At 51.5% G+C, this 140,340-nt stretch overlaps 3 protein-coding genes across 3 annotated transcripts; 1 reads left to right on the forward strand and 2 right to left on the reverse strand.

Annotated features, from left to right (window-relative positions):
- The first annotated feature begins 3,532 nt into the window (after positions 1–3,532).
- LOC104264014 (proton-coupled amino acid transporter 1) lies at positions 3,533–26,072 on the forward strand. The gene is made up of 10 exons (XM_059825352.1): positions 3,533–3,690; positions 4,436–4,526; positions 9,483–9,571; positions 9,809–9,904; positions 10,658–10,742; positions 12,885–13,103; positions 13,344–13,442; positions 14,620–14,786; positions 22,486–22,655; positions 25,804–26,072. Exons 1-10 carry the CDS (start codon positions 3,548–3,550, stop codon positions 26,070–26,072), a joined length of 1,428 nt encoding a protein of 475 aa, XP_059681335.1. The 5' UTR covers positions 3,533–3,547.
- Positions 26,073–35,354: 9,282 nt separating this feature from the next.
- On the reverse strand, positions 35,355–81,615 carry FAT2 (FAT atypical cadherin 2). The gene is made up of 23 exons (XM_059825385.1): positions 78,351–81,615; positions 77,583–77,897; positions 70,470–70,531; positions 69,171–69,482; positions 68,304–68,514; positions 65,672–65,811; positions 63,673–63,948; positions 63,002–63,212; positions 57,895–61,947; positions 55,448–55,644; positions 54,663–54,816; positions 53,656–53,889; positions 52,577–52,966; positions 51,038–51,252; positions 50,265–50,402; positions 49,459–49,602; positions 48,552–48,749; positions 46,653–47,460; positions 45,745–45,890; positions 41,945–42,386; positions 39,268–39,421; positions 36,719–37,311; positions 35,355–35,887 (listed from the first exon to the last, which is right to left on the reverse strand). Exons 1-23 carry the CDS (start codon positions 81,613–81,615, stop codon positions 35,355–35,357), a joined length of 13,191 nt encoding a protein of 4,396 aa, XP_059681368.1.
- A 44,396-nt stretch (positions 81,616–126,011) lies between these two features.
- Positions 126,012–135,497, reverse strand: SPARC (secreted protein acidic and cysteine rich). The gene is made up of 10 exons (XM_009817128.2): positions 135,392–135,497; positions 129,213–129,282; positions 128,945–128,995; positions 128,691–128,775; positions 128,133–128,254; positions 127,775–127,895; positions 127,469–127,602; positions 127,150–127,298; positions 126,292–126,440; positions 126,012–126,074 (listed from the first exon to the last, which is right to left on the reverse strand). Exons 2-10 carry the CDS (start codon positions 129,267–129,269, stop codon positions 126,046–126,048), a joined length of 897 nt encoding a protein of 298 aa, XP_009815430.1. The 5' UTR covers positions 129,270–129,282; positions 135,392–135,497; the 3' UTR covers positions 126,012–126,045.
- Positions 135,498–140,340: the final 4,843 nt, after the last annotated feature.

Here is a 140,340-nt window from a genome sequence, read left to right on the forward strand (position 1 = left end):
GCCCGCGTGGATGCTCAGGGGAGCCTGGGCGTGCTGACAGGGGTCCAGGGGGTCGCTGGCAGCCCTTACACGTGGCTGGGTGTGTAGGGGGGTGCTCAGAGCCTGGGGGGTGCAGGCAGCTTGCATGGGTGCCCAGAGGTCCCTGGGGGTGCTGGCATCAGGCATGGGTGCTCAGGGGTGCAGAAGCGTGCTGACAGCCCGTATGGGTGCTTAGGGGAACTTGGGGGTGCTGGTAGCCCGTATATGTGGCCGTGTGTGTATACTTAGAGCTTGAGTGGGTGCAGGGGGGTGCTGGCAGTTTGCAGGGGTGCCCAGAGGACCCTGGGGGTCCTGGCAGCCTCCAGCGATGCCTCAGGGTGCCCAGAGCCTGCATGAGCGTATGAGTCTACCTAGACCCTGCATGGGCACGCAGGGGTGCGTGTTGGGGGTGCTGGTAGCCCGCAGGGTTCCCCTCGGAGTGTCTGGGTGGGCACAGTCCCCTGCAGTGTGCACCGGGGTGTGAGGTGCTGGTAAGGGTGTGGGGTGCTGTGTGCTGGGAGGGCGAGCTGGCAGGCGCAGGGAGCCCCGTGCTCTGTGGGGGGCAGCCGTGCTGCTGTGTGGGGGCGCAGGGTGGAGGGGGAGCGGGGCAGCACAGCGCGGCTGGGGCGGGAGCTGCGGGGACTGGGGGGGTTTGTGCCGAGGAGCCTCCCTGCGGGGAGAAGTTGGGCTGGGGGGGACCAGGCCCCGCTGTGAAGCGCTGGAAAGGTGAGTCTGGGGGTGACTCTGGGGCCGCAGGAGCACTGGGTCACATAGGGTCGAGAGGAGCGATGCTGTGGGGACGCAGCTGGTGCGGCTGTCATGTCGGGGAGGTGTCATGCTGGCGTGGGCACGGTGGCCTGGGGAAGGGGCTTGGCCGCAGCCTCCCTGCAGGCAGGGGAGTGGGGCAAGGCGGGAGGGGGACCTGGCAGCGTTGGCTCTCGCTTGTGTCATGCTGCGATGGGTTACAAGCAGCGCTTTGGAAATAAAGGATTCAACATGCGTGATGGGAAGTGGCAGTGAGTTTTGCTGTGCAGCTCACTTTTCCGGAAGGTTTTGTGTTGCTCGTTCTGCACACAGCCCCTGCTCAGCTGGAGAGAGCTGCCACGGTCAGCAGCAAGTTGCATCTTGCTTTTGACTTCTGGCGTGGGGTTGTCACTCTAAGGGACAAATTGCTGTCACACCCTCAGCCCCTCCCCAGCTTTCCTAGGCGCTTCGCTCGCCACGATGAAATTGCTTGTGTGCGTAGGGAGGGGGGAAAAAAAAAGCACATGGAAGTGCCTGAGGAGTTGGGTTTAAAGTGGAAACCAAACGTGGCTGTTCCTGTATTTGCTCTTTGTAATGACGAGGAAATGATGTAGTGGGGTTTTGCTTCAGTTTGAAATATTAATTGTGTGTATGAGACAAGTTTTGCAGCTTCTTCTTGTTGCGGGGGAGCCGAGTGCTCGCTCCCTGCTGCTATGCAACCTTTAATTCAGACACAAAGAAGGCAAGTCACGATGAACGCATTTCCCTGGATCTTCAAAGCAAAAAGCAGCCCAGCCTGCTTGGGGAGAAGAAAAAGAAAATCACAGGGAGTGATCAGGCAGACTGATGTAACTGTGTTGTGTTTTATCTGGAGCACATTGCTGTTGGGTACTTCAGATAATGTACAGGCCATCTTTGGGGAGGGGTATCTGTGCCTGACCCAACTCTGGCAGCGGCTCTGCCTGCTGTCCTTGCCCATTACCAGCTCTTGGTGCTTGGCGAAGCCTCCCAAGGCTCTCCTCTGCCCCTCGGGCCCGTCACGGATGACAAATAGCTTCTAACGCTTTCCTTGTGTAAACTAATGCTGCCACTCTTCCTGGTCCCTGCGGAGCCGGTTCATGGCATGATTACGTGGCCCAGCTGTGAGGGCGGAGGCTGGGCAGGAGCGATGCATGTGCTGCCTTCACCTCCCCAGTCCCTGCCTGCAAGCCGGGCTCATGGCTGCTCCGGAGGCTGGTATTGCACGGGATGGACCGGCCCTGCTTTCTGCTGCCGGTGTTGCCTGGTGCTACAGGAAATAAAGCAGCGTTGTTGCGGTCTGGGTAACTGCTCCCGAGCAGCCGGGATGTGGAGCAAGCATCCAGAGTTGAGCAAAGTCCCTTGCTCCCTGCTTCCCTTCTGGTTGCAAGGCTGGACCCTCCCAGTGACTGCAGCTCGTGGCTTGTTTTTGCACATAGCAGCCAGGTTTTCGGAGAGCGGTGCTGGGGGGTGAATGCCTGGGGGCTCGGGATGGAGCAGGACCCGAGCAGCCTGGGCTGAGCTTTCCCTGTGCAGCCAAATATTTAGGTCTGTGCCAGGGCCACATCCTGTGGGCGCTCGCGTGACCCGGCGGACGCCCGAGGATCCCTCCGGCAGGAAACGAGCCCGTTTGCGGTAGCGATATTTCTCTGCTGCTTCCGCTTAGCCCTGGCCCGGCTCCCCACCGGCGCTGGGGGACGGATGGGGAGGACCAGGACTGCTGGGGCTGGGGTGATGCCTGGGGCAGTGACACCCCAGAGTAGCCTTGGGGCAGGGACCAAATCACCAGGCTGTGTGGCAGGAGCCTGATAGATAATTTCTCTGCCTCTGGTGCTCCTTCCCAGCGGGCACCCAGGGTGCTGGGCGCGGCCAGGGAGCTGGAGGAAGCAAAGGCTTTTTTTGGGAGGGGAGCGGCAGGCTGTGCAGAAGCAGCAGGAGCTCTTCAGGGCACGTGTGGGAATTAAAACAGCTGACTGCTTTCCAGCCGAAGGCAGGAGGCTTGCGTCCTTGGCGAGGGCTTGTGCCAGTGCTCCTGGCTTGCAGGGCCCTGCTGGGTTTTTTACTGGAGCAAGAGCTCTGGGTTGTGCAGGTGCCTCATCCTGGGAAGCTCCTTAGTCCCATAGGCACCTCTGTGGCTGCGAAACCTTTGGGGCGGGCGGATTGCTGTCAGCACGTGGGCTGTGCTCCTGCCTGAATTAATAAAAAGTCTTCAATTTAAAAAAAAAAAAAGAAAAAAAAAAGTTAGGAAACTTTCCCTTCCCTGGCGAGAGCAAGCTGTTCCCTTGCAACAAACTGTGTGTGGGTTAAAAATGGTTACTCTTTCCTGAGTGTCCTCTTGACAGCTCCAGTGCCGAGTGCCAGGGCTGGGGACACGCTGGCAGAATGTCCCTTCCTGCCCTGCTGCCTGTGGCTGTGGTGCCACACTCGCCATCCTTAGAGCAGGGGTACACAGGTCCCTTGTCTGACACAAAGCGGCTCGCATCCAGGCTCTGCCTGCAGGATCCCGAGCCTGTCCTGCCTGGGTGTGCCCGAGCTGGGGGCACGAGCCTGCAGGAAGAGCCAGTGGGAACGTGCCATACGCCTTTGACCTTAGGACATGCCAGCTCTGCGATTGCTTGGGCGGGAGCGCGTTGCTGTATAAAAGCTCTGGAGGAGACCTTGCTCCGGCAGTATGAGCCAGTCTTTCTGCACGATGGCTGACCCCAAGGAGCCTGAGAAGGGCGGTGTTGAGCTGGGCACCCCTAATGCTGTTCCCTCCACAGGGACCATGTCCACCCGGCGCCTCCGCAGTGAGGACTACAACGACTACAGCTCCACGGACGTTACACCGGAGGGGAGCCCGCCCGGTGGCATAAACGGCTTCGCCAACCCCGAGTCCTACCAGCGCTTCGGGGAGACCAACGGGACAACGTGAGTGACACTTCCCTCCCTCCTGGGTTGGCCCAGCACCTGGGGAGGGTGGAGGAGGTAACAGTGGCTCCCTGCTGCATGCCGGTTTTGCTGGAGGATGGTGCAGCTGTAGTTTTATGGGGAATCCTTCCTAGGGGTGGCGAGGGCAGAGGTGTGGTCCTGCTTCCGTGGGGTGCTGGCATCAAGCGAGCAGCTGCCCCACCATGGCTCTCTGCTTGCTGGTGAAGCTGGGCTCGCCAGCAGCAGGCAGTGTTTGATGCTTTTCCCAATATTCCCCCACTTTACCTGGGTTTGGTGGGGAGCTGTGGTAAGCAAACAGCATGTCCAGCTTCAGAGGATAGGTGGGCATGTTGCAGCCGTGCCCTGGGGGCTTCCTTGTGCCTTACTCATCCAGTTGTGCAGAGGATGCTGTCTCTGCCTGAGGGAGACCGATCCCTTCAAATCAGAGACTTTCTTGTTGTGCAGCCCCTTGGTGCTGAGCTGTGCTTGCACTGGGTTTTGCCTTGAAGCCAGTTCTGCAAATGCTTACCCAAAATCTGTTCACTGAGTTTTTGCCTCCAGACTTTCCTTGGTCCCACTGGGCTGAGCTGGGTTCAGGGGACAGGATCTGGACATCTGTGTGTGTTTGCCACCACAGCTCAGAGTGGTGCCTGGACCCTGAGCAGGATGAGCCGAGGGCTGAGACTGTCCGTGGTGTGGGTGCGGGCGTCTGCTGACGGTCATCTCTGCATCTTCTCTCCCTCAGGTGGTACCAGACCCTGATCCATCTCCTGAAGGGGAATATTGGCACGGGACTGCTGGGGCTGCCTCTGGCTGTGAAGAACGCTGGGATCCTGGTAAGGTGGCTCTCTCCCCACTGCTGCCTGTGGGGCAGAGCAGCCGTGGGGCACTGTGGCTGGTCTCCCTGCCAAGATGCTTCTCGGTGCTTGGCAGCTTGTGAGCTTTTGCACCTTGGGCTCTGTGGCTTGCTTTGTTTGCTGCTGAGACTGTCCTTGCTGCTCCTGCGTTGTGCCGGCTGGTCTTGAGGAGTTCAGGGTGCGAGTCGGGTCTGTGGTTTCCTCTGCTGGGGTCAGGCAGGGCACCGGTTCCCTGGGCGTTACCTCCCTGGCCTCTGCGTCATCAACCCCTTTCTCCGAAAACACTGCGCTCGGGTGGCATCTCCTTGTCCTGGTCCTGTGGGTGGTGGGTTCAGCACAACCTCTGCCTTCGCTTGTCCCAGACGGTCCGTGCTGAGCATGCTGTGTGCCTCCTGAGGGTCCTACGAGCACGCCACGCATGTAACGGGCCCCGTCGGTCAGCAGTTAAGGCTGGTGATGGGAGATGGTGGCGTGCTTCCCTCTGTGGGGTTTCACGTGGGCTGGCCCAGCCTTGCAGCTCTGGCCGTGTCGAAATCGGAGGATGTGATGCTGTTTTGCTGTCTGAGGGCTGAGGTCATTCTCGGTGGTCAAACAGCAGCCCCCGGCCGCTGTCGCATCTCTCTTCCGCTTCTGTCCCAATGCTCAACTCTTTGTGTCAGTATCATGCCCCAGTGACCGCTGTCCGTGTGAGAGATGGGGGCATCTCGCTGCTCTGCTCTGGGTTTCCTTGCCCAGCAGTGCAGAGCTCCCGTTGCTCAGATTGAAAAATAAAAATAATTAAAAAAGAAAACTTCCTTCCTTTATCCAGACCACGACCTCTTTGTCACCTGTATAATAGGGATGTGCGAGATTGTTTTTCAAACTATCCTGGAAGTGTTTTGCTACGCCCAAACTGCCCCAACTTGCTTCTTTTGCATCAGACTCCCTTTCCTCTCTCTCCACCCAGCGGAACGAGGTGACTCAAGGGATAGGGGGCAATGGCAACAAGTTCCTGCCCGGCGCGGTAGACGAGCCCCCTCTGTTACTACCCCACCTTCCCAGGTCTTGCGAAATAGGTATGAGGCTCTGCAAGTGGAACGAAATGATGACGAAGACGAGAGTTCACCTAGCTTGGAGGTGTCACCAAGGCTAAGCCGGCCTACGCTCTGCATAAAAACGGCTTCCATAAAGAAAAAAAGATGGGTCATAGTCATCAGGGACTCTCCTGAGGGGAACAGAAGGCCCAGTATGCAGATTGGACCCACTTCTTAGGGAAGTCTGTTGCCTCCCTGGGGCCTGTGTTAAAGACGTGACAAGAAAACTTCCTACCCTGGTATGGCTCTCAGATTATTATCCAATATTGATTCTTCAGGTAGGCAGCTATGAAGTTGCAACTGGAAGCCCAAGGGCGATCAAGAAGAGGCTTCAGGGTGTTGGGACAACTCATCAGGGGATCGGGAGCACAAGTGGTGATCTCCGTCCTTCCATTGACAGGGAACAATGAGGGAAGAAACAGGAAGAGCCAGCTGATCAATACCTGGCTCTGAGACTGGTGTTACCAGCAGAATTTTGGATTCTTTCATCGTGGGTCACTCTATATGGCACCAGGCCTGCTGGCAACAGGCGGGGAATGCCTGTCTCTGAGGGGGAGAAGGATCCTGGCACAGGAGTTAGGGCTCATTGAAAGAGCTTTAAGCTAGATTTGAAGGGGGAAAGGGATAAAATCAGGCTTGTTGATGATAAGCCTGGGGGTGCACGCCAGTGTTTGAGGAGAGGTGTGCTGGCAAGGAACTTTGGAGTGCCATCTCAGCGGAGGTAGGGGATGGGGACCCACGCTGCAGCAAAGACGTAGGGGTTGTTGACATGCTAGAAACCAGGGAAGCGCCTGAGATCAGTCACATAGGAATTAGGGCTTCTCCTCCCAAAAAGGTGGCAGGATCGATAGCCCAACTAAAGTGCCTCTATACCAATGCATGCAGCATGGGCAACAAATAGGAGGAGCTGGAAGCCATTGTCCAGCAGGAAAACTATGATATAGTGGCCATCATAGAAACATGGTGGGATGACTTGCACAACTGGAGTGCTGCACTGGATGGCTACAAACTCTTCAGAAGGGACAGGCAAGGAAGGAGAGGTGGTGGGGTGGCCCTGTATGTCAAGGAGTGTTTTGACTGTCTAGAGGTTAACGATGGCGATGGTAGGGTTGAGTGTCTGTGGGTAAGAATCAGGGGGAAGGCCAACAAGGCAGATATCATGGTGGGAGTCTGTTATAGACCACCCAACCAGGATGAGGAGACAGATGAAATATTCTATAAGCAGCTGGGAGAAGTCGGTAGCCATTGTTCTTGTGGGGGACTTCAAATTACCAGATGTCTGCTGGAAATGCAATACAGCAGAGAGAAAACAGTCCAGGAGATTCCTGGAGTGTGTGGAAGATGAATTCTTGACATAGCTGGTGATTGAGTCAACTAGGGAAGGTGCCCGGCCAGCCCGGTTGTTTGTGAACAGAGAAGGGCTTGTGGGGGATGCGATGGCTGGAGGCCGTCTTGGGCACAGTGATCATGAAATGATAGTTTTCGATTGTCAGAGAAGTAAGGAGGGGGGTCAGCAGAACTGCTATCTTGGCCTTCCAGAGCGCTGACTTCGGCCTGTTTAGGAGCCTGGTGGACAGAGTCACTTGGGAGGCAGTCCTGAAGGGCAAAGGAGTCCAGGAAGGCTGGACGCTCTTCAAGAAGGAAGTCTTAAAGGTGCAGGAGCAGGCTGTCCCCATGTGCTGGAAGATGAGCTGGTGGGGAAGACTGGCCTGGCTGAAGAGAGAACTTTGGATGGAGTTCAGGAAAAAGAAGAGAGTTTATGACCTCTGGAAGAAGGGGCAGGCAACTCAGGAGGACTACAAGGATGTTGTGAGGTTTTGCAGGGAGAAAATTAGAAGGGCCAAAGCCCAGCTAGAACTTAACCTGGTGACAGCCATAAAAGACAACAAAAAATGTTTCTATAAATACATTAGCAACAAAAGGAGGGCTAAGGAGAATCTTCATCCTTTACTGGACACGGGGGGAAAACATAGTGACAAAGGATGAGGAAAAGGCTGAGGTACTTAATGCCTTCTTTGCCTGAGTCTTTAATAGTAAGACCAGTTGTTCTGCAGGTACCCAGCCCTCTGAGCTGGGAGACAGGGACAGGGAGCAGAATGAAGCCCCCACAGTCCAAGGGGAAAAGGTTAGTGACCTGCTACACCACTTAGACACCCACAAGTCTATGGGGCCGCATGGAATCCACCCAGGGGGACTGAGGGAGCTGGCGGAAGCACTCACTAAGCCACTTTCCATCATCTACCAGCAGCCCTGTCTAACTGGGGAGGTCCCAGTGGACTGGAGGTTGGCAAATGTGATGCTCATCTTCAAGAAGGTCAGAAGGAGGATCCAGTGAACTACAGGCCTGTCAGCCTGACCTTGGTGCTGAGGAAGATTATGGAGCAGATCATCTTCAGTGCCATCACATGGCACATACAGGACAACCAGGCAATCAGGCGTGGGTTTATGAAAGGCAGGTCCTGTCTGACTAACCTGATCTCCTTCTATGACAGAGTGACCTGCTTAGTGGACGAGGGAAAGGCTGTGGATGTAGTCTACCTAGACTTTAATAAAGCCTTTGACACTGTTTCCCACAGCATTCTCCTGGAGAAACTGGCTGCTCATGGCTTGGACGGGCATATTCTTGGCTGGGTAAAAACCTGGCTGAATGGCTGGGCCCAAAGAGTTGCGGTGAATGGAGTTAAATCCAGTTGGTGGCCGGTCACAAGTGGTGTTCCCCAGGGCTCAGTACTGGGGCCAGTTCTGTTTAATAGCTTTATCAATGATCTGGAGGAGGGGATTGAGGGCACCCTCGGCAAGTTTGCAGACAACACCAAGGTGGGCGGGAGTGTTGATCTGCTCGAGGGTCGGAAGGCTCTGCAGAGGGATCTGGACAGGCTGGATCGATGGGCTGAGGCCAATTGTATGAGGTTCGACAAGGCCAAGTGCCAGATCCTGCACTTGGGTCACAACAACCCCATACAACGCTACAGGCTTGGGGACGAGTGGCTGGAAAGCTGCCCCGCAGAAAAGGACCTGGGGGTGTTGGTCGACAGCCGGCTGAATATGAGCCAGCAGTGTGCCCAGGTGGCCAAGAAGGCCAACGGCATCCTGGCCTGTATCAGAAACAGTGTGGCCAGCGGGAGTAGGGAGGGGATCGTGCCCCTGTACTCGGCACTGGTGAGGCCGCACCTCAAATCCTGTGTTCAGTTTTGGGCCCCCCACTACAAGAAGGACATTGAGGTGCTGGAGCGTGTCCAGAGAAGGGCGACGAAGCTGGTGAGGGGTCTGGAGCACAAGTCTGATGAGGAGTGGCTGAGGGAGCTGGGAGTGTTCAGTCTGGAGAAGAGGAGGTGAGGGGAGACCTCATCGCTCTCTACAGTTATCTGAAAGGGGGTTGTGGGGAGGTGGGTGTTGGTCTCTTCTCCCATGTGACAAGTGACAGGACAAGAGGAAATGGCCTGAAGTTGTACCAGGGGAGGTTTAGGCTGGATATTAGGAACAATTTCTTCACTGAGAGGGTTGTCAGACACTGGAACAGGCTGCCCAGGGAGGTGGTTGAGTCACCATCCCTGGAGGTATTTAAGAGACGTGTGGATGAGGCACTTAGGGACATGTTTTAGTGGTGGACTTGGCAGTGTTAGGTTTACGGTTGGACTTGATGTTCTTAAAGGTCTTTTCCAACCTAAACGATTCTATGATTCTATTTCTGCCAAGCTCGTGGCTCTCTCTGGGGTTGCTCAGTCCTGGGGGCTGGTCAGGTTCAGCCTGCGGCGGTGTTTCAGCTCACCCAGCCTGTGGGGTTTCGTCTGGAAGTAAACCCCATCGTGCAGCTCTGCCTTTGGCCATCAGAGTGCAGCCTTCCCCCTCTCTTCCCCTGCAGCTGGGTCCTGTGAGCCTGCTGGTGATGGGAGTCGTGGCTGTGCACTGCATGGGCATCCTGGTGAAATGCGCCCATCACTTCTGCCACAGGTAAGGAGCAACTCCCCTTCTCGGCACTACTGCTCCTATGGCTCTTCCTTTCTTCCCAACAAGCCCTGTGGTTTTTCTGAAGCCTCCCAGCAGCAAGTTGCCCGTGTCGAAGCCTCAGTCGGGAACTGCTTCTCAGCTTTTTCACGGGAACTGTTTTCCCATTAATGTCATCCTTTGCCCTGGGAACCAGCAGACGGGGCTGATGTTATGTCCCTTCTCTTTCTCTTCTCTGAACAGGTTCCAGAAGCAGTTTGTGGACTACGGGGGTGCTGTGATGTACGGGCTGGAGTCAACTCCCAGCGCTTGGCTGCGGACACATGCCATCTGGGGAAGGTACCTGTTCCAGGCCGAGGACTTGTCTTTAAGCCCAGCATGTGCTGCAGCCAGGGCAGAAGAACCGGCTGGTCTCTCAGCTGTGTTGGCAGATGAACACAAGTGACATAAAATGTTATTTGGTTCACCTGCCCTGAGTGCTCAGTGTCCTCTGGGGGCTAATGTTGAGGTTTTTGACCCAGTCCTGTCCCCAACCAGATGTGGTTTATACTAAAGAGGTGGGAGAAGTAATTCTCCACAGCATAACAAAGGGGTAAATAACATGTGCTGCAGTGCTGGCCCATCTTGTTAGACATGGAGCATGTCTAATAGCTGCTCCCAGGGATGCTACCAGCCCTGTGGATGTCCCACATCACATTGTACACATGCTGCATACGGATCACATAGCACATCAGATGCTGGGAACATCCACCTATTCCTGTGTCCAGGGAGCATTGTCTCCAGCTGTGACAATTCAGCAGCAGACTGGAGATGTTAAACCCAAGGGGGTGACTTTCCTCCTGAGGCTGGTCCTGACCCTGTGGAGGGGATGGGAGGGGGAGATCGGAGAGCCTGAGATCTGTGAGGTTAGATGGAGATACAGTCCTCTTCCCTGAGCGTTGAGGAGAAGTGAGCTGGGCGTGCTCTGACCTGCACACCTCAAACCCTGGGGAGAGCAGCATCCCTGCAGTGTTCCAGTGCAGCCCCAAGCAACCCAAGTGGGCTTTTATTTCTGTATGGCCTGGCTAACAAATGGTCTTTTTTCTTTTCTAGGCGTGTAGTGGGACTTTTCCTGATCATCACTCAGTTGGGTTTCTGCTGCGTGTATTTTGTCTTTCTAGCCGACAATCTGAAACAGGTTAGACTTACTCCTCCTTCGTGAGCAAGGGGAAGGTGAGGGGGTGTGTGGAGGCACTTGGGTTGTTCTTAGCTCCTGTGTCACAGCCCTGTTCTTCACCAAAGGTCTGCTTGCTGTAGCTGATGCTGCTCAGGAACATACTGCTCCTCTGCCCGGGTATTTTGGAGGATCAGTTTTCCCATTCAAACAGGGCAGGTTTGTCTGAGAGTCCCTGCGAGTTCGCTCCATGTGCAGAGGCGCTGGAGCCACCTGTGTTGCCCAGGGGACGCAGGGGCCGTTCCTAGTGAGGGAAGGCAGGAGAGTGGTGACAGCAGAGAGACTGTGCCTTTGATGTCCTGCCCACCTTAGTTACTGGTTTATTGATATTCTGTGTAGATGGTAACGTATGGGTACTGGGACCTGCCGTGAACATATCTTCTCTCTTTCTTGGACCTGTTTGCATTCCAGTTTCTTGCCTCATCCCATGGCTCTGCAGCTTAATTACACCGTCAGGGAAAGAGTTTCCTTCTGCTAGGTGTCGGGAGGAAATAAACAGAAACCCTGAACTGCTTGGCTGGCTCCCGTGCTGTGAGAAGCTGGGAATAACAAGGCCCTGTTCCCAGCCTCCACCAGCTCGATGCCTCACAGGCATCGCTCAGCATTGTTCCCCCATGTGCTCCTCCTCTGCTCTTGCAGCGGTGGTCCAGGCGCTACCACCGCGGCCATGCCCTTCGTCAGCCCTTCCCTGATGCCCATCAGCTTCAGAGGTGGATCCCGGGGAGCGAGGGGGCTTTGCTAGTGGGTGGTGGGGGCTGGACAGGCTCTGCCTCTGCTCTGGGAGCAGCAGCTGAGGAGACTCCCTTCGTGCTGCCCCATAGGATGGCGGGGAGGAGTAAATGGGTGAACGCCAGTGATCTGATGCCAACAGCCCTGAGAGCAGGAGCGAGCAGGGCGCGTGCACCGGGCCAGGCTGCGGCTGGCCCCTGCTCCCCACAAATGGCCCCTTGCTGCCGTTTCAAGGTGGACTTCTTTCTGTTCAGCCCCTCGCAGCGGAGACTGAAGGCTGGCTCAAGCCCCAAGGGAAGTTTGCAGAAACCTGCAAATCCAACCCATTTTAGGCCACAGCTGGGAAACACCTTGGCCTCAGTTTTGGAATTTTTTGGGTGGAGAGAGGGGAGTGTTGCTTGTTTCTTTTTGCTGTGGGGGAATACCACATTAGGTGGGGTCCGATGGTGCAGGTGGTACCTCGGGTGAGGTGCCGCTGTGCTGGGCAGAGCTTTGGTTTGGAAAATGGCTTTGGAACAAGCCGTGGAGAGGCAGGGCAGGCTGGGGCTCGAGCAGCGCTGCCCTGTGGGTGTGTGGCTCTGCGCTGCCCTCTCCAACAGAGGATGCTGATTTGCGCAGAAGCTCTTTAGCCTCTCCTTTGGGGCGGACTTGCTCTGGAGCAGGTTAAATCAGTTAGCAGGCAGCCCTTTGCTGCAGTAGCCAGATGGCATCTGGTACCTGAACCAGCTTGGTCGTGGTTGTATCGGTGATCCACAGCGTGCCCATGCTTTTGGGAGGGATGGCTCAGCCACCCAGTTCCTGGGGCAGAACTGTCTCTAGAGGTAAGCATGTGGCCTGGCGTGCCTTTGGGATGAACGACCCCAAGGAAAGGATGATTTCCCATGAAGAAAGTGAAGTTGGAGGCCAGCAGTAGCTTCCAGATGTCCTTGCATGGGAACAGGGCGCTGAGCAGCTGAAGGGATGTGTGACGTTGAGTGCAACGTGGTGCAGCAAGAGAAAAAGGACCTTTGAGGAAATAGCACTTACTGCCTCTTTCCTCTCTTCGCAACTGGCTACATGGGCAGCACAAACCGACCTCTGCCGTCGGTGCGCTTGGCTGCCGGATTCGTGTGCTCAGCGAGCCTGGGTTCAGGCAGGTTTTGCTGTCTTGGCTCAGGTGCTATAGCTAGTCCCACCTCTGCTCCTAGCACGGTAACAGGGATTTGCTTTGAAACCACCTGAAAACCTGTATTGCTTTGATTTTTTTTTTAATTGACTAGCTATCTATGAAAGTGAGCTGATGGGGTAGCATTCTGACCCACCTGGGATGGGCTGCCAAGATCCATGGCTCTCAGACCTGCGTGATTGGGTTCGTCAGACATTCCTGTGCTTCCCCAGGTTATATCTGCAACAAACGGGACCACCAATGACTGCAGCTCGAACAAGACAGTGGTCATGGTCCCCACCATGGACTCGCGGCTATACATGCTTTCCCTCCTGCCTTTCGTGGTGCTGCTCACATTCATCCAGAATCTCAAGGTCCTGTCCATCTTCTCCATGCTGGCCAACGTGGCCATGCTTGTCAGTCTCGTCGTGATCTACCAGTACATCGTCAGGGTATGTGCGTACGGCTCCCCTCTGTCATTTCTGTGTTGTCCCGTGTTTTGACAGGTGGAGGGAGCTCAACAGTGGGATGTTTGCATGCTGTGGGGTGCTGCTCGCTCCTGTGGGCATGGCGGTTACCCTCAGCTCTGCAGGGCTTTCTCTGCAGCGTGGGGCTGCGACAGGGAGCTGTGGGAGCGGGCCAGGTCCTCCCCATCCTCCCCACGTCTGAACTCTGCGTGGGCTTTTTTCCAGGACATTCCTGATCCCAGTGACCTGCCTCTAGCAGCAGCCTGGAAGACGTACCCTCTGTTTTTTGGCACTGCGATCTTTGCTTTCGAAGGCATCGGGGTGGTAAGTCTTGACGTGTGGCAGCGGGGCTGCCTGCATGGGAGGCTCAGCCTGTGCTTGGGCTTGCCGCAGCACCTGCTCTGCATTGCAGCTGTATTTGCAGATGAACTCCTCTGACGGTAGCCCAAATTCTGGATGATGCTGTTAGCTTTAGCCTCCAGGCTATCTCCTGGGTCACAGGCTGTTGCTTCCATCTGAGGCTGGAGGAGCACATGCTCCAAACCTCAGGAGGTTGGTTGCTGCTTTGAAGGTGGCTGTATCTGGCGCTAGTTTGGGCTCTGATGGGAATTGCACTGGCAGCTGCCTTTGGCTCCGCTGGCTGACCTGTGGACGAGGAATTGTCCTGACTCTTGTTACCAGGCTGGATCCTGAAGCTGCCTAAGTGGGAGGCCAAAAAACATGACACAAAAAAATGTGGTCTCCCTTCGGCAGCCACGTGGTCCCAGCCTGCTGTGGGGCTGGATTTGCTTGTGCCTCTCGCATGGGATGCTGTAAATAGATCGGCTGTGTCTGTGAAAAAAGCTGGGTGGGTGGAGAGCTTAATGGCTCGCTAAGATGTTGTGGGTTGTTTCCGGGACCTCCCTTCAAAGGAGGAAAAAATGTTTTCATCTCTTAATTTAAGCTGGCTGTGTAAACACAGGGCTGGAGAGGGCCAAATCCATTACAGGAGGAGTGTTTATTGAATGTTCTGCCCAGGGCAGAGGGCTCTTGCCAGCAGTGAGGCACAAATGCTCTCTTCCTCGCATGACTTGGAGGTTGGGAAGCAAATAAAAGCTTTTCTGGTCTTGCCTCCTCACCAGCCCTGCCACTGTGTCTCTTCTTGAGATCCCCACCACCAAGGACAGCTATAAAAATGTTTGCTGAAGTCCTGTATTTGAAAGCAAGTGTTAGTAGCATAGAGGTGAGGGACTTGGCTCTGTCCTTCCTTTCTTTTTATTGTCCTGGTTGAAATCTGCCATGCCAAACGTGAAGGTCTCAAATGGGAGCCCAGAAATCAGATCTCCAGCGGCTTTTTCAGCTGGGTTCTCCGGGCTCCATGTGTGACCATCCTGTCCCCTGGCTTGGGGGGCTATGCTTGGCTATGGGGCTGCCCCTCCTGCTTTCTGGGGCTGAGGGGTATAGAGAAACGGGGGCAACTTGCTGCTCTGTCATCCTCTTTCTCCTCCTCCTCCCCTCCTAGGTGCTACCTCTGGAAAACAAGATGAAGAACCCCCGGCAGTTCCCAGTCATCCTCTACGTGGGGATGACCATCGTCACCATCTTGTACATCACCCTGAGTGTCCTGGGGTACCTACGCTTCGGTGCAGACATTCAGGCCAGCATAACGCTCAACCTGCCCAACTGCTGGTGAGTCCCTGTGGGGAGCGGAGGGGACGGGGGGTGACGAAGGAGGGTCACGGCCAGGGAGGCGGGAGAGGGGGCAGCAGGGGACATCGCTCCTTAGGAGAACTAATGTGGGTGAGCTTGGGGAAGGACCAACTGTGCTGTAGCCAAACTGTCCAAAGGAGCTTGACAAGGGTTGTCTGATGTACGGGATGGAGAGAGGCTCGTTGCTGTAGTGTCTGAGCTTGGTCTTGGCTCCGCAGCTCAGGCTGCTTCCTTGGGGTCCCTGGTGGTTCCTGCCTGGGTAGATGCAGCTCCTGCCTTTTCCTTGGAGCCTTGCGGTGTCTTTTTGGGGGCTAAGCAGCGCTCTGGCTAGCAGATGTTGAACACAACCCCCATGCGGCCATATCAGAAGGTCATTGAACAGTGCAAAAACTGCTTTTCTTCCCCAAATGAAGCACATAAAAAACTAAACCCAAAGCTGGGAGCTCCTGGAGGGGGTGAGATGTGACATCTCCGTGCGTGGGCTGCATTCCTTGTTTGCAGCCCTGGACCTCAAACTCCCACTCCTGGGCTCCATGTTGTGCCTGGATGTGGCTTGTCTCAAGCTGACGCTTCGCCTGTGAGCACTGGTGCCGTGAGGATACCCCTTCCTTCCCATGGGGGCTGAGCTCTGCAGTGTCCCAAACCTGTCTGTCCTCCTCTGGGATCCGGTGAGGCCCCTCGGGAGGCTCCGGTCACTGGCTGGAGCACTGTGGAAATACATGTGGCCTGACCCTGTACCTGCTTCCAGAGGGGTTATTTCTCCTCTTGCCAGGGCTGGTGGCTGTTGCAGCAGCTGGCCAGGCTGTGTGCAGGGTCTGTCTCTGGGGGTGAGTGGTTGCTCAGTGTCACGGCTCCATATTCATCCCGAAGGAGAAATGCAAGCGGGTTCTCATGCCTTTGGGACAAGAAGTGTGGAGCACGCAAATATTGAGAACAAATACCTTTTCCAGCTTGCTCCTCTTGGGATTATCTGAGAAAGTCCTGAAAAAAAGTTCTCTGTTGTTTCTTATGACACACTGCTTTGGGCTGTCTGTGTGGCAGGATGTGGTGCTGACAGGAGAGCTGGAGAGAAGCTCTACTCTACACGCCACGGAGGCAGCAATTGCATGGCAGCATCTCCTGCGCCTTGGTGCGGAGCTGGGGCTGAGGGCTGTCTTTGATGCCATGAAGCTTCTTGTAAAGCCATCCTGCAGCAACACCGTTTCTCTGGGTTTGCCTAGGAGCACTCTGAAGTTCAGTAGTTTCTCTTTGATGTCTCTGCTGGCTTGAAATCCTGCAAGAGCCCAGAGTGAGAATTGGAGCTGGGGGTGCATGTCCCCCTCCCCAGCCCGTCCTCCTTGCTCTTAGCAGCTGCCCAACACTGTGCAGTGTGACTTGCTGCCTCTTCCCCATTGACGCTGTGGATTTGGGCAGGACTCAAAATTTGAGTCACTGGTGGGTTTCCACATGCTGACCTAGTGCTGTGCAGCTAGGGCTCTGGAGAAAACAAGGACTCTAAAAAAACCCTGAATATAGAGCCTGTTTTTGCTTTAATTATTGTTACGTGGGTTTCTTTCAATTTGAGTGTGTGGACTTTCCTTCATGCTGGATCTGTGTAGTGACTGAACTGCTGGATGTTGGTGTGGCAGAAGGTCCTGCTCCTGCCGAGAGCCTTGCCTTGTCCCCTGCAGGGGCTGGGAGCCCTGCCAGGTCTCTGCTGACAGTGAGGAGGGCTGGGACTGGTGGAAAAACATGCTTGTGTTGTAGGGAGATCTGAATCCCACCATGCCAAGCACAGCGGGTGTGAATCGCATCAGCTCAGCAAGCTAAAGTGAGGTGTGGAGGGGATGAAATGCTGCTGCTGCTCCTGAGGGTGGAAAGCAGGTCAGATCCAGGTCTTAGGCTCTGCAGGGCACCAGGTCATGCCACAGCCTGTAACATCTGCTGACCTGTAATGCTGCCCGGGGGCTTCTGTGGGAAATCTCAGCTTTGTTTCCTCTAAAGAATGACTTAGGAGAAGGTAATGGGATGGATTTCTGTGACTCGCTAGGCTACAGAAAGGTCCTATTTCAAATGCATGTTTGTTGGAGTATCCACATGTTTTGTCAAAGTACTTTTCTGAAAAAAAAGTAGGGTTTTTCAGGTAGGGAGAAGAGAATAGCCCTTTGGAAGCAGTGCCTGGGGAAGCCCGGGTGTGCAGCAGGGCTCCTGCAGGCTGCCTCTGGGGAAGGCGTGCTGTGGTCCTTGTGATTCAGTAAGCAAAACACTTCAGTGTTTGTGCATGTTGCTTCCTGGCAGAACATTTGATGGAGGCTGTAAACATTGGACTTGGAAATGGGCTATTTAAAGTAGGGGTTGGGATACTTGGGCTAAAGCCTTGACCGCTGTATTCCCATGCATTCAACTGTAGGTGATGGGTGAAGATTTGATCTTGAAATGAGTGTTTTGCCCATCCTGCTTTGCCTGAGGGTTTTCTCCCCAGCAGTAAAAGGTGTTGGGCTGCAGAAGCCGGTCATAAAGGCTGTGGGTGAGAAGTCATGGGGTTTGCCTGCAGCATGGGAGACAAGACGAGGATTGTGGTGGAGATGCTGCATCCTTCCTTGGCTGTAGCTGTTGCCTGGAGGTCTCTAGAACAGATTCGATGAACATGTTGGGAATCGTTGAGTTACAGGATGACTAAGGCCTTTTCCAGCCTCATTTCTCTATAACCGCAGCTTCCTCAAATGAGGAGTGTGTCGGTTCTCAGTGCCCAGGTCTAACCACGGCCTCTGAAATACCACACTGCTATGCAGAAATCCCTCCTCGCATCCTCGGAAGGGTTGCTTCACCCCACCATCTGAAGAGTGAAGAAATGCTGTAGTGAGGGGAAAGATATTTGGTTGCCAGTTGGCCAGTTGGAGGTAGGTAATGACAGAGCTTACGGTCAAAGGAGAGTATGCCATTTCTTGCAGCTTGTTGGGATGGCCTGGCTTGGCTCTCTGGGCTAAGCAGGTGGTTGCTGTGGTTGGCAGACCAGTGCCTCTCCAGGGCCCTGCATGGACCCATGTTTTCCATGGGTCAAGGCTAGCGCTTAAGCTCTTCCTCTTCTTGGTATTTAAAATGCCCTTTGAGCCTGTTGCCCTGGTTCCTGACCTGTACAGGATCGGTACCCAACCTCCTTCTGTACCTTTTTTAATAACATCTCTTAATCTTGGATTGCCCTGGAGCGCTTTATGGCTTTACAGCATCACTTAACTAAGAATAGAACGATAAGATATGCAGGCCATGGGGTAGGTGGCTCAAGGCTACTGTGTGCTCAAGTCATGTGTGGCTGAGTTGGCGCACTCTGGACTCTGTGATAGCTCTGTCTTTAGTTTGCCTGTGGAATCACAGGATAATTTAGGTTGGAGAACACATCATGAAATCAGTGGGTCCACCCACCTGCTCAAAGCAGGGCCAACTTAAATTTTGAATATCAGTAAGGAGGGAGGTTCCCCACCTCTCCAGGCCCTTGTTCTGGTGATTAACTACCCTTTTTGGGATGCAGCTCTGTCCTGTCGCCCCTGGTTCTTTGCTGTGCAACTCAGAGAAGAGCCTGTCTGTTTCTTCTCTGTGCTTTCCTATGAGGTAGCTGAAGACAGTAATAACATCCCCCTTAACCTTCTCTTCATGCTGAAGGAGCCCAGGTCTTGCAGCCTCTCCTTGTGATCCAGCCCCAACTATCCTCAGCTTGGATCCACTTCATATTTACCCAAGTGGTATGGCCAGGACCCATGTTTCCTGCTTGGTCAGCATGTCTTGGGTTGGGGAACAGGTAGGACCATGTGTCATGTCAGTAGATATCACTTCTCTTTTAGAGAGGCTTGTTCTGCTGTCAGGGAGCTCAGGACAGAGACAAGGCTGGGAGGTGGCTTTTTGGCCACCTGCAACAGGCTCTCTCCTGCAGCCATGCTTGTCCCACTGCCGCATCGCTGTAGGATCTGGGACGTGGTGAGATCTGACTCAGAGTGAGCCTAAGGTGCTGTTTGTAGCCTCTCTGTTCTCTGCCTTCCTTCTGCTCAGCCCAAACTGCTCTTTTAACTGTCTTCCACCCAAACATGTGTTATGCAGCATTCCAAAAATAGCTGCTCTTTTTTGTTTTATGGAGGAGATTGAGTTGCAGGCGGTGGTGGTGACTTTTGCGTCACATTTGGTTTGTAAGCCCAGACTTATCCCAGCAGGGCTGTCCTCTTCCCCCTACTCAGAAGCCAAGCAGTAATTGAAATCTGTGAAATATTCATGGCTGCAGCTGATAAGCCTCTTTAAGGGTATTCTTGATCTCCTGTTTAAGATGGAGAATAAAATCCAGCTGGTTACAAATCGGAGAAAAGGACCTTTTTTCTTTTTCTTCCGTCAGCTCAGAGGCTGGATATTGTTAGTGAAGGTCAAGGTGAGGAACCTCTGGGATGGATGACGGATGCAACTTCATTCTGGGTCACCGGCCAAAAGTCGGGATTGCAGGTTCCTGGAAGTGCCAGTGCTATTGGATATTTGGGTGTTGTTTGGGTGATGTCGTGGTTTAACCCTGGCCAGCAATTAAGCACCACACACCCGCTCGCTCACTCCACCCCAGTGGGATAGGGGAGAGAATCAGATAAAAGGTAAAACTCCTGGGTTGAGATAAAAAACAATTTAATAGGACAGAAAAGAAAGAAAATAATAACAATAATGATAAAAGAATACACAGAACAAGTGATGCACAATGTTATTGTTCACCACCCGCTGACTGATGCCGAGCCAGTTCCTGAGCAGTGGCTGCGCTCCCCCCAGCTAACTCCCCCCAGTTTTTTTGTTCAGCATGATGTCGTATGGTATGGAATATCCCTTTGGCCAGTTTGGGTCAGCTGTCCTGCCTGTGTCCCCTCCCAACTTCTTGTGCACCTGGCCAGGCAGTATGAGAAGCTGAAAAGTCCTTGACTTAGTGTAAGCGCTGCTCAGCAACAACTGCAACATGAGTGTGTTATCAACATTATTCTCATCCTAAATCCAAAACACAGTACTATACCAGCTACTAGGAAGAAAATTAACTCTATCCCAGCCCAAACCACACCCTTATTCTATACCATCTATGTCATGCCCAGACCCCACACTTTCCAATACACCCCAATTAATCACCACCACCTTTCCTGTCTTTTGATATCTACACACAGATACCGTTCCCTAAGTCTGTGGGCCACCCCTGTAAAATGTCTGTAAAATGCCCACAAAATGTCCATTGAATTCACTTAGTCCGTGACTTTGGGCTTCACCTGTTATGGTGGTCACTCAGACAGGAGAGATTGTGTGTTGCGTGGAATTATTTGGCACCAAAGCCAGCTCAGGTCGGGCCGCTGCTGCACTTGCTCTGCTTCTTGTAAGACTTGTCCTCCATTGGTTTGGGTGGTTCCTGCTATAGTAATTCTTAAACATGCAAATCAAGTCATGGGTTACAATAATTTAAAGGGATTTCCATTACAGTCTCCACCCTGGTGCTTTTGGACCAGACCATAGGGTTTAACATTGCAATGAACTCCTTCCCTTGCCCCTGCTCCCCCTTGGACTTATCCACAGACTGCAGTCCCTTAGGGGTGTACCTGCTCCAAGTGGAGCCTTATCTTTGAGCCACAGCCTCTCCAGGGGTAGACCTGCTGCAGCATAGACTTATCCACAGCCACGGTAGCTTTGAGGTGCACCCGTTCCAGCCGGGCCTTCTCCATGGGCCACAATGCCTTCAGAGATAGACCTGCCCCAGCGTGACCCTACCCACAGCCACAGTCTCTTCAGAAGTAAACCTGCTCTAACATGGCCTTACCCATGGCTGCAGTCCCTCCAGGGCTGTACTTGCTCTGTTGTGGGTTTATCCATGGGAACACGCTTTGAGGTGCTCCAGCATGACCTCATGCACAGCCACTGATGCTTCAGGGTGTACCTGCTGCAGCATGGACTTATTCTTGGGCCACAGTCCCTTCAGAGGCATACCTGCTGCAGCACAGACATAACCATGGCCACAGATGCTTCCCGATGTACCTGCTGTGGTGTGGACTTATTCACGGCCACAGGCGCTTTGGGGTGTCCTGCTCCTGTGTGGACCCATCCACGGGTCACAGTCCCATCAACTCAAGTTCACGCTGGAGTTCCAGCCTGTCCACTACAGCAGCACAGAAAGAGCAGTGATGCCCTGGCCATCTGCCAGCCCAGGCACATCACCGTTGCTGTTATCAACGTGTTCCCAGGCACAGCAGAGTAGGATGATAAGCAGTACAGCAAGCAGCGTAAGCAAAAAGCAGTCACTAAAGAGCACTGGACTCTAATATACAGTAAGGCAAGCAAGCCCCATGGCAAGCACAGGAGCCTGCCAATTAATAGCTAAACAGCAATAACAGCTATAAATTTGATCTAGCACATTCCAATCAAATCTGTCATTATCTTGAACCCTTGGACCCCCACGTTGGGCGCCAAAAAGGACTGTTGTGGTTTAACCCTAGTCAGCAATTAAGCACCACACAGCTGCTCGCTCACTCCCCTCCAGCAGGATGGGGGAGAGAATTGAAGAAAAGGTAGAACTTGTGGGTTGAGATGAGAACAATTTAATAGGACAGAAAAGAAAGAAAATAATAATACTAATGGTAAAAGAATATACAGAACAAGTGATGCACAATGCAATTGCTCACCACCCGCTGGCCGATGCCCAGCCAGTTCCTGAGCAGCAGCCCTGCACCCCCCCGCCCTGGCTAACTTCCCCCCATATTTTTTTTTGTTCAGCATGATGTCGTATGGTATGGAATATCCCTTTGGCCAGTTTGGGTCAGCTGTCCTGCCTGTGTCCCCTCCCAACTTCTTGTGCACCTGGCCGGGCAGTATGAGAAGCTGAAAAGTCCTTGACTTAGTGTAAGCGCTGCTCAGCAACAACTGCAACATGAGTGTGTTATCAATATTATTCTCATCCTAAATCCAAAACACAGTACTATACCAGCTACTAGGAAGAAAATTAACTATCCCAGCTGAAACTAGGACCAGTGATCATGAAGAAGGTCACCCTGTGTCACCGCAGACCTTGCAGAGTCCAGCCTGGTCAAGTGGAGCGGGTGGTTCGGAGCCTGTATCCCTCTGTAGGGAGTGAGGTCCCGGGAGGGCTCGTTACTTTGGGCAGCCAAGGGCAGTGCTGCACACGTGAGCATCTAGAAATGTTGGTAGGTGCCTCAACTTGTTGAGGAACAAGTAAGGCTCCTGGTCCCTTGGCCAAGGGCACATCAGCTTTCCCTGTGCCTTTGAATGAGTTAGGAGCAGGACAGGGGGTTGTTGTGGTTTGTGGTTTTTTTTTTTTTTTCCTTCCCCAAATAGTTCTCAGTATCTGTGCCCACAAGTTTTCCCAAGGGGAAACAGCACTTGAGAGGCTGCTTGCCCAATGCCTGGCCTTATGATTCCTTACACAAAGCCAGGACTAAAGCCTCTGATTAGGTGCGGGGGCACGTGTTGCCGTGGCTTGGAGGTTGTGCGTTCTCCTTGCTATCTCTTGCCCAAGAAAGGTCTCTGTGGATTGAATGCATCACCCCTAATTTTCCAGGAGAGCATTCGGGAGGGGAGACCATTGGGATACAGAAGTCCTTCTTGGCAGAGCGTTCCCCTTCTGCTTGCTGCTATTGGTGCCGTGGGGGCTGGAGGAAGAGCGTGCCTCACTGGGTCTCCTCTCTCTTGTTTGCAGGCTGTACCAAGCCGTTAAGCTGCTCTTCTCCTTTGGGATTTTCTTCACATACGCCGTGCAGTTCTATGTGCCTGCAGAGATCGTCATCCCTCCCCTCGTCGCCAGGGTGTCGGAGCGCTGGGGCTGGCTGGTCAACCTCCTCCTCAGGGTGGCCCTGGTTTGCGTGACCTGTAAGTAGAAAGCAGCCTGTCCGAGTTCCGCTATGAGGACGCGGTACCTCCTTCCTGCCCTGGGCTGGTGGTGCTGAGAGCCTCTTTGCCGCTTGCCTTGCTGCCTCTGGCCCTGCTGCTAAAGCCCTCACAGCAGGGAGTCTCCTGGACCTTGCTGATGCAAACCAGTGGGCCAAGGTGGCTTCCAAGGAGCAGCAGCAGTGGTCTTCTGCCCCCTCTGTATGGGACTGGTTTTCTCTGCGGAGGAGTAGCAAACTTCCCACATCGTTTGGAGGTGGCAGATCCCTGTGGAGCCTCTGGCCTGGGATCCCCCTGATGGTACTTTTGGGGGCCATCGAGTCCCATCAAGCTTTCTATGAAATACTCCCGGCAGCTGGTCCAGTGCCAGGGCAGCCCAGACTGGAGGCTGTTTTCCAGGGGCAGCGTGCAGCCAGGCTCCTCGTGCCTGCATGACAGGGGCACAGCTGCAAAGGGGTCGCTGACCACGAGGGAAGGGGTGTTCCTGTACACGCACACATTTATTGCAGCGTGTAGCACATCAGAAGACAACTGCAAATAGTACGTGACCTGTAACCAAAGCCCCAACGTGCCCGTGGCCACAGGGCAGGTCTGGCTGGATCAGCCCCAAATGGTCCCTTTCCCTTGATGGTGTTTGGTGCCTGCAGTGAGGCTCTGCTGGAGCTGGCTGCTGGGCTCGAGCCTGGTGGACCTTTGGGAAAGGTGTGCAGTAAATCAGGTGCAGGAGTATCTGATTCTGGCTGGCTTTGATTCCTGAAGGCTAAATCCTTGCTGTTGTCAGCACAGCTGAAACGCTTGGCTGAGCTCCCAGGCGTCATCTGCTGAAAAAGAGCTTTTCTCCGTGGCTTGATGCTGCTGATGCACCAGAGTTGAGCATCAGGAATCTGGCCTCGTGTCCCAGATGGCTTTGGTTTGGGTTTGAGAGGAGCTTGGTGCTAACTCGAGGGCAGTGGAGCTGAGTGAGAGCAGGGTGCTGCCGATTTCTGGGCTCTCACTAATGATGGGCCAGAAGCGCTGCATTAACAGAGGTGGGCAAAGCCCTGTCTCCTCCGTGCTGTATTCCTGAAGTGCACTCTGCCTTGATGCCTGCAGCTGGAGGGACAGTGTAGGGATTAAATCCTGCCGTGCTGGACCATGTGCTCCAGCTACCCTGGTGCTGTGGTCGGGCTCGGAGCCTGCCTGCAGGATGGGACCCTCTCCCGGCGGGTGTTGGGGTGTACCTGGCCAGGGAACCGAAGGCTTGGAGTGATGGGATGGCTTTAGGCACCAACAGTGGCTGTACCCTCCTGTTTGGGGGATGGGAGGCAGCGGAGGTGTTGGTGGAAGGATGCTGGTTCCTTTGTACCTCCTCCCCTTACCTTTCCATCTAAGAGATTGCTGTGGCTGTTGGTGAGGAGAAAAGCAATTAGGGGCGATTGCATGAATATTCATTGGATGATTTCGTGGCTGCAGAACAAGCCTGTATCATGGCTTTGGCTTCCAAAGAGAGGATGCAATTTGGGTGTATGGGTGCCTTTTAAGCTTAGACTTCAAAACCAGCACACTTAAAAACCCTTTGAATTAATACCTGCGGAAAGCATGACCGTTGCCCCTGGAGGCTGAGGACTGCAGCTGGTGCTTCAGTTCTGCTTGCTTTAGAGGGGGTTTTAATAATTTTGTTTACTTTGAGTCCAAAGAATGGGGTGGGGTGTGCTGAGGATGCTGTTAGAGGTCGGCAGCTCTGCTCTCCCCACAAGCTGCCGGACAAGGGAGGCTCCTCGCAGCAGAGACCTGGCAGAGCATGTCTTTGGCAGGGCTGAGCCACAGGATAAACTTCCTCCAGGTCAGCTCAGTGGGGATCTTTGCTGCTGTGCCCCATAGTAGGGGGACAGTTCGTCTCTAGGCTTATCCAGCTGACAGCCGGGCTGGAGTGCTGGCGATGTGCAGGAGCGTGTCCTGCTGTCCATCTCCCGAGTCTTCTATCTCCTGCAGTGCCGTGGGTGATCTTGGGCTCAGGGAGGCTCCAAGAACCTCTCTCGCCTGCAGCCGATTGCCAGGGAGGGAACGAATCCCTCCGGTAAGGAGCCCCTTCTCCACCGAGGCTGTAGCTGCCATGGTTCTAGGTGTCTCCTATTTCTAAGCAGAGCTTTCAAAGCAATAAACCAATTTATTTCTCTTGGTCACTTTGATTAAGCCCTGAAGTCTGCTTTGCTTGCAGAGAATGCTCTTCTGTTGTGCAGAGCTCTGGTTGCCCTTTCCTCGGGCTTTGTTTGATGAAAAAGCAGCAGCGATGCTCTTGAGTGCTGAGGCTGCTGTGGATGGGGAGCTCACACGGTGCGTGAGTGTGCTGAGGGGCACCGCTCCCAGCTGCAAAACGGGACCTGGCTGATCCTTTATTTTAAATCTGCTCCCCAAACGCTGACACTGTGGTGTCCCAAGAGGAGCCCAGAGGTGGTGGCGGCTGTGGGCAGGTTGAAAGGAGAAGGCACCATCCCTCCATCCTCCCCTGGCCCTAAGCAGGAGGAGGGGGAGCAGGAATATGCCGGAGTTTGCACCGCTAAGTGCGAGCTGTCAGAAGTCTCCCAGGGGGGTTTTCCTTGGCTGCGGTTTTTACCTAACAAATGTTTTCCCCCGGGCTGAGCTGTGGGCGCTCTGCTGCTGGAGCAGCTCTAAACACATGCAAACCACATGGGTTTATTCAGGGTGGGGGGAGATGGCTTTTTCCTCCCGTCTCCTGCTTTTATGGGGTTTCTGAGGCTTTATGACTCCCCAGGTGTGTGGAGCAGGAGTGCTGGCTCTCACGAGGGTCCGGGGGTGCCAGCAGCTGCCCTTCTGCCAGCGGCATCTCTTTGCTGGGGCACCGGTCCTGCTCAGTCCTGGACCTTGCTGCCCAGGGTGACAAAAAGGGTTTGGTCTCTGTGCTGCGCTTCGCTAACTCAACGCAACGGCTTAATTCCTTGTTGGGGAGGAATTGCTGGAAAACATGCAGCCACATTTTCAAAGCTCTTGTGTCAGGAAAAAGGGCAGAGGTATGATTCAAGCAGACGGCGTCCCTGTGGTGGGTTTTTGCTTGCTGTGACTCGGGGGAGGAGGGTCTCTGCCATCTGGGAGCCATCCGGCAGCACTGACATCATGTTCGCTCCTTCTCCAGGTGCGCTGGCCATCCTCATCCCGCGCCTGGACATTGTCATCTCGCTGGTGGGCTCTGTCAGCAGCAGCGCCCTGGCTCTCATCTTCCCCCCGCTGCTGGAGATCGCCACCTACTACACAGAAGGCATGCACCCCCTCGTCATCGCCAAGGACATCGCCATCAGCCTCTTCGGCTTCGTGGGCTTTGTGGTGGGGACATACGAGGCGCTGGTGGAGCTGGCAGCGCCCGTCGCCGCTGTTGTGAACACCACCAGTGCCATGGTGCAGTGACGGTCCCCCTGCCCCGCCGGTCCCTCCGGATGCCATACCGGGGGCACACGGACACCGGGCGCTGCTGATCCCCTGGGGACGGTCTCCTCTCTCCTCTGGGGGAGCATGGTGGGTTTGGTCTGCGAGAGGATGGGGCTGCCCACAGTCGCGGCTGCCCGGCTCCGGCTGCGGCAGGGTCCTGTGCTGGGCTCTGGCTGCGGAGGTGGGATCTGGCCCAGGGCTGGGGCAGTGCCTTCCGCGGGGGCTTTTTGGGCAGGTGATACAGCAAAACAGCCCCCTTGGCACCTGTGTAAATAGTCACTTGGAGAGGTGAGGAATCCTGGGGATGTAGATTTTGATTTTATTTTGTTTTTTTAAATCCCAACCTTTCCGTATTTCCCCCATCCCTTTGGTCAGGGTGGGGAACAAGGACTGCTCTTTTTTGCGCCGGTTCCCCCCACCCCCCCCACCCCCTCAGCACTTTATTTTTGTAGCAACAGAGAAACCTCAGCTCAGGTTGGCGAGCGTGGAGCTGCCTCCTCGCCCCGGCCCTGCGGGGAGGGAGGGCAGAGTCCGAGGTGTGGAGCATCCCGGGGCCCCCGAGTCTCCCGTGGTGGGATCCCTGGACATGGGCATTGGCTCCTGCCATGCTCCGGCTCTGTTTCCAGCTGCCTCGGGGGCTGAGCAGGGCCTGGAGCTGGGCACCTGGCACAGCACCTCCCAGGCCTGGGAGGGTTTGTTTGAACCCTGGGCCACGCTTTCAGTAGTGACACTTTTTTTCCTCCATCTAGCGCACATACCTAACGCGTGGCTTTCGGAACCGTTAGAGATCCGAGGTGTGTGGAGAGCAAATGGGCTCTGCCATAATGAGGGTCTGAGCTGATTCCTTCAGCTGGGAGCCCTCTACCTGCGCAGGATGGGGGGTCACCGTGTGCTGTCCGCGTGCTGCAAAATTACATCTCCTTGTTTACAGTGCCCAAGCTCGCCCTGGCACGCTCCAGCTGCATCTGCAAGCAGATAATGAATGTCAAATCACACACAAAACCCCCATAATATATTTTTTTTTTACCCTTTATCTCCTGGTCCCACTCCCTCTGTATCCTCTGCCTCTGCCCCAGCTCCTGTCCTCTGGTAGGATGCAGCTCTCTGGCGCTTCTCCCTGTGCTCCTGTTGCTTCTTGCGTGTGGCTGGTGCATGCCTGGGGGGACAGTCCCCGCCACACTGCTGCTTTCCTTCCTCTTGGTGAGCCCAGCTTCCTCCCTGGAGAGTTTCCTTGCCTCTCTGCTGTTTTCTTTTTTTTTTAAGAGAAGAGAGCAAATGTATCCTCCATGGGATGTCTTTTCCTAGTGGTGCAAAAATGTTTTGGCTGAGCCACCCCTCTGCAGCCCCGTGTCTGGGCCAAACTCCTCCCTGCTAACGCAGCATCTCCCAGATGCCGGCAGCACGGTGGCTTCCTTCGGAGAGCCTTTATCCCTGCATCCCACCGCAGCCGTGTCTCCCTGCGGGTGGGCAAAGGTTCCTGGTGCTGGTGGGACAGGAGTGTGAATATAGCACCGGTGGGCTGTGTTGACATCTTCAATGAAGAATGAGTGAGACTTAGGGTTATTTTTGGCATTTGAACTGCTTCTGGGAGGGGGAGGTTGTGCAGAGCAGTGTCCCTGCAGTCTGCCTCCTCATTGTGTGGTGTTTCAGTGTCTTGCACTGTGTCCCCTTTGCTGGCTCTGCTTTGGGTGCCCTGTGCTGGTACGTGGACCTGCGGCTGGGTGCAGGGTGGGTCTGCACCGCGTCGCTGCTCCTTTCCAACCCCTTGCCTGCTCACTGCATCTCTCAGGGCTCACTTCATCTCCTCTGAATCTGTGCTGGTGAAGGTTTTGGCATGCTCATGCATTGCTTGGTCATGAGCAGAGCAAAGCTTTAAGTCAAATCCTCCATCTGGAGGACACTGGGGGGGGCAGAGAGCAAACACCCAGGTCTGGGAGCGCACGCCACGGACAGGAAAAGTGCAATATTCACGTCCATTGCTGTGTACTGACCCTGGCGTGGCCCCTTGGGGTTGGGTTTGGGTGCAGAAATGTCACCCTCGGCAGAGGAGGGCATGCTGTGAGGAGCAGGGGACATCTGATGCTTGCCCCCAGCTCTGTCAGTACCCCACAAGAAGGCTGGCCATGTTTTGGGTGACAGCTGTGTGACAGGCTCTGTCCCCAGCCCGGCACTGGGCATCAGTGGGTTTGCTGGCGGGGCACGTAGCATCCAATTCACTTTGCAACCAGTGGTGAAGACCTCATTTCCCAGGAGACTGGGATATCACAGCAGCATTAAACATTTTTGGCAATTCTTCACTTCTGCCGGGGTGCGCAGGGGGTGTACGGAGGTGGGGCCAGATGTGCTGGTGGGGCACGTGGTGTGAGGGGCTCTGCTGAGCCAGAAGGAGTTGACATAGGACCCAAGGGACACGAAAACTTGACACTTGTGTATCGTAGGCTGCTCTGTAACCAAGGAAATGTCTGTGTAAATATAGAAATGATTAATGTACATGTCTTGTGCCTATTGATATTGTCAGTGTACAGCGTGTGTAGCTGCCCAGCGGAAGAGCTGGTGCTGCACCCGAATCATGTATCTTTCTTTAATCAATAAATATGATCTATTTTTTACGTGAAAAGGCTCTGGGGTGTGAGATGGGGGTTTCTCTTCCACGAGGCAGGTGTAAAACTACCTGGCAGCGCCTGGGCCAGGCATGGAGCAGGTCTGGGGGTCTCCAAGGGGGACTCGGATGTGCCAGGCTGGATGGGGCAGCGGTGTGGCATTAACACCAGTGGGCTTGCTACAACTTTTGGGCCTCGTCTCTGGGGTTTTTTTCTTTTTTTTCTTTTTTTTTTGCAAAGTACAAGGGCTTGGGGAGGAGGGGGCATCCGTGGGAGAACAGGAGACCTGGAGCCCAGCAGGCAGCTGGGGTCAGACCCTGTGCTTTTCCCACCCCTGCAGCAGCATGGAAGACTTCCCTTTCTGCTGAGGGTTTCAAATAAAAGTCTGTCAGCTTTGCTGCTCTGAAAATCAGAATTTTTCTTCTGAATGCATTTGTACAAGTAGGTTGTGGGCAGAGCCTTTATGGGCTCGCTGGGCTTGGCTCTTCTCTCTGCCCCCCCCAAAGCTGCGCCTTGGCTTCTTGGCTGTATCCTGGGACCCCGCAGCCTGGTTTATGCTGAAAGTGGGGCTGCAGTTGAAAAAAGAGCCTGGCATGTGCCGATGGCGGCAGCGTGGTGGATGCCGAGCTGCTGCTGATCTGCCGGAGAGATCAAAGGAGCAGAAGCCAGCCCACGCTCAGAGATGGCTGGGTGCCACGTCAGCATCGCTGCAGCTTGGCTTATGCTCACGCTGCTGAATAATTCATGCCATTGTGGTGTGTCATTAGCGGGGCTGTTTGGGAAATCAGTGCTAAAAAAAGTTCATCTCTTGAAGCTGTGGCAGACACACAATCTTTAAAGTGTGCAGACTGATGGGGAGCGTGGGCCCTGGAGGGGAAACTGAGGCTACCTGAACCCCAGGGCGGGAGGAGCGGCTGAGCACAGGCAGCTCCTGGTGGTCAGGGTACTTCTGACCACGGAGAGTCACCATGGCCGGTTCCACAGCCATCCTTTCTTCAAAGGTCTGAGCGCTGCAGGGCTGCACCCATTCCATGAAATGGCTTTGCAAAGGCTGCCCCTTCCCAGGTGTCACTTAGCAAAGCATCATCTCTGTTGCTCTTGCCCTCCCTGCGCTGTGGCTGCCAGCCAAGGCACCCCCAGGGAGTTAAAAAGTCTAAAGGAAAATATCATCACTGTTACTTGTGCTGCTTCTGATGCTGGGAAGAATAATTTGGGTTCGCTTTATGGGAAAAAACAGTGCACATTGCTGAGAAACGTGTTGCTGAACAAGGGTGGGAAGCCAGCAGGGTGACAGCCTGCCCAGAGCCCTCGGAAACCTGCCCTGAGCCAGCAGCAGTGGTGGGTCTCCGCTGCGATACCACTCTGCCAGGGCTTGTGCCATTCCGCTCTGCTGAAAATGCTAGAGAGCGAAGGCAGAAATGGGGGTTTATGAGCAGGAAACAGGGGCAGAGCAGGTGAACCCCATCTTTTCCTTTGGCCAGAAGAAAATGCTCCCCCAGCAAGCCTGGGAGTGGCAACCTGCTCTTCACAGTGTCCCATCAGCGCACAGGGGATGAGCCTGCTGTGGGCACCTGGCTGCATTTAGAGTTTTATTAAAAATAGCCATCGGGATCTGCAAAGCTCACAAGTCCACCTCGGCAGAGGAAAGCCTGACTGGGGACCTGCACAAGTGCAGCCAAGCGCTCCCTCCCCTGGCTTTAATTTGGGATTAACCCCAGTTGTGGTGGGAGGTCTGGCCATGCCAGGCGATGCTTGTCCTGCAGCTGGCAGTTCAGGCAGGAGGGGGGCTATCCTGCTGTCCCCTTCTCAGCCTCTCTGTGTGACGAGCCCTCCTCGAGCCAGCAGGTAGGATGCTGTGGTACCCCTCGGGTGTTTTGGGGAGCGGGATGAGTCCCTGGCTTGGGACATGGAGCTGGTGGCAGGATTTGCAGCCCAAGGTGCTGGGGCAGCATAAATGTTGCGTGGTCAGAGTGGGGGCTTGGAGCAGTGTGGTGTGAGCTGTACTGGTGGGTTTCCCTTATCCTGCTGCTCGTGCTGCCCCTGCCCAGAGGCAGCCCTGGTCCTGGCCCCGGCAGAGATGTTGCTGTGCTCTGTTTGCAAAGTGCTTTAGGGTTGTAGGGCAATTGGGGCTGGCAGGGACCTTGGGAGGTCTCTCCTCCAACCTTCTCCAGCCTGAAGCAACTCTTGGCACTACAAAAAAAGCTCTTTTTAGTCTCACACCTGCCCCAGGATCTCTCCCTTGTTTCTCCATACAACCCACTGGCGTCTGAGCTTAGGAATTATGCGCCCAAATTTATGTGCAGGGATTGTGCTCTTTTAGGATGAAGGTGTTGAGATGGCTTTATGAAGTAGAACCAAACAGTTAAAATATTGGTCCTAATCCAGGCGGGGACTGATTTCTGCTGAGCAGAGCTGGGTCTTAAAGAAGGAGGCTGTATTCCCTTGCAAATCCAGGGATAACTCAGCTCCCAGGCCAGCTGGCTGTGGGGCTGGTTCCAGTTCGCATCTGGGCTGTCCAGTGAGAATGCCCCAGTGAGCGTGTCCCAAATACAACCCCTCTTCCCTGATTTTGGTCCTAGAAGGGCATGTGAATAGCAGGTTTTTTCCCATCTGCTGGTCTATGTGGGTGTCCCAAGTCTCCCTGTGTTTGTGCCCTTTCTTGTGTGCCCTCCCCCAGTTCAGCACTAAGGCACCCAGCAGTAGAGAGAAAGCCAAAAAGTTGAGGCTTGAGTGAGTAAGTCCTGGGGGAGTGGTTTTGTGGGATGGGGTTGGTGGGAAGTGTAACACTGATGATTTTGGGGATGGGGTGTGGTGGGTATTTAAGACTCAGAAATACCCCTTCACTGGTGCCTGGGAGTGCTGCTGTATGGACCGGTCCTTCTGAACCTCCCAGGCACAACCCTGTGTTCCTAGTGCTGCTGTAGCAAAAATGCAACGAGAGCATTTCAAGAAATTACTTCTGTTTTATTCTGGTCTGGGGAGAGTGAGCAAACAGGAGATTTCACATGTCTTTGCTCTTAGGAGCAACAAATGAGGAACAGGTGAACTGGGGCTGCATGAATTTACTGTGAAGCTGTCCCACCCCGTCGGCCATAGGTGCTTGGCTGCCACGGGGGGAGAATGTGGCTTCCCCCTTGGCTGGGAAGATGTCTGGGGAGTCTGAAGCAAACCTCTGTGTGCACCCACCTACTGCACCCAAACAGTGGTTCGGGGCTCCCAGATGATGCTCGGGTCCTTGTTGTGAGCAAAAAATTGCATGATGTCCCTTCCTGCCCCTGTGTGTTAGTGCTCTGAGGTGTCCCCACTTGTACCGCCTGTATTTCCTTTCAACTGCTGTATAACGCGCTTACAGACACACAGGATGAGCTGATACCCACCACCATGCTACTCCCTCGCTCCAGCATAGCATGCCGGCATCTTCCCAACAGGGCTGCTGAATAACTGAGTGGTGTTTTACTAGTATTTCTCCATTGCCATCTGGGCAATGGCACAACTGCTTGATGCTCGTGTGCAGCCAACATATATGCATCTCTGGGCAAAGTGTGGCAAGGGAAAGGTGAGAAGGTGCTCCGTCCCGCATGATTCTCTGAGGACCTTGGAAGAGGGGTCTTGCCCTTCCAGCTGCTGCCACCAGCTGAGCATGAGGCCTCGTGTTCTGTGGGGCAAGCAGAGTGCAATAGCAATGGGAAAGGACGGCAAAGAACGTTGGGCAGGTTATCTGGGGGTCAAAATACTTTGTTCCACCACTGCAAACAGGATTTTGTGCTTACAACCTCCCATTTCCTTGCAGTTGTGCTGCTGCTGCAGAAGAACAAACAGTACAGGATTAGGAGGGAGCTTTTCCAAACTGACACGTGGAGCTCTTTGCAGGCCAGCTGTGGGTCAGGCTCACCTGTGATGCCTGCCTTCCGCAGCTTCTTGTTCTTGAGGACGGAGGTGATGACCAAGCCGTCACCCGCGATGGTGACGATGAGTGTGAGGTGAGCAGGGTGAGCGCCCAGGCGGGGTAGGGTGGCGTGTCCCCCCGCCAGCCAGCTGAGAGGTTCCCCTTCCCCGCGCTCCCCTCCATGCCGGGGCCGTGCAGGGCTGGCAGCCGCTCCAGGCTGCCTTCCCCGGAGGAGGAGGAAGAGGAGCAGGGAGGAAACATCCCTCCAAGCCCGACCCCAAAGTTTGCAGCTCGTGGGGCTTGCCTGCTTCCTCCTTTCCCCTTCCAGAACCTCTCCTTTGCTCTAGGGCACCCTGTGGACCCCCCCGGGAGTGTTTTTGGGGCACTGCAGGGTGCAGGCAGAGACCCTCCCTGCCTGCATCCCAGCTACTGGGGTCCCAGGGCAATCCCTGGCTAGTCAAGCTCCGCCGCAGCCAGGAGGAGCTCAGCGTTTGCCCACGTCTGGGCTGGGGAGTTCATTTGCTCTGGGAGCATCTGCAAAAACAGTGCCCTTCATCCGTGGCATCAGGCCTTGCAAAGTGCCCTTCTGCCTCAGCATGGGGCTGGCCCTGAGGGGTCCCCTTCGGGGGTGCAGGTTGCAGAGTCGGGGGCTGCTGGAGCAGCAGCCTGCAGCTGGGGTCCCGCCTTTCCCCGGAGCAGGCTGATCTCCGGGCAGGGGACACTCAGGCACTGCCCCGGGCTGGGACGGTCCCCTCTCATCGGTCACTGTTGGGGTGACTTGGCCCATGCAGCACTTTTCCCCCTGCCGATGTTGGCCCTTGGAGGCACTGCTCCCCCAGTCCTCCCTCTGCCATCTCCATGGTGATGGCTAATGACATCACTGACACTCAAAGCATTGCTGGGCTTTAGTGATGTCATCAGGTGTTGCTGGGGAAACTCTGAGATGGATCGTGCCCTCCAGCTGACGGCGAGCTCTTCCAGAGGAGGCTGCCCGGCATGTGCAGGGGAGTGACAGCAGTGACGAGCCTGCAGTTTTTAGTGAAAAAAGAATTGCCAAAGTGCATGAGAGCTTTGAGAGGTAAAACAGGGAGTGCTTTGGGGGGCTGTGGGGTGGGTGCTGGAGGAGCGGCAAGCAGCCCTGATGCCCTGGGGATGCTTGGGCAGGGGAGTGGGGCTGCAGGTGGGGTCTACAGGTGCTGGGGCTGGCTGCTGTGTCCCACAGAGCCCGTGCTGGGCGTTTTGGGGACCTCTCTGCAGATATGCTTGAGTCAGGTGTGTTTTCCAGGTTAACTGGGTGATAGTCATCTCCCTAAGTGCTGTGGCTTTACTTTTGGAAGTGAGATGAATTTCTGTTTTCCCAAGTGTGTTTGGTTGGGGATGAGAATCAAGGTAGGGCTTCGATTTGGGTCCTTTCAACCCCTTTGCTCCTGAGCTAACAGATATGGGAGGCTCGTGCCTTCCTGAAGCGAGGCAGGCTACCGTGGGTCTGCCTCCTTCCTCTGGCCATTATAGGATCCTCAAAGATGCGTTGAACTTGTTGTCTTGGTACTCTTCTGAAGGCTCAAGAGGCTAGGGGTGCTGGTGTCCAAAATAAGCTTTTATTCCCTGGGCTGCCCTTGGCTGGAGCTCGGCAGGGATGTCCTATTTACAAGGGAATCCCTGAGTTATCGAATAAAATCATAATAGTAAAAAAATCCAAACTCTTTTAATACTTTCCAAAAATCAACAACAAAAAAGTTACATCAAACGACCAACCAAAGAAAATCTCTCATGAAGAAACGATACATTTCCAAGCACGAGGACATACAGGCAAACCCACGCTCAAAAGCCTCGGTGCCCTGTCTCGGGTAGGAGATACCAAGCGGTGCTGGCCAGTCTTTCTGGGATACACCGGGGAGCCCCAGCTGGGTGGCAGGACCGTGTACCGCTGTGTTCAACATGGGACCATGACAGCCGCAGGGACACGTCTGTGCTTGCATCCTCGGGGCAGGCTCCCCCTTACTCCTGCGTGTGCAGCCCAACTGGGCAGGGGTCTTGCTTCGCTGCTAGCTGCACTGATTTGAGTCTGTGGGTGGTTGCTGGTGCAACGAAGCTTGTTGCTTGTTTTTTCTACAGAAATTAACTCTTTTTTTTTTTTTTTCTTGGACTTCTGTTGGCCAAGTGAGGGATGTGCTGATGGGACCAGCTGCATTCCCTCATCTCTCTCCCTGTGTCAGGGAGCAGACGTGGAAGAGGGTTTGCACCAGCTGATCCCATTCCACTGGGCAAACTGTTGGCTCAATGCAAGCCCTCGGAGCCAGAGCTGGGCGCAGGGAGCCTCTGCTATTCCACCTGGGGCACTCCCAGGCTGTGCATCACTAGTCCTTTTGCACCTTCTCCACCACAACTGCTGCCATGCCAGCAGTGCTTGCCCTCCTCCTCCTCCTCCTCATCCCTGTGGCAAGGGAGCCCAGGGTGGGAGGAGGTGGCACGCTTTGGTCCTGCGCGGTGTTGGAGGAAGTCCCCTTGGCAAGGAGGCAGGTTAGTCATTGGCATCTGAGGAGCATCCTCCGTGTCCCGGCAGTGGCTGGAGTATTTCCCCTCCGTTTGCAGCACGAGCGCTGTGGAGGGCAGCGGGGGGAAAGATCCAGCCAAATTACAACCCAGCCGTGCAGGGGGAGATGCCGCAAGCTGGGGGGGGACACACACATAAGCCTCCCTTCAGTGGCACGTGCCAGCCCCCTGCACACTGTTCTGCGTGGATATGCACTTCTCATCTTGAGGACGAGCCCCCTGTTAAAACATCACCTCCTCGCAGCTCCCGTAGTCGCTCTCCACCATGTCGGAGCCCTCGTAGTTGGGGGGTGGAAGGGGCTGGGCTCGGATGCTGGGCTGGTGGCCCACCTCGCAGTCCGCGTAGGAGGGCTGGGCCACGCTCAGGCGCATGCTCACCCGCTTGTAGCCGGGGTCGGGCTGGTACGGGATGCCCTCGCCCTGCACCAGCTGGGCTGGGTAGTAGCTGATGGCCGTATATTCGTTCTGGCACTGGGAGGCTCCCGTGTCTACGGGGCTGAGTGGCAAGAAGTCCTCCAGGTTCTGGTTGCTGTAGCGGGGCGGGATGGGGGCCCGCTTATTGCTCTGGTCCAGTGGGAAGGGAAAGCCCCCGTAAAGAGCGACCGGTTCCGTGTCCGCTGGCGGAGGGGGCGGTGGGGGGAGAGGAGGGTGGGAGGAGGACGCAGGGGGGCCTTGAATGATCTCGTAGTGGGAATATTCCTGGACATCTGATGACAGGTACCGCGGGGGCCAGTAGGTTGTTTCTGCTGGGTAGACTGGAATAAAAGAGTTGTGTTAGCTGCAGTTCGAGCTGTTGTTTTCCCCCTTTTGCCCTCCCGCTAATTCCTTCTGTAGACTCTGAGCCTGCAGGAGATGTGGCAGACCAGGGAAGAGAGGAGATGTGAGGACAGGGGAGTGGTAGTTGCTGCTTTGGGAATTGAGGGCACCTGAGGGCACCCCTGGCTGTGCCATGGCACTGTTCCCAGCAGCACATCCCCTGCTCTAGCATCCAAAAGACACACTTCATCACGCCATCTGGATGCAAGAAGCTTGCATAATGAAGGGACGGGGCAGAGCAATTGATCCGCTGGATCTCTCTCTTTCCCTGTATTTACTCTGGTGAAGTCTCGTCTAACAGCATCATTTGGCGATGAACTCCTGCACGGGGAGAAAGCAGTAACCTTGCTGTCCGGAGCCATGCAAGGTGTTTCCCTGAGGGTGTGATCCCTCTGCCTAGGAGCATTCATGCAAATGCCTACACTAAAACTCACGCTGACTTTTAGGTTCTTAATTTTTTTCCCCTTAGCTTCATTATTCTCTTTTATGGGGTCTTTTAAGCTAGCATATGTGGGAATCCAGGCTATGCATTAATGGTTTCCCTGTTGATTGTGTACGAGACCGAGCAGGTTAAAGCTGAAAACTGGGATGTACTGGTAAGCAGGGAGGGAAAAGCCAATGAAGGACTTAGAGCAGGGCTTATGCAGCATTTGCCCGTGCTTTGCTTGTCTTTAACCAATGCCGTTGGTCCCTCCTGTTTGCAAACCTTCAATGCATTTCACAGGGGGAAGAGGGATGTGTAAGAGCAAGAAAAAGCTGTGGCTACTGACCCATCTCCTCCCTGGCCCAGGTGCACTTGATGAAGGACTCGTTGTCAGAGTTGGAGGGGGGTGCAGCGGGGGGCAGGTTGGGTGCCACGCTGCACACAATGGTGCCCCGATGCTTTGGGGCGTTGGTCGAGTTGAAGGTGACAAACTCAGGGGTGCTGGTGGGTTTGCGCTGCTCCGGCGTGGCCCGGTCCAGGTTGTTGTGTGCTGTATCGCTGAGGATGTTGAGCTCAATGGGTGGCACAGCTTGGGTGCCCACACCCACGCTCTTGGAGAACTCGCTCTTGGAGAGCAGGTCGGGGTCCTCCCGGGCCACGGGCTTGTGTGCCTTGGCCCGGTGGCGGTAGTGCTTGCGGATGAGCACGAAGGCTGCGGTGAGGATGGCCACCCCCAGCACGCCGGCTACGATCTCCGCGATCTCCTCGGGGCCCACCGCCCACTGCGTGGGCACGATGGCGGGGGTGATGATGGGCTGTGTGCAGTAGTTCCCCTGGTAATCTGATGGGCAAATGCAATGGATGGAGCCCTGGTTGCTCACGCAGCGCCCTGCGTTTCGGCATGGGTTGTCTTGGCACTCCTCGGCCAGCTTCTCGCACCTGCGGTGGGGACAGGATGGAGACAACCACCGTTAGCCTGGGGATGAAGCTAAAACTGCATAATCCTATTCAGGGCTCTGACTTACGCCAGCCAAGGATGCTGCATCCTGGTCTGCTTTCCCTCTCTTGCTAGACTTGTGCTACATGCCTCTCCTGGCAGAGGACCATGATCCTGGAGTATAAAATGACGCTTTTCAGGAGACAGTGTTTCACAGGATGCTCCTATTTTTCAGTCATATGCAGCAAATTAAAATGGGGGGCTTCCTGCCTCAGAGGAGTATTTGGAGTTTCTAGGGCTAATACTGCATAGTCAGATGCTCCCATCCTGTTACATTAGGGAGCCCAGGGTCAGTCTAAGATGTGTTAACCTCTTCTGAAATCTTACATGTCCTCCAGGCTCTGTGGAGTCTCAGGGTGATCTGGGGATGTCTGCAGGTTGCAGCAAACATTTGGGGAACACCTAGCCTGAAAACTGGTGAATGGGCATCCTTGTTGGAGAGGCTTTTTTGGCATTTTATGGAGCTTCTGCAGAACTGAGACTGAATTTCTGATACTCTGTCCTGCTCCACCCCATGCAAGCTAAACAGTCCCCAACAGCACAGGGGACCTTTCCTTCCAATACTAATGATCTCCCCATGGTAGGGGGAATATGCAATGCCTTGTTGGCTTTCCTTCCTTTTTTTTTTTTTTTTTTCTTGTTACTGAACAAACTCTGTGAGGTTTGGGGTCCTCTTGTTTCTTAGTGTTTTAGGATGTGTGAGCTGGTGTGTGCAACATGCACCCACAGGCTCCGGCTGGACGACCGGTGATTTCAGATATTACACTGCCACCTAATGCTCAACTACATATTTTTATTCCAAGAATTGCACGAATAATTTCTGTCTTTGCATTGATTCAAAGGACCAGTGTTCATCCTGGCTAAATGACTAAGGCAGAAGGATGGACTGGAGGTGATGCTGTTTGAGCCTGTGCTGGGCATCTCTCACCAGGCTGGGCTGGAGGCAGGGAGGTGGGCTGGGGGAGTGCATGGCTGTGCTGGGTAATGCTGAGCAGTGGAACAGGCTCTGGGCCTGGGTTAATTCTCTAGCTGCAGATATTTGGCAAGCGTGTGCTACATTTCATATAGGGGAAGTGTATCCAAGCTGTAACACTGATGGTGAGAACTTCAAAGTGATATGAGCCATAGGGTTTGGGGCCAAAGCCAAACACTCTAACACCTCCTGATAATGGGGATCCGTAAGCTATCTGACAGGAGAGGGGGAATGGCATCCTGCACTTGCTTTTCAGCAGAGCCCACTATCCTGAGCTGCGCTTTGAATTGGATGAATCGTGGCTGTGACCTGGGACAGAAATTCCCCCTGGGTGAGCCCTGCAGAGCTGGTCCTGGGCAGAAACAGCCCCTGTAGCACCCAGGGTGGGTGTCCCAGCTACTAAGGGAGGGTGCAGCTTGCAACTTTGCTAGCCCGCCTCCCCCCAGCCTCAGGGCATGCTCCTGCCACCCAGAGCAGTGCCTGCCCACACCTTGCTCCCAGGCAGCCCTGGCCTCGAGGAGGGTGATGCCACCATCGCAGCGGAGCTCAGAACACGCCGTGGGGAGGAGCAGTGTGTGGGGAGAGACTCTCCCTTCGCCAGGAGAGGCTTTGAACCTGCACCAAGCATAGCATCTGCAGGCATTCAAAGCATCTGTGAGGATAGGAGATTTTATTTTTTTTTCCTCCTGCTCAGAGGAGATGGGCACAGAGGGGCAACGACCACATGATGGCAGAGCTATTTATGCCCCAGTCTGGTCAGCTCTGCCTTCGGACGCTTCCCTGCTGCAATGCTCAGGTACATTCAATGTGCACTTAAATCCAGCGCGCCTGGTGAGCTCCAGAAATGTGCAATGCTCATTGGCAGACGTCATGTTTTCAGCCCACCATGGGAGATCACCTGTCCCAAAGCTTGCCCAGACCTTACCTTTCGCCCAGGTACCAGTCAGGGCAGTGGCAGGAGTAGCCAGTGGCGGAAAGGGTGCAGGTTCCCCCATGCAGGCAGGGCTTGGACTCACAGGGACTGTCCCCTAGTTCACAGTGCTCGCCAGAAAACAGCCCGGGGCAGATGCAGGTGTAACCTGGAGAGGGTGAGACAGTGCCATGAAGAGACTGTATCCATGTGGAAGAACTAGCAAGAGCAGGGAGGAGCCGTGCCTGGTGTGGATGGCACCCACAGAGGGCTCAATCCAGCTACCTAAGCATAGGTACTTGCTGCCGCAGGAGGTGCTGTGGGGCACCCAAGCCATTTACGGAGGGCTGGTGGGTACGTTACAGGACCTGGAGCAGTTGCTGGAGGCTGTCTGGCTACTCTGCGGCAATGCAATGGCACTAGAGAGCTATTTAAGCAACAAGTCAAGCCTGTCCTCTCCTGATGCAGACGCTCTCCTGCCAGGGATGTATTCAGGGCACAGCTTTATTGCATGGAGAAGCTGGGGGACAAATTCAGGTTAAAAGAAGGGGAGCCTGGCTGGCTGATTCACAGTTTCTGACTCTGCTAAATGCAGTTCTCTGTAACTTATTGTTCTCTGAAGTCTTTGGTTCTGCGAGTTCTTGTGGTATGAAGTGCCTGTCTCAACATGTTGGGTTTCTCTTGCCTACAGGAGGTGTCTGGTCGCAGCCAGAGAGAAACCCGGGGACTTGGAGGGGGCTGCTGCTGTTTGAGTTTTTGGCTGCTGTTTAGTGTAGCCCTAAGCATGGGAATGTCCCTGGCTGTGCTGAGCTCCTGCTAGTCACTCGGCTGGTGGTGCTGTTCGGGAAGCTCAGAATTTCCACCTCGCAGCATGCTTGAAAAGTCTTTGCTACTCGTCCACAAGCTAAACTTCCCTGCTTTAGAGCACAAACTGAACAAATGCAGACCTGTTTCCACATGTGTGCTAGTGGTTGTACAACAGGGACGTGCTGATGCTTGTGCAGCAGGTGCTGGACATTGCCTGTAGGGCTACATGTGCCCAAACACACGTGTTCCTGGATGTGGGGGTTCACGTGTGTTTGCACCTGTGGTCCTGAGCGCTGTGGCTGATGTGGTGGCTGGTCTGGCTTTGACCCTTTCTGCACAGATGAGTTCTCACGCGGCCACGTGGCTTACCCGGGCTCGCTTGCACAGACGTGTCTTTGCCTGTGCATGCAATCCCACGCCTGAGATCCCTGGGCAGAGTTTTGCATAAACTTGCGCTGCATGCTCGTGGTCTCCAGGAGCGAGCCCACAACGCTCAAGAAAGCCAAGCACCGAGGATAGCCTCACAAACTAAACGACCCTTGAGCAACCCCTTCCCTGCAGTCGTGTACTGCATGTTTCTGCCTAGGGCCATGCCTCACAGGCTCTTTCCTGGGCAGTTGGGCCATTTGCATGAGAAGCTGATCACCTTGGAAGGAAACTATGGGAAGGGCACTGGATGACTATTGGATTATTAACGAAGGAGTGATTTTCCTCCTCCCATTGTATGCTTTCTGCAAAGCAAGCAGGTGATGCCTTGACTTAGAGCAGAGATGAGTTTTCACCTCATGGGCTTTGAGCCCCTTCCAGCCCAGCCAGAGGGGTTTTCTGTGCGGAGGATCTCAAGAGTAAGGCTGAGGTGCGAGTGCCAGCCAGGCTAACTGTTCAGTTTAGATGCACCTCATGTCAAACAAGTTCACCTGAACCAGGCAGCTGCTGAGTCGACAGGGCTGGGAATCTTGTTCCCAGAGGCTGCGGGCAGGGCAGGAGGAGGTGTGCTCCCTCCTCCATCCTCGCTTGCTCGCCGGGCAGGGTGTGGGCTTTGGCAATGGCCCCAAAGAGCACAGAGCTGTGGTAGGAGCTCCTGCCCCACGCAGCAGCCTGGAAAGCACCCCTCTGCTCCAAGAAAGTGCCAAAGCGCAGATGGTATCTGTCTCAATAGACAGGGCGTTATGGGGCGCAGCCCCACTGTGCTGGAAGCTGGGACGCGGGTGGAGGGCAGTGACACAAGGGTGGACATGGCTGGGAGCGGTTTCTCCCCCTGAGGCCACTGCAAACTAGCCCTGTCCCTGTGACACAGCTTGCTGCGGGGAGACCCTCTGATGGAAGGAACAGGGCAGGGGTGAGACTGTCTTGGGAAAAGCCTGGTATCAAACCTTGGTTGAACATGTGCACCCCGCGTTAGCCTGAGATTCTTGGATTTGAGCTTACGGTTTTCCCATATCCCTTCCCATAGCCCCGGGGAGTCACTGACTGCAGTGGGAATAGACTAAGATCTTGGCTTGTTTCTGCCCAGATACCATCGCTGCATGATCCCATCTTGCCCGATTCCAGCCTCACTAATGGCTCCTTAAGCAAAGAGGATGTAGAGGGGTGCGTGGAATTTCTATTTGCATTTGAGTGTTTGGCAACACTGCGCTCTCCTAGGTCATGCACGTTCCTTAGAAACACCCTCCTGCCCTCTGGGCCATGGTCCGCTGATGAGAGCCAGCATGATGATCTCACACCCCCCAGCTGCTGCTGCACTGAGTCAGCTATCACTTGAGGTCCCCCAGGACAGGGGACCTCTGATTCTCCTCTGGAGCAGACCCTCGCATAGCGATGAATGAAGAGGTTGCATCTTTCCCTCCCCTCATTACTTATTGCTCTGCATGGGATATTCACGTACCTCCTCCATGAGTTTCAGAGCACATCCCGTTGTTGAGGCATGGGTTGCTGCTGCAGGCACCGGTGGGGGAGCAACACTGCTTTATTCCCACCTCCTCCATGACTTCCTTTGATTGCCCTTTCCCAGGCAGGAGAACCACTTCTCTGCCGTTGATTGCAACCACGTCCAGGCAGCCCCTGAACCCCCGTGTGACTCTCTGGAACTGGAGTGGCTGCCGGAGGCCCCCAAAAAGTAAGTCTCGTCTGCCCTGGGAGATCCTACAGGTCGCTGGCAGCTGGAGAGAGGCATTTCCCAGCCCATCGATGAGGAGGCGGACAGATGTGTTCTTCACCTCCAGGAAGACTGAGTGCCATTCACCATCGCTCACAAAACGTGAGAAGGAGAGGTTCCCGGTGTAGTTCCCCCGGCAGCTGTACCCAAGTTGAGGCACTCCATTAACCATCTGCAAAACATGTCCCAGAAGTCATGGTTAGCTGTGATACAGGTGGCTGCTGTTCATGGAGCCTTTCAACACCTCTCCTGCTGCTTGTTCCCCTCTCTCCCTGCCTGAGCATCGAGAGTCAAGATGAATCCCAAGTTTCAGACTCCAAGAATTACCAGCTAGGCAAATGCAGTCCCTTTCACCCATATTAAGCTTTGCATGGATCAATTAAAGCCTGTTTAAGTGCCTGCAACCTCCTTTATTTTCCAAAACACCATCATCTCTCACACAACGTCACCTGTGGTCCTTCCCTGCAACCTTTGATCAGTGCGCAGGGAGGGAAGCTCATCTTTCCATGTAACAGGGTGCAGAGCCATGTGTTCGTGCTCCTGCAGCTGCTCACCCCTTCTCCCCCCTTCCTGAGCCTAATCAGAGCCCTGGTATTCAGACTATCCGTAACTCCATCACCAGTCACAGGTGGACTCTTGTTCTGGGCCACGTGGCATTTATTCTGTTCTCACTGTCTCGTTAGTGGTGAGGAAGGCACTGAACAGTTCCCCCTTTGGCATGGGTGAGGGTGCTGAAAGGACCTCAATGAGGAGGAGCACTGGCAGCTTTCTCTGGAGGAGGCAAGGAGGGGTTGGGGGGCAGAGAAAGGAATTACTGTTGTACTCAGCTCTTAACCAGCATGCTGGAAAGCCAGGCCAAAGCTGCTGATAGGTGTTGCAATCCGATCCTTGATCTCCAGCAGATGGGAGGGAGACAAGATACCGAGCTTCTAAAAGTGAACCACACCAGTATCTTCTGTATTAAACTAGGATATCAGAAATTCCTATCTGTGGCCCAAGATTCATCTTTAAAACTCATGGGGAGGAAGGAGAAAGGAAAGGTTAGCTGTGTTGTTTCAGGGTGAAGTCAGGGGTAAACCTCTCTTTCACCTTTTTCTCCCCAGTGCTTTGTTGATAAAACCTCTCTCTCATAGAAGCCAAGAGCCTATGGAGAAGGAGAAAAGAGATGGAATGAAACATTCATGGAAAACCTGCAGAGCTTGCTATGTAACATCGAGCAATTCATGCCAGGCAAGAGAGATCTCCATGGGAGTATTAGAGACAGCGAGGTGTGGTGATGCTTTGAAGAGGCTAGGAGTCTTTATGGGCTACACTGAACTCTAGAGGAACCTACATATGATATGATGGGGCTACTCTGGAGGAGTCAAAAAGCAGAGCAGGACAACAGTTAACTCTTAGAGAAGTCCATGGTATAAATAAGTCCCAGTGGGAGGAGAGAGCAACTGCTGAAGGAAGAACTAGATGCAGCTGGCACATGCCATGGAAGGGCCTCAGGGCAACATGTGTGTAAATCTCTTTGCACAATTGGCAAGTGCACCAGAGAACTTTGTCACTTCACTTTATCTGGAGAAACATGATTTCACTTCAGATGGGTGTGTAGATTTGGCTTATCAATTTCTGGGGCTGGGAGACAGCTGAGAACTCAATTCCCTGGAGCAAGAACTGACAGACTGCCAAGTCTTTTCCAGCTTGCCTGGTTTGCCATCCTCTTGCTGCATCCTATTTCTGAACATCAGGAGAGCTTAGTGATTGGAAGGGTGATGATATGCATGCCCTTGGGAGAACTCATCCTCTTCACCAAATCTACAAACCATCAATTATGATTCTTTCAAAGCTTTAGCTCATGCCTAGAGTACTGCAGTCCACAAAGCTTAAAATCTTGAGGGATTTCTTCATTTTTTTTAAGGCCAGATGGTCTAGAAAAGGTTTGATCCCTGAGATATTGTTAACAAAGTAAGTCAGGGAAAAAATTATTCACAGGCAACTTTATGGTGGGGGCTTTATGAATGTTTCTTATTGAAAAGCTTGTGGAGACATCTGTGTACAGCAGATCATGGGCACACTGAACTCCATCAAAAATGAGTCTTTTCTCCCTTGACTATATGTTGGGCCTGGCTCAGTAGAGCTTCCTGCCATCTCATCCTTTCTGAGCACCATCCTGAGTGCTGGACTCCTTCTGCTGAACTACTTGGAGACTCTCCTTCCCAGACACATGGCAGAAAACTAGAGACCCTTCTTGAGAAGCTAAGTTTTTCTCATCAGCCCTTTACAACACAACTTAAAGTCACTCTTGGAGATGGGTACAGGATATATGGATGAGGTTTCTCTGCTCTTGCTCTTAAGGAGCGATGGCTGTTGTCAGCAGGAGCTTGCAATATGGGCAGGTCACTGGGCGTTGGCTGCTGTACAGCTCCCTGTCTGTGTGGGTCTTTTATAACAGTGGAAAGAAAAGTATTTCAAAATAGGAAGATGGGGTTGTGAAACCATGAGAAGAGATGAGGGAATTCAGGGACAGGATGAACACTTCCAGATAGGTTACAGCGTGCAGATCTCAACGTGATTAGTCTCAGGGACAAATCTCTGTAAGCTGGTAAGTATGTCCTATGATCTTGGTCTCCAGTTAGGCTGATTTTAATTGATGAGGAATATTCAAACCCCCTAATCTTTAGTCATCTGCTGCTTTCCTCCTGTTGCCAAAGTGGAAGAGGGAGATGATCTTTGCATGCTGAGTCAATTCCATGTGCAGCCAGAGGAGGAGAGTGATCAGACTGAAATGTTCCTGGCTCTGCAGGTGTCTTAAACAGTGAAACCACCCAAAGAAAGTTGTTGAAAAGAATGGGGGGGTGTGTTGAGAAATAGCATTTAAGACTCCTGTTTTTTCTGTTCTCTCATTACTGTAAAGGACCTTTAATTTGAGGTCCGTTTGATTAGATGCAGGCTCTGTGGTGCAGGTAAAGGCTGGTGATATCATTCCCATTCTCAGAGCTCATCTGTGCCCTCCTCATCTCAACCCTGGTACCCCAAACCTCTAGCTCAATGCAGCTGCCTCCTCTTGGTGGCCATAGGATTGAGCCATAATGTGTTCTGACAAACGGTTTGTGTGCTTAGTGGGAGTCTGACTCAACTCGTAAAGTCTGGGGGGAAGTTTGCCCTTTGCTACAATAGAAGCAGACTGGTCTAGGGAAAATTCCACCTGCTAAACTCTTTGCTCTGAGAGGTGTGGTATAAGAGAGAGATGGAGAAGCAAGCTGTAAGGAAAAAAGATAATGTAGATCTATGATATGGGGGTATGCTGCCTTCACGCCAGAGACTAGCACGTGCATTTGCAGATGTAAAAAATGATTCACTAGTTGTGGTTGCAGCAACTGCCAAACTGTGCTTGGCTCTCACTTGGTCTTCCCATGTCTTATATTTTATCTGGATGAATTACTAAGGTACATATTATTGCATCTTCTTTCTGTGATTCCTTTCCCCAAAACAATAAGTCTTTTTTACGCTGGAAAGAAATCCCTGTGCATTGCAATACATACCTCCAAAGTGGCATGGTCAGTTCCATTAGCGTAGAACACGACAGCATGCAGCTGGTGAGTCTTCAGGCGAAAGTGCATGTGCCAGGACCCGATCTGTGAGTGCTGGTACCAAATGTAGCTGTGGCCCCCAAACCTCACAGCCGTTCCTGGAAGGAGAATGAGGGAAAGGTCTCATCTTTGTCCCACTTTGAGACTATGGACTGTATCAGTCCTTGCCTCTTTTCCCAGCCTGATGCCATAACCCATGTACAGCTGTACTGCATCTCCCACCGGTCCCATTTGGAGCTCTCATTATTTCTTCTATGTAATCAACTGTAAAACAATCCTGCAATAGCCACCTGGCTATGTCTATCCTATAGCACCTTCAAGGTGCCCTCAGCATTGTCTACAATACCTATTTCCTCACCCTTAGTAAGTCTTTATGTTATTCTGTGGTATCCCCCTACCATTCCTGCCCAAGTGATGCCAACCTCTGTCCCTGCACCCTCCATTTATTTCTTGAAGTATTCTAGAGTGATTAAAACAGACATGTTTTTTTTGCCTTTCCTCACATTTATCAGTTAGTCTGTATTTTGCTGACTCTAGGATCAACACATGAGCTTAAAGATCAACATTCTGATCACTGAGCTTCGTTACCTGCTAGGTATGAGTGAGTCTTCCCAATGAGGTGGATAGATGTTGCTGCTATTTAATGAAATACTACAGGAGATTAATTAAAAAAAAAAAAAGACTAAGTGAAACTTTCAAGCTCTAAGAGTTTAGATTTGGCTTTGAAATTGCAGGCAGAATTGTTGGTCGTTGGGACAACCTAATTCCATGGGAAGTCCAGGTGCTTTACAATGTACTGAAGGAAAACAAAATATTGCCCAGGTTTATAGCATGGGACACTACCAGAAAGGATTGCTCACCATTGCAAGAACAGATTTGCTCCAAGGTGTGCCGTGGGGTGAGGACACTGAGTCGGGCAGTACTGTAAGTAGACATCATGCCTGGATCCAGCTGAATGGTTTCCTTGCAGACTCGGTGGGCGCAATCTGGCCCATGACATGGCACATGAATTGTCTTCTTCATCCGGAGGCCAACGAGTTGGTCCATCTCCCCAGCTGACACAGTGATCTTATTTGCGAGGACCCGAGGTTCATACAAGGAGCCATGTGGCTCTCCAACAGCCAAGAGCAGGTCCACTCCATCAGAGGTAGCTGCAGGCTGTAAGCTGGCCATGTGGATGTTTTGGCGCCGGGTGACAAGGATGTTTCCCAGAAATCTCTGCAAGTTGCGCCAGTGGTCTCCCACAAACTCCTCAGGGGAGATGTGGCGGAAGTGTAGCACCACTGCCTTGTCCAAGGCCTCCTGCGTGAAGCACCACACGTGGATGTTGACACTGGTGGTGGCTGTGAATGTACCATCACTGACTGTCACATTCAGAAGATAGTGGCCATGGGGAAGCTTGTCCCCAGCAATGATCTTCCCATCCGCAGGCCCAATGGAGAAGAGTCCCTCCTGGGGCACTTCTGCCACCAAAGTGTACACCAGCGTGTCATGGGGGTCTCGGTCCGTGGCATGGATCTTGCCTAGAACGCCACCTCGGAAGGCTTTCTCGTTGGTGGTGATGAATATTTCCAGGGGAAGGGCTGAAGGGGCATACTGGCTCTGCTCAGTCACTTGGATATTTATAAATGCAGATGAGGACAGGGGAGGGATACCACTGTCAGAGACCTGTCGAGGAAAACAGAAGGATCCGTTATAGCCACATGCTGACTTACTGTCACCTCACCTGACTGGATGGGCTGATAAGGTCTTGCGAAGGAGAGTGCCTTGCAGGTAGCAATGGGTGGAAGCTGTCAGGCAGCGGGTTGGGAATGAAGAAGGAATGGGAAAAATTGGCAGCGGTGTTGGACCTCTGCCTGGAGCTGGCCCTAGGGAAACGGCAGCATGGAGACCGATTGAGACCTTCTGTTAGCAGTGGGGTTGCGCTCATTTCCATTTAAGCTCATCAGTAGCTGAGTCACACCTGAGTGGCTCTGATTTCTTGAGGATTAATTATCTTTAGTGATGCTGCCAATCTTTGGGATTCCATGCGTAACTGAGTGTACAAAAATATAAAGTAGTTACGCACGTCAACACATTTGCTCACCTTCTGGACTATTTAAGTCTGTGTCCCACCTCTGACAATGTCTGTCTAGCATGAGTCAAGGAACCTCAAAATAGAAAAATGCGAACAAACAGATTATAGGATAAGTTTCTCCCTAATCTTAGGCAGTTAGTGGTTGAGGTTTATAACATAATAATACCTAGCTTTTAGAACAACTGCTATTACTGAAGAAGTATGTACTTTACATGTTATTATCCTTTTGTTTGTAATGGACTATCCTTACTGATAACATGGAAAAAATAATTAATTCATTCTGCAACAATAGAAATCCTCTTTGAAGAGGAACTTAAACCACTTCTTAAATGACAAGGATAATTGGAGAAAGTTTGTAGGACCAGATCCAGGTCTCGCTTTAAACTGGAAGTCACTAGAATGATGTTGGGAAAAGCATCTGCCTAAGGAAACTGCTGACAGAGTATTTCTCAAGATCATATTATCTGATTTTATCAATGTAGAAGCTGGCCCCAGCTTCTTGTGGGCAGACTGTGTGGAGAAATGAGCTCTGGAGCTGGCTCCAAGCTGCACTATTTGTGCCTGGATTGGATTTCTCCAAAGCCAGAGATGTTTCCATCCAGCTGTGCCATCCTAATCTCATTTTGTTACTACTAAATCTGCCTGGGGAATTCAGATACCAGGACAGTAAGGCAGGCTCTACCTGGACTTGTAATAGGTACTGTTCTTTTGTTCTTCTGTTCAGGACGGATGATGTCACCAGCAGACCATTTTGGGTGACATCAAAAGCCTTCCCATCGTTGCCCTGGGTGATCTGGAATGAATACGGCGGTCCATTTTCTGGGGAGTCTCTGTCACTCATAATCAGCTCCAGGATGCTTGTACCCACGGGAGCGTTCTCCTGGAATGGGGAAAGATGCCAGTGGAGAAAGGCAAGCAAAGAGAAAAGGCCCAGGGGAACCCACAGTGCCCCTAGAGCTGCTGGACCAGGAACGGGGAAACAAATCCCACACCCCACGTGCATCTCTCTGGCATACACAGACTGAGACTCTTGCCAGCAATGGCAGAGACCCAGTGGTGGCAAGGGACTCCCTTTCATGGCATTACATATGTGGCAGCTAAACGCAGACAGTTGAGCTGATGCCGTTGCTTTCCCCTTGAGTCATGTCAGCACAAGAGCAGATGAAAGCATGTTTTGTGTATGTTTCTTTCTGAGTACCTGTAGGTGTTATGAGTCCAAGTGGCAACTGGGCTGCATCCAGCAGACATGACGATGCTTGACCATGTGCTTGGGTCTGCTCTTTATGTTGTGGTGTAGACATGGACAATTGCAAGGGAGAAAGGGGCTGCAAGTCAGGCTTGGAAAGTGTGAAAAGCTCTGCACACTCTGTACCGAAAGGACAGAAGGTGCCTGAAGCTATTGGAAGGAGAAAATAGCATCTGTTGGCAGAATATCTGCCCCTGCAGATGCTACCAATTCTTTGTGGCAATGAGCACAAAGCAACAGCATGCTTCATCGCTGTCTCATCCCTCTGCTCCAACAGCAGCCCATGCATGAGTACCTTAGTACCCTGAGATGGACTGGGAGAACAAACTGCCTCCTGGCTTACCTGCACCACCACGCTGTAGTTGAGCTGGAAGAACCGAGGAGGGTTGTCATTGACATCAGACACATGGACATGCACAGCGACATCACTGAACTGAGCAGGGTGACCGTTGTCTGTGGCTCGAACTGTCAGGGAATAGCTGGGGATCTGGAGGAATTATAGTCATGATTACTTGGAGACATAGAGGAATGGTGGCTTTTTCACATTGACGTTTTACTCTGCTGCAGCTTGTTAAAATGCTTGAGGCCATGCATTGCACCATAACAATAGCTTTGCTCTTAGTTAAGGCTCTCCATCCATAAATCTCAAAGCACATTGCTAAAGAAAATTAACCTCACAATAGTTGAAAAGAAGGGAAACAACTTGCCAAAGATGGATGAGATCAAGCTGGGCAAACATCTGTCAACAGTGGTTTGAGCTGCTACTGCTTTATGAATGAGAGATTGTCCAGATGACCTTTCCGTCTCCTCCCCATACCTGTTTTCTATAATGCTTTGATGCAGAGAAGCAGAAACCAACCATGTTGGTTTCCAGTTTGGGGCTGACTCTCACCCAGCCAGCTTGAAGCACCAGTGGAGCAGACCACAGCCCTGAGTTGTGACTACTGAAGGCTATATTGCCCTCCCTAAAGCCCAGCCTTCCTACAGCAGTATCTGTGAGTCTAGAAAATGAATGAAAGTCTTGCCTTCTGCTTGCAGCATTACGAGTAGATCATTCAGAAAACAGGAGGTAGCTGAATATACTGTGCTCCCTCAGACTTTTGGGGCACATCTGTTTTAGACTTCCTGTTCCCGTTTTCTTGAACTAACCTCCTCCCTGTCCAGATGCTTGGCGATGCTGATCTGCCCGCTTTTGGGCTGAATGGCGAAGTGTCCCAGCGGGTTCCCTCCCACGATTGAATATGTGATCTGATTGTTCATTGCTCCATCCATGTCATCAGCTGACACCTGTTAGGAGAGAAAAAAGCTAGGACCCCGGCCCAAAAAGGCCTTGCCATGGAGGAATGGGGGCAGGACGTCCTTGTCATTTAAGGATACTGGTTTGAGCTTGCCTCAAATGAAAAAGAAGGACGGTGGTTTACGTAAGTGTTATACATTAGTTTTTTCAAGACAAAGCTCAACAAAGCTACAACGATGGCTTTCTCCTTGTCCCTTTGCTGACTTTACCACCCCTGTGATGGTAATACTGGCTGGGCAGGGAACTCCACATGGGTATACCGTGGGCTCCACTATTCTGCCCAGGGAAACCTCTGCCTTCCCCAGGTTGCAAGGGTAGTGGCCTTTTGCAGGCATTTTAAATCTCTTGGGAGGTCCTCAAGGCTCCTGAGCCCCCCTTAGGCATCTCAAGCTTTCACTTAAAGATGTTTTCTAAGGCAAAGTCTTAGAGTGTTAGTGTCTATGGAGTGTTAGGAATTCTGGCAATCATCCTTTTTTAAAGTCATGCTTAAATCTTAGATGTTGAGTGTCACAAACTCACTGAGGTGGCTCTGTCCAAGGAAAAGTAAAGTGCAAAAGAAGAGTAAATAATGCATAGCACAAGTAAAAGAATAGGTAAAGACATCTGGCCTCGTTCATAATCATACCATGAGGATGATTTCTCCAACTGCAGCATCCTCCCGGATATCAGCGAAGTAAGGGTCTTGGATGAACTCTGGTGCATGGTCATTGATGTCGGTTATGTTGATTACCACCATGGTCACATCACTAAGAGATGCTGAGCCCTTCCTCGTGCCCTCAATGGATAAGTAATACTCGTGACTCGCTTCAAAGTCCAAGCTGCCATTTATGTATAAGGCACCTGCATTGGCAGATGGATAGAAAATGACAGAAGATACTTTGAATGAATGGCACATGAGGTTTCTTGGAATCCTGGAGACATACTGAGACGATTGCCAAACTGCCAGCTGAAAAGGTGCTGTTGACCTAGCTTTGACTGGTTAAATCAAGATATTGAAAGTCATGGTGCCACATAAAACAAAATATAATTGAACTGATTCTGCCATAACCTGCCTTATTCTGGTAGCAAGTATTTGAAGAGACAAAGTAAACTCTCATCCTGGAAGGTCTCCAGGAATCTTGATTGGAGGAGATCTGAGACAAAATAGGATCAGAGTCCAACAGTGCTATTGAAAGCTGTGACCAAGGCAGTAGTAGACCATCACTGAACTGTGTCACAGGCAGGATGAAAAGAAGAGATGTAGATAGAGAGTTGTACAAGAGAAAGACATGTGTGGCAAGATGCTGTGTTTTGTAAGTGAGGCTTGGGATGCAATATAGAAAGAAGGAGGAGGTTGTTAATCTCAAAAAACGGGTGAGGAACCGGTACTAAAGACATAAAGTGAAAGAAAAAAAACCCTAAGGGACAGAATGTGCCTGTGTACTTCAACGCTTTCCTAGGTTCAGCACTGAAAATGTGACAAAATTATTCCCTGGAAATGACACTGTTCTGTGTCTTTTAAGATGTGCAAACTCATAAGAAGTTTGATGTGAAAAAATTAGCAACAGCCTTGGGGACAGAGAAGCTGAGAAAGGAACTATGGATGGGGATGTTACAGTCAAGGACAGAAGGCCATTGATGATGCAGCCAAGGGCTTAACATAGCCTTCCGAGAACAGCTCTTATGAGATCGCTGTGCAAACAGAGCAGGGCTTTATTTGGCTAGTAAACCTGGTTCAACACCTGCTCATGGTTAATAAACTGGTATTATCCACATTCATTGAGTGCTACCTAATAAAGCCACCTGCTACCCTGGGCTAAAGGTTCCTGGTGAGGTTAGGATGGAGACACTTTTAAATGAAACCAACTTCTCCTGCATTTTGAAGTGGAAAAATTTCCTCATCTTATTCTCTATGTATTCCTCATTCCCATGGATGTATCTCAGGTCCCAGACATATAACAGGAATATTTCCATCAATTTCAAAAAGGTTTGGATCACTCTTTAAGTGACTTGGCTGGCAAAATTTAGGGTAGAAGAGAAGACTGTATGCCCTACCCTTGTGCTGGCTAAAGACAGAGGAGAGCAGAAGTGCAAGCCAAATGGAGAAGAGCTAGAGAAGACGCATACAAGGACAGCCTTTGATGTTGGGTCCACCTGGACCTGCTTGGGCACAAGACCATCTTACCTGTGTTTGAGTTGAGCTGAAATTTCCCATGGTCGTTGCCATTCACAATTTCATACTTGATCTCTGTGTTTTCTGCATTGTCCCTTGTCAATGCTGACAAGTTGAGGACCTCTGTACCCACAGCCACGTCTTCTTTTACCATGGCCACGTATTCAGGGGCCAGGAAAACAGGGAGATATTCATTTAGATCCACAACAGAGACAGTGACAGTGCCAAGAGCAGAGAGGGGCTCTGGGGTGCCCCGGTCGGTAGCACAGACTGTCAACTCAAACGCTGAGTGCTGTGAGTCTTTCAGAGGCTTTTCCAGACGGATCACCCCTGTGGTTTCCTCAATTGAAAAGTGTCCATTGGCGGAGTCAGAGAGAGAATAGACCACCTCAGCGTTGAGACCTGGAAGGATAAGGGACAGGCTGCATTTAATTCATGGGTAGGAATGCTGCGGTTTTAATTACCTTTTTTTTTAATCCATTAGGACTATGTGTACCTAAATGACCTTGCATTTCTAGGGAAAATGGAGGCTGTATGAACATCAGGTGTGCCCCTGTCCATCTGCAGGTTCAGACATCTAGCCACCCTCACCATCATTGATCAGCATCACCTGTCTGTATTTATTAGTGCTTCCCATTTTTAATTCCCTTGTTTTGAAACTTCATTTCCCTTCATATCTGCTTCCAAAGCAGAAGGACCTCTCCATCCATATCATCTACCCCATTCAGACCTAAAGCTCCTTTTTTCCTTATTACACTCATTCTTGATCTCCATCTTTGGTAAAACTTCTGCCCAGTTTGGATCCCAGACAAACCATGTGTCAACTTGCACTGTGCATCACGGTTACAGTTACTGAGCGTGTCCTTAAAGTCTGTCTTTGCATGTTTCTACAGATATTGCACTTGTACAGGGTCACAAAAATGCTGATGCCAGCCTGCTAGTCAAGAACATGTCAGCAATGAGATCCAGGCACATCTTTGCCAAGATTCAATCTTCTATGCCCGTCGCTGAAGCCCTTCCCTAGGTTTCAAAGGTTTCTATTCAGGATGAAAGATGAACTCTACTAAAAAGTAAATCCCATTGTGACTCACCTTCATCAAGGTCCCTGGCAGCAACCACGGCGATGGGTGTCTTTGTTGTGGTGTTGTCAAAAACAGCCACAGCGCAGTGACTGGGGAAGAATCTTGGTGCGTTGTCATTCGTGTCCTCTACGATCAGTGTTATATCTGCCTGGCAGGAACGGCCTCCGCCATCAGTCGCTTTGGCAACAAGATGGTACATAGGTTTCTGTTCACGGTCGAGAGGTGCAGACGTGGTCAGTTCCCCTGTTGGAAAGAACAGGAGATGGTCTTGTCTTCTGCAACTGCAGCCTAGGAGAGCTCAGAGAGGTTCAAGCATACAGCCTTCTTGGATGAACTGTGGGAGACAGCAGACTGGGTTTGGACACTGTAATCCAGCTAATAGCGGTGATGTGTCCACACCACATTGCTCAGGGCTATTCTCAGATCACTGCCAGCCAGTGCCCTGGCAGGGCTTGGCACGGGAAGTCCTTCAAGTTGGGCTGAACTTGTGAGGGATGTCGTCATGGGATAAAAGTGCTCATAAATAAATTGTACTTCTAAACACCTTTATAAACCCTGCTGCATTAAGCTTTTTGCAATGTAATGAACACCAAGTGATCTCTAGAATGACCATTATGTATTTTTGGAAAGGAGGAAACCTTTGGGCAAATATACTGCCCAAGACTCGATAAGACGTTTTTCAGAGTTTAGAACTTGGGTCTTTGGCTCAAGCCAGCACTGTAACACTTGCTGATGTCTCCTCCTTGAGACCTGGCTGTTAGCAATAGTGTCTACCCTTCATTTTAACAATGCTAATGCCAACATTTGTAAAGAAAGCTAGCATGAAGATGCAGTGCTCACTCTCCTCTATACCGTACTGCAATAAACCTGTCTGTTTGCCATCCCCTCCTAGCTTGGGGGTGCTGGAATGAACAGTCCTTTTGTTTGCTCGAGGAGGTAAGTGTTGAGCCACAACCAGGCATTTCCTGGGAGAGGGTGAGGAAGAGGATAAAAGCATCCCATTGCCCAGCTCTCACCTGTATGTGGGCCCAGCCGGAATTCCTCTGCGCCAGGGCCGTGGAGGCTGTACGTTATCTGGGCGTTGCTGCCAACATCGGGGTCAGTTGCTGATACTTTCAAAATGAAAAGACCCGGCAGAGCGTCTTCAGAGACTTTCCCAGTGTAGAATATCTGGGAAGGACAGAAGGTGTCATTAGCATCTGAGCCACCTCCAAAATACCTTCACCTTGTACAGGGAGGAATGGACTAGCAGAAGCTTCACAGGGAAGGATAAACCATGTGGTTTATAGAGGAGCACAATGTGCCTCACACTGCCGGCTGCCGGGGTGTGGACTGGGACCAGTGAGCTCATTTCACACAAGCCTTTGAATCTCCTTTGGGAAGCAACCGCTTCTGTTCTTTCTCACCATGGGTAACATCCATACCAGCGATCAGCTTTCTACAATAACAAACCTCCTGATGGGAATCTCTCAGCTTAGCAGGATATAAAACTCAGTAATTTACATGCCCCTACCCACGAGGCTTCCTGGCATTGTTTATCTCCAAAAATTATCCTTCATAATGCTTAGGCGCTCACTTACTGCTGGCAAACATGCTCGGAGGCTAGATTTAATGTTCTTGCTTGACATGCAGCTTAATTAAAATTGCTAAGCGTAATCAAAGCAACAGGATCGTGTGAGAAGAATTAAGACAAGCCAAACCTTCTTAACGCGCTCTTTCTGTTCGTTCTTCCTTGCTATTGTGTTTTCTCCTTCCCAGCTGCTCCCCTTGTGTCCCCAATGTCCCACAACAGACATCTTACCTGGCCACACTCGGGGCTGTTGTCATTGATATCCAGAACAAAAATTTCCACTTCAGTGGTAGCCTGAAATTTCCCGTCGGAGGCCATAACCTTGAGGAGATATTTCTCTGTATCTTCTCTGTCCAGGGGTTTCTTGGAAGAAATAGTCCATTCTCCCTCGATTTGGTTAACTGTGAACTGTCCTAATACGTCTCCTTCTAGAAGGGGGCAGGAGGAAAGGTTAAAGAGGCATTTACTGAAAATCAGTGCTGAAAATCAGAAGTGATACGGGAAGGGGATATAGGTGTGTCCACTGGTAGTCCCTTAGGAGAGCTGAAGGACTTGCAGTGGTGATGCAGAGAGGGTATTGGTGTCGTATCAGTCAGGTGGGGAGCATTTGGTCTACCTCACTGCACAGCTGAGAAACACCCTGCCTGTTTCTTTTATTCACTCTCTGCATATTACTCTGGGGAGACAAATGGGCTGGAAGGAGGAAACAACTCCTGATTGCAAAAACGTCTTGGTAATGTTCTGCAGACGTGCATATTCATTGCTTCAAAACCACATCGTCTCACCTTCCTAAAGCATGTCAGTCTTTCTTGCTGCATGTTCCTAAAGGGATCTGAGAGTTGCAAATACCCTGCAGACATTGGTTGGATCTTATAGTTACAGTACTATGTATAGTTGTATTTCCTTTAAGCTATAGATGCGTTTAATATATAGCTGCGCTTTCTGGGGCTACTTTTCGATTCTGTAAGAACCAAATGATGAGAGACAGGTAAATCCAGACTATGCGGACTCTCTGGTCCACAGGATTCATGGTACTCATGGGGTGGATGCTGCCCCTGGAGAATCCCTCTCTTCTGGCAAGGAGCTGGTGTCCTCTGCTGAACCCACGCCGTCAGGCAGAAGGAGGGAGCACGTTAGGTAATGGGAGGCAATGAAGAGAGCTGGCTGCAGGGCTTGTTTGTGTTAGACTCTGAAGGGCCTCGCACAGCCAGGTAAATTAAATTGACTCTCTTTCTGCTTTCATTTGCACTGTGGTGATGAGGTTGTGAGTCTGGAGGCACAACGAGACCTCTTCTAGCCCTTCTTCTGACGCTGGGAGACTCAGCCCATGCTTGGATTTAGTTTCCCTGTGTTTGAAATCAACGTGCATGTGAACAATGGGAAGCTAGGCTCTGTGTTCACCTCCTCCTTTCTTTAGCTGCAGCACTATACTGCAGTTGTATTTATATGTTTATGGGTAGAGTTCAACCTAAGCTTGTAAGTACAGAGCAGAGAGAACATATGGTATTCACCACTAACATAAGCATGCATTCTCTCAGCTTTAAAGTAGTTGGAAGTTGCTACTACCTTTAAGATGGCAGAAATGTGAATACATCAATGGATTTAATCTTTCCTCCCAAAGGCTTGCAAATACCTAGGCATGCTGTAAACCAATTGAAAATACCAGCATTCCTCCCCTGTTTTGGATGGTTGCAATAATAGATAACAGGCTGCAGCATGATCTGGCTAAATGTTTTGACCCTGAAGGGTCCTCATTTGAGTTCGAACAAACATTTTAATTTGAAGTATCTGTTCCAGGTCTGAGAAAGACCCTTTGGGGTCAAAAAGTACCGTAAAATCAAGCTTCTACTTGTGCAGATGCACAACGAACATTCCAGTATAACTTTTTTCTTTTATGGCAGTGGTTAATTTTGGTTGGCACAACTGATGTTTCAGGGATGCAAGAGTCATCTTTAGTATTTCTCATCAGGCAAAACCCTCACTAAGATTGACATGACAGTCTCAAATATCCACCAGCCTGCAGAGTGGTTAGCTGCAGCCTTGTGAGGTCTACTTGTTTGCTAAGTCAGAATCAAAGTGGCGTCGTAGGAAACACATTTAATACCAGAAAGTTATACGCATCCTATGTGCATATATATAGTTATTAAAAAATACAGTCAGGCTATACATTGGTGTGATGCGTAAACTGACTGCACTGTTTGCAGGAGAAAAAGTTGGGTCAAAGAACTTAAATACAGATCACAGTATCTATGTGAGAAAAAAATTCCTTCCTGCTGTACCACTGCTTCTGTCCTTCCAATAGGTATTACAATTACACTATCTTAATTATTCCTCTGTTAAGAAAGTATAAATAAGTATATTTACAGTACTGTGTAATTACTTACATATATTTTATTTATTTATTTATTTCCAAATAAATAGGATGATTCAGTGGTGAGATGGTTATTATAATGATAATTCCACCCACTGCAGTTAGTTACTAGAGAGTTTTGGATACCCCAGACTCATTTAACTGAAGAGTCCAGCTCATGACAGAGCTCGGGCTTCATCTCCTGCTTCTGATAGGACTGTCAGTATAACGCTATTTCTGTATTAATATCCTGTAAGACAAGGTATCAAATCCTCACTTTGAGATGATACTCTTGCTTACTGAAGATTTAAAGTCCGGAAAAACTCACCAGTTATGTAGCATGTGACTCGCCGGTTCTGCTCAGAGATGTCTGCATCGATGGTACTCAGTGTGACAACAACCTGCCCCGGCTCTGCATTCTCAATTACTGATCCTTTATAGAAATCTGAGGTGAACTGTGGAGCATTATCATTTTCATCAGAGACGGTGACCTCCACTAGGGTTTGGGAAGAGAGCTGGACTTTCCTCCCATGATCAGTGGCCACCACATAAAACTGATAGATCTCCTGAGCTTCGCAGTCCAGCTCTTTTAGTGTGGTGATCCACCCACTCTCACCATCAATGGTGAAGAGTCCTCGGAGGTTGCCTGATTCTGCTTCCAGACTGTAGGTCACCTGTCCATCACTTCCCATGTCCTGGTCATTAGCTGTCACTTGAATGACTGTGGTTCCTGATGGCATATTCTCCATGACAAAAGCTTTGTAGGGATCTGCCTCAAAAACAGGTCTGTTGTCATTGACGTCCTGCACTTGGATGTTCACAGAGACCAGAGAAACCAGCTCAGTCTCCTGATGTGAGCAGTGAGCCATAACATCAATCTGGTACCACTTGGTGGTCTCATGATCCATGGCCTTTTTGATTTTCAAAGCCCCCGTTTGTTCATCCAGCGTGAACACTTCATCCTTGTTACTTTCTGTAGTGGTTCCCTTCACCAGGCTGTATATGATAGGATCCTCTGCAAAAGCTTTGACTGACCCTATTTCTGATCCCTCTGGAAGATCCTCAGATGCAGAAAATGTATAAAGGGGCTCAGAAAACCTTGGCAATGTCACCTCCCTGGGGACAATCTGAAGATTCACTGGGACAAGGGAGTTCCAGTGAGGGGGTCTGCCATCTTCAGCTTTCACCTTGAAGTTAAAAGCTCTGTTTTCTAAACCAACAAGGCTCTCCTTGACCTTAACAACCCCAGTGGCAGCATTGATCTCCACAAGGTCTTCTGCCACATCTTCCACGGAGTCAACAGAGTAGATGACATCTGCATTTGCACCTTCATCAGCATCGTAAGCCAGTACCTGGATGACGGGGGAGCCTTTGCTTACATTGGACTGGATGGACAGTGTGTATTCAGAGGCTTTGAACTGAGGTGGGTTGTCATTCTCATCTGTAAGGATTATTTTGACAGTGCAGAATGCCACCTTCCCACCGCCGTCCTTGGCCATGACTTTAATGGCAATGACTCTCTCTGTTGAGTTTTCCCTGTCCAGTTTTTGCAGTGTGGCAATACGGCCTTTATCGTCTATGGAGAACTTCTCATGGGCGAGTTTATTTATGATGGTATAGTCTATGGTGCCATATGGGCCACCGTCTGGATCAATAGCCAGCAGCTCAATCACTTTGGTACCTATCTCAGCATTTTCTGCCAGCTCTGCCTCGTACACATTCTGCTGAAAAGAGGGGCTGTATTTGTTGGCATTGGTGGTATTGATATACACAGGCACAGTGCTCTTGAAAACTCCATCTGAAGCAGAGACTCTGAGATTGTAAGATGACTCCAAGTCCTTTTTGCAGCGGTTGAACATGGATATTATTCCAGAAGTGCTGTTGATACTGAAATGTCTATTGTCATTGCCTGAGAGTATCACGTATTCCAGTCGGGTGGTGTCTCCGCTATCAGGGTCCAGGGCCTGGACTTTTATCACGATGTGCCCGCATGTAGCCATTTCGCTTACCTTGGCTTCATACTGAAGCTGGCTGAACTCAGGGGGATTGTCATTGATGTCTGTCACATCTACGACTACCAGGGCATCACTGCTAAGCGGAGGCATCCCATGATCTACAGCTCTTACTTTCATACGAAACTGTTGATTTTTTTCATAATCAAGTGCTTGAGCCGTTGTTATTTGCCCCGTGCTAGCATCAATATTAAAGAACTTCGTAGCATCTGAACCATCATCCAAGATCTGATAGGAGACCACTTTGTTTCTGCCTGAATCTTTATCAGAAGCAAAGAGCTGGACAACAGGGGTCTGTGCTGGCAAACTCTCAGAGACAGACGCCGTGTAGATGATCTGAGAAAATATGGGGGGGTTGTCATTAATGTCCTCTACCTCCACCTCTACTCTGGCTTCTGAAAAGGATCCTAGTGCTGTGTCTGTGGCTCTAACGGTGAACATGTGTTTTGTCTCCAGCTCGTAGTCCAGCTGGCCTGTGACAGTAAGGACACCAGTTTTGAAGTCAGTGTTGAACAGTTTCAGGGAGTCTTCTTCCACAATGTTGTAGATGAGGCGCAAGCCTTCAGGGCTGCGAGCCTGTATGTGGAGGATAGATGTGTACAGGGGGATGTTTTCTGGCACCTTCACTCGGTAGTACAAACTTTGGAACAGCGGGTTAGATTTGTTCCTCACACTGATCACAACCTCCTCTTCAGCATGGAGGGGAGGCTCGCCTTTGTCCTTAGCAATGACTCGGAGGTTGTATTTATTTAAAGCTTGATAATCAAGAGGTTTCTTAAGCGAGATGTCTCCTAGGTAGGGGTCAATCCAAAAGTATTTGTAGTCCTCTGCAAATGAGTAGGTAACGGCTCCGTTATCCCCTATGTCTTTGTCTGTTGCTGACACCTGAAAAAGTACATCACCTGGCTCTGTGCCATCCTGCACCGAGGTGTAATATGGCACGTTCTCAAACTGCGGTGGATAGTCATTGACATCCTCTACATAAACCTTGACTGTGGCTTGGGACACTCTTGGCGGTTTCCTATTGTCCTTCACTTCCACAGCTACCTCGTGCATGTCTTGTGTTTCGCGGTCAAATTTCACACCCTTGGTCTGGAGCACTCCAGATGCCTGGATCATTTTGAATCTTTCCTTTCCATTCAAAAGCGAATAGAAAAGTGGTTCATTTAGCTGATATCCCTTGACCCCAAGAATGGTGAGAGCCTTCTCATCTGTAGAGTTCTCCGTCACAGTTGCTGTGTATATATCTTGAGCAAATTTTAAGCCAGTACCTTGTGCTTGAGTTAAATTTAGCTTAACCAGAGCAGTACTCTTATACAAGCCATCACTAGCTCTGACTGTGAGTTCACGATAGCTTCCCAGGCTAGTAGCATTAAGAATGGAGATGAGACCTGTGAGTGGATGAATATAGAAAGCGTTATCAAGGTTCCCTTCCACGATGCTGTAGGTCACCTCCGAATCTGCATCTTTTGCCTGCACTGACAAAAGCTCCATCCCTGGGTGGGCAGGTAATAAGACAGAAAGCTCGTAAGAGTCTTTGAAAAAGACTGGAGGTGAATCATTCACATCTTTAACGTGGATTGTGACCTTGGCTGGCTTGGATGCAAATAAGCTGGGACTTCCACTGTCATGTGCATGTACACTGAAGTGGAAAACTGGGGTGAGCTCATAGTCTATATCAGCACGACTGGTAAGCGTCCCTGTGCTGGGATCTACTGTGAAATATTTCAGTGCCTCTGGTTCCAAAATCTCATACACCAGCAGAGCATTGGAGTCTTGATCAGCATCTGTTGCATGGGTCACGAGGGGAGCATTGCTTTCATCCAGAACCATGCTTTGTGATGGAGCATTCTCCATGATCCAGCCAATGAAGGAAGGCTTAGCGAAGACGGGCACATTGTCATTCTCATCTATGACATAGATAAGTACCATTGTGTCCATAAATGCTCCAGCCATGTTGGTGCCACGGACTTTCAACTGGTAAAAAGACACCTGTTCAAAATCTAAGCTCTTCTGAGTGGAAATAAGGCCTGACTGATAGTTCATGGAGAACACTCCATCTCCATTTCCATCTTTTATTTCATAGCTGACTGGTGACAAGCTTGTGGCTGAAACCTGGATCAGAGGACAGCCAACAGCAGTGGATTCACTGATCTCTGTGATGTATTCGGCCTCTGGAAATTTTGGAGGGGTTCTATCAGAGGCTCTAATGCGGACGTGTACTGTAGCAGAATCTTTAAGCTGGGGGAACCCCTGATCTTCTGCCTTTACAATAAGAGTAAATCGCTCCTGCCTGGATGGGTCCAGTTTCTGGGCAACTGTAATAATTCCAGAATATGGGTCAATGCTGAAGAAACCTTCCCCATTACCTGCAAGAAGAGAAATTCCAAAATGAATAATGCAGACACCCTATTGGTTTTGGTTTTCTGAACCTCTTTTCCATAGATGCTCCTGATTTCACACCTAATTAACATCTGTTTCTTTCACCGAGACAACAATCTTTGTTAATTTCTAAACAATTTTCATTCTAAGAACAATGAACCCACTGAGATCTACCACCTAACTTTTAAATCAATCAAAATGTAAATTAGAGATAAATACCCTTCTAATTTGAGCATATTTAGTGGTGGTAGAACATGTGCTTGAAGTTTTTGCCGCGTGTGCAGAACATGGTAGCACGGACTGTACTAGTTGCTTCAAGCCCTGTCACGCTTATAATTACCAATACTTCAGGAGCAATTAAATTCCTCAGTCCTTGAGCTAAATTGCAGTGAGAAAGATGGAGCAAAGGATGGCTTGTCTCCTGCAAAGAATTTACCTGCTAAATAGGCAGTGTGGCACAGCCATAAATCTTTAAGTTTTAACCTCTAGAGTGAAAAATAACATACTCGCCCACTGAGCTTGTACGACCCAAAGAGACCATCAGCTAGTGCTGAGAGGGTGCTCACCTTTCCTCAAGCATGTATTTCTTGGTAGAACTGGTGGAAATGATGATGACTGCTGTGGGAATGGGAGTACTTTTGCCTAACAAATGGACAAGGATCTCTCCCTCAGTTCCCATGGATGGGAAGAGAAGATTTTAAGTTGGTTTAACTCATCCAGTCACATTTTTTCTTAGACCAGTGGCTCAACATTGAACTGTTTTCCTTAGGAAGGATGCTTTTTCCGTAATATGGAAATTTCCATAATATGGAAATTAGGAAGGATGCTTTTTCCATAATATGGAAATTTCCATAATATGGAAATTACCTGCTTGCTCTAGATTTTCTCTGGATAGGAAAAAAAATCATGTTTTAGCAATGTGCAGCCATTTACTGTTCTTTGCAACAGCTAGAGAAAGCTGGTCAACTGTCTGGCCACTAGCTAGAGCATGGAAATGCAGACATGTTCATAGCCTCAACTGTCTTGTTGCATGGCTCTCACCTGCCTGAAGGGAGTAGTGGATTTCAGCGTTGGCTCCTTGGTCCTGATCAAGGGCTCTGACTTGTATAACCTCTGTGCTGACCACTGCTGAGTCCAGCACTTCTGCTTCATAATGGATGCTGCTGAACTGTGGAGGGTGAAGGTTGCAGTTCTCCACATGGATGATGACCCGAACAAAGTTCCTCTTGATGGGGACCTCCTGGTCTCGTACCTGAATGATAGAAGAAGAGCAGGTGTGGTCACATCAGGGAGCAGGCAGCCTTTCCTGCATGAGGCTTCCAAGTAGTTCATCAGGACTCTTACGAAGGGCGGTGTGTTTCAGTGGTACCAACCCCTTGGGTGGGAATGAGCCTGTAAGTTTCAGCACCAAAATTCAGCCTTGGACTTGAAACCAAACATTAACAGTTATCCACTGTGCTTTCTTGTACAAGAATCCAGTGGCTCTCCAATGAAATTGGCAGGTGATGGGCTCAGCACATGGTTAAAGGAAAGCGAGATGTTACCTAGATTTCTCCAGGATGGTTGTATAGTAACGGTTAACACCCTGCTTTCCTCTTCCCTCTTCTTCTAGACAAATCCTCCCTCAAAGACTAGAACCAGTCTGAATTTCTCCAGTGACCCATATATCCCGGAGAAGCTGATGGAATCAGCAGGGTTTAGCTGGGACTCACCATCACTGTTAGGGTGTGTTGTGGCATGGGCTGGGAACTGAAGCCTTCTGCTGTTGTGAGGACCCCACTGCTTGGATCCAACTGGAAAAGTCTTGTGCTTTTGGGGTCCATGCTGCCATGGATGGTGTAGATGAGCCCCTTGCCTTTGTCCTTGTCTGTTGCACTGACTTGAAGGATTTCCCTCCCTGAGGGGGTATCTTCAGGAATCCTCACCTCATAATGGCTCTCCAGGAACTGGGGACGGTGCTGGTTGATGTCAATCACATGGATAAATGCCTGGGGGGGGAGACAGCACAATGAGGGCAGCAGAGACCTGGGAGCAACCTGACTTACACGTAAGAGCAACCACGTAAAATCTCAGCTACCCACCCCTCTTGGGTGTAGTAATGCTCTGAGCCCTGTAACCACCACAGCTCTCCAACTCTTGGGGCTTTACCATCCATGGTGACTGGGAGCCTTTTTGTCTTTCTCCCCGAGGAACTCCTGCTGTGCCTTCCCTTAGTGATTTTCAGTTTGCTTCCTCTCATTTTTTTTTAATCTCTCCAATCTGGCAAGCCATTCAGACTGAACGTGCCTGCACTTGGCACACGGGGAAACCATCACAGCCTGCTCTGAAAAGTAGTAGTCACTCAGCTGTGGTGCCAGCTTTGCTGGCTGGTGCCTCCACACCAGCACCCATTAATTACAGAGCAGAAACCTGACAGAGGGGGGATGTTTGGTAAAGGAGGGGAGGGGCTGGTCTATCTCAAGAGCAGCACATGTATGGAGAAGGTATGCAGAAGCAAAGTTTGTGGTCTACACTTCTTAGCCCAATCTTTCCCTCTGCATTTAACAGCAAACCCCTGTGAATAGGCTGCCTGAATCCTGTCTGCAAAGTCACCTAGTTTCTTCTGTTTCGTCTCCTACCCTGACTGTCCTGACCCCCCTACTGAAGTGTTGACTGCATCTTAGGAAGTCCCAACCAAGTGTAATAATTTGCTTCCTTTAGCAAACCTGAACATGCCATGGGAGTTTTGCACAAGCAGGTTTTTTGACATCTGCTAGCGGCCTTAAGTGCCAAAATAAACATAGGGATGAGGTGCAAGGTGTCAGGGAATGCACACCGGGCAAGGTGGGGCTTTGTTTGTTTATTTGGAACAATACTTGAAGATAGTTGAGACAGATAGCCATCCGTTAGCATTGCATTTCACAGGAATGGTAGTGTTTTTCACTCATCATTCCCCGCAAACCTCTGCAGTGAATTTCCCATGATAAGCGTCACTGACGGGTGATTCACATTCTAGGTCTTCCTGTGAAGCGAGGGTTGGATTTTTGGATGCTTCTTATGTGTGGAGAAAACGGTTGGTGAAAAATCAAGCCCTGAATACTCCTACTGGGACTCGGGGACATGCCTGAGAGCAGCGTGCCTCCTTTCACCAGCGCTTGCTTTTCATGTGGCAACTCAGAGAACACAGGATCTCTGCAGTTGCCCCACTCAGCCCCATGGACTTCAGTGCTGATATGTTATCAATGCTGCATGCACTTGGAGCAGCACAGGGCAGGGCCTCACCTCACCTCTTGCAGATGCATCTGTGCTGGCTTTACTTAAGCTAGCAAGTCCCAGGAATACCCCTTGCCATGGTACCATGGACCCAAGCCTGATCTAACTGCATATGTATTTCCCTTATGTCTTAGCATGTTGTCCCAGCCATGTTGTAGTTCAGCCTGAGTAGCTGAGAGCAAGTTGAGGTCTAAGAGTGTGAACTGCCACGCCAGCTTGGCTGGCTGTGATCAACAGGAAAGGCCCCCGGTTTTCCTAGAGCATTTGTGTTTCCAACAACATAAAAAAAAATCTTAGCTTCGTTCTTAGGAAAGACTTGGGACACTGTGTAATAAGATCGCAGTGCAAGGAGATACTTGTGCCTGGCACCTGATCCAGAGATCAGTGGAGTCAGAAGAAAGATTCCCTTTGGCATATACTCAGTCTAGATGGAGTGTCTACTAAAGAAAAAAACATTACCTGGGTTTTGATGGTAGTGGACCCATCAGTGACTTCTACTGTCAGGTTATAGCTTGACTTCTTCCTTGCATCGAGGGCTCTTGCAATGACCATGCTGCCTGTGCTCTTTTCAATGTCAAAATCCATGTCATCATCACCACCTGGGACAAGGGAGAGATGAGAAAAGGAAATGGGGGGGCAGTTACAGTTAGATTTCAGTCTGGAGCAAACTGCAGGTGCCGGCAGCCTCTGCAGGGGAAGAGATTCCAGGAGCTGCCCGGAGATCCGAAGGATGAGGATTTGCCCCCCAGACACCATACACAAACCACACAAATCCCCTCCAGACACCATACACAAACCACACAGGGAGCTCATGCCCAGCCACAGATATGTGGCATGCCAGGCAATATACCTTGAGTGGGGATGTGTAGGCATTCACTCTAGTTGTACCTCTTTGGCCACAGCTAGACTGGGGACAGTGCCATAGGTGAGGTTTCCCCCAAATCTGGAAACTCAATACAAAATGTGCTAGATGGACACAGGAGACAGGGAGGACATGGAGAAGCTGGACAAAGAGGTAGTCACAGATGGTGACAAAGGAGTATGAAAAGGAAGGTGAGGGGAATTAGAGAAAATGAGGAGGAGGAGAGAAGGGGAAAGGGTGCACATATGCATATGATGTCCTGGCTAGATTTGCAACAGGCACATTTGAGCATTGATTTATTTGCACAAGGTCTCCAGCTATGCAGCATCACAGGCTTAGCATGAATCAGGGACCTGCAGGGCTGAACAACGCTCTTGCTGGCTTCCAATCCAAGGTCACACTGTGGGCATATCAGCAATGGTCTTCATTGCCACGCTTGGGAGCCTATGAGCTACCTGAAGAAGCCCAATACTTGAACAGTTGGGGAGGCAGACGGTGCTTCCAGGGTGAGCAGAGCCCGTTGCCTCCAACGCAGATGGCTGCGTAGTGCAGGGAACCGCAGGCCTGAGCAGCTCAGCAGCAGAAGGCTGTCCCTCACGCTACTGCTGTTCAGCCCTGGCGTGGCAGCCCCTTTCTCATGCCTCGCTTGCTGGTGGCCTGTCAGTTCTCTGTTGCATGTGAAACACCTCTATGTTCTGAGATATAGAGATTTAGAAGTAGTTTTCTGCAATTTATCCCAGGTCTCCACTTCTCTCTTCCTGGCTACTGGATGCTCTGGATTCTGCTTTATTCTCTTACCAGCTGGGAAAATCTTGGCTGGCAAATTACGTATCTTCCCTTGCGGGAGAAATGCAGTGGTTGCCAGCCATCTGGACCACCATTTTCCTGCTGGGAGGGAGACAGAAAGAAGCAGAGACAGAGGAAAAGAGAGACCCATGGCTGCCTTTCCTGAGAAATGGTGCCAAAGGGAAAGAGAAGGCCCAGGAAAGGAAAGAGATGAAGAAATATGCTGCTTTGTTAGAGTTTTTGCAGACACCATCAACCCCAGTGACAGAGCCTTTGTGGACTGGGAAAGACGAGTTTTTGAATGAGGTGCTGAAGGCTCCTGGATCTCTGCATCACCCGCTTGGTTGCCAGCTACCGTGATGCTTTGCTTCCCTAGCAGGGAAAATGAAATACTGTCTTCTTCCACTGGTATAGAAACCAAGAGAGCCCTGAGTAGCACTTGGTGCACTAGGAACTGGCAAAGATGAGATCGAGCATACAGGCAAACACTCAGCAGGGAAACAAATGATACGATAACATTTAGAGGAATATACCATTAATTCTGCAAACCCAAGCAGACACTACTAATGCCAGGTAAGTCTTGCGCTGATATTGTCTGCTCCTTGTAGCGTTGTATCTCTTGCTGCTTAATTGTATTTATACACCATTATCCCTGTCTTAACATAGTAATGGGAAAAACTATTCACTCGCCCAATTAAGGCTTTGTCTGACAAGGGCAAGCCCTGCAGGCAGTGTCAAAGAAAGGCTGCGCAAGGCAGATTGGGGCACCACTTCAAAACACCAAATTAGATGAACACAATTGGCCCTCATTCATAGGACCAGTTCTGCACACACACTGCCTGAGGGTCCCCTGGGGTGACAGCCCACATCCCCTCTGCCCTAGCATCATGTGTCTTAGAGGAGGCCCTAGAGCTTCTTCATGTTTCATGTCTAAGTCATCCCTGGGATGCCATGAGGTGGAAGGGAGAACCCCACGAGTTAGGTCAGACCAGCTCTTTGAGGAATCCCTCTCTCTCGGCTCCCTGTTGAGACTATGGGCTCAGCAGGGAGGGAGAGACTGGGGGTGTCTGCAAGACCCAGCCAAACACCTGGATCTGTGCAGTTGTTTTACCACAACCGCCTGTGTCACTTGATTCCCAAGAGGAGCTGGGACTGGCATGCCCTGCCTTTCATGCGACATTGGAGAACACCTCAAACACTGGCAAGTCCCAGAATGTCATTAAAAAAATGTTAGATAATTGCACTTGGCACCGGAGCCCTTGGACGGGCAGCTTTGTCTATGGCTGTTTAAGCCTTTTGGTGTCTGTGAGAAAGCTTTCCCTGAAGCTCACCTACACCTAAAGCAAACAAATTCATTAGCTCAGGCGTGCGAGTGTTGAAATCCAAGGAGCTAAGGCAAACGCTCCCAGACACCGCTGGCCTGGTTTAATTTCTGTGTCTCACCTGTGATATTAAACCACACTTGGCTGGGGCCCATTTCAATGCTGATCACTCCCACCATATGGTTTACAGGATCTGTTTCCATCACGGCAAAGTTAAAATGGGGTTCATCGAAAGCTAGGGGCTCCGAGGAAGGGCCGGGCCGGGCGACCCAGCTGATGTGAAGCCGCACGTGGGAGGAAAGTGGTGGGCTGCCGCCGTCTGTCGCCTTGACCTGCCAGGAAATGCACATGCAGTCAGGGAGAAGGCTGGTTTAGCCCATGGGAGCCCCATGAGAAGCTGATTCTCCCCCCCACCAGGCATTTCAGGTCTGAGTGCACCCAAAATCCCACAAAACAAATCTTGACCCAGTGGCCCGCGCCCTGGCTGTTTCCAAGGTAGAGCTCTGCAACCCAAATTCCTCTTGACCATCAAGCAAATCTGTCAAGCTCAATCCACAGCAGAGACCTGGATCACAAACCTTGTTGCAAGGACCCACAGAGCGTGGGAAAGCTTTAAACCTATATCCAAGCCCCATGGCCTGATCAGACTGCCAAATGGATGCACCGCTGAAACCCGAAGACTGTTCAGGTTTTGGTCCACATCCATATAGGATTGTGGATCACTCTGTTCACCTCTGAGAGTGGGTTGGACAGTTAATTTTAAATTTATCCTCCATTTTTAATAGCTTCTTACCTTCTGCATTTCCCATCATTCCTTCCCACTTTCTCTCCCTGTAACCCAAGTCTGGCTCATTCAAGCTCTCCTCCCATTGCTGCATTATATCCATCTCTTCCCTTCTTTTATCTTTTCCGTTTCTGCAGCCTTTCCTCTCTTTCCATCTCCACCCATCTCTCCCCATTGGCTCTCTCCGTTTTCCTCTCCTCTCACCGTGAGTATGTTGTATTCGGAGGCAGGAAAAGCTTTCCTGGAGAACACCATGCCGGTTGTGGGGTTGATGGTGAATATCCCTTCCTCCTCCTCCTCGATGGTGTAAGTGATCTGGCTGTTCTGGCCCTGGTCACGGTCTGAAGCGATCAGCCTGTAGACCGGCAGCGGCGTCTCTGAGGCGTCTCTCTCAGGGAGCTGTACCATGAAGAGCTTGTGGGGGAAACTGGGAGGACTGTCGTTGGCATCCAAGACTTGTATCACGACTCTGCTGGTGGACTTCAGGGCTGGCTCTCCGTTGTCAGAAACAGCCACCTGCCAGCGAGCAAAGGGAGTAGGTGACAGAGCTCTTTGTCATGAGGTATTTAAAACACGTGTAGACGTGGTGCTTGGGGACATGGTTTAGTGGTGGACTTGGCAGTGTTGGGTTTACGGTTGGACTCGATGATCTTAAGGGTCTTTTCCAACCTAAATGATTCTGTGATTCTGTGATTCTGTGACCTAGGACATGAGCAGCCAGCCTTCATCCTGATGAGCAATGACTAAACTAGGGGTTTTATGTGGATCTGCATTTGTATCTCAATATTTTGAGAGGCATTGCTCCTCTCTGCAGTGTAAAATCTGGTGGCTGTAGCTGGCACTGTGCAAGGCTTGTGCATGCACGGGGAGATGCGTCTGCAGGGCTCCTGCTTGCAGTTGCTGTGGGCAGGGGGTCACATTGGTCATTATGGGTCACGCAGCTGAAAACGTTCATATTGCAATGGCTTGGGAAGTTATCACCCATCCTCACTTTGTTGTGCCTGGGCATGCTCCCAGCATGTTGCATTGCAAAGAGAAAGAAAAGTATTCTCGTCAATCAGTCACCCTGATAGACTGAAACACTTCAAGATCCCTCTAATGTAAATACGCATAGCTCGGAGCAGCTGAGGATGGAGGCTGGTAACACAAAGCTACACAGCAATGTTTGATACAATGAGATAAATGAGGGTGGATTTCTCTGGCTTGCTCTTTCCCCCATAACTTATTATCCATCCTGCTAGAGGACAATTTCAGTCCTCTTCCTGCATTTCCACAGTTTCCAGAACAGGCCTTTTGCTCCAGTCTTCAGTAAGGAAATAATAAACCCTGCAGTACTGCTGCAGCTGTCTCTTAGGGCAACACACACCATTTAATTAAGTTTCCCAGCAGTTAGGAGCTGATGGGATGAGATTCTTTCTCTGTGCTCCAACTTGCAAGGAAAGCTCTTTGAGGACTTAATACACTTGTAGGTAAATAAAGCTAATTACAATCATCATTACCCACCTCTAGGATATGTTCAGCCTTGTATTCTCGATCCAGCTGCCGTGAAGTCGTAGAAATCAGACCTGCCAAGAAAGAAACCCTTTGAGCTCCCAGACTCAGCGTCCGAGGAAAGCCAGGGCTGATCAAATCCCCGTGTGCCCCACATCAGCCTGCCAGCCTGTTCTGTTTCAGGTTCCCTTTGTGATCAGAGGAGAACAACAGATACAACAGAACAACAGATACCCCCAGGGGCAAGCTATCCACTTCCAGTGTGAATCTCTGTACAGACGTGCTGCTCTCGCTCCTCTGATGACAGAGACCGTGGAGGGGGGGACACCTACCAGATGCCTACATCAGTTGAGGGTTGTCAAGGCATTTGGTGAGAATGGCTGCAGGAATGTGAAAACAAAACCTTTCTTATGCCTCTGAGTTACAAACATTCTGAATGCGCTGGCACAGGTTTGGCCTCTTAAGAAGTCTTGACTCCTATTTTCCCTGTGCTGAACCTTGCTCTCCGTAATTTATGGTGTTTTGACAAAAGTTTGTCTTCTGTCTTGGGAAATACCCTCTATTCTCCTGCTAGAACAAATGCATTCAGCGTAAAAGTGAGGTACACGGTCAATAATAATGTTGGTATATTATTTAAGCCTTGCTGAGAAACAGGATGAATCCTCTAACAATTGCAAGGTTTGAGGGATTTCTAAAAAATACACACTAGTTTAACCGCAGGGAATAGGTTGGATGCAGGAGGGAGGAATTGTGGCTGTAATAAACTAAAGTTTAAACAAAATCATCATCAATGACTAAGCTGAGTAGATGCAGGTGTGGAAAGGATGGAGTTGAGGCTTGTGTTTCCACGTCTGGTTTGATAATAGTCCTTTAAGTGCCTTGACTCTTCATCTTTAGGGAAAAGCAGCTCTAGATCGTTTTCACAACTGCTTTACAGATGATGGAATTTGTATAGATAATGTGTGATTTTCTGACAGTTGTCAAGTCTGACACCTGTGAGTGTTTCTGTCCGTTCCCCACATCTCCTGCTCCCAGTGGTCGCTGTTATCATGGTGTTTATTCCTCGCAAAGAGAAGTCCTGCTTCCTCGCACAAACGAAAAGCAGGGTGATTTTCCTGACCACTGCCAGCAGCAATACAGGTTCATGCTACTCTGGGAAATGCTTTGCATGAGAGGCAGTGTGCATTTGCAGTGGTGTGAGCACGTGCACTTGTGCATCCTGAAAGACTTGTAGATCAGAGTTGCATGAACCCACCTCAACTCTCATTTCTGGTCCAAAGCCAAAAAGTTTTAATTAATAGTATTGTTTTCAGTTGTATCATACTTTGGTGTATTGCTGTCTGAGCATGATAAGCAGGAGAAAATTTCAAATGGCTGCAGGAAACACCGGGCAGCTGAAGGAGGGAGCAAGGAGCAGCTGCTTGGAACAAAACTATTGTTAACTGTTTCCACTTGTTCTCTGGGATTATTCCTATTTGGCACCAACCGCTGCACTAAACATTTGTTTCATGCCTTTGCAATGATAAATCAACACTCCTTAATGTGTTATGACAAGATGATTTGAAAGACTCCGTTTACATCTATATCATGGATTTTTTTTCTTCTCCCTAACCTTCCTCTTGACATCTCGGCAGGTGAAGAGGACTCAGCAGTGGCCTAAAGCACACTGGCTGAGCAGCTTTTGAACGTCTCCAGGGCTTGTGGGAGGCTGTAGGGCTCCAATAGCAGCAAAACTCCTGATATGTATGGAAATGCTCTCTTAATGGGAGCCTAAAGAAGGAATTGCAGCAGCGGTTCACTGATGCTCCTGTCCACATTGCCGATAGGTTGGGTAGGACAGGGGAGCAAAGCCTAAAGCCACCTCAGGGGATGGTTCGTAATTTTGGACTAATAAGCCCATAGGACAGACAGCTAGATATTGACAACAGAGCCACCCAATACCTGTGTGCACACTGGGGATATTTCTAGTCTGTCGGATTGCAAAATTCAATTGCAACAGACTAATACCTTGTTTGCACTTGGTTACTACATGCCAGCTGATGGAAGGTAACTTAAACCACTCTGAAGTGATTATTTGGATTTGCCTGGCCACACCCTGAAACTCTTTCATGAGCTAATGATAAAAATGAAAGAAAACAGGATCGTAGCTGAGCTTTCTAGAGCTGGAGAAGAAGGACTGTAGTGAAGGCAGATGAACCGGAACTTAATGACTGTCTTGAATGTCTGTGTCACTGAAGATGCTCAAATCTCCTGGGGGGGTAAAAGCTGACTCTACTCTCTATCGCAGACCTGTACCGTATCCCAGCTGGGAGTCTTACCAGATGGCATTTTTGGGTTTAGCTTCATATCTGTTGAGCTACAAGTCAAAGGGTTGACTTCTTCTCCTGACCCCAGGAAAACTCCCTCTGTCCCTTACCCTGTGCCTAATCGTGGCTCCCAGTTCCCCTCTCCAGAGCCAGTTACCACTCTGCCTTGAGATCAGAAAGCTCTTGTGGTTAACGGTTAATCACTCTAATTCCCGTACGGAGCCGTGGTGCTGTGCAACTGCCAAGATGCACAAACTGCCAGCAGTGTTCACACGGCAGCTGAGCACCCAGAGACAGGGAGACAGGGATAGGACATGGTGCTCGAGAGAAGCCAACTGGCATTAATGCATATTTTTATTTGTTGCTACTTGGTTATACACCCTGTGAAGCCAGAGGGCTAAAATGGAAGTGGAAACTGTTATTAAAGGGGAACTGTCGTCAGCTTTCGTGGCCTGGGGAAACAGTTCCTCAATTCTTTCTGCTGCCTCCTACAAAGACCTGGGAAGTACATGTTTAGTTTTTAATGAGAGTGTTTTCTGTGTGCATGTGCACATACGTGAGTTATCAGTGCAGTCCCTGCCCCTCTGGAAAACACCAGCTAGCCCGTCCCACGCACTTGCAATCGAGTGGGTGTCCTTTATTTGTGTTCTTGTATGATGCCCTGAAGGTTTCTGCTGAGTCCTACAGAGATGGAACAAAACTGTCAAAGGTCCTAATTGCACTTGGCCAGTTAGGCAAGCTTTGCTTTCACATGGAGGTCCAGAAATGATCCTTTCTGTTGCTTGCAAGCAGACAGGCACAAGCTCTGCTCTTGCAGCCTATCTACACACAGCAATGGGAAAGGATTGTCTGTAATTCTCCTGCTTGCTGCCTGGAAAGGGGAGAGAGGAAAGCTGGTCATGTTGGAACAGGAGCAGCAGAATTAACAGTGCATTGTTGTCAGGGAACAAAAAATAATAATAACTTCTGCTGGCAAGAGCAGGGCTGGGGTGGAGGTTGCTGGCCCCCTGCCCTCACTGCAGGGGAGAAAATATAAGATAGTTAAAATAGCCAAAATCAGGTTTGCAGGCATCGGGGCTTTCACAAGAGCCTGAGAAGGGAAGAGGTTGTTCTCCTGAAATCCTCTTTCTGTTGTCTTACTGTTGCTTCCATTTCACCTTTTCTTCTCTCTTCTCCTCCTGCCACCTCCTCTCTTGTTCTGACCCTGCTTTGCACTACTCCATGCTCAGCTGGAGCCTGTGGTATGTTGGCTCAGGGACTAACAGTGCAACCACCCCTCAGATTTGAAGAGCAGGCTGTGTCTGGATGTCCTTCCATGCAGAGAAATGCTGGGAATGACAGGCTTCCTGGGGAAGCCTGTGGACACTGACATAGCAGGAGAAGAATCACAAGAACAAGCACTAGATAAGAGCTGGAGATGAATAGTCCAAGGTGAAAGGATTCTCCAAACAGCCTTTCAGCGGGATGAATGGCTTTGTCCTGAGTCTTCCTGCCGTGGCCTCCCAATTCCTCCCAGTCCTGTCTGGACTGGAACCCCCTTCACACCAGGGGGTGCGCAAACAGCTGAAAACTTTTCCAGCAAAAGAATACCCCAAACCCTACTGTCTGTTCATCTCTCCATGTATCTATCTACCTCTCTGTCTCCCACAAACACTGCTCTGCACCAGCTGCCAGGCTGGGCTGGAGAGATTCCATCGCCGATGGCAGAAAGCTTTCATCTCACTGCGCAGTTTTATTCCCTCTTCTCATTAGCCTTTCATTTGTTTTCCCTCTTTTTTTCTCCACCCTCTTCAGGGAACTGAGAGCTGGAAGAGCTTAGAGCCCTTCTCTGGTAGTTCAGGGATGCTGGAGGAGCCAAGCCCTGCTGAGGGACAGTTATCACGGTCGTTCCTGTCTCCTTGCAAGGCCTCAGGAGGAAGAATCAAGGGGTCTTGCTGGGTACGTCTCCACTGGGCAACCCACCCCCGTGTCGAGATACTGGATGAAACACAGAACAAGCCGGTTCCAGGACCAGAAATAGGTTACTTGCAATAGTGTGTCTCTTTGCCCTGAATAATTATCCAGGGCTATTCTGCAGGGTCATTCTGGGTGTAGACGTGTCTGTTGTAACAGTAAATCACGACCTTAACTCCTATCAGTGCACAGGATGAGAACAAGCTTCCTCTTCTTCTCCTTCTGCCAAGGGGCTCCTACCAGGAGCGCCCTGCCTGGGAGAGACCCGGACTGACCTCTGGCCCTCTCGTGCTCTGGCTTATTTCAGTGCTGATGTGGCTTATTTATTCTTTGATGACAGTGTGGGATAGAAGAGAAGAGGTCTCAATCACAGTCTTCTCCACATGTAGGAGCCTCCCTTCTCATCTGAGTGCTGGAGGAACTCTTGACACATGCAGATTATCCTGTCCTTTGCTCAAATTGTGTGACTAAGAGCAGCAGTCTCTGTGGTTTCCTCTTGAAACTTCGATGTTTATGATGATTGAATAATGTGACAGAGATTCAGCTGCTTCACAGATGAGCAGCTCTGCCTACTCAAACACTTTTACTGTCATAGGATTTGGGATTAACCACAGAAGGAGCATTGGCAATCTGGATCATATAGATCTCTGGCATTTCAAGAACTGAAATATTTCTGTGTCTTTTTGTGATCATTTCCTCTAGGTAGTGAAAGAAGAGATGCATTTATTGCATTTGAAAAACAAAGGACATAACCTAACTAAAAATCCACAATAAGCCTCAGTGGTCTAGTAGCACCATAGTGCTCAGATACTTGCAGTGCTTTCTCTTTTCTCCTGTTCAAATGTAGGTAATTTGATTTACACTGCACTGAGATATTGCTTTTTTTGAATACAACCCTGCACTGATGTGAATGACCAGGAACTGAAAGACCAGCAGTTCGTCTTCCAATGCTGCACTACCAGGCTGAGACCAAAGATTATCTTTTTATTCTTATTCTACTTAATGGAGGAACTATCATGCCCTCATCTGCAGAATGAAAATAACACATAAGGTGCCTACAGCCCTGAAATTTAGAGGAGCTGTGATATTACTTCTGTCAGTCGCAGCAGATGACTTCTCTTTAGATGCTGTAAGCATGAGGATATAAACTGCTCAGTTTATGCCAATGTTTGCAGGCAATTATTTGTTCTTTTGGGTGACATGCAAGTAAAACAACAGATAACTGAATCCTCATCAGGCTTGGAAGCAGGTCCTTAAACAACCTCCCAGCTCAGGGTTTAAAGAAGAGACCTCCAGCAACTGTCCAAGAGATAAGATCAGCCCATGACTTTCTTACAGGACTGACAAACTTATCACTCTTCACATGCAAATTACGTGACTGTAGAGAGAGATGGATAGGAGATGACTCATAGCCGAGAGAACTTTTTTTGTTTAAGATGGGAATTAAAGGTTGGCTTGGAGGTGAGGTGTCTCATTAGCAAATGTTCAGATTTTGCCAGTGTCGCTTGTTTTACCATAAAACAGAGCAGCCTTGGAGCATGGCTTTGTAGGGCTGCACTCACACTGGGGTGAAAGTTTTGCCTGCAGCATAGAGAAGGCTGAATTTTCTGCAGGGTGCATGGGTGCAAGCTGGAGCTCAGTGGATGAGGGGAGCTAATCTGATGTCCTGATAGCTGTTTCTGGTCCACATCCCATCAAAAAGGCAGTGGTCTTCTAAAACAGAGCCTCTGAAGGCACCGCTCCACAGAGATCAGCATTTGTGCAAGCTTCCCATGGGGCTGAGTTGTGCATAGTCATTTGGACTATGTGGGAAAGTTGGATGCAGAGCAATGCCCTGACCTGGCTAAAAAGCTTCTGAGAGTGGATGTAGCTACAACTGGGGGTAGCAGCGGTCACAGCTGACATCTCCAAGTGTATCTACATGGTGCCAAGTAGAGACACCCTATGAATCTCTTGCAACCAGAAGGATTTCAGTGTTTCAGCGTAACAATTTCTTTCCAAACGTCGTGTCGTCTCCCCCCGTAGGCAGCTGTAGAGGACTGCCAGATAGCCGTGACACCACAGGTTAACACCTAATTGAGAGCTGCACTAGCCTTTTTCAATACATTGAGCTCCTTTCTTATCTGAGAGCAGGCTTCTATCCCACTGCAGTAGATGAACTGCTTTTATCATCCACAGGAGATCAAAGTCATGCAATTAATCCTCTCCCATACTCAGGCTCTGTGCCCTGCCTTCCCTCTTCTCCCAGGAGCTGACGGAGTGAAGGGCTCGGCACAGCTTTCCTTGCCAGACTGGCCCAATGTCAGCTCTGCTGGGATAGTTTGAGGAAGCTGTTTACACAAAACATCAGCGGGTTTTTGATGGCTCTGAAAGATCTGGTAATTAATCCTCAGATGAAAGATACAGTCTAGGAAGATGGCAGAAGCAGCTTACTACACTTACTACATTAATAGCGCCGGAGAATGGGTGGAGCCTTTAGATGCAGTGGGATTCATTTTTTTTTAATCCTGCCTTGGTCTGTCTCAGGAACAGATAGTCACCTCCAGAAGGGTGTTTCCTGGCTCAGGCTGTGCAATAGGGCAGCTGTTTATAAGGGGGAAGATTAAAAGCAACTGCTTGGTTCTGCTTAGGGCTTTGAAAGTACCACATTTGTGTCATTCTAAGAGCCATCTGGATGCAAATAGCAGCCCTCAGGTTGAGGGTTTCAATCCTTAGCCTCCCCACACAGTGTATGTGGAAACTGGGACTTTTGCTGCAGAAGGAAGGTGTGACAAAGGCAGCTGTGTGGGCTGTTTATATTGAATATATAACATCCTCTGGGCATTTGGAAGCCTCAAAAACAGATGCTGAGTTGGGTCAGTCTTACCTGTAATGAGGTTAATGGTGAAGAGTCCTTGAGGATTTCCAGTTAGGATGTGAAAAGTCAGTTTTCCCTCTGAGCTAGAGTCTGGATCTAAGGCATCAAGCTGAAGGACAGATGTGTTTGGTGGGGAATTCTCCATCACAGAGGCATAGAAGACAGGTCTGGACATCTGAGGTGGGTTGTCATTGGTATCGGTGACTTCAATATAAATTTCAGTCACAGAAGACAGAGGAGTTGTTCCCAGATCAAGAGCTAGCACTGTCAGCCAGTAGTGAGATGTTCCTTCTCGGTCGAGTGGTCCTATGGTCCGGATGGTGCCTAGAGGAATGACAGAAAGTGCTTGTGAGGGATTTAAGGAACTCAGACCACTTTGTCCTTAATGCCAGACCAGTTTATGTCTTTAGTCTGCTTCCTGGTCTTTGCTGCAGCTATAAACTGTGGCACCAACCTTGTATGGCTGTGAGATTGTGTGGAAGGTGAGGGCTTGCTTGTGCTGAGCGTAATTTGGTACGTAAGTGAAAGGGAAGACCTCGGTATTTTGGGGGAGGACAGATGTTATTTTCCAATATTTTAAGGAGACAAACCCTGCTTGCTTCTCCCCAGATACAGGGATGCACGTTGTACATCCCTGCACAAGCAAGAAAGATGTGAATGCACGGAACTTTGTAAATAGAGAGAATATAGAAATGTCCTATTAGGTCAAAAAGTCAGGCCAAACACAACATGTAGTTTAAGCCTTTAAGGTACACCATTAAACTAAGCTGTCATTACCTGTGTCCTTTTCAATGCGGAAGACGGACAGGCCAGTGCCTTCTCGGAGGAAATACTGAACCTCTCCATCTTTCCCCTTATCGATATCTTTTGCTGTGACCATCATCACTGATGTGCCCTCAGGGCTGTTCTCCTGCACCCAGCCTTTGAAGACAAAGGAGGCAAAGCGTGGTGGGTGCAAGTTCTCGTTGACATCAAGGATGTTCACTTCCAGGTGGCAGAGAGAAGAGTGAGAGAAGGGCTTCCCACCATCACTGACCTGCACGGTTAGATTGTAAGAGTCCTTCTTCTCATAGTCCAGCTCCTTCTCCAACCGGAGTGCCCCGGTCAGCTTATCCACATGAAACATCATCTCCTCGTCATTAATGAGGCTGTACCTCACCTCACCCCCAGAGCCAGCGTCTGGGTCAAAAGCCTCCAGAAACAGGAGAATGGTTCCCACAGGCAGGTCCTCTGGGACCTTCACACTGTTGAGGGCTGGGAGGCATTGTGGGGTGTTGTCATTTACATCCTCCAGTGTCACAATGAGATCCATAACGGAGAACAGCTGGTAGCCTGTTTTGGGCTGGTCCCTAGCTTCTATTTTCAGCACATAGCAAGGCCACAATTCTCTATCCAGGGCACCTGTAACTGTCACTTCTCCAGTGACACTGTTAATGGCAAACTTATCAGTGGGGGTTAGGAGAGAATATTTTATTCTCCCGTTGTCATCTGTATCAGCATCTTCTGCTTTCAGTTGAGCTATTGTTGTCCCTGTTGCTACATGTTCTGGTATTGCCACCCAGTAGGCACCTTGTGGGAATTTAGGAGTGTTATCATTGGTATCCAACACATTCACAGCCAAGAGTTTCCAAGATGATTTTTGTGGTGTGCCAAGGTCGTACACAGTAATGTTAAGAATATAGAAGCTGGTTCGTTCATGATCTAGAGGAGAAAGGACTTGAAGGATACCCAGTTCCAGGTCAATGGTAAAGCAACTGTCATCATTTCCATCTGAGATCACATAGACCAATTTCCCATTAAAACCAGTATCTGGATCAATAGCTGAAAGGTCAGCAATAGTTGAGTTGATGGGAACAGTCTCTATGATATCAATAGATCGTGGAAAGCTGTCATCAAACTTTGGAGCATTATGGTTTATAAGGTGCAAGTTCAGAGATGTTTCATCATCCTGCCCATGGCCTTGAGACTGAGACTCAATGGAGTGTATGATAGTTTCTGTCAGTTGTTTCAAGACTCCTGTTTCCTCACACTGCATTTTGACGGGGAGACCTTGGCTGACCACAGTGATATTTACAGATGTTGGCAAAGCATAGTTCTCTCCATCTGTTGCAGTTATTTTCAAAGAGTAGAAAAGTGGCTGTTCAGAAGGAAGATCTCGCAGAGATATTCTAAGGGATATTACTCCAGAGATGGGATTCAGCTCAAAATGCCGTAACTCATTGCCAGACTTGATTTCGTATTTGATATGCTGCAGCTCATCACTGTCAATTGCAGAGACCGTGGCAACAGGGTTCCCAACAGGAAAATCCCGTGGGATGGAGCCACTGCAGCTTGCCTTCTCAAACACAGGAGCATTGTCATTGACATTGCTCAGCATGAGGGAGACGTACACCTCTGTTTCATGGCGGAAGGGTGAGCCCCAATCTGATGCCCACACTCGCAGATGGTACCATCTCTGCATCAGCTCATAGTCCATTGACTTGGAGGTGGAAATGATGCCAGAATAGGGGTCAATGACAAAGGGAACCGATTTCTGGTTGGCTATGGTGTAGGTGACAAAGCCATTGTCTCCTTCATCTTCATCTGTAGCCCTTACTGTTAAGACACTGGTACCAGGAGGAACATTTTCATCAAAGGCCCCGCGGTATGAAGACTGACTAAAACTTGGAGCGTGATTGTTGCAGTCAGTGATGTCAATGGCAACAGTTGTGGATGTGTGACTATTAACAGTTGTAACTTCAAGATCAAAATGGGACTGCTCCTGGAAGTCCATTGCTCTGACTGTAGTTATCAGTCCAGTGTGAGGATTGATTTTAAAGCTTGTGCTGTCAGGAGTAGGTCTCAAAATGTATTTAAGATTTGGGAAGACTGGTGTGATCTTCACCATAACAACTTGGCTTCCAGCTGGGGAAAATTCACTGAGCTGGACCCGGTACACTTCTTTCTCAAATCTGGCAGAGACATACCTGGAGGGAGGTATATGGATAACTTTAATAGGAGAGAACAGTGGTGGCTTGCTCTTGTCCTTGGCTTGCAGACTGAGGTTGAAACCAAATGGGTAAAGTAGCCAGTTGACCTCTTTGGTTGACACAATCATGAACTCGGTGCTCCCAAAGTAGGATTTGATGGCTTTGAAATGTCTTCCTGGATCTCCATCCACAAAGTCAACCGAATCTATCCCTGCTTCTGAGTCACCACTTTCTACAGACAGAGTTGCATAGAGAAAGTCTTCAGCTGAGTCAGGTGGTGTCACCTTCACCGAGGAGATAGAGGGGGGTTTCCTGGCAGATGGCTCCACTTGGATCATGAGACTTGCCAGGTTCCCAAAGCCATTCCCCTCTGTGATCTTTCTCATTCTGTCCACAGCCAAAACTTGCAGATGGTGTTTGCCTCGATGGGTGCTGTTTAGTTTACCTGTGGTCATAACTGCTCCCGTGGTGGGGTGGACAGTGAATAGGTCGGACTTGGTGTTGAGGGCATAGTAGAACTCGGCGTTCTGCCCAGCGTCAGCGTCTGTGGCACTGAGTGTGCTGATCACCGTTTTCAGAGGAGTGTCTTCTCTGATGGACACTTTGTAGGAGGGGGGTGAAAAGAGAGGTTTCAAGTCATTTCTGTCCAGAATGTGGATCAAGACTTTGGCCCAGGCTTCATAGGCAAAGGTGCTCTCTGTGGCCTTGATTATTAACATATAGCTGTCTTTGACCTCCCGGTTTAAAAGTGCTGTGTTGCTGCTCCTGGTTCTTATTCTCAAGAAGCAGAAATCCCCGATCACGTGCTCCTCTGTTTTAAAGAGACCGGTGTTGTCTCCAGAGGCTATTCTGTATCTGATGTCCCACTCAGGGTCTGTCTTGTAAATACCCATTTTGACGTAGCTCTCCACGTAGGTCTTGGGGGCTGAATTCTCATAGATGGTGGCATTGTAGAAGAAGTGGGTGAAGTGCAGAGGGGAAGTGTTGCCTTTCTCACAGCTTGCCTTGCGGACCACACAGTGCATCAGGAAAACAGCAAAACTCAGGAAGTGCCTCTTGATAGTGACTTCCATGGTGTGGTGTCTCCTTGGGTCCTGCAGGGATTAAAGGAAGAACATTGGTAATTTTTATTAAGGCCAGTATGTTAGGGGAAAAGTCCCCATGAGCTCAGCCTCACCTCCCTGCTCTCGATACCCTGACCTTTGGTGATGTGATTGTTAGCTCAGCTCTTCTTCCCTTCTGTCCCAGTGAGAGGCCTGTCCTCCCACATCCCTGTACTGGCTTAGGCCTGTTCATGTTCTCTCCTTCAGTTTTTGCCCTTGTAGAACACAAAATGTGAAAAACCAAAATGCTCTGATCAGGCTGACTTCTTATTCTGCGAACGCTCTCTCCCTCCCTTCATTCTGCCCTCTCCCTAGTCAAACAGCATATTTGAAGTCCCCACCCCCAATCCAAACCTCACTTGTGTTTTGTTTCTCCATCCTCCCTTCTCCATCCTAATTTCTCTCTCCACACCGGTTCTTGCAAAATATTTTTGAGAGTCAATAACAAACTGTGACTTGATGTCTCTCCCCATGGCTTGTCTTCCCTTTCCTCTCCCCCTCCTACAGCAACCTGTTGTCCTTCCCCGGCAGACATGCCCTGCTGTGCTGTGCAAATTCCTTCTGAACGGCCAGCTCTACTGTTTTTTGACGGCTTTAGCTCAGGTCCTAGTCAAGTTTTATCTCAGTTTTCACAAAGTTCTAATTCACAAGTCTGACCCTGGCTGCTTCCTCTGCATTGCTTGAAAGAGCAGATTTCTAGCAAGACACTTTGACCATGTCACCTTCAGCCATTGAGTAATCTCTCCGGTTCCTCCCTTCTCACGGCAAAGCCCCAGGGTCAGGATTCCTGTGGAGGATCTGCCATCCATGACCATCCGCCATCAACTTCCTTCTCTAACGACTCCTAAACATCTGTGGCTCCATGATTTATCTCTGTGAACATGGTGTATCAAAGACGGAACTGGGGAGCACATGCGTGATTAACAAGGATGTAACTTTATTAGCGAGCTTTGCAGAGCTTGTTAAAGGATCAAGGCCTGTTCTTTTCAAAAGCTAAGTGTGTGCTGCTGTGTGTGCATTTAGGGGTTGAAACCAGGGATAAGCTAAATATAGGTGCATATATTTCCCCTAGATATCCCAGGAGATCTTTATCTAGAACTGTTTCTTCCTCTTTTAAATTTAAATTATATATCAAGTACCTGCCAGTCATTTGGCACATTCCTAACTTAAACAGGGAAGACTTGTTTTTCCAGACACTTTTTCAGGACTCATCTCTTTAAAAGCCAGAACTAGTTCAATTTATAAGTCAAGTCAAATGTTAGGAACAAATTATCGGAGCCTAACTAACAATGTGTGTTATATTCTCTCACTGAGATAGCTAATTACCGATAAATACAAAGTTGTAAATTTGATACTTCCTTCAAATCCCTTTTTCCTTGGTAAACAGATGCCAGTCATCCAGCAATCTCCCTGCTGTGGTCATTCCTTTTTGAAACAAATAGTCTGAAGCTGAATTGCAGCCTATGTCACTAGGAAGTGAAACAACCAGAATTTGCAGAGAAGCCAACACAATTTGGATTTACCATAACTGACAGAATTTAGACTCTTTTTTTGATGACATCATTTCACTTGTAGGAAATACAACATAGTTACAAATGCACAGCAAATGAACGAAAATCTTGGCGGAGAGGGCTAAGAGATCCAGAAAGGCATATGGTTCCTTCTGAGAAGTTGAAAACTATGTTCTTAAAAGCTCTGCTTGTTACTTAACAGTGCTTAAGAGTTCTGCAGCATGTAGGGACTTGCCTAGAGCTGCTCCCTTCCAACATTTTCAACTGCTGAACCTGGAAAGAAGATCTATGCATGCTGTGTGCGCGTGTGTCTCTTAGGACTGCGGAGCAGGAAAAGTCACATACAATTCAGAGTAGAATAAGACAGCAGAATAAAACAGCAACAAAAACCAGTGCTATTCCATGAACAGCAGAATTAATGAAGCCGATCGCTTTGTATCTGGGCTAATTGACTTTTTAATTGAATTGGACTGAAATGGCAACGTGAACTCATCTCTTATAAGACATCAGAGAACCCACAAGGCAGAGACGTTATGAACTCCACAACCACAAGAAAAGCTGGAGCTAGAGCACATGCCTTCTCGGGCACCAGCAATTCAATATGGGAGGGTAACCTTGAGCAAGGAGTGGGTTTTCTGGCGTTTAGCAAGATGCAAAATTTCTTCTGAATCTCTCCTGGAATGTCCTTAACCTCAGTCTTGCCTGTAGATTTCCTGACATCTAAGAAGGGCTTCACTTACGTTGGTGTTTTTTCCTCTGTGGGGGCATTAGCAGGGTTTTACTCCTCTGTCCAGCTAATTATTTTGCAAAACTTGTCATGACCTCATATTTCTAAGAGCTTTGCTCTCAATTGCAAGCTGGGCTAAAAGCAATCAATGGCTTCAGCAGTTATTATGAGGGATGGAGAGTAACTTCGCACATGGGGCACAAGGCAGAAGCCTCATTTCCGCTGGAAATGATCTGAAACATTGAAAGGCACAACCAAAACTTAGGGAGAATTTTCTAGGAGGCATCACTATCAGCTTTTGAAGTCTAATAGCTTCTCTTTGTGGCAGGACCCATGCCCAAAGCCCCAATATCAGCACAGAGAGCCTGTTGTGTCCCCTGACAGTAACTGCCTGGGCTCTGAGACATGCTATTTCACCTTTATTACTGCATGTGCATCTGCTTGGACAATTTCTATACCAACATGGCTGGGGAGATCCTATCACTGTTTGCGCAGTTCCACACAAGCCCACGTTTGCCCTCTTTTAATTTATCCTTTGGTAAAAGAATGCGATGGAGAGGGTTGATGACAGTAGTGTCCTTCAAGAGCTGGCCTATTCCAGTTGAGTGTCCTGGACTCCCAGGAGAGCTCGCAACTTCCCACCACGGGACTGGAAGTCATCACCTACTGCTTGTAGCCTGGAGTTTCTTCTTTAGTAGGTCGCACTGGGAAACAATGGCACACTGAATATTTCTGTTTCTTCAGCATGGTTTTAATGCAAATTGAAAAGTAATAGGTCTCCCAGGAGATAACTGCAGCCCCTGCTCTGTCTGCTGTTTCTGGGATCATTTACACCACATTCACAATGCAAAACCATCCAAAAGTGGGACTGGGACATTTCCAAAGGCCGTGGTGAAGCTCAACAGAAAAATGAGGCACAGTGCTCCCTTGGCTCAGCTCCAGGGAAAGCCCCATTGGAACCACCCCTGGAAGGTGTCGGTAATGAACTAGCAGAAATGAGGTGGGTTTCTGTGACTCTTGTACTGTGGATGGGAAAGCTGTATATAATATGAAAACGGCACAGAATCAATTTACTAGCACTTAAAACCCCAGAGGGAGTTGGGAGCTGGGCTGCCAAGGAGGAGCAGTGCTGCCAAGCTCAAGGGTCCTTGCAATGGAGTTCAAGGATCTTCACGTTGAAACTGGGTGAAATCAATGGCACCTGCAACAGATTTTTCCTGTAGATTAGGAGGAATATTTTTTCTGTTTTTCTGAGCTGTGCTACCCCATGTCCTTGTGCTGACAGTAATTAGTGCATGATCCATGGGACCTATGGCAAGGGCCATACCCACTTCAGGGCTGCCGGATCAGCTGCAAGCATAAACACTTAAACACCCTCACCTGCCTCTGGCCCCTCATCTCATGGGATCAATTATTTCTACCCCTGAAAGCTCTCTGCTTCTCTCTTTCATGCCTCCCCTGGGCACAGATGCCCTCCTGGAGCTGGTTGTACATGGGGAGGTAGATGTGCTGGAGAAAGCCCATCGGTGGGATGGAGAGAAGCAGGTAAGGTGTGCTTCTGACTGAGGGAAATACCAGGGCATCATTATGTGGTGATTCAGCCTCCTCTTCTAATCACCAGGCGAGGATCAGAGAGCCTCGAGGGGCTTCACCCTCAGCCCTGTAGAAGCAAACTCCCTGCAGAGCGAGTAAACATTCCATGTATCTCTAATCAGAGCCTAAGCGTGTGTCTAAATTTAACATCCAAATTGTGATCCGCTGTCAAAGACATGCCCAAATCTGTTGGTTTGAAATGAAGGAACAAACACAGCACTGAGGTTCAAAGTGTGTGCGTGGGGGAGGCCGTGGAGATGGATGATTTGAGGGGGATTGGTGCAGGCACGGCTACTCTGCCTGGCTGGGGCATGGCCCAGGGGTTCCTCCCAGGGGTCTCTTGTGATATGCGGGTTGCTGTGTTTGTCAGCTATATTGCAGAAGAGTGCTGCAGCCTGCCAGGAAGCAGATGTGGCCCCAGACCCACCTTTCAATTCCTTTTAAGAGGAGCATTTAAAAGCGATAAAACCCCAAAACACAAAACAAGGTGAGTGCTGAGTGCACCAAGAGCAGCATTCCCCTCACTGGCTGTGGTGGGGGTTTGGCCCAAAGTTTTGAGATCAGAAGATTAGGGGAAAATCATCATTTTGATGGGAAAATAAGGACAACCCTTTCCCTTATTGCTCTTTTGCCAGCATGCATCCCAAACTCTCTTCCTCTTTCTTTCTCTCTTGCTCTCTTCCCACCCGCCATTCTCTCCCCCTTTTTTTTCTTCACTACAAGAAACAGTCTTTCCCCCCAGGATAGGTATGGATCAAAACCGTTCCCAAGCACATCAACGTCTTGTTGGAGGCTGCAAGCACTAGGAGCTGGAAGGTAGAAGGGAGATGTGCTTGGTTGCTCAAATAATCAATGATGGGACAGTTTAATGGTGGGTGTAAATTTCAATGGTCATTGGGGAATAGAGACAGAGAGCCAAGGAAGTAAGTTTTATAAGATGATGGGTGCAAAGCTTTGGGAAAGTGAATAGGAGCTGGGACTCTTTTCTCCTGGCTTAGGTGGTAGCTGAGCAGAAGGGCTTCACCTACAGTTGGAGCGATACCCTTATAGCCGCCTGCCAAATAGGATTGGAAACTCGGAGATTAAAAAGTACGTCTCTTGTACAGATGTTGAGCCATGTCTGTGAGATGTTTTGAGTCCCAGCACTGAAATAACCCGTGTACACCCTGCATGGGGGCTGGGCTGCTTGGTTAATGTTTGCCCTCTCCTCTGCTGCAACAGTGCGAATGGGAATTAGATCCTTTTCCATTTGGTGCCTCGCTCAGTTTTGGTGGGTTCCCTGCCGGTCACTCTCAAAGCTGGGCCTGAGGGGTTTGAATTCTGTGGTGAGACGGGTATTTCTGAACTGTTTTCATGGACTTTGAAAAACAAACCAACCCATCCCTTCCGAAGCCATGGCATAGAGCAATTCCCATGTTCTCGGCAGCATTTCTCTGAATGGGATGCTGAATCTGGGCTAGCGGCTGGCGTCGTCCTTGGCGATTCTGCTCCTGAATTTGGTTGTGCAGAGTCTCTGCTTGGTTTTGCCGCGAAGCAGAGGAAATGTGTCCTGCAGGTACTACACAAAGCCAGAAAACTAATGAAAAGAGCCCCTAAAGTTATGGTGTTTCCTTCCTCAATGTATCTCAGGGTTTTCCAGTGCCTGTGGATGTTTTTTGGAGGGCTGAAGTTGACAGGACTGTGTTTTGCACCAGTCTGCTCGGGTGCTGTGTTCGTGTGGGTACAACTTTTTGCTGGACTTGCAGATTCCACCAGGGCGCAGCCGGGCTGTTCCTTCCCCATCTCGTCTTTCCAAGCTCTGAATGACTTGGATAGACCTTTGGAAATTGTTTCCAGATTGCTAGACAGCCTGGAGCAAGGCGGCTGATCATTTAAAACCTGGTGCGCGTGCCTTTTACAACCGAGGTCTGCCCTTGCTTGGAGTGACCTGTGAAATGCTGCTCCTGTTGTGCAGTGAGTGGCCTGTGGGCCGTGCCCAGACCCTGCGCCACAACAATTTCATGGTTCAGCTCTGTTCCTGGTGATAAAGCGCCTGCGTGCTGACAGGGCGGGCTGTACCGGGGGCTGCTGAGCCATAAAGCCGTGGAAAGCAATGGGATTAATGAGTGTCACACTGGTGCGTGGAGAAATGACTCTTGCTTGGACCACCCAGCATGGCAAGGGGTCACACACGAGTCCTTGAGCAGAATGGATACAGTGCTATGAGCACCACAGAGATGCTCATCCCATCATCTGCTCGCTGGACCAGTCAGGTGCTTTAACCCTGGGGAGCTCGGACCAGCAGCCTCTAAGGGGTGTTGGAGGAACCGAGACTTCTTGAAGAAGTTTGGTTGGAAGCCTGTGAGTCATTGCCCAACCTGGGCAAGCTGGGTCCCAGGTTGGTAGACCTGGCATGGTGCTGGAACACCATTTTTCTCTAGTCAGGCTGCATTGCTGCAGGGGTTGGTAAAAAAAAAAATGCTTTGTTCTGAGACAGCGCTGCCTTCCCTGGCTCTAGTCTGCTGCAGCCAGCCGACCTGCGAGGGGTCCCGCCAGGACCACCATTCAGGGCTGACAGCGAGAGCGTGGTGGGATGCTGTCCCTGGAGTGGTGAAGGCAGATGTGCAAGACGTGGGTTAGTTGTGCAGGTGAGGAGAGAGTGGGGTGGCCTTCCACATGGGAAGGGCGGCTGGGAAGCGTTTAGTTACTCTGATGACCAGCTCCTCCTTCCCCCATACAGCTGAATGCTTTTGCCACCTTTGTTACCATGCCAGTTGTTCTCAAGTTGGATGCTCAGATCTAGACTGGCTCTAAAGGCACCTTCCTCACTGATATCTTACTGCGGCCTTCTCCAGTCAGCTGCTGACCTCCAGCGTTCACCCCCTTCCCCCTCAGACATCTCGCCTATTGCCCCATCTTCGTGGCTTTGACTGTGCTCTGCTGCTCTACCAGCTGTCCTGGTTTGCTCCTCCACCGGAGCAAATGGGTGCTACATGTCTTTGCCTCCAAGCCATCCTCTGTCCGTGAGCAAGGTATCACTTTGTACGTGAAGCTGAAGGCTTTCTCTTGTCACCTTTCCACCTGCGATGAGCATTTCTGTCCAATGCTCTGTGAGGAACTCAGGGAGAGCTTGATTTTGTACTGCTGCCAACACCTAAGTCTGGCTCAGATATGTCACATAGTTGAGGTTTCTCTGTCATTGTTGTAAGCCTCCAAGAGCTTGTCTGTTAGGCACAGGAGAACTTGAACAGGCTTGAACTCCCTGTAGAGTTATAAGGGTCAGTGATCTTTATCTGTTTTGGCATTGCAACATCATTCTAGAGCAAGAATTAGTCACACAGCTCCAGAGCTGTGGAGCCCTCACTGGGGGTCTGGGGTCACTGGAGGAGGCCTGGGGGGGGGTGAGGGAACCTTGCAGTGCCAACTGCCTTGCTGCTGGCTCCTGTCCCAGAGAAAGCGTGACGTCAGGGAGGTTGACTTGTTTGTGCCAGGGGCAGGGGGAAGCATCCTTATGCATTATTCCTAAGCCCCTTCCTCTGCTCTCCCCTGAAAAGATGAGCTGCTTTTCTCTCCTGACTGATTGCTTCCTGCCCTCCCCAGTTATTAGCAGCAGGGGGATAAATCCTGCCCATGGTCTGGAAGCTGCCATTGCACAGATAAACAGGGAGGTGTTGGGGGGTGGTGACTATCTCCTTGGCCAAGGATGGCAGCTAGGACAGCCAGGAGACAGGAAGGAAACAGCAGATCCCATTGGTGGCTCTGATGGGAATGGGGTACCTGTTGCCGGTGATGAAAAGAAAGAGCCCTGGGGGCTGGAGATGGGCAGCCCTGGTGAGAAGGGGGCTCGGTGGGAGCTGCTCACCAGGCAGGGTGCGAGGGGCCCAGGGGCTGGGCACTGGGGTGCAGCAGCCCAAACATGTTGGCACAATAGCCAGCTGCATTGTGCTAGGTACTTGCATGAGCGTGTCCTGACCCTGCTGCTGCTGGGACCGTGCACCCCTCCCTCCGGGATTCAGCTCCCACGGAGGCTGCTAGTGCCAAGGGCCACATACCTTGGTCACTGCAAACTAGCTGGCCCAGCAGGTGTGCCGTGACCATCAGCACAGGTTGAGAGAGCCCACAAGGGATCCTGGGCTTTTCCTTGATTGCTTACTCCTGCCAAAACTCATACTGAGCCTTTCACATTTTCCTCATGCTTGGGATGCAAATTATCTTGCAATGATAATCATTCCCCTGTCTGCAGATTGCTGAGGGAAGCTGGTGTGTGGGACCACATTGTCAGTCCTCCCTGCTACCTTTTGGATCCACTGGCCAGTTTAAGCCAAATTTAACCAGATAGGTAAAGACTTGAAAGGAGTTAGGTTTGCACAAGCTTGTGAAAACCAGCAGGAGAGAGGAGAGAAATCCAAATTAGGACTCCCGGCTGGAAGAAAAGGCTCTAATGTGAGCCCAACCCGATTATTAGACATCAGAGAATCCACACAAGAGAGAGTGCCCCAGGCAGCCAAGCTTCATGAATTCTGCTGCTCACAAAACAGCTGTCTATTTAGGTGCTGCAAAGACTGCGAGATCCTTTCTGGGATCCCAGCACGCAACTCCCATCTGACCCACCAGTGCTGTGAATCCAGACTGGGTTCATCTCCCACCCCAGCCTGGAGAGAGGAGCAGCTCTGCCCAGTGCTTGAAGGGGCTCTAACACTGAGCTGTTTGACCCTGTGAGACCTCATTCACACCTTAACTCAACCTGGATGTTTGCAACGAGGACAGAGCCTACATCACACGAGTGCTGGTAGTCCTCCGATGCCCTTTCCGTGATTCCCTGTGGGGAACGTACTAATTGTAGGATAGCATGTAAAATTTGTCGGGAAGGACTCCAAGAGCAACTTGGCATGAAGAGCTGGGCAAGGGACCACGTGCCCCGCTGGGTGCAGGAGAGGAGCCCTGGTGCTCAGCAGGACGTGGACCGCTCGGCTTCGCTCTGCCCTGCAGCACAGCCCTGGCCACCGTGCCTCCTCCCTCACCTTCTTCTCTCCTACCAGGCGATTCTCATTCACCACAGACCTGCCCCTGCACTGATATGAAGATCTTCTCATTCTCCTGCCCAGCATCCTGCTGGTCTTTCCCTTCTGGTGCCTGAAGGTGAGCGCGGAGAGCAGCTTTCCGCTCTGCCTGCAGCCTCTTTCACTCTGTTGCCATCTGTCTGCTTTGTGCTGCTCCTTCCCATCCCTCTCCCATGTTCGGAGGCAGCGTAAGGACACAGAGGACAGAGAATGAATGAGGTGATCAGGGCATGATCCTCCCTTGTAAAAGGATGGGTGGCCAGGATGCCAGTAGCTGTGCCACAGGAATTCCCTGCAGCAGACACTTAATGAATGCGAAGAGATACCTGCAAGCTGATAGAAAAACCTTCAGCTCCCAGACCTGCCTGCCCTCGGGAAACCTGCCTGCAGCAGCCCACCTCCTCTGTTGTATCCCCAGTGCCATACAAGCCAATGCAAAGCCAGCCCCTGGCCTGGGGAGCTCAGGGTTTCACCAGAGAAAAGATTAACCCCTGAGACAGGCACGTTTGCCCAGGCTGGTCTCATTGCCACAGCATATCCTTGTCAGCTCTCATTGTGCTCCCAGCACAAGGTGCTACCTCCCACTCCAGACTGTCTGCTGGAAACACATTTCTGAAAGCTTTCGCCATTGCAACACCTCTGTGGAGCAGGCAGCCGTGCGCAGACACTACTTGCAGCACCTGAGACAACCAGATACCAGGCACACAATGTCCCTGTCAGCCTAAGCCATATCGAGTATCTATACATGGCATAACCACCCTACCCTGGGCTGCCTGAGACACAGCATCTATTTACGGTACAACCTGGTCAGTCCAAAATAGTCCCACAACATAAGAACATCAAAATAGCTACACTTGGCCATCTCTCTATAATCTCTCTTCCAAAATGGCCAGTTTTGATTGCTTAGTGGAGGAGTGTAAGAAATAAGGCACATGAAACGTGCTCCTTCTCCACTTTCCAGCATCAGTGCAAGTACATGGTTGTTCTTGGGCTGTTGCATTTAATAACCTCCACTGGAGCTATCCATCCCAAATGGACCAAAACCTTCTTTGAAGCCAAGTACACTTTTGGCCTCTGCAATATCCTGTGTCAATGTGTTCCAGAATTTAATTATGCCTTCTGTGTGGAAAAAAAAAAACCAAACTTCCTTTGGTTTGTTTCACACCTGCTGCTTGTTCATTTCTGAGCTACCAACCTTCCTAACAGACCTTGCAGCCTGCCCCTCCCTGGAGCTCCTTCTTCTGAGAATTAGGAAAGAAAGTTTCTTTGCTAATAAACCAGTACCTGCCCCATTGCCAAGGAAAAAGTGTAGTTGAGAGAAAAAATTGCTTGCTCAGCAAATCAGCTTGCTAATAGACAACGGAGCATCGGTGTTGCCAACCCAGTTTAAGGAAGAAAAAAAAAAAGGGCTGAGGGTATTTAATCCTCTTATGCTTGTGCATGATACAGAAGAAAGCCCACTACTGCTCGAGGTGCAGCTGCACTTGCATACTCCACACGTGGCAAAAAACAAAGTGAGGTGCGCGGAGCAAGGGAATGCCATTTCTGTAGCATGGAGGTAGCTGGAACGATCCTCTAGGACTTGCCTTGGAGCAGTTGGCAGGAGCGTAGGATGCAAAATGCATTAGTTTCTAACAGATGTTTGATTCCAGGTGTTACACCTCCTTTGAACTCTCCCTTCGTACATGAATGATGCTTGTTTGTTTGGAAGGCTGGGAGACGCACTGGTTTCTGAGAGCATTAGGATTTGAAATACATTCATGGTGCAAGCTGTAGCTAAGGGAAAGGCTCGGGAGAGGAGCAAATCCTGCTGCGCTCTCCCCTTCTTGGGCAGGGCGGTTGGGCTCACTTCTGCAACGTTACGGAGCACGTTGGAGCGCAAGCAGACAGGGAGAAGCAGAGGCTGAAGCCCCTGGCTGGATTATAAACCTCTTGCCTGCTCAGTCCCTCAGGAACCCCAAGCACTTATCAGACAGGCGGATGTCCCTGAACTGTTCCTGATAAGGTGAGGTGTGCTGCGTATTAGGAGATGATAAGGGCGCACAATACCAAGCCCAGTGATTTTGCCTCCCCAAATAGCGAGACAGCCCAGCCTTCCTCAGGAGCCCGATACAGACTGTTTGCTTTCCGTCCTGAGGCTCCGATAACCTCCCAGGTCTCTCTAGCTGACAGCCTGGAGAGCTGTGGCAGCTCCTTATGCGTCCCATGCCCGCTCTTTGCCCCCCTGAGTGCTGGGGCAGAGGATGCAGTGGGCTCCGTGCCCTCCTGCCTGGATCCAGGGCATCCTGGGCAAAGCAGGAGCCCGTCGGCCACAGCCCTGCCTGCCCTGGCAAAGCCTGCCCAGCTCTGGCCACCACACAGCCCGAGTTTCCACTCGTCCTGGAAACTCTCAGCCCTTCGCAGCAGCAAACCCAAGTGAGCGCCAGCTTTTTTAAGAGTTTTGTCCGAAGCAACCCCTGTTGTGTGACAGCTGATCTTTGCCCCTCTGGAGCGCTGCACTCCACCGTGTCTGCTTTTAATTCCCCCGGGAGGCTGATTAGCTGATAAGTGCTGTTTGGAAGGTCTCCGTTTGCTCCAAGTGCCCAGGCCTCCCTCACTGTATTTTCACCTCTTTTCTCAGCACCGCGCATGTACAGGCGAAATAATTCCTGCATGCCCTGAACTGGGACTGGATTTGCTCTGGGATTTCGTCTTATTTTGCCAACAGGCACCCGATAGCAAACAAAGTTGCATCGATGCAAACACGCATACGTTGACATACGTGCTCCCTTGCGAAGTGGGGACGGTGGCTGTCGCTTCAGCTCCCCAGCTCTGCTGGCCATCGTGGAGGGGGACCGGGGCAGGCAGGGAGCTCTTGCCTGGCTGTGCAGAGAGGCAGGGCTGGGAAACGCCAGCGCTGCATCTACATAGAGGGATACCCAAGGCACAGCCAAGTTTGAACCGACAATGGAAGTGGCTTAATGTGGAACATGGAGCCAGAGCTTGGGGCGGTACTGCCTTGCCCCAGTTAGTGAGGTTGTATACGGCCAACAAGCGAGCCTACAGCCAGACGCCATCACTGCTCCTGCAGCAGCGCATGCAGTTACTCCAGCACAAGCATGCTGCTTGCAGGAATCCTGCCCTGTGCAGACACCTGGAGCACTTCTCTGTTCAGTCCCTCCTCGCCTGCCTTGCTCAGCAGCGTGGCATTCACGTTTGCTACCTGGAGCCCACCTGCTTGCACTGGCTGCAGTGTGATTAAGTTTCCCAGCTAAGCCAGATGCAAACTCCGTGCAAACACAGCTGAAGCTTCTCCTGGCTCCTTCCGTAACCCCTCATGCTAGGGCTGCCAGAAGGGAGGAAAAGATGAAAGGCTCTCCTTTTGCATCCCAAATCCCTATCTTCAGGATAAGCCTGCTTCCAGCAAAAGTTACTCACATGCAAAAGCAGTTTCATGACTAAATCTCTCCATCCTCCATGCTTTCCTCCATCCATGCTGTACAGACTGCTCCCTGAGTCATTTCAACTTCCCACACCAGCGAGCAGCGTGCCTTACCTGTTGCAACAGGAGAGAGACCTCTCCTGAGGTTTACTGCCTCTCTGCTCTCACCGCTGAAAATCCTCTCCCGCAGCAGCACCTCGCTGGCTGCCGAGGGTCCATGGTGCTTGCAAATCAGAGGAGAGGGCTCAGAGACATTCCTGTGAGAAGGGATTCTGCTGGCTGAAAATCGGGCAGCACAGGTTGAGAGCAGCGAGGGAGAAAGTTGCAGGAGGTGGAACTCCTTTGCTGAAGAGCCAGCCCTTCCGTGACGGACTGGAGGAGGAGGAAGAGGAGAGGCATCGCCCGCTCCCTCACTGGAGAAGTGCACTTGGGTGTGTGTGTGCGCGTGTATGTCAGAGCTGGGCAAGGACCCAAGCCTTAGAGCCAAATAATTGCGGAGCTTTTTACTATTAGATTAGCTAGTATTGCCATGAAATCCAGGACCTCAACTGCAAGGGGGGCGGGGGGGAAGGAATATGTCAGGTAAATCCCTCCAACACACCTGAAAAACCCAAAGATTGTTTTTAACTAGCTGCCAGGTGGGTGTTGCAAGGAGGGATGGGGAGAAGGGGGTGGGGGAAACCTGAATCTGCCCTCAGAGCAGCTGCGTGCGGAGAGGCACTTTGAAGGTTGTTGTTGTTTGTGTTGGGGGAGCCCCCAGAAACCCCAGCTGCCGCCAACAAGCCCCAGGGTGCTCGGTGCTGTACAGGTAGAGGATGAAAAGGTGGTCCCTGTCCTGAAAAGGCAGGAGGGAGAGAAAAGAGAGGGAGGCAGCAAGGAAAGATGGCAGTACAGGGAGACCAAACGTTGTACTGGAGCTTTGGGGGATTTTTCTTGGCAAAGAAAGAGCATCCCGACTCCCGGGGTGTCGTTCAGGACTGGACCGAGGGGAAGGGACACAGACCCTGCTGTGGGTGTTCCCTGTCACATCAGCTAGAGCATGGGCAGTCTGTGGGTAGCTTCAGTCCTTTTTGTCCCAGTCCCCTTCCCCCTCTCCTCCTCCTTCTCCCCCCAACCTTCAGTAAATACTAATGTACCCCTTTTAGATTGCAAGGGGATTTGAACAGATACAGGGGTAGGTCTCAATGTGGGAAGTGAATGTTCAGGTTTAGGTGAAGTTTTTTCCCCCCTGTGGTGCATTTTTGCAGAGGAATTGACCAGAAAGCTTTCTGTACAGTTTTAGGCAAACAAAAACAAGTAAAGAATATGAAAACTGGATAATTTTAACTTAACAGTCTGAATAGGTGCCTAACTGCTCCTTTTGAGGCTCCATACAGGGGAGAATGATGGAAGTGAACGCAGGAGCGGGTAGAAGAGACAGAACCCCTTAGCATCCTGTTTGAGGAGGGATGGTTGGTGCATACTCACGCCTTACTAGTCACCAGCAAATCCCTGAGGACAGCAGGTTATGAATCCTCCAGCCACTCATACAGCTTCAACTGGAACTTGTCTTAAAGCAGGCACTGTCAAATTAAATCACAGGACACAAACCCATGGGAAAATCTATGTGTTTTCATGGTGTAAATCCAAAAAGATGTGAAGAGGTTGACCCATGATATATTGGACTATTTGGGATTGTTGGTGGAGATGAAAGCAATCTGGGAAATTCACCAGAAATTGCAGTTTTGAGGGAATCAGATTTGTTCAGCATTTTAGGCTAAATCTAGTGAACAGTTTGGACCAAGAATGAGAGAGGAAATTTGCGTGGCATGGTGAGTCTGAGTGATCTCCCTGGGGTCACCCTGGGACAGTGCTGGGTTGGGAACTGATCTGATAGCTTTTATGCTACAAATGTTCGTGTTGGGTGCTCTCCTCACAGCATCTTAACTTCACTTGGAAAATGACTTTAATTTCAAGCTCATCATGGCCTTTCAGAAAGAGTTTGAACTGAATGAGAAGAAGGCATAAATCCAGTTGGATTTACATGTGCAGCTTGGCCATTTTTTCCAGCTGGTTTAGTCAGATGGCTTGTAGGGGAACTTGCAGGGAAGTTTTGAGGATGATAAAAGTGATACTGGAAGTAAATTGCAACTGAAATTGCAAATCAGCTCCTTTTCTTTAAGATGTCTCAGGAGAGGAGGCCAGGTGATCGGTCAGTAATGGCAATGGGAGGTGCATTTGGGAGGAATGAAAGGAAAAGCTCCTTCACGCAGCTGCATCTCTAGCAGCCGTGGAAGGTGAGAAAATCAAGTGTTGGTGGCTGGATTTCAACGGGGCTGAGGCAGGGCTCAGAACAATACTTGTATTATATTTAGACATACCAAGGTACAAGTGAGCAAACCTCTGGCTTCAGGGCATCAGCTGATTGCTACAAGAACCAGCATTTCCCTGTGTTTGGAGCTTTTCACAACTGGCCAGGTGCCTTGCTCCTTTTGCCTGCATCTGGAGCAGTGGGTAACCCTGGAGACACTGGACCTGGGGACTTGGTCTCATCTAGTGTAGCAAGGCGTGAACTCTCAGCTACCAAGGCTGGCAGTGCTGTTCTTCAGCAAGGCAGGAAGACTATCATGCCATGCACAGGACAGCTCTCCTTTTTGCACTGTCTCATTGCTCTTCCAGGTGGTCACAGAGGCCCTCTTTCAGCCCCTTTTCTTTGCTATGCTTTGCTGATGCAATGCTGTTTGAGGAACCTGGTGCTCATGGAAGAGGCATGGAGAAAGGTTGGGCATAAGCTAAGGGTGGTTATTACCTGACCCCCTTACAAAATACGTACAAATGCCCAGAGATTGCAAAAGCTGCTGACAACTCCACCTCACTGCCAGCAGATTGGCAACACCGAGTTTTCCTTCCACAACAGTGGCAGAGCATGGTATCAGTCTTGTTTGCTGCACAGGGTTTCAGGGGACTTAGTTTCAGTTCTCAGAGAAGACTTTGCTCTCCAGCTATGGAGCAGAGAAACATCATATTAGCCTAACAGGTATAGTGGGACTTGGTTGTCCAAAAGCCTTTCTATTTTTCCAAATGTACCAGATGGTTTACTAAGAAATATCTCCTTTCCTAGTTAAATCATGGCAGCGGGGTGAGCAGCACTCTAGCTATGGAGAAGGGACCTCAAAATCCTCAGATTATAACTGGCTAGGACACTAAGATGGACTCTTGCCTTCCATACAAAGGCAAACGTGGGTTCTTAGAGCCTGTTTGGATCGGTTACTATCCCAGTGATCCAGGAAGGGAAAGGAGCGCAGGAGAGTTTCTCCTGAGGTCCAGCTGTTAATTCTCTATCGGTGGTGGGTGAAAGCCTGGGACTGGTGAAATCTGGATGGCTCTGACTTCTCAGCTCTCCTAGTCAACTCGAAGTCAGGCTGGGTTGGGAGGAAAAGTGTCATGTTTGTCCCAAGGAGCAACTCCTGCTCCTGCAGAAGTGGTGAGTTGCAGAATTACCTGTGGTTGCAAGCAAAGAGGATTGACCTGGCTGGGGAAACTGTGCCAGGAGGAAAGAAATAAGAAAGATGGAGCCGTGCATGATGCATGGCTTTGCCCCGAGTGCTGCTTCACACCGCTCAGACAGTCAGTCAAACAAGCCAACAAAAGCTCCAATAAGCTGGTGTCAACATTTGACACCACCACGTCCTGCTGCACGTCAGATGCAACGGGCCCTTTTCCAGGGTGCGGGGAATGTCAAAGCTCCATCACTTGGCTGGCAAGGACGCTCCTTTCTCCCTAATCACCGGGAGAGATTTCATTTCCTGGTTCCGCCCAAGATCTCCATTTGATAAAGTCGAGACGTTCTGCTGTGGGTTAGCTGCACACAAAGAGTTTTGCAGAGAAGCAGCATGTTCAGGCTGGGGTAGGGAAATCACCATGGGCCTCTCTGGACAGACAAGAAACACTTATGGGGGCCTTGCTGCCAATGGATATACCTACTCACCGCCCTGGGGACCAGATCTGCCTGCCTCCTGAACACATGCCTTCAGGCCCATCTTCCAGCTCATCCTCCTAAACATGTGCCTTTCCTGTCCTCACTTACGGCCAGCTCCACCGGAGCCAGCTCTGCCCCGTCCATTGCCTCCATGGACCTGGAAGTCAGGGCAGTGCTGCTGAGATGTGGCACTGGGGTGTTTCTCCAAACCCTCCTGCCCTCAAAACCAGATGTGATGGTGCAACCCCCTTGATCATCCCTGCTGAGGGTTTGGCACTCTTTAAGCGAGCTGGCCCACCTAGGGACTGAAATGCTTCAGCCGTTGCGGAGAGGCTGGGCAGCCAGCCTGCTGGTGGGCACTTCCTAAGTGGTCCCAGCTCCCATTGCTCTCCCATTGTGCCTGACCTGATTTATCAGGCCACCTCCATATCTACAGCAAACGTCCGCTCACTGGTGTGCCGGGATCTGACAGGGCCCCGAGGCAGAGCCGAGGCAGACGGAGAGTTACCTCCCTCAGGGACGAACAACTTTTGTTTCCCCTTTGCAAAAAGGAGAGCCAGTCAGTGGGTCTGGCCTTTGAGCCTCAGCATCTGCTGTGCTGAAATGCTCTGTGGGTATGTTTGCACGGGAGCGTGCAGGGACTTGCAAGGGAAGGGGCGATTATCTGCCTGGAACAACAGCAGCATTTTCCCCAACAAGCGGGAGCGTGTGTGCAGGGGGAGGGGAGGATCCAGCCCTGCGCAGGAATCACCTCCCTGTGCCTGTGTGTGCACTGCAACCTCGTTGACCAGCACTGATAACCCTCCATGAAGCTGCTCCAATAAGTCAGGATCGTTCCCGTGGAGCTGCAAACCTCCGTGCAGCTCCCAGCCAGGTAGAACATGCCGGGGAGCGAGGCGGGTTCTGTCTGCAGAGAGGGACAGGCGGGTTGCATCTCTCTCACCTTCCTGAAGCCTCCCAAGGGGCACAGGGTGGATCCATCTCTTCCTTTTGCAGCAGACCCTCCAAGTGGTAACCAAAGGCCCTGAACCGCTTCTCTGTGTACAAACCTGATTCTGACTCTGACACTCACACTTTTTACCCAATACAAATTTGAACTGGGATTTCCTCAGAGCAGCTCCAGGTTATCCTGGCCTGAGATCCAAGAGGAGCCTATTGATGGGTGGATTTGACTCAGGCCACCCATCATACTTAGTTTTGGGGATAGAGGCTGGTGCAACACAAACCACTCCTGATGTCCCCAGCAGCCAGCGCAGGCTCCACTAAGACATCTTTGGCTTTTGAGGCTGAATGCTGGGTAGTCCCTGCCCTTACACGCACAGGAGGGCATCACCACAGAGCTCTTGCTGGTATCGGGCCCCCCACTCTCGATGGTGTTGCACAAGGCTATTGTGTGGGACAGATCAAACACAATGGATTGCTAAGAGTGAAGGACACGAGGTTGTTGGCAGTGTTGGATTAGAAGCCAAGTCTCTTTGGGCCCTTTGTGGGGTCATAACCACTGCTGTGCCATGCTCCGCTCATTGGCTTCCCCACCGAGGATGATGTGCACTGATTCCTACAGGGCACTGCTGACAGATCCCTTGCCCCTTTAAAAGAGATGAAGTCATCTGCCTCCGAAGCCATCTGGCACCAAGACAGAGTCAGAAGCTCAGTGCAACAGAAGGCTGGGATGCCAGCCTGCAGAGGGGATGTCATCGCTCTACAGACAGATGGGACCTTGATGGGATGGGGCGAGATGCTGTGCTAGACCCCAGGAGAAGACTTGGTGTTGCAGTGAAGGCAACGAAGACCTGCCGGCAGAGAATACCGGGGTGTGCCATGGCCCCGCTTCCATCGTCCGTGCTGAGTGGAGCCCCACTGGGAGGTGGGAGCTGCGCACTGTCCTCCTGGGAGACCACGGGCTGGACCACGGGTCTCGTCATGGGATGAGCTAGCGAGTCAGCGTGTCTCCTCCTCCCCCTCCATCCGTCTGCGCAGAGCAGGCATTAGCTCATCTCAAGCCAATCGGTCTCCACCGCGTGCCGGATGGCTGATCTCATCCTTGGCTGGGGTGGCGGTGACTGAATCCGGAGTGGCGTGTGACTGCAGTCTCCACGGGGCGGCCGTTGGGGCGGCACGGGGAGAGGGGCCACCACGTCCCTGCGAGGCATGGGGAAGTGATCTCAAGTGAAACTGCCCACCAGACCTGAGCGGGTGATTTCATCAGAGCGTGCTGGGGGACAAGGTGAAGTCCTTACTGGCGTGCCCAGGGAACAGCCTCTCACTTCCAGATCTGGCAGGAGGTTTCTCTCTCAGTTTCTGAGATAGTATCACTGGCCTTACATTCCCAGAGTGCCTACACAGCCAGTGCCTCTTTTATCACAGACTCCTTAACCCTCCTAGTTTAATTAGTTAAGGACCTGGTGCTCTTCACAGGACTTCACCGGCTCATGCTATTGTCCACCAGGAATGTCCCAGGCCACCATAAGTATTTCTGAAGCTCCTACGCTGTGGATCCCCTTCTCCCCACCATGCACTGCAAGGCATGGTGGCTTCCAGCCAAGGCAGGGCCTCATCAAATCCCTTCTCATGGCCCTGTTGCTCAGGAAGGAGCTGGGGCTGTGGTGGATGGATTAACACAGACATGCCTTGCCATCGCCCTTGCTGAAAAACCAAGCTTCAGCTTGGTGTTTGTGCAGAAGAAAGAGGTTGGTGGGGGTGGCAGTGAAGAAGGGTCAGGGGGAGAACATGGGAAATGGTTGGGTCTTTACTGGGGATGGGGAAAGAGAACAGCGAGTTAATTTATCTGAAGGGTAGAGCAGGGACAAGAGGTTAAATTACAACCCCATAAGTTCAGGTGTCTGTCCAGGGGGAATGAGCTGTTCCCAGAAGATGCCTCTCTCCGCTCACTGGCCCCACACAACTAGCCTAGACTGGATGTTGAACTTTTAGTCCAGTGCATTGGATGACATGTCGGGGATTGCACAGGTACTTGGAGATCAGGCCTGGGCAGAGCGGGGGACTGCCTGCTCTCTTCCTTCACTCGGAGGTCTCTGGTTTGCCCAGCTCAAGCAGAAACCCTTTCAAAGTGGGGGTTAACTTTCAAGTAGGGAAATAACTTGTGTTTGTTCTGGTCTGGCCTGAAAAATCCTGGACCATTAACTCTTTTCCCTAGGAAAGACCACTCCTCTCCTGCGTTGTCTTGCTTTGGGAAAAAAAATCTGTTCTACTCCAGCTCAGATCCTTTGTACCCTTCTTCTCCTTTGCATAGCAGTCTGTAAATGTTTCTCTATCAATCAGTTGCCTCAACCCCAGATTTTTCTGCTCCCCTTTCAGATCCTCACTGTCTACCACTTCTCCTTCGGCTTGGTGCTGAGACCTGATGCCCAGTCATGCCTGGCGGAGGAGCCAGCCTGGAACTTCCTTGCTCCAAGGGCATTTTAAAGAGGTGCCATTGTGCAAAGGAGCCTTGTACCAGGAATACAATCCACGTGATGATTATCTCGATACCATCCTCACTGAACCAGGGGAGCCTGAGCCAAAAGAAAAATTTAGAGCTAAACAGCTTTTGTTTACAGGAAGCTAGAGCACAGTGTCTGGGCTTGTACCAGTGTAGCAGGAGATGTTGCTATTGTCTCAGGCTGCAAAATATTGATGGATGGTGTGTCCCTGAGATTTTCCAGGGACATTTTGGGAGCAATTTCCCTCATTTCTGAAGCATCTTGCACAGCAGCCCAAGGGGAAAAGTGTTTGCTTTGGCTGAACTGGACAATCAAGCAAGGGTCATCAGCTTTATTGACTGTTATGTTTGGCCATGATCACTGCAGGCTTTGCAACATATGCAGCACTCTTTGTGTGTTGGTACGGAGAAAAGTAGGGTCTCAGCCATGTTGTAGAGGGTGGTGGACACCAATGGACACAGTACCAGTAGCTCAAATCTCTGTGAACTTGTGCTACTGAACAAATCCACTGTCCAAACTCTCACTGATTTCTCATAGGGTATCAAAGGAGGGGATAAAAACTTCTTTCTCAGCAGTGAAGCTACTTTTCTGGGGCTGTTCTTACCTTCCTTCCAGGTTTACAAAGCCATGGTCCTACAGACAAAAAGCTGGTAGACTGCTTTACAGAAATGGGTCAAGGGTGTCATCTCCAAGGCTTGTCCTGCTCCAGGACAAGGCAACAAACAACTCAGAAAATAAAAATGGCTGACTGCTATCCAGATGTGGGGGAAGGCTTGCCCACATCTGGCAGGGAGTGTTTTACAATGAGAACAGCCTTCCTCAGCCCTCAGCACACAGCTGGGGGCGGCTGTTGCACCCACAAACAGGATGGTCCAGTTCTCGTGGAGGCAGAAGATCTGTTGGGCCAGTTCGATGAGTCAGAGAACATTTACCAAGAGCTTTTTGTGTCAGGAAATACATTTTGATCAAAACAAGAAGTAGTTAAAAAAAAAAAAAAAGAGTGAAAAATGAGAGAACTGTGGATTGCAGAGGCATTTCCCCAACCCAAACAGTGAATCTTAGTGCTGAGAGATACCATCCAGCCCAACAGGGACAGTCTTTTGGGGATTCACCAGTGACCCACTGCCTGCTTTCAAGCTAGCCACGTTTGTTAACTGCCCATGAGGTTACAGGTAAGACTTTGCCCATCTTTGAAACACTTTGCCCAAGCATTCAGAGAAATGTCCCAGTGCTTTCTGCTTGGACTTGTGCTGCTGGTTTTCATCAGTCCCAGGCTCCCTCCCATCGTTGCTGGGGTGGGGGGATGAGGACATCTGTAGGGCTGACAGCTTTCTTGGTGAAGGGTAAAACACTTGTGAGAGAGCAGGAGGGGCAGGGCAGCTCTAGGTGTTGACCTGGGCCTGTGACGTCTCCCAGATGTTTGTCGTCTCCCAGTGCCTGCATTGTCCAATGGAGGCAGGGGGATCTGTTAACCTCCTTTTCGTTGGTGGGGAAACTGAGGCACGGAGATGTTCAACTATACTTACAAATATTTTAAGCCAAACAGGGATCAGGTGGGTGAGGGAGAGAAGAGGAATGGAGAAGGGGCCTGAGGACTAGGAGGTTTGGTGGGGCCAGAAGACACAGGCTACCAAAGGGCTGCTTTGGGAAGGTGAGCCTGACAAGCCTCCTTTGCAGAGCCAAACCCTGTTTTGTCAGGGTTGGTGAAGGTGCTTACCTTGTCACCCTGTCCAGCAGATCCTTCCCAGTGAGCTGGGGATGAGGAGTCAACTCAGCTGCTTGAGATGAAGGCTGTATACATTACTGGGTAGCAAGTACAGTGTCTCTTCAGCATCCCCTCTAAACACAGCTTTCCCGGTTTGCCTTGAATCTGTGAAAGATGTGTGCAGTGAGGCCATGCGTGGGAAGTGGATGAAGGCAGCAGGTATCTCTTCTTTGCCTGTAACACCAGGCAACATGGCCCTGAGAGGGCTGCAGAGCAGCCCCATGGTGCCAGGGCTTTGCTCACGATGCTGACTCTGCCCCAAGGTCGTGGTGCCCTCTGAATTGCCCCAGAAAGGAGGTTTCTCCATTTTCTGCTATGACAGGGCTCTCCACCATTGATGTTGGGGTTGGGGCTTTTGCTCTGAAGCAGCTTTGAGTCTCCACCCTTCCCTCCTCCCCCTGTCTAGTGCAGTTCGGGCATAGCGTGAGCTAGAGGAAGGGTCGACCTTCATTAGAATAAATATGAGAGGCAGTCTGCCAGAAAGATAAACAGAAAAAGGGCTGGGTGAGAGGTGTGGAGAATCCCTAAAGCTGAGGGGCTTTGCATTAATTATCATATTAAGTGTTTGAACGGCAAAAATACCCATATCCATTTTCATGTGCGTTCACTTTAAAAAAAAATAAAAATCCTGCTTAATTGCTCTACTTAATTCATTAAAGGATTATAGCAAAGACTAAAGAAAAAAAAAAGTGAAGTATGATGGGTGGTTCTGGCATCCTGCTCCAAACCATCCGTGAGTGAACGTGACTCCTCCGCCCGGCTCTCCGGCTCTGTTCCCAGCAGCGCCGGGTGAACCCTGGTGCCCAGGAGCTTGAGCAACCTCGACCACTGGGACTGATGGGTATCAGGAGCTCAGCCCCAGGCACTCTTCCTTGCTCAGCAGACGCAAATCCTCCCCAGTGCTTTGACAGCACCAAGTTCTTTGCAGGAGGCTTTGCTGAGGCCTCAAGCCACTCTCCAACCTCTTTACTTGGCTGCACATTTGACAGATGATCCTAACCCATTGGCAGTACCCAGTACCAAGCTGTCCCACAAACCAGGGTTTTCTTTTTGTTTTATAACAGAGCTGAAATGCTGCAGCAGGAGGCAATGTCGATTTTTGCAAAGTGTCCTCTGTATTCATTTGCATTGAGCTGGAAGGTTGTTTTATCTCTCAGGCCCACTTTTACTCAAGTTCCCAAAGTTTAGAGGTGAGGTTGATGTATGCCATGGTGATGTGGGTCTGCCTGCATCACCTCTTGGCAGGGACCGTGCTGGCAGAGAAAGGGTTAGGGGAAACGGTGCTGGTGGCTGGTGCAGGTGGGGAGTTTGCTGATTGATAAAGGGGAGGGGATGGGCTGGTAGGAGGTTAAGGGGAGGAGAGGAGATTGCCCATCGCTTCTCTGAGAGTGCTTTGGTGTAACCAAAGTCAGGCTGGAACAGTGGCTTTGGAGCATAAGAATGATAAGGGTAAGTCCACCTTGGTGGGACTAGCTGTCCTGAGGAGTGGGGGAAAGTGCTGCTGTGAGCAAGGGGAGTGGGGGATCTCACAGGGCAAAGAGAAATAGGAATGGAGATTTACAGCTGGAGCATGTGTGTGAAACCAGCTTTAAGGTATTACCTTGTTCTGGGGAAGGCTGGTGGCTAAACAGCCCTGAGGGACTGTTTGGGGCTGAGGCATTTGGGATGCTGTTGTAGGGCCCCTGAAGTCAGATCACACCCCACTGAGCAATTTATTTGCTGAGAAGAGGTGGAGGTTGCCTTCTGTGGTGCTCTTTGTGGCTTGGACTTAGGAAGTGAGCCTGTGCATGAGGAGGCCAGGACAGCATGGCAGTTCTTGGCGTGGGCTTCCCGTGCTGCCCGGAGCACAGCGCCTTCCCAAACCAAGCTCCTGCAGAGCCTCAGGTCACCGTTTCAACACTGCCTCTTCCCAGCTGCCAGCGTACCCCGAGCCAAGATGGGCTGGGGAGGGGGAGTGAGGTATTGCAACCTGTTCCTCCAGCACCCACTGAGTGCAGATGGGTCCTGAGCAATAGCAGGGGCTGTGCAGAAGCCAGGGTTTGGCCTGAAAGGGGAGCGGAGCTCCCCACAGCTCTGGGGTGCCCTCAAATCAATGTGCAACACCTGCAGCAGCTGGCTGGGCTCAGGCAAGGCTGAACACCCAGGCAGGGCTCAGCCCCTCTGCGGAGCACCCCAGGTTCAGCTGACCGACCTGGCTTTTGCTTCCTTCTTCCCTTGATTGTCCCTCTCCAATCTTATCGCTGACCGTGGGTGATAGCAGGCGCCTCGCAAAAAAGCCAGACTGGAGCGGCAGACTTGTGCGTGTGTGAGGGGGAAGCAGCAAATCATCCTTGAAACAATGTCCCTTTTCAGAGCCTTGGCTCCTGGCAGGAATAATCAGTCCTCGCTGGGCGGCTCAGCCTGGCAGTGGCTCTGCCTAATCCAGCCCAAGTCGGGGCAAATCTGTGGATTGCTCAGCTGTAGGGTGACATGAGATGCTTCTGCAGCCCATCGGGGAGCTCCCATAGCTCGTTGCGGCTCTGGAGGAGGTTGGGAGGAAAGGGCAAGGTGATGTGTCTGTACGGGCAGCACATCTGTACGGGCAGGCAGGAGCGCTTGGCAGGGGTGGGTTGTGTTCTGCTCTGAGGGCAGCCGCCGTGGGGGACACTGGGGGTCGATCCGGGATGGGGATTAGGGTGCTGATAAGGCTCGATGGTCATCCATTGCTGGGTGGGAAGAGGACTGACGACTTGTTGGTGGGTCAGTCTCGGTCCCCTGGTGCTGGAACCAAGGCAGAGCCCCCTGCTCCCCGCTGCGCTGCAGCAGCCGGTTGCAAGCAGCCCTGGGCCCTGGACAAAGCTATTGTCTGCAGAATGGCTACCCTCACCTGTGGGCGAAACATAAGGGCTATTTGAAGGGTCTCAGGGTCTGAATAATCCTATTTCCTCCAAGCGGAGGAGGAGACAGCATGATGGTGCTCTCTGGAGCTGTTTGCAATAGTGCTGCTCGGATTACAGGTGTGTGTGCAGAGATTTAATTTCAGAAGTTGTCAGCAATGCATGTTCACTGGGGGCTTCTCTTTGCAAGTGAATCTTGTGCTGTTTTGGATGTAATAGTCATTGTTTGAAATGCCCTCCTGGAGTTTTTCCCCTACCAACTTTTATCTGTCTCCGCCATCATAAATATCGTCTCATTTTCTCTTTCAAATGGGTCCTGGAATGAATGCTGTGGGCTGTCTTGTACCCCAGCCTGGGGAGTTCAGATTTTACTTGCAACATGCCAGGGAATTTAATTTTCCAGTAACGACTTGCACTGTAATTGTGAACTTCCTCTTACAACAGATATCTACCTCCCCACTTCCCTGGTGAACACTTGCTTTGGGAATGGAGGCTGGAGCAGTGCTGGTGTTTTTCAGTGGGTTTTCTAAAGTCCCACAGAAATTGCCACAGTTTTAACAAAGCTGCTGCAGGAAGACAGGGACTTGGACACCTTTTGCCACACAACATCTGGAGAGGGAGATGCAGGAAGGGCCATTGCAGCTGGACCTGCCCTGCAGGGAGGACGGAAGGAAATAGTACCCTCCTACCTCCTCTGCCTTCCCTCCCCAGCTCCTGTTTTCCTCTTCCTTTGCCTTCTCTCGACAAGCTCTGACCCACAGCCTGGCCCTGGGCCACCTCCTCCTAATGAGGGATCAAAGCCAAGCTCACACCTACCGTGCTGGCAGGGAAGGCAGCGCTGCCCTGTCGCCTGCCTGGCTTGTGCCTGCCAGTGTCGTCTCATGGCCACAACCAGGGCGGGAGAGGAGAGTTTACTTAGCCTGCTCCTGCCAGACCCCAGGGTGATGAAAGTTGGTTTTTAAAGGCAGTGAGATAGGGCTGGGGAGGGGATCAAAGGCATCCTGCCTGCCTACAGAAGCAGTTGGCGATGCAAAGCGCAGGTCTGTGCTCTCCGAGGCGATGCTCAGCCCTGCACGCCGGGCACACCTCGCCCTCCCAGCCCTGCTCGTGGTTCCCCCCGACCGCAGGGCTGGCTCCAGACCTGCTGCTCCCTGCGCCGCTCCCCACGGGGGAAAGCTCTGGGCTACGCCGAGGACAGACATCCCTCTGTCCCCAACACCTTCTCCTGCATCAGGGCCCACAGGGAGGTGGCTGTGGGCCATGGCACTGGGGGGCTCTTTGGCCCCTCCTGGGGGAACACGCAGCACCGCAGTGTGCTGCTTCCAGGGGCAGAGCTGCAGAAATTGCATTACCATTAAAATGCAGCTGGCGCTGCCTGGCAAGCATGGAGCAGCCTCTGTTCCCACGGACTCATTTACCTGCTTGGAAGTAGAAAGTGTTCAGTACCTGGCGGGCTCTCCTGAGCTAATTAATTTATTTAATAACGATGCTTAGCTGCTCTCCAGGCCTAGCTGCTTTGCATCCCAAAGGGTGATGATTTTTTAGAAATTCCCAGTGGAGATGCGCCTGGTTTATTTATATAGATAGATTTTATTTTTTTTGTTCTCCATTTTGCACAGCATCTTGCACAATAGGGCTCTGGCTCTGTACCCCTGCTCTGGCATGCTGTTGTCATACACATGAGCGTTCCCACTAGTCTGGGGACACTCCTGCTCAGCTGCTCCATGAATGCTGTGGGCTCTGCCCTCTGGGAGACTAAGTCCTAGCGCCCTGCGAACCAGAGGAGCTGCAGCTTGAGCTAACAATCCAGCCTAATTAACCTGAAATCTTCAAGGGCTGCAGTCACTAGAGGGAGACAGGGGAGCCCCTGCTGCTAGCCTGGATGTGAATGATTCATGGGCACCCTGTTTCCCTTTCTCTGCAGTCTGTGGGAAGAAATCCAGCTGGCTCGGAGGGGTGCGGGAGGATGCCCTGCCAGCTTTCCATCATGACTGTTGTCATGTCAGCACTGATGCTCCCAGCCGACATCTTCCCTTTGGCTGCAGCCAGCTGGAAGTAGGACCAGGTTGTGCCCCAGACTAGGGACATGCATTTCCTAGCAGGGATTAGGAAAGCCTTGTTACCTTACTGGGAACCTCTGCCCATTTTTCCTGCTGCCCCTGGCAAAGCTGTTGGGAGAGTTGACTTCAGGGAGCTTGTGCCTTGTTGCAACACAAAATGGAAATGCTGATCAAGGCTGCCTTGCCTTCAGGGACAAGCAAGAAAACATGGGTGTGGGAAAAAGTCTGTTATCCTGTAGGGCAGGTGCAGGGCATGCAACTGGAATTACCCAAAGCAGTGCCCATGGAGGCATCTAGGTGCTGGGGACGTTGGCTCACTGCTGGGGCACGGGTGCAGGTCTTGTCCTTGCTGCCCCGGGGAGGGGAGGAAGAACGTGCTGTGGGTTGGTTTGCCCAGAGCCCAGCCAGTGCCACCACCTAGTGTGGGTGAATCTCTGCCAGAGCCTGGCTCTGCAGCAGAGTTCAGCAAAATGCACCCTGGCATCATCCAGCCCAAACCTTCAGTGACCATCCTGTTCACATGGGGACTTCCGTGGGTAGATCCCATCCTAAAAGCGAAGAAAAAGCTCCCAGCACTGTGGCTGGAGGAGGATCTTTTTCCACTTGAGTCCAGCTGGGGCTGGGATGCACCAGCCTCGTCAGCGTAACGAGGTGTCCATCACTCCCAGGGCGGGCTCATTCACCCGATGCCGTTCTCCACGCTTTCTCACTGCTCTGCACAAGTTTGCTCTCCTCTTAGCCCTGAGACAGACCTGGGTGTTTCCGTGACTTGCACCCCTGGTTTGTGCCCCGGCAGGTTGCTCTCCTTCTCGCGTTCCCGATTCCTACCCCAAATTGCATTTTTCTCTGCCGGTGAGTCACGCGTTGTACTGTTGCAATACTCACCTTGCTGCGACCTCTGTGGGAGCTGTGTCCCTGCATGTAGGAGCTCATGCGGGGCGCAGTGATTCAGCTCGGATCAGAGAACTCGCGCCTCTTCCCTGTGCCCAGCTGTGTGTATCCAAGAATGCATTTCTGCCTGGTGGGGAGTGAATCACCCAGGAGTGGCTTACCCAGCCCTGCCCGCTGCCAGCAGAAAGGGGGAACGGGAGGAGAGAAGGGGAATGCGTCTGGGAATTCATTGGCAGGGAAACCTTCCTTCTGCGCTTGAGACCCAGGCCACTTTGCAATGCAGTGCTCAGGTTTTGGGTTGCAGAGGAAGAAGAGTCAAGTGGAGATACAGTGTTTGGTTGCTCCTGTATAGGCTTGCAGGCCACCCTGGCGTCTGTCCTGCTGGAGCAGAGAGCAGCCGGTGCCTGCCTCGCTCCGACTGCATAGGCTGCAGCTTGTCTCCAGCCCAGTGGCTTGTTCTCTGCTAATGCTTCAGGCAAGCTGGGACATGGCCACCGTGGAGAGGATGTCCGCTTTGTCATGCGTTGAGCTGATGCTGGGCTGATCTCTCTTCAGATTCCCACAGCTGCTCTCAGGCTGGGGATTTTCCAAGCAGGGGGGCTGGTACGGGGCCATCCTGCCTGCTCAGCTGTCATCTCCGACAGGCAGTGGGTGGCATTTTGAGAGGAGGGAGCAAGCTTTCATTGTGTTCTTTCTGCTCTGTTATTTCATTTGCTGTGGTTTGCATTTGCTGTACAGTGGCCCAGAGCAGTTAAGGGCATCTAATTTAAGAACTACCAGAATAAATGTAAGTTGTGGCAATGACATTAGTTTTAAAAGAAAGCCACTTGGTGAGTCTTCCCCTTTTGACCTGTCTGTTTCGGTGCGCTCTGTAGCATGGCGAGCATTACTCACTGGGAGCAGAATCATTTTTGCACTACTGGGTCCTGGAAGAAGGGAACTGTGAGCAGAGGGTAAGGCAGCTTTGGGGTCCCCAAAAAGCTGATGTGATGGATGAGTCTGGTGAGCATGGGTTTGGATGGGATTTGGGGGGGGAAAAAAAGTCCCTATCAGAGCAGCCTTACGGCCAGTGATCGAACAACCTCCTGCCTTGCGAGCACTTGGAGAAAGGGCAGGACTGCTGCATGGACCCGGGTGTTGGGGACTGCAGTCAGCCCGCCCGCACATTATCCCACGCAGAGCTGTGCTCTGAGGTGCCTCCCAGGCTCTGCGCTTGGCTGTGGGTCTGACTTGTGTTTTCCAGTGGGAATATCAGCCAGGATCACTGGGCCTCGCTGCTGGCTCCTTTCAGTCTGCCCAAGGAGTGATCTGCTCAACAGCAAAGTTGTGTCTGGTGTGGAAACAGGTTGCTAAAGGACAGCGTTGATGCGCTCGCCTGTCTGTCCCCACCCTGTGTCACATCAGACTCAGCTTGTTGCCTTCAATGTGCATCATGGCTTATCCCACCTGGTCAAGCATCCCTTATTTGATACCAAGCAATGGGCTGTTGTCTCCTGGGCTTGGGACAAGGCTCCCACCTCCTCCCAGGTGGTGTCACCATCCTTCAGGCACCTTCTTCATGCTGTTGCCATGGGCGGATGCATGCATGTGCATGCAGCTGGTGCTGAGGTGTCCCAGGACGAGGGCTGCGAGGTGCTATGGTAATTCACATGATCAATAACTCCAGGGGATGAATCTCAGAGGCACATCTCTGGGGCAAGGCAAGAGACCTGCAGGTCATGTATTTCTATCACAGGAATCAAGTGTCCCACATAAAATCACAGTCCCTGAAAGTCAGATGATAAAGCTGACACTGATAGGTGTGGGTAGGGAATTTCCTGCAAACTGCTGACTATAAACATGGCCATTAATATTATTCTGAGAGGATCTTGCTCATAATTTTAGACCTGCATAGGACAGACCCATAGAAGACAGAATAAATGAGGTGAAACCCTGAAATGCCCTTAAACTGGTTCGACCCCTGCTACTGCAGCGAGGGCGATGGAGGACAGCAGCCTGCGGGTCGGCTTTCCACGGACATGCCACAGTGCTGGCCAGGACGGGGTCTGCGGTCTGCTGATGGGACCTGGGATTAAGAGAGGACGTGAGCAGGAGGCTGGGAGATGAGTTCTGAGGAGCTTGGTCCTTCTCAGGACCTGAAATGGCCAGGCTATGGCAGCGTGCAGCTTTGTACCCCGCACCGCCAATGGAGGATGAGGGGCGGGAGGGAGGCATGTTGCTACAGTTCTGCTATTACCACATCCAAAATTATCGTTCGTATAAACAAGACGAGCAAGCAAACCTCAGGACAAACCGTGACTCGTCTCGGGGAAGGGGGAAAAGGCAGGAGCCACCAGGTGAGGGGAGTGGGGTTGTGCAGGGGGTCCTTCAGGTGGTGGGCTCCTGTTGCCGGCACTGCAATTTAACCCATCTCGCCTGACCGTGCTCTGAGGCTGCTGGACACTCTTACAATGATGGCACAATGTGTCTGAATTCCCCTTCCAAACTGCACCAGGGGAAAGATGTGGATGTAAAGGAGCTGAAGGGTACCTGGGGAGCAGCTCCGCTGTGCTGATGTAGGAACTTCTCCTTAGCCCCAGGCAATTATCCAGCAGCAATTATCTCCTGTGGGTGCCACCCAGGGCGAAGCTCTCGCTGCGTTTTATTTCCCAGACGTCTAACGACTTGCCTGAAGAAAGCTCCGCTATAAAGCCTGCATCACCCTGCTCCATGCATTAGTACAAGGGTTTGTGCCTGGCTGACTTGCGCTTGGACGGGTGCCAGCAAACGGGCTCCGCAGAGGGCACTGAAGCGGCGAAGGGATCATCTGCCCCGGCTCCTCACTCCAGGCTGAGGTTTAAAGCTTAGGCCTGAATGTTGGCATAAATTCTCTTCTCATTCAGCATCCCCACCTCCTCCAGGCTCTGGTGGACCTTTTCTGTCCATGGTTGTACAGGTAGGGTCTAGCTCCATGGGGCCTGGTGCTGCCCTAAAAAATGAATGTTGTGCACCATCGCTGTCCCAGTCGGGCAGTGGAGATTTGCCACTGAGATTTAGGTGACTTTTAACAGGGAATTAACCTAAGGGCTTACACACCAGGACTCTGGAGGGGGTGTCTGTGCTTCAGGTGGCTGAGCTGACCACTGGGGTCACTTTGCCTTCCGAGGGGCTTTCCCTGATACCTGGGGAGCATCTCCTTTCAATTGCATTTTCTCGTTGTTAGTTTCTCTTAATGCAAAATAAGCAATTCTGGGGACATGCAGACATGGAAAGGACAGCAAAATCTGGGCTTTGATCTCACGATAAATCGTGTACCCTGCTAGGGTAACGTGCATCCTCAGAGTATGAGGTTATTCCTCACCCCCAGTGTCTGAACTTGTCTTTAGTAAGGAGGTAAATGACATCTTTATTGGACATGTATCTATCTGTGCTGCAGGCAAACAGCTTGAACGTCCTGGGTATAAAATCAGAGGGGTAAAGTCCTTGAAATGAGGAATTCCAAGCACCAGGAGAGCAGGAATTGAGAAATAACCAGTTTCTTGACTGACCATGGGAAACCCAGCCTTCTGGTTAGCTTCAGCACAAGCTTTGCAGCCATGTAGGCAAGCAGACGGATGGTTGAGATCTTCTAATAGATATTGGCCAATACTGACATGGTTTGGCTTATGTGTACATAGGATGACTGCGAGTAGCCTAAATATGATTGTTGGGCAATAGTTTGCTGTTATACAAATAATACAGATGTTGCACAACCAGGGAGGGGTAATTCTTCAGGTGTCCCAGTGCCTTGGCTGTGGCTCTGCTCTGCTGAGAGTCCCACTTAAGCAATGCTGTGGGAGCACAACACAGGGCACGTGGTGCTCCTTAATGTTGTGTCTTGTTCTGGGTGCAGGGGACAGATCCTGCACCCTGTCTCTTTTGCACTGCTGTCACAGGCAGAAGGGAAGGGTGTGCCTGGATATGTGACACATTGCTGGTGGAGGTGCCTGTCCTCTGTCCATCAGCCACCCCTTGTCCCTTCATTTAGCATCGGTTGGAGCTGTGCAAGGGCACAGGATCTGTGGCTGTCCCATCAGGAGACATAGGATTGCTCTCAGATAAGCTTGGGGCCAAGTTTTTCACCCAGTTTTAAATTTGGAGAACGTCATGCGTACAGCACCAGGGTGCGAGGAGCCCAGCCTGGCTGCAGCTGGGAGCACACCCCATTGCGTCGATGCACTTTGGCTCTGCTGCTGCTGGGTAGTCTGCAACGTGAGGTGTTCAGATGTGGATCAGCACTGGCTGACCCTTAAACAGGCCCAGATTGTTATTATTGTCCTCTTATACTCCCTAAGCTGGTTATAGAGGAAACTCTACTTTAGACATACTGTGCACTAGGGAGTCCTTAGCACAGGTCATCATAGTACCAGTTTCAGCAACATGCACTATTCCCAAAAGAATAGAAAATTATGGAGCATAGCTTTGTTAGGCACTCGGAAAGGAGTTCCCTCTCCAAAAGCAGAACTCTGTGTTTATGGCAGAAATTATAAAGTGATTAGGACTGAATGTACCTCTGCAGCAGAAAGGGCAGCGGAGCGGTACATGAAAGTACAGTGGAGTCGGACGCTGTGTCTGGGTGGGCACCTGCGCAAGCTCCCTGGGCTGGGGTACAGGCAAGCCCGGGGTGCCCAGAGATGGAAGAGGGAGAGCCGAGCACCCTGGCTATGTAAAGTTTTTCTCTGTGCCCTTGGGAGCCTGTCCCAGGGCAGATCAGCCTTTGCAGCTCCTGGGACCGAGGAAACCCGGGACTCGTGAGGCATCACTGACTGTGACTGAACCCTCAGGTGAGGGGAAGAGCCATCAGCCCAGCACTTATTTTGACTGCATCCCTGAGGGGCCTGATTCAGGGTTGCTTTAAACCACTAAGTCCAAGTGGCTTAAGGTGGACAGAAACTGCCTGCTGGGGTACACTCCCCTCTGGGCGTGTAGATGTGGTTTCAGGGGTAAACCAGGTGCTTGGTGACTGGGCTGAGCATGCATTGTGGATCTGGTTGTGAATCCTGGGAAGCAGGACATCCATCAGCATAAGAACCTTGGGCCAAGGCTGGTGTAAAGTGAGGGACAGGCCCTGGTTCCTGAAAACACGTGCATTGAGCCGAAGCTTGCAGTGCTAGTAGAGAGCAGGGCTGGCCAGAAGGTTTCTGTAGTAGCCGGCCAGGCTCAGCTCTGAAGCCCTGGCCTAATGTGCGGCATATCCAGCATAGCGTGTGTGCACAGACATCAGCCCCGCAGTGCATGGGGGGACATTTTTCTACAGGATCTGAATTTCTTCTGCTTTTTTTTTGCTGGCAGAACAGGAGAATACGTGAATCCTCACGAGCTCTGATATCTCTGCTTTATCTCCTTCCTCTAAATGCCTGAGATCATTAAGGACAGGGAAAAGAAAGCCTCTTATCTGACTGCCAGCAGCACTGAAAGGTCCCTCTATATTACCTTGTGGTTTATAATTTCCAGAGTATTTCTGTCCAAATTTACCGGAGGACAGAAAGACTGTGGGGAACACAGAAACAACAACAGCATGGGCGCAGCTTGCTCTTGCTTATGCAGGAATGGAGCAGCATTTGCGAGGCAATTAGAGCATGGGTTTTCAGCGGGCACATGAGCACTGGATGGACAAATACCCTGTAAACTCTTTAAGTGGATGTATCTGGCCGAACTCTTTTTCTGCTGTGGATTTATGCATGTATGGACTGCGTAAACAGAGTGTAAAGGCAAAGTGGCAGCAGGTGGTTACACACAGAAGAGTCGACCTTTCTGAGTGTGCAAGGAAGCTTTTATTCTGAGGGAGATATGTGGACCTGTGTGAGGCTCAGGAGACGGTAAACTGAAGGTGGGGGAACGTCTGCTCTCTGCCAGGGCCTTTGATGAGAGCCAATTCTGAAGGCAGAGTTAATTCCAAGGGGAAGAACATAGGTGTTTGGGTGGTTTCAGGATCAAGGGATTGCCTTCAAAGTTGGTTGGGCATCTTATGTTAACCTAGGGTAGGCGGTGTATATAAAAGAAGTGACCTGGAAAATACACCTGGACTTCACATCACTGCTTTCTCTTCTGCTAGGGAGCCAGCATGCAAAGACTCAGACATCTGCTGTTGGTGGGCAGGGGAACAGTACTGATGCAAGTATACGATACCAAAGGTAGAGAAAGCAATGACGAAGTCGTGCATGTACAGAATGAGTGGTTTTAGGTACATAGAATAAATACACGAGCACACACATGTCAAAACATCTTTGTAAGGTGCTAAAGGAGAAGCTAATGCAGAATATATTTATGTGGAAAGACATCTTGAGTTAGTAAACACCAGTTTGCTCTCTTCTCCATGTATAAGCATAGATGCCTTTCATGGCATAGTATGAACATGACTAAGGGGGAGTACTCCTGCTAATTGAGATCAGAAAAGATATGGAAGCACATAAAAGAGGGAGATTACACATTCTTGTAAAGCCTTCAAAGATGAATTCAAGCACTGGTATACAAATATGTGGGGTAGGGGGAAGAGATGTACCCAAACACATCAACAGGGAATTATACCCACAGCGTGATAAGTAGTCCCCCTCTCTTTTTGGATGTAAGTTTAATACCTTTGTGATGATAATTGAAGCCCCACTTGGGTGTTACGTCTTGCAATTTACTGTGGTCTTACAAATCCTTCAGCAATTTGAAATCTGCAGTGAACAAAGGTATTGCAAAGGTTTGGAATAGAAACAAAGAGAAAGAGCTGCACCACATTCAGCAGAGGGTACCTTGGTCTCGCCGGAAAGAGTGGCTGATAGGCAGGGAGAGTAGGAGGTCCCACAGGGCTTTCCAGCCCAGGAGACAAAAAGCCATTGCCTGGGGACCCCAATTCCTCCCACTGAAGGGAGGCACACATCTCAAGTACCTCGCCCCTCCAGCTGGCTCTTACAGTCACGGAAGGAGATCTTGGGCAGGCTGATCTCTCTCGGAAGGGGTAGACCTTTTCCAGTGGTTCCACGCCTTCCTGGAGAGCCTGAAGATGGGAGGGATGAATGTGGAAAGCCACCTGTGAGGTAGGCAGTGTTGTTGGAAGCTGTGGGTGGACGTGGGCAGGCAGTGCAGCTGGGAGCAGACAGAAGGGGAGTGGAGGTGTTCTTTGGGGAGGAACTGGAAAGGGAAATGGAGCTGGTGAGGCATATGCCTGTGAGTGACAGAGAAATGGAGCAAAAATAATTAGATGAGATGTGTGAAATGGGTGGCTGTGGCAAGAGGAACAGAGGAGAAAAATGGAGAATGTGGGACAGAGTCTGGAAGGAAGAGCTAGAGGTCTGGAGGACTGGATGGAGACACAGAGAGGAGGGGGGGAAAAAAAGAGGTCACAAGGATTCAGAGAACAAAGAGATCTCTCTAGGAGGATGAACGAGTGTGAGAGGCAGGTGGGCCAGGAAGGCTCCACTCCACCACAGAGCATTCCTGCTGCAGGGTGCACCCAGGTGGCTGATCTGGGAGGGACCTTGAGGAGCGATCTCTTCCCAACCAGTCTGAGCCTCCGACCTGCTGGCAGTGAGACCATTGCAATGGGTGTCTGTGGACATGCACAAACCACATCTCTTCCCTATGCTCTCCGTGACCCTGGCAGCATGGTCTCGCTCACTGCTTCCAGGAGGTCAACAGGCTGTGTCAGCAAGAAAAAGGGTGAGGGTTTGGTCTCAAGTAGAGCTGTGGCTGCAGTCTGATGGAGGCTGGGTGACCATTGTAAGACCTGGATAGCTCTTAAGTTTCATCAACAGGAGTTAAAGCTCCTCTTTGGAAAACACAGCTGGGAGGCAGACAGGCATGGTCTTGGGGCAGGATGGGACTCAGGTGAGAAATTAAAACAGTGCATGGTATGTAGGGAAGATCAGTCATTGCACTGCTGTCCTCTTTCCAAAGGGCTGAGAAGGGACATCTTGAGGACAGTTGGCTTCACAAGAGATATGGTACCATCGATGTGCTACCGCCTGAGCAGGCAACAGAAAGTCTTATTGATAGTCCCACAGCTAAGGAAAGAAGGGGTGACTGGGACAATACCTGGGGCGCAGAACAGCACCCAGCTCTGTGGGTGACAGCCAGGCTGCCCTGCCAACATGAATGCAGGGAAACGGGGAAGGGACAGCGCAGGGATGGGACTGTTGCAGAGATACATGATCTGCCTCTAGCCCAGCAGCATCTAGCACATCACATGTGCCAATCCAGTCCTTGTCAGTCAGATGGCTTGCTTGTGCCGCCCTCTTTGGGGTTTGTTTTGCTACTCCAACACTGAACTGGTTTTCTTCTACTCTTTGGCCAGCTTGCCTGATGTCCAGTTGATGTTTGGCGGTACAGTGGCTCTGTCACAGTGGTGACAACACTGCTGACTACTCCTGCCAAGAAATCAAAGCTGAAGAATGTGGAGGTGTTGGTAGGACTGAGGGGTGGAGAGGCACCACAGACCATCTGCAGAGAGCATGGGGTTGTCTGCGCAGTTGACAGCGAACACCGTGATTTGCGTGATGGAGATGGTGATTTCTGGCTTCCTTTCTAGGATGAGATCACTCACTGGATTCCCACCAAGAAATCAGCACTCCCTCCCGCAAATGGTTCAACCCTGCTGAGGGCATCTGTGCTGATTATCACTGTAGATGAGTCTCCAAGAACGCCAAGGGGCTGATTATTCAGGGAATCGAAGCTTGGCCACTTGTGGGTGGATAAGAAAGTAAATAAAAGATGAAGAACTTGGTCAATCAGTGCCTCCCTGTGCTGGAATGACTCTTGTCTTCACCACGGTCAGGAGAAATGGGAGGCACTGGAAATGAGCAACATGAGCAAAACTGGAAATGAGTAAAAGCCAGGGGGAGGTTTTGAATTTTTTTTTTGCAGATGATCACCTGTGTGATCATCATTTCACCATTTCCAAAGTAGCACATGGCTTAATTCTGGGTTCTGCAAGGAAGAAAAATTTTTGTTGCCAGGCTACTTCTGATCCCCTAAATAATCTACAAGAAATCCACCCATCTCTTCTGAGGCAACTCAGCATAAAACTAAAAGTACTTAGATAAGAGCTCTGACCCCACAACTAATCCGATTCCTGGGGTGCCTGCATATAAATCAACTCAGGTGGGCAGCTGAGATCCTTCGATTTGTGCTCATGTATTTAGCCCTTGCTCCTCTGCAGGTCTCTAAGGGAGAAGCTGGGAGAGGTCACAGGCAGGCTCCTGGTAGGACAAAGCCCCACGGGATCAGTGCCTGCTCCTTCCCAGCACCTGTGACTGAGAGGGGAAGGAGAGACTGATGGGGCCAGGAGAACGAAGGCTGATATTAGCCTGTGGGTAAGCAATGGGCTTGCCAAAGAGGTGGGAAGCAGAGCCTCCTGTTTAGCTCTGGGGGAAGGTTGACTTCACTCCAGAGAGATGGGGGTAGAGCTGGGGTGGCTACTGGCTGTGGCACGTCTCTGGTGATTTAGATCTGGAGATACGGGGGAGGTTGCTCTGGCTCCCAGAAACCCCAGCAGAGAGAGGCAGAAAACCCCTTCCAGTATTTCCTGGGAAGCCTTGTGGGCTCTGGAGAAGACAGGCTGGGAAATGGGCAGGAGAGATGGCTGTCCAACCTCACAGAGCCTGGGGCACTTGGAGAAGCTCTCCAGCCCCGTGCAGAGAGCAGCCTGGGGGTAGCTGCCTCCCTGACCCCCCTGCAGCCAGCTCAGTGGGATGGAAGGGAGACAGGGAGAGGGTGTGCAGAAATGGGCATGGGTTTTGGCTGGCAGTGGGATTTGAACAGATGACTCCCACACAGAGGCACCCCCAGGGTTGTGGCTTGGGTTAACAAGCCCAGCTCCTGTTCTCCGTGGGGCCGGTGGGGAGCCGGGAAGAGTCACAACTGCCCGGACTCGGCTTTACTCTGGTGTAACAGTAACTGGGATGGAAGGGGCTGTGCAAGGATGAGCTGAGCCCAGGGACAAGCAAAAGGGGGAGCAGAACAAGGAAGGAGAAGAGGAAACTTGGCAGATAACTCAAGAAACCCTGGTTTTGTGTATGTGCACACCTGTGAGTTAAGCACGGCTCTGCCATGCAGTCTCCGTTGTGCCTATATGGAAGGGGAAGATCTTTGCTCTCCCACCTGGAAGGAAAGAGGACACACTTACAAAGAAACAACCGCAGGGATGCCAAGACAGGTTCATTCACTCTTTTTGCAGATCCTTTGGCACCCTCGTAGAAGGAACCTTTTGCAGCAGGGGTCTTGTCTCATCCTCACCTTGTTTCCTCTGCCCCTGTGCCTGCCAGACAGAGACGATCCCTCGCTGGCTCCTCCCTGGGTCTGCTCACAGCCCTCCCCAGATGGGGCCAGATCGGGAAGCCAGGCCTCTCCCAGCTTTGGCAGCCCAAGGCTGGCCTTTCCCCAGTAATTCAACCATTCCTCCTCTCCCGAATGGAACGTGCCCCAACACCTTTGCCTTGAACCGAATTGCATTCAAGAGCCTGGGTTTGCCCACACATGTTAAAGGTATGGCTGAAGGCGAAAAGCAGGGAAAACCAGCCACAGCTCCAGCACGGAGGAAAAGGGGAGCCATCAGCAGAGCCCAAAGCTCGGTGCTTGCACCCAGCGATGACTGTGGAAAGGGGGCTGGCTGCCAGAGCAGCAATGTGTACCCCGGTTTCCCATCACAGCCCCTTTCCAGAAGAGTTCCTCCTCATCTAACATTGGGCTTTTCAAGCCAGGATTAAGCATCCTTGGGGAGATGAACCATCCAGAAGAGGAGGGCTTGATCTGCCAGGGGTTCATTGCTGCAGCACTGCAGCTGCATGGGGGTGATGGGGGTCTGGAGGCAGGGGTGGAGGGAGTGGGAGAAGGGATTGGCACAGTGGTGTAGGAGTTCTGGGCTGAGCCCAGCAGCGCTGGGGGCTGTGGAGGCTGCTTGGCACTCGCTGGCGTGCTCCTCCCCAGAGGGCTTGCCCGTGTGGGCAGCAGCACGGGCAGGGGTTTGCAGGTGTGAGCTGTATGTGGAGCACTTCCACTCTTGCCAGTTTTTAGGTAGAGGCAGCCAAGGAGAGGAGTATGGTCTTCTCCCCTTCTCTTTTGCTCTTTGCATATGGAGGGGGAATGTCATCTTCATGCTCCTTCCAGTCTGTCCAGTGTGCCAGGATCTCCAGGGAAAGTGAACTTCCATGGCCGGGGGTTGAAGTTTGCCAGGACTAGCTTGAGAACATCTGTATGTGCAGGCCCTGTGTTATGGTTAATGTGCAAGGGATATGGGCATCTGCCTCTAAGGAGGAGCAAACTGGAGCCCTCCAGATTTCTACTCTGATTACTTCAGCATGTTTATTCCTGCCACAGGTAGTTCATCAGATGCCAGCTGCCAGGCTAAGGAGAAGGATGCAAACAAGACACGTTAGGTAAAATACTCCAGCATCCAACCTGGATGAGCAAGCTGTAAAGGAAAAGGAAATTATTCCTGTGGAGCAGGATAAAGGCTCACCAAACAGACTGCATGTGGGCAGTGTTCAGAATAGGGAACGGCTCTTTGAAGGGCATGAAAATGTGCACCAGAGCTAAAACCTGGAGCTGGCTCCCAGGTCATAGGGGAATCATCTGATGGTAGATAAGGTAAGAATTTCATTAGGGACACCGTGACCAAGAGGAAACAACAGGAATCCTGCAGGATGCATCCTGCTGCTCAAGCCCAAGCAGACAGGGCGTGATTGCAGAAGTGATTAGTGCAGAAGAGCAGCAGCACTGGGTCAGACCAAAGATCTGCCCTGACTCATCTCTGCACCCAACAGCAGATGCTTCAGGAAGAGGGAGCATAGCGAACCTGTGGTGATATTTGCCCCAGATATTAACCCAGCTTCCAGCCAGCGTCCAGCTCAGGCACTCCTGAGCCAAAGCAGCTCTTCTGGGGACAATAGCGTTGGGGAGAAAGAGCTTTTGGTTTCCAGGAGACCCCTCATTTCATGGGAGGGAAACGCACCATGTGCCTGGTCAGCACTAGATGCTCATTCTAGGAGTCCTGTGTTGTTTTTACACTCCTTCCAGCTGTGAAATGGCTGGTACAGCCCCAGCCACCGGGGATTGTCCAGTTGGGCATGGCTGCGGTGCCGTGGCTGCCCTGGGCAGGCTGCAGACGGCCGCCATCATGCTGCGGTCAGGCTTGGCTTTGTGCATGGGGAATTTTGGCTCTGTAGCTGACGGCAGCAAAGTCTCCAAAACCCAGGCAGTAAAGGTGATCAGCAAGGTGTTTGGACAAGAAATAACAAGAGACTTGTATAGTCTCTCAGGTCCAAGTGAAGCAGTGATCAAAAGGAATATGAAATTAAGAAAAATGTAGGGAATGCACATAAAAATGTGTCCTGGGGCAAGTCATTTCCCAAGAATCATAGAATCAGTTTCTGTGATTCTTAGGAGCATAATACTGAGGCTGACAAAAAGTGGACTTAATTGGGAAATGGCCATGGTTTATGTGGTAGGCCATGAAATAGAAAGTAATGTAGCTTCTCTATGGCCAATGCAGAAACTGGTTAGTCCCCGACACAAATAATTGCCTACTGTGCAATTTACCTTGGCACCAGAGCATCTGGGAGGCAGACCTAGTCCAGCTCCTGTTAGACTTTAGCATCACTGTGCAGGCAAAGTACTTGTCCGTATGTGTGTGTCCTCACTCTGCCTGTCTTAATGCTGCCTGGAGGAATGTGATGTCTTTGCAGTTTTATGCCCATTCAAATCAAGTTAAAACTAGCCAATAAATTCGAAAATTAGAGGGAATGGTACTGAGACAAGCAGACCGCTCAGCAAAACACAAAGCCTGGGATCATATAAGACATGTGTCCTTTAGTCTAAAAAGTGGTCCCTGCTCCAGAAAGGCTGGGGGGGGCTCGGGCACCTTTGAGTGGGACGGGATGGCCAAGCGTGGCGAGGCCGTAGCCCCGAAAGGGACCAGGGCTGCACTTTGCGAGGCCACATCTCGCTGCTGCTGAGACGCTCCGCCGCGACGGGCAAAGCCCTGGGCTGGGCTGGGCGCGGGTCCCTCCTCCCGCCCCCTGCCCGGGCAGCCCCGGCAGCCCCTGCCCCAGCAGGGCCCCCCCGGCCCGGGACACCCGGCCCGCCCCGCTCCGGCACAGCCGCCCGCGGCACCGGGCTCCGTCCCCGGCGCTGCCGCTCCCCCCGCCGGCCGCTCCGCGCCGCTGCCGCCGCGCCGGGGGATGGAGCTCGGCCGGGGGATGGAGGAGGAGGAGGAGGAGGAGGAGGCGCCTCTGGGGCGGGGGGCAGAGGGGTGTCTGCCTCCCTCCCGCTCTCCCTGCAGGCCGGCCGCAGGGAGATGCATCCCCTGGCATGTTTTCCCCTGGCGTTGCCTCTTCACTGGAGGTAGGGCTTGTTTGTGCTGAGTTTGTCCGTCTTAGAAATACATAGGCTGCTTTAAGCCAGAGGAAGGCTCCGCAGTGGCTATGGGCAGTTCAGGAGCTGCTCAACAAGGCGGAGCAGGGCAGAGGGGTGGAGGTGGTCCTGGCGCTGTCCCTGCCAAGCACAACGGGACCCACCCCGTGCCAGACCCAGTGGGTCGTGATGAGATCCCCATCAGCAGCAAGTCGGGGTGTGCTTGAACTTCTTTGAGAGATACCTAACTGCCAGGAACAGTAACTCCAAAAATCTGCTGGGTGTTTACCCAGTAACACCACCAAGGGCCACCTGAGCATGGGTCAAAGCCCTCGGTTATATTGCTCAGTCTTCCTTTGCAGAACTGATTTTTACCTAATGAGGCATGAGCCTGTGTGAAATACCAGCCTTCACACATGCTTCAAGGTGGGTTTAACCCAGTGGGTTTCCACTGGTGCCATTAGCTAAAGCAGAAGCAGCTCCAGGTGCAGCTACACCTTGCAGATGTTGAGCCTTGGAGTCCACGCTGTCATAGGCATGTGATTGGAGTAGTCACAGTAATCCTGGCTTGTCACCTTTTTGCATCACCTGCATTTTGAATATTTAAGCCACAAACATAAATGCAGCGTTTATGCCACAGTTTGTTTCTTTTGTAAAAGTAAGGGGCAGGAAAACAGACAGGAAAGCACTAATCTCTACATGAATCTTTGTCTTTCCCATCTTTTCTCTGTTGAATGCAGGACAATGCTGCCCTGAATAACTTCAGCAAAATTAACCACCTCTGCCTGCAGCTGCACTGTAGCACTTGGGTCAGATTGTGCTTGTGTCAGGCTGGTTTTGGATCCAGAGCTCTCTGTTATTTTTCTATTTTCTTTTTTTCAGGTTTGCAAACTGTGTCCTCAGTCAGCACTAACCACAGGGAGAATTTCCACTTGGAAAGTACAGGCAAGTTTCTTTACTGCTGTGCAGGCACTAGAAGGCTCGATTTTGGCTCTAACAGGGAAAGAGCTCTTCTGTTCCACCCTTGCTGACCGTCTAGGTCTGAAAGCTTTAAAGGCCAGCTTATTCCTCAAGTCCTGATGTAACCCCATGTATGGCATTTGCCCCAAGGCAGTGAAATTCCAGCAACTTGATACTTCAGGCTGTGACTTTTGAAGGGTTAAGGGAGGTCCAGCTGCAAGCTCCTGAGCTTGCTTTGATGCTCAGTTAAAGCCAGGACAGCTGCACTTGTAGTAGCGCTGAATTGGGTCCTTTGAGCTCTGCCAGAGTGCCAGGACATGAGTATCATCCCCTAGGATGGGACATGGCCTTAGAGATGGATCCCTTCACCTTCCTGAGCCGTGATAACTGGCTCTCCTGGTGGAGCCTGCTGACTTCCCTGAGCTTGCTGTGATTTTAGAGCTGATTCCTGCACAAGAGGGGAAGGCAGAGGAGAGGAGGGCTGGAAAGCCTTCCCTTGCATGGGAACGAAACCGCCTGAGTCTGTCCGGCAGCGCTGGCGGGGAGGGCTGGAGCTGGAAGGAATGCGGCTGCGTCTTGGCAGAGCACGAGCGGGAGTTTCTGGCTGAGAGGGAGCGACTGGAAAGCAGGTTTGCACAGGGCGGTCGCTCTCCTCCCGTCCCTGCTTGTCTTCCCATCCACCCCCCTGCCCAAATCCTCTCTCGCCAGCTCTCCTGGCCCAGAGGTGGTTCGGAAGCCGACGGCTGCTGCAGCCAGCTGGATCTTGCAGGTGGGGGTCATGGGCAGCGGTGCCCCTCGCTGTGCCAGGCCTGCCAAATTGCAGTGGCAACCTCCGAGGTGGGGAGGCATTCGCTGTGTCTCCATTGGGAAACCCTTCTCTGGCTAACAGCTCCGGGAAGCAGCGTGGCTGGGTGGAAGGAGCCCTGGGGTTCAAGGCAGGGGTGAAAAACCTTCGCCTGGCCCCTCTGGGTGCCAGCTCTCCCACTGGGTTCAAACAGTTTGGCAAACACTTGCAAAGCGACCCTCCCCGACGGGACCTGCCCAGGGCTCTGCAGCCGGGAGTGACCCTGTGCAGGAGGTGACCCTGCGGCTGCATCCAGCACAGCGCATCCGGCAAGGGGCTCTTAACAGGGGGACCTCACAGCTTAACCAGAGCTCTTGCAACATGGATATTTTTAGCCTGTGCAAATGGCAGTGTTTATTTTCTCCTCTTGTGCCTTTTTGCCTTTCCCAGAGATTTTATTGCTCATGAAAGCAAGGGCCTCAGAGCCGTGCGAGTGTCTGTGCTGGCTGCTGCAGTGACCCTGTCTGCCTCCATCGCTCCAGCTCCATCTGCCCGTGCATTACCCATCCGATCTCCTCCAACGAGCCTGTTTACAGCGAGGTGATGGCCTGTGACTGGCAGAAGCACCTCGGCATACCTTGAACCAGACCTTTCCCTGGGGCTGGGGTGCTTGAGTTACAACTTGAACGCATGCATGAGGTTGGGGATGTGTGTGTGATCCCCCTTATTGGGGTGGGACGGAACAGAGGAACATTGCAATCTCGTTTATTGTCAGTGTTTCACATCAGTATTTTTATTACAGAGACTCATCAGGTTGCTCACACTGTGGCAGGAATTTAATAATATAAGGTAAAAAAAAAGAGTTCTCAGCCTGTGAGACTTAACCATCTCTTTGCTCCTGCCAGGACCCTCTCTATAAAGCAAAATCCAAATACCTTCTTCCTTCCCTCCTGCCCATCCCTTAAACCCCCAAATCCACAACAGGAAAAAAATATTACAGCCTTTCCCTCGAGCATGTGGCAAGCACGCCTCTTTCTGAGCGGGTATGTCCCTTCCAAGCCTGACACAGCTTCCCTGGGAGAGCAGGGCTGGAATTTAAGCACGACCAAGGCAGAGGTGGGAAGTGCTCAAGGGCACCATGATTTGGGGAGAGCCAAGAGCTTTATCTCAGCTACAGCAGAATCACACCAGCAAGGTCAGCCCGCGCACCCCGGGGGAACAGGCGGCCGCACCCAATCTCCCTTTGCAGCACAGAAAACACAACAGCAGTACGGTCATTGAGTAATGGTAAAGCACGTAGCACTTTCAAACCTTTATTTTTCGAGGGGGTTTTACAGGATGGATGCATTTAATTTTATTTGTTTTAAATTTTGTGCGCTTTCCTATTCGTTTGTTTGATTAGCCCTTTTTTTTGTGCCCAATGATTGTTAAATTCAAGCCCTGGGAATGAAAAAAAAAAAAAAAAGGAAAACGAAATCCTGCCACTCTATGTCTTTCTCGCACCTCTCCATCTCCCCTACCATGAGCTGGGTGACCACAATGTCACCCACAGCTGCTCTGCTCGAAAAGCCCAATCCTTCTACATCCTCTGGCTCTGCCTTCCCTCGCTGGCGGTCTGTAACTGGGCAGTGAATCAGCTGAGAGGTCTTTGCATCTATGCTGACGTGTCCAAGAACGTGCTGTTAGTAAGAAGTTAAGAGAAGTTGATCCAAGAGCGGATATACGGAGATGGAGCGGATATTTAGGACAGGAACAGGGTTGGTCAATGGTAAAGACACATTGGAGAGAGAAAGGGCTGATAAGAGCGTGTGGAAACAGCCGAGTGAGTAATCTAGTGGTAATAGATTAGGCTATGAACGAGGACTGTTATTTCTCTTAGCACCGTTACTACATGTTTAGATCTATATTAGCACCTTGTTCCCAGGGAAAAACAAAACAAAACAAAAGCGGTTTAAAAACCGAAGGAAGTGGGAAGGTTAAAACAAGACAAAGTTGGCAGCAGAAAAGGAAGCTGGGGGTTTAGATCACAAGATCCTTGTCTATGTCCTCTGTGGAAGGAAAAGAGAGAGACGAGGTTAGGAGGCGGATGCTGCCCCAGACCTGGATGCTGCCAGGGTCGCTGCTCCTGCGATCCCCCCTCCCTGCTCTCCCCTGCTTTTCCCTCCCCAGGACCAGCTGTAATGCATTGCTTCATCCTGAATGGGGGCTTTGGGGGTGCTTTTTGGTGTCCCCTCCACCTCCATTCCTTCCCTACTCAGTACTTACGCTCCTTAATGCCGAAGCAGCTGGCCCACTCCTCCAGGGCGATGTACTTGTCGTTGTCCAAGTCGCAAGCCTCGAAGAAGCGGGTGGTGCAGTGCTCCATGGGGATGAGGGGGGCACGGAGGGGGGCCAGCTCAGTGTGGGACAGGTACCTGCCAAGGTGACCGGACGGTCAACATGCCACCCGCCACCGCCAGCCACCCTCCCGCAGGAGGGGAGATGCTCTGCTGGGTGCGTGGGCCAGCGCAGGGCAAGATGCTGGCCCCAGCTCTCTGCCTGGTTTGACTGCTGTCCCAGTGCCCTCCCAGTATCCGTCACTGAGCATCATGAAGGTCAAGGACTGGTGTCTGCTTTTGCAACCGGCTGCGCTAGTCATAAAATAGCCAGCAGCTGGGAGTCCTCACCGGGTGCCCCCACCCCATGTTTCTGTGTGTGTGATCGCTCTCGCGCCCATCTCCAGCTCACAGCTAAGCCAGCAGCTGCTATGTCAGCTGTTGAAGTTATTCTGGGGCCTTTGGACTAAGATATTTCAGGGAACTATCATACGACAGTAAATCTGAGAAGACAGAAACTCCACCAAGGGAGATGGGATCAGCTGGGGCTGGGGGAGGTCCCCTCTTTCTGCAGAAGAGCTGTTGGCAGAAAGTAAAACTGCCTCTACCCCAGCCTGGTTTGCCCCAGCCCCTGCCAGATGTGTGCAGGGGTTGTCCCTGCACAGGGCTTTGCTTCTGCCTCTGCCATCAGCTACCCACTTGTGTTACACCTCCAGCCTTGACACCTTCTGCCACCAAATCACCCTGGTCCTCGGGCAGGAAGGGGTCCTGGCGGGGCTCTGCCCTGTCCCGCTCTGCCAACACTCACCCATCGATGGGGTGCTGGTCCAGCTGCCCAAACTGCCAGTGCACGGGGAAGATGTACATGTTGTAGTTCTTCTCAAAATCGCGGGCCAGCAGCTCCACGGTGTGGTCACCAGCCTCCAGGCGCTTTTCGTTCTCATGGATCTTCTTCACCTGTCGTAGGGGAGGCCGGGGAGACCTTGTCAGTAGGGGAACGGGGTGCAAGGGGGGACCCCGGAAGGGTCTTTATATGGGGTGTCCACAGGTCATTCTGGCTGGGCTCCCCAGGGGTGCTGGGTTCTGTTGGCAAGGTGAACTCCCAGGCTCCCTCCCCAACCACTCACCTTGAGCTTCTGCTTCTCAGTCAGCAGGTTGTTGTCCTCATCGCGCTCATACAGGGTGATCAGCACGTTCTTGAGCCAGTCCCGCATGCGCAGGGGGAACTCGGTCAGCTCTGTGTCCAGGCAGGCGGGGATGACTGGAAGCCATTCACAGCGGTCAGCACAGCGCCTGGACATGCAGCCCCAGACCCCAGACATGCAGCCCCAGCACCTTCCCACCTTGGCCCTGCATCTGCCTGGACCTTTGCTCTCCCTCAGCCCTGTGCTCAGGTTAGAGGTCCCCTTGTCTAAGGGGATGGCTCCACTTACATTTGCAAGGCCCAATGTAGTCCAGGTGTAGCTTGTGTCCCTTCTTGGTTCCCTCCAAGGTGCACTTGGTGGCGAAGAAGTGGCAGGAGGAGTCATAGGTCTTGTTGTCGGTGCCGCAGACCTGCACAGGATGGGGAGATGCTACGTGAGGGACAGCGAAGCCCAGCCTTGCTGGGGGCTCAGCAGGGAGAGCCTCCAAATGAGATGTTCAACTTGTTTCCTGGGGTGAACAACAGTTCCTTGGTCACCACCGACTGAGGCCAGATGGGGCCTTGCCACGCTGACTCTGACTGTCTCCCCCACCATCTCTGGCTATGTCCCATGTGGGGTTCCTCCATCAAGCAGCTTCTGCCCTCACCTTCTCGAAGACGCCGGCGGTGGCTGGGCAGCTGGAGGGGTCCTGGCACACACACATGGGCGAGTTGTTGTCATCCACCTCGCACACCTTGCCGTGCTTGCAGTGGTGGTTCTGGCAGGGATCTGAGAGAGGGCAGGGAGCAAAGTCAGAGCCTGCCCTATCCTCACCTCCCATGAGCTGCCTGGGGCATTTCAGCACAGAGTGAAGACAGAGACTTCGCCAGGGACAGCCCCGAGCATCTCTCCCTGCACTAGAAAGATGTGAGGGTTTCCAGAAGCCCACATTAGCCCTTGGGCTAATCCTGGGCTCCTTTCTGTAGCCACACAATGCAATGGCTTTTCTGTGGCAAAAAAGGTTATGGAGAATCCAGTGCTGGAAAGAGGTCATGTACCTTTCATTTGCTTTTAAGTGTGCACCTAGGTTGGCATTGTCCTTGTGCTGCAGCCCTTCCCAAAGAAGACCCTCACTGGAGTGTCTAAAGCTCGCCAACTCAGGGAAGGGACGGTGTCTCTGCCTGCTGGAGGGCAAAAGCTGGAGGGCAGAGAAAAAGTGACTTACTCTCTGCGACAATCTCCTCTACATCTTCCGTGGGTTCCTCGAACTCTCCCACCTCCACCTGGACGGGGTTAGCCCCCACGGGCTCCTGCAAAAGAGGTCAGTGTTTCGGGTGGGCGTGCACAAAGAGCTCGGCCCCATTCCTGGGTCAGAGCAGCCCCCCCGTTGCCCCTGCTCCCCCATGCTTTGGAGATGCTCTTCCCAGAGCAGTGGGTGCTGCAGGGGATGTGTGACGAGGAGGAGCAAGAGTCACCTACCTCTGTGGTGGGGTCTTCAATGACCTCTGTCTCATCAGGCAGAGCCTCCTGCTGCAGGGGAAAAGGACCATGAGCTGGGGTCCGTGGGGAGGACGGTCCCAAGAGGGGTGACCCACCAGGGCAGGCAGCAGGGCCACCCTTGGGTTTCCTCTCCCCCCCACTGCCCTCCATCCCTCAGGGGTTTAGTCGTTATAAAAGAAAATCCCCATCAGATACACCAGACGGACAACCCCGACAGCAGAGAGGTTCCATTGTCTTCCGTACTTACCGGAGCTGCCAGGGCTTTGCCTGCCAGGCAGAGAAGGAAAAAAATCCAGGCCCTCATCTTTCAGCAAACCCTGAATAAAGGAGAGAAAAGGAGGGATGAGGGGAAGGAGGCCGTTGTGTGCCGCTCAGCTCGGGGCTGAGCTCATGGCTGGCAGTCAGACACTTAGAAAAGGGCGTTCTCTTCATGTCCTTCCTCATCTGTTCAATATTACAGCCCCACATGCTGGCTTTTCTAGCTGAAACCTTAAGCCAAATCATGTTTCCAAGACAAATTCTTTTGATTTTGCAAAATGAGACGTCGGGGGTTTAGATTTCTGTTGCTTTCCTGGATGCCTTTAGAAAAATTGCAGTCAAAATGGCAGCTCCCCTTTCCTTCACAGGGTTTTTTTTGGACCAAAAAAACCATTTTTCATGTTAAAATCCCCTGATACGAGCCCCAGGTACAGGCAATGAAATTCCCTACCATTTTATTTGTCGATCAGAGGAAAAATGAAAGTGGAGGAAGGAAAGAGAGGACAGGGAGACAGTGAGATGGGGCACTTGAGAATTAAATCCTCTAGAAAACCCCTTTCCACATGGACACAGACGTCTCTAGGGGTATCAGGGACCAGTCCGCTATCCCCAGCACCCCTAAATGTTGGGGTCTCTGCTATAGTTTTTCCCTTTCCTGCTCACACCTGAGGGTCCCCAAACTGCATTTGAGGGATCCAGGACACTTTGGGGTTGTGTCCTGCTGGGAGATGAGCTCAGGAGGATGAACCCTTTGCACCCTCCCGATTCGGGCTGTTGCAGGGACTCTGTAGGACGAGTGAGCCAGGGAGCCCAGCTAACACCAGCTGCGATGCGAGCCAGAAGGAGAGCGCAGCTGGTGAAATTGCCCTGTCCTTGTCCCCCCCCGGTTCCTGTTTGGCAGGATTGAACCCCTCTGTGTGAGGGCAGAGAGGAGCTCAGCTGGCCGCTTAATATGCCAGTGGCATCCTGCTCCTGCCAGTGAGTGCTGCCTGCTCCCTTCCGCCTGCCGGGAGAGCGAAACACCCCCCATTTGTCTCCTGCCAGCGAGGGGACTTGTCTCCTTGCCAAGGCTTCCGCTGCCTCCCTTCCGCTCGCCCTCCTCCGCTCCACCTGCGTGGCCGGGGCATCACAGCCCACCGGCTCCCTGGGGCTGGAATGGCTTCACTGGGATAGAAAGTGTTGGACAAGGTGTTGTCTTCTCTCCCAGTGAGCGTGGATGGATATCTAATTTGCCAGTGCATCCTTTCCCTTCCTTCCTGTACATGGCAGGTCTCTGGGTATAAAACTGCGCCAACGCTGTGCTGCCAGGGCACCAGCCAGGCTGGGCTGTGCTTCCTAATTTAGCAAGGTTTGGCCACGCAGAGGCTGAAATCCTCCTTCCAATCTCAGCGCCTCACTCAGCCCCAGCGTGGTGCCTGTGCAAAGTAGGTGTCAGTGCATGGAGGGCAGCTTCCCAGGGACGGCGGAGGGCTGGGAGCACGGGGTGGTGGGGATGGCTGCCGTGGTGGGACGCAGGACCTGCGGGGAGAGGAGCTGTGGGTGCGGGTGGATGAGCCCGTTTGCTCTGGCGAGGCTGCAGCTGAGCAACTCCCTCCTCTCCCGCTCGTACACGCCGCCCCTTCCCCTCACCTTTATTTGCTCTGGAGGCTGCTGGGAGATCTCCTGGCATTTGCCAGGAGACATTACTAGTTCTTCACTTCTGGAGGGGTGGGTTGGGGTGGGCAGGTGGAAAAGTACTGGTGAATCTGGCCATCTCCTCCCTTGCTGCCATCCTCTGGCTTGTAAACGCTCCTCCTGGGCTTCTCCCAAGGGGCTTGTTTGCTTTGGAAGATGCTGTGAGGTTCAGTGATGCTCGTTGGGCAGAAACATGGCAGTGCCCAGCCCAAAGGAGAGGGCAGCGCATGTACACGTGGAAGATGGCATTAAGAAGAACCCAACCCCAGACCAAGGCCCTCTCAGATCATTTCCCCAAGCCCAAAAAAAACAAACCTGAATTTCAAAGTCTGGGCATGCAGTGAGCTGGGGTCAGAGAATTACATGCTTGCTAGGAGCCAGCAGACAGTCAGAGCTGCCAGTGTTGTGTTTGGAGGAAGAAGGAGCATGAAAGAGTCTGAGCAAACAAACTCTGCAGAGCTGTCTTGCGCCGGAGATCGGAAAACAAGTTTATTTGAAAAACAACATCCTCTTGGAGGCAGAGCCTGTGCACAGAGGACATTGCAGCATCTGTGAGCCCTGGCTGTTTTGCAAAGGCATGGTCTTTCCTGAATGCCTGGTGGCCAAAAGTCCTCAAGTAACAGACTCAGGAGCCCTGCACACAGAGCTGCTCCAGCAGAAGAGCCTGGCCCACAGTGCAAGTCACTGGTGCAAGTCTCCCTCCCTGTGGACCTACCATGGTCCTGCTGTCCAAGAGGATGCTCTTTGGAGCTGGCAGCTGGGCCATACCATGAGCTCAGCATCCATCCCCCAGCTGGAGGGGCTCGGAGCGATCCCTGCGAGAGGCCCTGCACCGGTAACGCCTGGCACCGCTCTGCAAGAGCCCCACGGAGGGCATAGGGCAGCGTGAGGGGCAGAGCAATGGGGTGCAGCAGGGGGTCATTCTGGACAGAGGAAAACAGTACTGGGTAAGAGGTTTTTAGCAAGCAGGGCCTTACACCTTTCTGTATCCTAAAGGAATCAACAGAAGCCAGCACTTTGCAAGACGTGCTGGAAACCAGCACATCCTGGGCACAGAGAGGGCTGTTGAATACAAAATAAGTGAAGTCTCCACGGTCACCACCCCCTCCTCAGGCCTGCCCTCCTGACTGCTGATGAGGGAGGAGAGCGCCTGGCACCCATGGGCTGCAGGACCCAAGGTTTGCACTGCCTTTCTAATGCTTGACCCCACTTGCATCCTAAGTGGGGACTTCAGCTCCCAGTCACTGTGTAAACACAGTCTTGTGACTCCCCTAAACCCCGCTGGATGGTTTGCCTTTCTAGCATGGCCCTGGCTATCCCTCAGCACCGGCTGCTTGTTGCGTTTTGCAGACACGTCCCTAACAAGAGAGCCATGGGGTGTAGAGAAGTCTGAGACTGATGCTCAGCACCTCCATAAATTCAAAGCAGGGTACTCTGGCAAGCTCTTTACCTCCCTCCCCCAGTCCTACAGCACCATCATAAGTTTCTTCTGCTGGGGAAAACACCCTGCAGTGATGACAGAGAGAAGAGTCTGTGCCACTGGGGTCTGTTTGGCCCCTCTTGTCTCCTCCTGCCCAGCCTGGGGCCTTTGTGGGCTGGCGGAGGACAAGGACCAGGCGGGTGCAGCCTCCGGAGGAGGCTCTGTGGATGGTGGAGCGTGGCCCATGTGGCGTTGGCCCTGGCCAGAGTTGCATAAGCCCTTCAGGATGCCACGTTAGCGTTAGCATGGGGAGGAGTCTCTGCCTGGCCACTTTGACAGCTCCTCCCTGAGGCCACGGGGATAACCCCAGCTGCCTCCACCACTAACCCGGCGAGGGGACCGACTGCCACCTCCCATGCCACCTCCCATCGCCAGCAGCCGAGAGCAGGAGTGGGTAATTATTGGGCAAAAACCCTCCCATCCATGTCTTGGCTCCCCGCCTGCACCCAGCCCCGCCACGCAGGAGGCAGCCAGCCCGGTGCAGGGTCTCCTGCACCCACCCTCCATTTGCTCATTGCTCTTCCGAGGCTCTGCAGGGTCTGACATGCCCCAGCACCTCAGACTGAATGTAAAGGCAGGACCGGCCCAGAAAAAGCTTCTGCCTACAAATCCCGTCGTGGGGCATAGTTTTCAAGGTGCAGATGGGTGACCAAGTGTGGCCACCACAAAGACAGGACATGAGGGCTATGACCCCACTGTCTGGCCCTGACCTCCCTATGCAAGCAAGACCCTCGGAGCTTTACTCAGCCAGACACTCCTGGGCTAAAATTCAGTTTGACGTCAGAGCTGGTTGCATGAGTCCCCATAAAGCTCCCTGCTGAACAGGTCCCTGCATGTCCGGGCGTGCTGCTGGGGGTGCTGCCTTGCCCAGTTGCACTGGGTCCCAGGGGAGCAGGGCAGGAGCAGAGGGCAGGGCAGAAGCCAGCCTGGCTCTTGCCTCTCACACAGCGTGCAGGCTTGCATAGCCAAGATAGGTTTACATAAAAGTGAAATTCCCTTTAGCTCATGCACACACTTACACACTCCAAGTAAAACACAGGAAGAAAAATCTATCTATCATCTACCACATCTGTCCATGCAGAATCACTAAAGACACGTCTACACCGCAACACTGTATTACCCCATTCCCCTTGCAGGGAATTGAGCAGCTCTGATTGCACTTATAAGTGCTCCAGATCTTACAGGGCTTATTGATATAAGCGCAAGACCCCATATGCCACTATAGTTGTGTGCTGGCTTGAAGCTCTCATAGTTTGTCTAGGTTGCAAACTGCATCCATAATGGGAAACAATTAAATTAGTACCAAGAAAAGTGCATGGATGAGACCTGGGCTGCAAGCAGCGGTTCACTGATGATCCCTTGGCAGACCTCAGTCGGAAGGGCAGACGATACAGCATTTTCCTGTCCTGCCCGAGCTTTTTCTTTTGTTTGGACTGGACATGGGGCAGTCCCAAAAGCAGCCCGGATAATTCTCTGCCAGGTGCAAGCAGTCCCTCTGGCTCCCGGGGGATAGAGCAAGCTTATCTCGCACAGCTCCACAAAGGAGAGAGAGAAGAAACTGTCCGCTAAATATTCTGCAGAAATGCAAACCATCCTCAAAGCATTCCCTGGGCTCGCCCTGCCACAGCGCTCCAGCGATAACAGCCCCGACATCCCTCCGACCGGAGGACCCAGAAAGGGTTTCCATGGGAGCCGACATTCCTCCGGGGCTGAGTCATGGAAGAGCAGAGGGTTGTGGAAGGAGGGGCTCGAAAAAAAGTTTGAAACGTTTATTTCTCCTCTTCCCCCTCCCAACACCGCCCGCATCCCTGCTCCTGCCTATGTGGCAGACAATAGCTTGGCTTCAACTGCTGCGCAGAACACGACAGCCTTTTATTTCCACTTAAAGCTCGCCTGATCGACCCTAACAAACGGCTGCGATTTACTTTTGTCCTTTTGGAGGGCTGCTAAGTTTTTGGGCTGTTTCAAGTTGATAGTAACTGAGTGCTGGAAGCACTGGTGACCTTCCCATTGCCCCCGATGTCACTCCAACTTGAAACTGTTGCCTCTCGGTTTGGGTGGGAATTCAGCCCCCATCCTGTTACGTTTCCTTTTCTTGTCTGGATGCAACGGAGTGGAGTTTTCTTAGAGGAGGGACACAAAGAGCAGAGTTAGACTGCCACGCACGTCACCGGGACGGGAAGGACAGCGGCTGCCTTTAAAGGAAGCAAGCCCTCGGCTCTTCTGCGTGGACCAAAAATTGTGCCTGACCGAACCCAAGTTCTTAAAACCTTAAAAAAATCCGCAAAAGAGCTTTGTTCCTCCTCTCCTGCAACCTCCATCTCTCTAACAGTTGATCAGCTGGAGTTCAGCAAACCAGGGCAGCAGGATTTGAAATGGTTTCAAAGTCTGCTTGGAACAAAAAGCTGAGTGTCTTTTTTTTTTTAGGAGAAATAAGAGCAGCTGTACTGAAAAAAAAAAAAAAAGCTAAAGCTGAGATGAAGTCGACAGCTCTTTTGTTCTTCCTCTAGATATTCTGGTGAGTAAAACATCACCTGCCAAGGCACCTCAGGCTGAGTGTAATCGGGACTGGTTTGTAAGTAGATCTGATTTGCTCTGCAGGTTGGTTTGATGTGCCCAGATGTCAGTCTCGCGTATCTAGCTAAGGAAATACCCCACAACTGAAAACCCAGAGGGGAAAAAGGGAGGAGAGAGAAAAATTAGGGCAGGTTAAACCTTTACAGTCAGATGCCACCAAAGTGTTAAAGCTGGCAAGCTGGCAGTGAAATACAGAAACAGACTCAGTTTAGGAGCAGAGGTGCTGCAAAGAGGAGAAAGAGAAGTCAGGAGGGGTCTCTAAATGCATCACTCGGGGTGGGGAGTGTCCACCTCCCCATCCTGAGCGATGCACTGCCGTGCACCGGACACACCACGAGTGGCTCCTGGGCCAGGGACCCCCACGAGTGGGGCTGTCGGGACCCCCATGCCGGGAGAAATAGCACGGCCAAGGCAAACGCGAAGGTCTCGGGCCATACCTCGCAGTCCCGGCAGCAGGGCTGAGGAAACTTCAGGCGCTTGGACAGGCTGGAGGAATCTGCAGGTTTTAGAAGGAGGCAGGAGGAAGCCAAAGGGTGGGCTGGGTTTCCCGCTGCCTCTCCTCCTCCTCCTCCTCCTTGCTATCTTTCCAAATCGGTCTCTTCCTCTCCCTCTCTCCCCAGTGGGCAGTCCCACCCGCCGGAGAGCCGGGCTGAGGCACAGTCTGGGTCCACAGGATAGACCAGAGAAATCAAGCGGGGCTGGAGATCAAGGGGGTCTCTCACAGGGACAGCTCAGCCCCCAGCGTAACCTTCCCAGCAGAGTCATTGTCCCAGCAACTGCCTGCACTGCTGCAATGAGTTTGTCAGTTCTTTGGCTCTCTAGGACTAACCGCACGGGGGGAGCAGGGAGGAATATCATCTCTCTGTTTGGTTTGTGCACCTCCTAGCACCTTGGCCTACTGCAATTAAAATGTTAAATGCCGTCATTTCACAATGTAGTTCAGTCCCTGAGCTGGTGTTTCCCATCCTCAGGGGAATGCAGAGGAAGGCAGGAGAGTCCTCGCTCCTCCAACCTTTCTCCTAACCCTGCTGCCATCTGGAACTGCCTTGCAGGGAGGGAGAGGAAAGAATGATCCAGAGAATGTGGAGAGTTATGACATGTCTGAAATAATGCTCCAAGTCAGCAGAGAAGTGCTGGGCCGGGAGATGTGACCCTCAGCAGATTGGTCTCTCTGCTGTGGTTATCGTCCAGCAGATCTGGACTGACTGAGCAAAACCCACAGTCGAAATTGCCAGTCAGTTGAATCCGATGGTCTCTTCAGACATCACTATTTTGACCTTACATATCCTAACTCAGCTGGAGTAGCTGCCCAGCCAGAGGCAGCCAGACAGCAAAGCTGTTTGGAGTTGACTTTTCCCATCTGTTCCTCTCTATGCTCAGGGTGAAAACCCAGCTCCTCTCTCCTTGAATCTCACCATGACTGAGAGGATTTAAGGTTCATCTGCTCCCTGGCAGAACCAGACAGCATGCCTTTATGCATCAGCATGGCCATGGTGCTGCACTGCAAAGTAAAACCAGCAGCCAAAAAGAAAGGCTGTCAAATTGCTGGAATTTGGGTGTCCCTGAAGAGTGTCTCCATGACTTACAGGGCTGTCCTGAGCACTGCAGATAGTCCAGCTCTTTGCAGCTTGTGATCCACCCATGGCACCAACCCTTACCCCGGCCAGGGCGATGCAAGGTTGCTCTCCAGAGGCTGCTGGAAAGATGGTGGCCCCTGTAGCCAGCAGGACTGAGGGCAAGTCATCTGGGCACCAGCAGTCTGACTGCGGATGCTGGGTGAAGGACACCCAAGACCATAACAAAATGCAACATCGTGTTTTGTCTTGGCTGCCTGGGGTTTGGGTTCATTCCTCGTGATTACACACTATCTTTGAGAGGGGCTGAGACACCGATCTGGGTGCTTAACTCTTCCTACTGATGTTGCTGAGGATTTAGATGTCAACATAGGAACTGGTCTGTTCTGACCTGCCAGGCTGTGCTGGCTCCTTGTTCTGTAGGACGCCTCTTACTTTGTGATTTGTGATTCTTTATCAGCTCATTCCTTGTCCGGCCTCGCGGCACTTCTACTGCATGTGACAGAAACGGATGTAAGACTAAACATCCATACGGCCAACAAGAAACAAAAAATAAACAAAACAGAAAGGGAAAGGGAAGGGGGCCGTGAGAAACCATCATCGCTTCCCAGTGAGATAGTTGATCTCTATGATGAGGCAGCCCGGGAGGCTGGTGGCAAAGAACAAGAGAAGAAACTCTTCTTCACCCATTTCTTTATTTGGCTACACACCACTCAAAAGCCATCCCTGGGTACTGATATGTGGATGTTGATATCACGCACACAGACATCCGTAAATACCCAATGTGACCCTCTCGGGTCCATGTGGAGGCTGGCTTGGTGATGGTATCTAAGACCCCATGGGTTCTTCTAACACAGCCAACCATCTGTGGCATCTGGAGCATCTTCTCCTCCCACCACAAATGTCCATAGCTCCTACATGCAGCTCAGTGCCACTTGTAGGTCCAGTTTGGCTCCAGGGCTCATATGTCCCCTAAGCCAAAGTTTCATTTGCTTGATTCACACCTCGAGGAGTTGAATGCTCTCGTTGAATGCTCTCTGCACTGGATTAGTCACGACTCGCATTGAGATTGTACAGCTGCTGGTACTTCTCCTGAGAAAAAAAAAAAGACATCTGGAAAAAATTTCAGGGAGGGAAAAAAAAAGAAAAAGAAGAGAAAAGAAACCACGTCTTTTCTAACTGACAACGTGGCAATTGCTTAGTGCTCTTCACTGTAGCCTGAAGCTAAGCCCTCTTCTAAGGTCTTAGACAAATGGCAGTGCCAGGAAGATAATTACAACAGGGATTTCTTTATATACGTGGCTTAAACCCTGGTTTTGAGCGAAAGCAAAAAGCAGCCTGCTGCAATGATGCAGTCACATCTGGAAATGGCCCCCGAGCTCATGGCAGTGAGCCCTGGGCGGGTGGGAGTGGGTGAGCCCGGGGTGGGTGAGAGTGAGGGGTCCTCACGGTCCTCTGTGCACATGGTGGGGACAGCCGGGTCTTGCATTTTGTGAGGGGCACGCTGCCAGGCCTGGGTGTGCGTTATCAGCTGTGGGATGGAGGGGGATTGCACAGAGAGGGAAACAAGAGCCTGGAGCAAGTGACTCTTTAACCTCAGCAGCTTTAAGAAGCTCCAGAAATGACTGAGAGCTTGCAAAGGAAGTCCTGAAAAGTCCTCTCCACAGTTATAAGGCTTGGCGGTGCTGCCAAAGAGGTGTCAGGCTGCCAGGAGGAAAACCGGACCTCACACATACTAGAAGGTCATCTTATGCCATCTGGGGCACTGGGTGGGCAGAAGATGGCTCAAGGAGCCTCATCAGCCCAGGAGCCCTCGCAGCGCTGGTGGTGCTGTGCAGCACGAGCCGGCCTCGCAGGTCCAGCTCGGGCTCTCCAACCACGTGCCAACAGGGTGGTTTGGGCACAGCTGATGCACCCCAGGGCTCCCGGCACTCGCTCCCGGCTCAAGTGACTGCACAAACTCTGATGGAACCAGCAAACAGGACAAGACCCCTTGAGGCTTGGGCTCAGATTACAGCAAAGCCAAGAGGTTTGCAGGGCTGAGGTTTGAACTCCAGCTAACCCCAGTTCAAAATCCAAATTTCTTCATCCCATTTTAAGCCAGGTTGGGCAGATCTGGGCTAGCGCAGTTGAGAAAACCCCGGTGCTCTCCAAGAGGGGAAAAATTCTGCTGCAAGAGAAGGAGAGAAATGCGAGTGAGCAGCTTGGTGGAAGTGATACAAGTAAGGATTAATAATCCTGCTGTCTCCTACTCACAAATCTGTCAGTCTAAGGAGCCTTTCCATCACTCTGCTCTGGGAGGGATTCTGTAATGGGTTTTTCTGGAGAGGACGTTTCTGAATTAATCACTGGTGGTTGCTGCTGCAAAACAATGAACCCTGGAACCACTGCAGGAATGTCATTTACTAAGTCTTCATCATTGGGTACGTGGCTGGAGGCTGAGTCCCTCACAGGCACATGGCAGCGTGGAGAAAGGCAATGGCTGCTGGGGTGGGAACCCAGTACCCAGCTCAGGAAAAGGCAAGTGAGACGAGTAAGTGCAGAGCAGACAGGAATCTGCTTATCTTAGGAATGTCCCAGCTCTCCTGGTATCTGCAAGTGTGTCAGCAAGTCCTGCAGGAGGGTTTCTATTTTTTTCCATTTTAGAAGCAGATCAGAGGCAGAAAGGCTGTGCTCTCTAGACTCACACTAAGCAGATACATGGCCACTGGAAGCACCACCTGCACAGGGCAGGATGAACCCAAACTGTCCTGGGAACTTGCCCAGGGGTGGTTGACTTTGTCCCACATGGGGCAGGAACTTCTCCACAGTGGGATGGGACTCTCCCCCACAGGCTCAGCAGCAGGACTGATGCCTGGTTCAGACGGAGCAGACTGACACCCAGCCCAAGGTCTCTTCCAATGCCTGGACTGGGAGATCCTGAGCCTCAGTGCTCTGCAGATGGACTTGGTGTGAGCTGGCTCAGTGGGGTGATGCAGGCAAACAGGGTGCTGGCTCTGCCAGAAGCAGATGGAGAAGGAGCAGTGGATGTCATTGCAGATTTTCAGCTGTAAGCCAGAGGCCTTCGGGGCAGGGGGTGGAAATCCAGCTGTGCATGGCTCTGCGGTGACTCACGACCTGGGAGCAGGCTGCGGAGCCAGGAGGCAGGACATGCTTGCTGTGGGATGGCTTGCTTTCTGCATGCTGTGCGTGGGCTCTCACAGCTGTCCCTTGGGGTCTCTGGTGGAAGGCACTTCCCATGCACCATGGGAGGGATCTTTTCCCCACCTCTTTCAAACCACCCTTGCAATGATCACCTCACTCCTTTGGAAACACGTGGGCTTGCAGGCTTAGGAGAAGCCTATCTGTCCTTCCTGAAACCAAACTGAGCCCAAAGAAGCAGTGGGGAAAAAATCAATCACCTTCCTCAGCCATGGTGCAAGGAGGGAGCTCTGTGTGCCGCAGCTACCCCTAGACTGTCCTGGATGCCTCTCATGGGCATCAGGTCTGCACATCGCAGCTGCGCCTGCCCCCAGCTACACCCAGAGCGGGTAGTAGATATAATCCCTCCGGTCATAGCCCCCCACTGCATCCCTGCGGCAGAGTCCCCACAGCGCTGCCTGGAGCCATCACACCAGGCACCAGCAGATGGGACAGGTTTGCAGCCGCTTTGAAGCTCCCATGCACGGTCTGGGCACATGCAGCCCGGCTGAGCTTGGTCCCAGTCCGATACCTCCAACATCCAAAGGACCAATTCCTAAAAGGATTCTCCCTTGCTGCGGGAGACTGTTCTGTAGTAATCCTGAACATGGAGATGTTGTATGCCTGAACTA

Source organism: Gavia stellata, chromosome 16, assembly GCF_030936135.1.
Source record: "Gavia stellata isolate bGavSte3 chromosome 16, bGavSte3.hap2, whole genome shotgun sequence".
Lineage (NCBI taxonomy): Eukaryota > Metazoa > Chordata > Aves > Gaviiformes > Gaviidae > Gavia > Gavia stellata.

What these genes read in the sequence shown, in the direction of transcription:
- LOC104264014 (XM_059825352.1), top strand. Translation starts at nt 3,548, where the DNA reads ATGTCCACCCGGCGCCTCCGCAGTGAGGACTACAACGACTACAGCTCC. An exon ending in GGGGAGACCAACGGGACAAC is followed by an intron (nt 3,691 to 4,435) that starts GTGAGTGACACT and finishes TCTCTCCCTCAG; the next exon opens with GTGGTACCAGACCCTGATCC. An exon ending in GGCCCTGGTTTGCGTGACCT is followed by an intron (nt 22,656 to 25,803) that starts GTAAGTAGAAAG and finishes CTCCTTCTCCAG; the next exon opens with GTGCGCTGGCCATCCTCATC.
- FAT2 (XM_059825385.1), bottom strand. Translation starts at nt 81,615, where the DNA reads ATGGAAGTCACTATCAAGAGGCACTTCCTGAGTTTTGCTGTTTTCCTG. An exon ending in AGGCTGAACATATCCTAGAG is followed by an intron (nt 69,483 to 70,469) that starts GTGGGTAATGAT and finishes GCTCGCTGGCAG; the next exon opens with GTGGCTGTTTCTGACAACGG. An exon ending in AGTACCTATTACAAGTCCAG is followed by an intron (nt 47,461 to 48,551) that starts GTAGAGCCTGCC and finishes TTTCCTCGACAG; the next exon opens with GTCTCTGACAGTGGTATCCC.
- SPARC (XM_009817128.2), bottom strand. Translation starts at nt 129,269, where the DNA reads ATGAGGGCCTGGATTTTTTTCCTTCTCTGCCTGGCAGGCAAAGCCCTG. An exon ending in TTGAAGACCCCACCACAGAG is followed by an intron (nt 128,776 to 128,944) that starts GTAGGTGACTCT and finishes CCTCTTTTGCAG; the next exon opens with GAGCCCGTGGGGGCTAACCC. An exon ending in CTACATTGGGCCTTGCAAAT is followed by an intron (nt 127,603 to 127,774) that starts GTAAGTGGAGCC and finishes AATGGCTTCCAG; the next exon opens with TCATCCCCGCCTGCCTGGAC.